General features: G+C 37.6%; 8 protein-coding genes and 1 non-coding gene across 28 annotated transcripts; 7 read left to right on the forward strand and 2 right to left on the reverse strand.

Moving 5' to 3' along the window:
• The first annotated feature begins 3665 nt into the window (after positions 1–3665).
• nkain5 (sodium/potassium transporting ATPase interacting 5) lies at positions 3666–20120 on the forward strand. The gene is made up of 6 exons (XM_066644038.1): positions 3666–3861; positions 11969–12106; positions 12897–12977; positions 15793–15990; positions 16325–16385; positions 16917–20120. Exons 1-6 carry the CDS (start codon positions 3808–3810, stop codon positions 16928–16930), a joined length of 546 nt encoding a protein of 181 aa, XP_066500135.1. The 5' UTR covers positions 3666–3807; the 3' UTR covers positions 16931–20120.
• Positions 20121–21990: 1870 nt separating this feature from the next.
• ythdf1 (YTH N6-methyladenosine RNA binding protein F1) lies at positions 21991–37100 on the forward strand. Its single transcript, XM_066644434.1, has 6 exons — positions 21991–22377; positions 23225–23249; positions 28233–28312; positions 28572–30203; positions 35087–35131; positions 35282–37100. The coding sequence occupies exons 1-6, from the start codon at positions 22351–22353 to the stop codon at positions 35306–35308; spliced, it is 1836 nt and encodes a 611-aa protein (XP_066500531.1). The 5' UTR covers positions 21991–22350; the 3' UTR covers positions 35309–37100.
• Positions 37101–51559: 14459 nt separating this feature from the next.
• Positions 51560–56415, forward strand: gid8a (GID complex subunit 8 homolog a (S. cerevisiae)). 6 transcript variants are annotated; one of them, XM_066644018.1, is made up of 6 exons: positions 52931–53052; positions 53155–53168; positions 53746–53874; positions 53978–54174; positions 54281–54478; positions 55191–56415. In XM_066644018.1, the coding sequence occupies exons 3-6, from the start codon at positions 53826–53828 to the stop codon at positions 55362–55364; spliced, it is 618 nt and encodes a 205-aa protein (XP_066500115.1). In that variant the 5' UTR covers positions 52931–53052; positions 53155–53168; positions 53746–53825; the 3' UTR covers positions 55365–56415. The 6 variants fall into 6 exon arrangements, with proteins under 6 accessions (XP_066500111.1, XP_066500113.1, XP_066500114.1 ...); XM_066644014.1 differs by lacking the exons at positions 53155–53168; positions 53746–53874 and adding an exon at positions 51560–51691 and having other exon boundaries at positions 52897–53052; XM_066644016.1 differs by lacking the exons at positions 53155–53168; positions 53746–53874 and adding an exon at positions 51644–51691 and having other exon boundaries at positions 52905–53052.
• A 266-nt stretch (positions 56416–56681) lies between these two features.
• Positions 56682–71749, forward strand: slc17a9a (solute carrier family 17 member 9a). Its single transcript, XM_066644601.1, has 13 exons — positions 56682–56837; positions 57669–57866; positions 63099–63238; positions 63776–63875; positions 64475–64599; positions 65745–65850; positions 66125–66221; positions 67178–67265; positions 67467–67501; positions 69209–69324; positions 69730–69785; positions 70431–70460; positions 70586–71749. The coding sequence occupies exons 1-13, from the start codon at positions 56716–56718 to the stop codon at positions 70753–70755; spliced, it is 1383 nt and encodes a 460-aa protein (XP_066500698.1). The 5' UTR covers positions 56682–56715; the 3' UTR covers positions 70756–71749.
• Positions 71750–76003: 4254 nt separating this feature from the next.
• Positions 76004–88979, forward strand: dnajc5aa (DnaJ (Hsp40) homolog, subfamily C, member 5aa). 2 transcript variants are annotated; one of them, XM_066643825.1, is made up of 5 exons: positions 76004–76133; positions 83872–84000; positions 84384–84597; positions 84850–85021; positions 85970–88979. In XM_066643825.1, the coding sequence occupies exons 2-5, from the start codon at positions 83891–83893 to the stop codon at positions 86077–86079; spliced, it is 606 nt and encodes a 201-aa protein (XP_066499922.1). In that variant the 5' UTR covers positions 76004–76133; positions 83872–83890; the 3' UTR covers positions 86080–88979. The 2 variants fall into 2 exon arrangements, with proteins under 2 accessions (XP_066499922.1, XP_066499923.1); XM_066643826.1 differs by having other exon boundaries at positions 85973–88979.
• Positions 88980–93663: 4684 nt separating this feature from the next.
• Positions 93664–103789, forward strand: tpd52l2a (tpd52 like 2a). 11 transcript variants are annotated; one of them, XM_066644024.1, is made up of 10 exons: positions 93664–93857; positions 94974–95062; positions 95674–95822; positions 96122–96181; positions 97527–97574; positions 99642–99743; positions 100431–100457; positions 101614–101658; positions 102143–102179; positions 102512–103789. In XM_066644024.1, exons 1-10 carry the CDS (start codon positions 93839–93841, stop codon positions 102521–102523), a joined length of 588 nt encoding a protein of 195 aa, XP_066500121.1. In that variant the 5' UTR covers positions 93664–93838; the 3' UTR covers positions 102524–103789. The 11 variants fall into 11 exon arrangements, with proteins under 11 accessions (XP_066500121.1, XP_066500119.1, XP_066500124.1 ...); XM_066644022.1 differs by having other exon boundaries at positions 102526–103789; XM_066644027.1 differs by lacking the exon at positions 100431–100457.
• Positions 103790–104806: 1017 nt separating this feature from the next.
• On the reverse strand, positions 104807–104878 carry trnae-cuc (transfer RNA glutamic acid (anticodon CUC)). Its single transcript has one exon. It is a non-coding gene; the product is annotated as a tRNA-Glu (tRNA).
• A 422-nt stretch (positions 104879–105300) lies between these two features.
• On the forward strand, positions 105301–108705 carry ppdpfa (pancreatic progenitor cell differentiation and proliferation factor a). The gene is made up of 5 exons (XM_066644569.1): positions 105301–105482; positions 107669–107765; positions 107879–107956; positions 108044–108140; positions 108261–108705. Exons 2-5 carry the CDS (start codon positions 107711–107713, stop codon positions 108385–108387), a joined length of 357 nt encoding a protein of 118 aa, XP_066500666.1. The 5' UTR covers positions 105301–105482; positions 107669–107710; the 3' UTR covers positions 108388–108705.
• A 3828-nt stretch (positions 108706–112533) lies between these two features.
• ptk6a (PTK6 protein tyrosine kinase 6a) lies at positions 112534–125786 on the reverse strand. 4 transcript variants are annotated; one of them, XM_066644532.1, is made up of 8 exons: positions 125334–125786; positions 124288–124409; positions 123650–123813; positions 120666–120834; positions 119673–119831; positions 118179–118360; positions 117185–117320; positions 112534–115176 (listed from the first exon to the last, which is right to left on the reverse strand). In XM_066644532.1, exons 1-8 carry the CDS (start codon positions 125735–125737, stop codon positions 115127–115129), a joined length of 1386 nt encoding a protein of 461 aa, XP_066500629.1. In that variant the 5' UTR covers positions 125738–125786; the 3' UTR covers positions 112534–115126. The 4 variants fall into 4 exon arrangements, with proteins under 4 accessions (XP_066500629.1, XP_066500627.1, XP_066500626.1 ...); XM_066644530.1 differs by having other exon boundaries at positions 112536–115252; XM_066644529.1 differs by having other exon boundaries at positions 112536–115252; positions 117167–117320.
• Between the last annotated feature and the right edge of the window lie 937 nt (positions 125787–126723).

The following is a 126723-nucleotide window of genomic DNA, read 5'->3' on the forward strand; positions in this document are numbered from 1 at the left end:
CCCAGATTTAGGCAGTGGATAATCTGGTCTGCTGTTAAATCATACCGTGGGCGACCAGACGTGCCACTGGAAGTTGTTGGAGGAATTATGAGAATATTGTTGCCTTGATGTCTTTGGCCCGGATATTGTTGTAAAATGAGAATTAGACACTGATATAAAGACTCCAAAAGAGTCGTGCATTCTCTCACCACAGGCCCTTCTCTGCGCCCAATTACACGTATGATGGACTGAATGTTTCTTGTGTGGTGCTCAAGTTCAGTGTAGTGTCTGTGTAGCGGGTCATTTTGTATGGATTCCACACAACGCAGGACATCACGCAAAAAATTACGGATATCCTCACTGTTACCAGAAATATGAAATGGCTGATCAAATATGAAAAGACTAAAAAAAAATAATAAGAACAAATGTTTGTTCATCTCTGAAAAGACACAGAGCACAGGAATTAGTCATAAAAGATTGTACCCTGTGCTACACAGCTGAGTGCATCTTCTCTCTCTCTCTCTCACACACACACACACACACGTCATGTTTAATATATATACGAGTGTATGTGAAGTGTAGTGCAAATGTTTCAGTGTGTACTGTGCACGTGTTTCAGTGTAGTGTGCGCAAGTGTTTCAATGTAGTGTGCGCAAGTGTTTCAGTGTAGTGTGCGCAAGTGTTTCAATGTAGTGTGCGCAAGTGTTTCAGTGTAGTGTGCGCAAGTGTTTCAATGTAGTGTGCGCAAGTGTTTCAATGTAGTGCGTGCAAGTGTTTCAGTGTAGTGTGCGCAAGTGTTTCAATGTAGTGTGCGCAAGTGTTTCAATGTAGTGCACGCAAGTGTTTCAGTGTAGTGCGCAAGTGTTTCAATGTAGTGAGCAAATGTTTCAATGTAGTGCGCAAGTGTTTCAATGTAGTGCGCAAGTGTTTCGGTGTGTTGTGCAAGTGTTTCAGTGTAGTGCGCAAGTGTTTCAGTGTATTTGCCCTAGACGGCCTCCCATAGTGGAGCTCCATGCCGTTATTTGTTGTGTTAGAGAACACCACACGCTGAGCTCATGACTGGATGATTGTAACGGCTGCTGCTCTGCTGACTCACTGCTGCTCTTCTGTATTAGCACTGAACACTGTTTTTTGTGTGCAGGTAGAAGCCTGGGTTGGACACAGCACACAGGGGGAGAAGTCAAGTAGAAAATGCTAGCAATCATGTAGCAAAACAGCAAGGTGAGGAACCTTAAAGGTATAAAAATGGAAGCTCAGCATAAACAAGACTCAGCCTTATGATGTCCATCTGGAGACATGTGCTCAATATGATGATGAAGCACCTGGAACTGAATTGTAACTCATTCATTCACATATGCATTCTCTCACTCAAACGTTCAAACACACACTTGCTCACTCGCATTAATTAACAAAATACACCACAAAAGGCACTCTTCCAAGTTTTGCATAAGTGCCATATGCCAGTCAAAAAAAAAAAGAAAAGCTTTTAATTTTGATCAGTAAACTGTGTGTGTGTGTGTGTACATGAAAGAGAGAGAGCAAGAGAGAGAGAGAGAGAGAGAGATAGAGAAAGAGTTCCATTTTACAGTGTTGCATTGACACGCATATTTGCACAATTCTTCGATTCGATTTGTGATCGATAGTGACCATAAATAGTTCAGAGATAAAGTGTAACATGCTGCAAGCTAAAATGTTGCTGGATTCAATTTCACAGTAGGAAAAAAACATAAATCTTCTTTAGTGGGCTGCAGAGCTGCCAATACCTCTGCCCTCCTCAGTGCAGCCATTAAATCCTACAGAAAGCTACATAACCCCAGCTGGGATACAATAAATAAATAAGGCCAAATGCCCATTTCTCACTCCTAATAAAAGCCAGTTACTAGCACAAGACTAGGACAGAAGACAGTGGCCAACACGGACATTGCAGACATGTTATTTATAGCATTTTATATTTAAAGCTAATAAAGACAAAGGTGTTTCATCCACTCTGCTCTACAAATCACTGCTTGCTATCAGAAAATTACAAATATTTTTATGTTATATTGTAATACTGCCATATTTAAGTTGGTAGTCCCAAATGCCCAATGCCAAGTGTTGACAAGAGGGGTATGAAATCTCTCAGCACTTGCCTGTGGAGCAGAACCTACATTCTCTGGCATGTCTTAGATTAGATTCCATTACATCTGGGATATGTTTAAGTCCAAGATTTTAATTATTTGAACAAATGTACCAGCTTCCTTTTGGAAAAGAATATATGGACATTATGAGAGATATACTAAGAAAGGCCAAATAGGCAATAAAGAAATTAATTTTGCAATATTGCAATTGATATGGCACATTTAAATCTGTAATCACAACACAAAATGAATGGAAATAAAATCATTGCCATTTATAACTCCACAACTGAAGAAATATGTGGTTGGCCAGGGATTTTAAAATACAGGCAACACCCACAATACATTCAGAATAAATCTCAATATTTAATATCAATATTTAAGGTACAAAATGGAATTTGGTTAAATTTATTTGATTCAATCAGAGCTTCGTAATATTTGGTCTCATCGAGGCTGTTAGCTCAATGGACTTTAGGAGCCTGCAGCTCAGGGCTCCCGCCACCAGGGGGCTCTATCCGCATAACTGAGGATGGTGTTTTGGTACCATTTTACATTTTCACAACTGAAAAAAAAAACGCTTTACCTGAACTGTATGTCGATAAGTTTTTAGACACTTTCTAACGTTTTGAACTAATTTAAGGTGCACGGAATAGAGGCATAGGTATTCAACAAACACAATGTGTCTTTCGGACATGGCAGGGAAATATTTTAGTGTTTAAATTAAAAGCAGTCTTTGTTCTCAAATGTTACCATTTTAGAAAAGGATTGCCTTTACGAGTTAAAGTTCTGGATTTAACAAACATAGTTTATGTGTTCAGTAGGTCTGGTATAAATGAGAATTATCTGAAGAAAGTATAACATTGTATTAGATGCTTATTGTTGGAGAAGTAAATTCATTCATTCATTTGTTCATTCATTCATTATCTGTAACCGCTTATCCAATTCAGGGTCTCGGTGGGTCCAGATACCTGGACTCATTGGGCGCAAGGCAGGAACACACCCTGGAGGGGGCGCCAGTCCTTCACAGGGCAACACACACACTCATACCTATGGACACTTTGAGTCGCCAATCCACCAACCAACGTGTGTTTTTGGACTGTGGGAGGAAACCGGAGCACCCGGAGGAAACCCACGCGGACACGGGGAGAACACATCAACTCCTCACAGACAGTCTCCCGGAGCAGGACTCGAACCAACACTACCTGCTGCGCCACCGTGCCGCCCAGTAGATAAATTAATTAAATTTAAATGAAAAACACATTTAAAAACAATAGTAGCTTATCTTTAAGTGTGACTTTAAATTTAGATTTTATGCAGTGTTGTTTTGCGTGTGTTTATAGACTTGCGTGTGTGTGTGTGTGTGTATGTGTATGGGGGGTGGGGGTGTTAGGGGGAGATCAAGAACCTCAAGCATCCCCCAAGTATCCTGAGGAACGCTTTTTCATCATTCGCTCCGCCCAGCGTGTACCGTCCCGCCTCCCCCCCCAACAGACTCCGTCCTCTCGGGCACAATAGACCCGCCCACTGTGTTTTGACTGTTATATGCGTTTCATATTGTCGCGGCTAAATTAACTCCATTGATTTACGCTCAGATTGCTCGTCACGACTCTGAGATGAATGTACAGGATTAACTGAGTGTATAAGTTCCCCCTTCGCCGGTCCGGACACTTGCTGTGTATCTTCGGCGGACTGCGGCCGTGCGAGAGTAGGGAGAATGGGCTGCTGCTCGGGGAGATGTGTGCTGATCTTCCTCTGCACTCTTCAACTGGTGAGAGACTGGGGATGTGTTTGAAAACAAAAGCTTTTTTTAACGACGTCTACGAGTAAGTTAGCGTCTCTCCAACAGAGTAATTCGAGGTGTTAGCCCGTTGTGAGCGCAGTGAGTTTGTTCAGACTTTGTGTAGCTGGGCTATGTTTAGGGCTAAGGGAGGGTGGTGGTCTTGTGTTTTGAAGTCTTAGCCGTTCATTGTTTGAAATGAGCAGCAGGCAACTGTGATTAGAACAAAGCAGTGAAATTAATGAATAAAGTACTACTTTGCTGCTTATTTTGAATTAAAATGGCATAAAAACATATTTCATTCATTTTATACACTGAAGAATAGCACTGACTCAAATTACTTCTTTATACATTCTATATATTTACCTCTGCATTAGTTGTCTGTTACACCCATCTTTGCCTCTGTTGCAATTTTAGATACCAATGATAACTGAGATTTTCCCCACATTTCTATTTCCTGTAATCTCAGTTTTAATAAGGTCTTTCTCTTTATGATTTAAGAAAAACTGCTATTTTCAAGGCCACTAAATTTGAATATATATATTTTAATAAAAAAGATGAATGAGTGTTCAAAAACAAGACATTTATGAGATAGTATTACAGGCTATTTTCTTCCTAACATGAGTGTTGCATTTTTTTTTCATAAACATAATACTTTTCAATCAAATGTTAATCATTTTGAATGAACTGTTGCATCTACAGGGCGGCAGGTAGTGTAGCAGTCACACAGCTCCAGGGACCTGGAGGTTGTGGGTTCATGTCCCACTCCGGGTGACTGTTTGTGTGGAGTTTGGTGTGTTCTCTCCATGTCCTCATGGGTTTGAGTGTGGGAGTGAGTGTGTGTCGCCCAGCAAAAGACTGGCGCCCCTTCCAGGGTGTGTTTATGTCTTGTGCCCTGTGATTCCAGGTAGGCTCCAGACCCACCTCGACCCTGAAATGGATAAGCACTTACAGACAATGAATGAATATTTATCATTTTGAATCTCCTAGTGCAAACTAATTCAGATTGGATTAACACTACTGCTGATTTACAAAGAGCAGTAGATAGATTCTGATTACAGTGTTATGGAAAGCTGCACTGCAGAGATATTTTCTGTTGTTTCCCACATTTTAGAGCTTATGTGACTCACATAATCCATCTGTGTGTGACTCAAACGTCCATCTGTGTAAGAATTCTGTTTTATATTGTTGTCTAAAAATCATATGACTTAAAATCAGTGTGAAATCAAACAGATTCCTTCCATACCATGATGTTTCATATGAGTCCAGTGTCAGGGACAGTCTCTGAGTTAGCTGAGCATATTTCTTGATGATAGGTGAGGAAGAAAGAAGGTGAAGGTGGAATGTGATTTTCCCTGACTGCTTTTGCATAGTGACATAATCAAAACTCACATTTGTTACGTGTAAGGAAAACAAAACACTTTGAGGAGAGAAAAAAAAGAATGTTTCTATGTTTTAATGGTATGCTATGAAGAGTCAATGGGTATGAACTAAAATTTTGTGTTAGAAAGTGGTTAATTTTTTCAGGTTGATGAGTTTATGACTAACTTATATTTAAACTTGTAAAATATTTGCAAAGCAGTCTAGCCAGTGATGGATGAATGAAAACTTTTGTGAACCTTCAATAACATGGGACATCTTTAGTCTACTGATATGAAGTAGATACAGGACGGTTTACATTATTTTGGCAGTTTTCACAAATTTGGCTGTAATAATATGTCTGTGATATGTTTACTGTGATAATTACATAAAAAAATTTTGCAAAAAATTGTAGCATTATTTAACCTACAATTTGAGCAAAAGAAAAAAAAAAGTTGATTTTCTTAACGTGTTACACATGAAGGTCAAAATGTGTCTCTCTGTTCCCGGGTCTGTTCTGAAGTCTATCCAGCATTAGTTTATATCATTGTTTAATTTGGTCAAAACGCCCAATATAAATACATGAATACAGGGATAAATATTTGCCAACCCTCTACATGTATTTATTTTTACATATCCATATTCTCTACTTTGTGTGAGGTGATGTTTGGAAGCAAACCTGTCTCATCAGACTTTGAAATATTACCACCTTTGAATTTGTAGCACTGAATTTTTTATTTTTTATTTTTTTTGCACTGAAATCTGAATTTTGCTGCTTTTGAATTAAGTCTTCAGATTTATACCTCTGAATATTTTGCTTCGAAATTATGCATCTGAATATAATTGCTCTTGAATAGAACTTGTGAATTTTCAAGAACACGTTTTCACTGTTATTATTCAAGATTTTAATAAATTCAGATAAAAAAATTCAAACAATATATTTCGAAATTCCTCAAATTCGGAGGACGAAATTGAGAAACCAAAATACGAGTTAAAAAAATTCAGAGTACACATCCGGGACACCAAGGACGAGCAATCGATTCATTAGGATTTTCTTCTCTTTCACCTTAAATGCTGCACTAGTTCCATTCTGTCGCCGCTAGATGGCGAAATATGAACACAACTTCTATACCGTGGAAAAACATTTCAAACATATTTAAACATATGTACATTTGACTTTCATTTGAACAGCACTAAGAAATAGAGCTTATACAAATAAAACTGAAGAAATTACTTAAACACAGGTTGTACAGTGTAATTGTCTTTGGCAGAGAGGATTTGGCAAATTTTTCATGGGCGCAACCCACATCCTCGGCTCCACTGCTCATCCCACAAATGCATGTTCCTTACAAATGTGGGACCACTGAAAAGGGAAATTAACAGGCTTTTCAATGGTATAACATTTATTGTCAAGAGGCATTGTTACAACAAAGAAATAATCTACAAACCTTCTGTAATATCAATTGCAGATTCTTGATAATCTGACAATAAAAAAATAAACATTCCATATTTACTCCAAAGTTCATGTTTCCAAATATTCTGTCATGTCACATGCTATATTCACAGGGCCATGACAAAATCTCCACAATAAAATTTCTTCATCTTGAGGATATCAATAGCCTGTTATGTTGTGTCTTCAATGAGCTTTTCAGATTTTTGAGACACTTTGAAAATAAAGAGATAATATCCGCGGAAGGAAGCTAAACGTAGTTTTTCCACGATGTGGAAGTTGTTTGTATTTCGCCATCTAGCGGCGACAGAATGAAACTAGTGCAGCATTTAAGGTGAAAAAGAAAATCCAAATGAATCGATTGCTCGTCCTTGGTGTCCCGGATGTTTACTCGGAATTTTAACTCGTATTTTGGTTTCTGAATTTCGTCTACCGAATTTGAGGAACTTCGAAATATATTGTTTGAATTTTTTGAGCTTGAATTTTTTTTTATCTGAATTTATTAATCTTGAATAATAACAGTGAAAACGTGTTCTTGAAAATTCACGAGTTCTATTCAAGAGAAATTTATATTCAGATGTATAATTTCTAAGCAAAATATTCAGAGGTATAAATCTGAAGACTTAATTCAAAAGCAGCAAAATTCAGATGTATAATTTCAGCGCAAAAAAAAAATCAGTGCTACAAATTCAAAGGTAATAATATTATATAATAAAGTCTGATGAGACAGATTTGCTTCCATAGTGTGTGTGTGATTGTATACAAGTAGAAATTTCATAGCTCAGTCCTGGTGGGTTTCCTCTTCATGTGGAATGATCCAGTGATGGCATTTTGTGAACTATTGTAGTACAAATGCACAATTGTAGTATTGTGTATTATTCTAGTACAATAATGTAATAAACTGGTTTTGTGAGAGTTTGCATGTAAACAGGTCAGTTTTTTTTGAAGGCTTCCACAGTAACAAGGGGTTAGGTCACTGATTTTTAGCGCTAGAATAAGCAAATAAAGCATGCAAATCAGGTAGCATCAAAGGGAAAGCTCACTGGCAACAGGTATTCAATTACAAAGTTATAGTACATAATGGAAAGGAATCAAAATGCCACAACAGTACTTGGAGACACATATAAGAGGTTGTATACAAATTATTGACATTTTGCCATATTGTTGTATGTCCACAGGGTAAACATCAGAGACCATATTTCAATTTATGTAATTTCCAGTCAAGTGGTGATATCAGAAAAGTTATAATTTTAAGTTTAGCGTTAGCCTCCAGCACAAAATATATTATCTATTTAGAGCTTCTATTCTTTTCAGGAAACATGTAGAAATGAACACTAGACAAAATTAAATCAAATTAAAAAGCAAGTATATGTATTAAAAAAATAATGCAGTCATTTTAGAATAATAATATAGCATAGGGCTATCACAATAAATGCAATATGTAATACCATATTTACCACCCAAAGAGGGAATGGCAAGTAACCATCACAACTATAATGTACAGGTGCTGGTCATTAAAAAAAAAATGAAAAAGTTGATTTATTTCAGTAATTCCATTCAAAAAGTGAAACTTGTATATTATACTCATTCATTACGCACAGACTGATATAATTCAAGTGTTTATTTATTTTAATCTGATGATTATAACTGACAAATAATGAAAACCCCAAATTCAGTTCATTCATTATCTGTAACTGCTTATCCAGTTCAGGGTCGAGTTGGGTCCAGAGCCTACCTGGAATCATTGGACGCAAGGCAGGAATACACCCTGGAGGGGGCGCCAGTCCTTCACAGGGCAACACACACACATTCACTCACACACTCACACTTACGGACACTTTTGAGTCGCCAATCCCCTAAATTCAGTATGTCAGAAAATTTGAATATTACTTAAGACCAATACAAAAATCAAATCTGACAAAAAAAAGGACTTTTAGAAACTGAAAAATATGAGCATGTACAGCACTCAATACTTAGTTGGAGCTCCTTTTGTCTGAATTACTGCAGCAATGCCGTGTGGCATGAAGTCGATCAGTCTGTGGCACTGCTCAGGTGTTATGAGAGCCAAGGTTGCTCTGATAGTGGCCTTCAGCTCTTCTTCATTGTTGGGTCTGGCGTATTGCATCTTCCTCTTCACAATTATAGAAACAAATTTTCTATAGGGTTAAGGTCAGGCGAGTTTGCTGGCCAATTAAGAACAGGGAACCCATGGTCATTAAACCACGTACTGGTACCTTTGGCACTGTGTGCAGGTGCTAAGTCCTGTTGGAAAATGAAATCTGCATCTCCATGAAGTTGGTCAGCAGCAGGAAGCATGAAGTGCTCTAAAACCTCCTGGTAGATGGCTGCTTTGACCTTGGACCTCAGAAAACACAGTGGACCAACACCAGCTGATGACATGGCACCCCAAACCATCACTGACTGTGGAAACTTTACACTGGATCTCAAGAAACATGGATTCTGGGCCTCTCCTCTCTTCCTCCAGACTCTGGGACCTTGATTTCCAATGGAAATGCAACATTTACTTTCATCAGAGAACATAACTTTGGACCAATCAGCAGCACTCCAGTCCGTTTTGGAAGTGATGCTTCTGACGCTGTCTCTTGTCACTTGAGTGGCTTGACACAAGGAATGTGACAGCTGAAACCCATGTTTTGCATACGTCTCTGTGTGTGGTGGTGGTTCTTGAATCACTGACTCCAGCTGTAGTCCAGTCTTTGTGAATCTCCCCCACATTTTTGAATGGGTTTTTTTTCACAATCCTCTCCAGGGTGTGGTTATCCCTATCGCTTGTACACTTTTTTTTCTACCACATCTTTTCTTTCCCTTCGCCTTTCTATTATTGTGCTCATTTCAGATTTCAAGCAAATGAGAAGGGAGACTCAGCCAATTCAAATGAGGCAATATGCAAAACTGTGCAAGAAATGGGGAAATACAGGATGGGCCATTTAAATGGATACACCTTAATAAAATGGGAATGGTTGGTGATATTAACTTCCTGTTTGTGACACAGTAGTATATGGGAGGGGGGAAACTTTTCAAGATGGGTGGTGACCATGGCGGCCAATTTGAAGTCAGCCATTTTGGATCCAACTTTTGTTTTTTCAATGGGAAGAGGGTCATGTAACACATCAAACTTGTTTGTGCCACAAACAGGAAGTTAACATCACCAACCATTCCCATTTTATTAAGGTGTATCCATATAAATGGTCCACCCTGTACATCAAATTTAAGATCTCATTTAGCTACCTGAAATCCAGCTATCAAAGCCCAGCTCCCTCCACCAGCACCAAGTAATGGAGCAGCGTCTAAATGAACAGTTCAGGCAGGTTCTAGTCGACAATTAGTATAGCAACAGAATCAGAATAAATTGAGTAATTTGTGGCAGTAACATTTCATTCATTTCATTCTCAACAACTCAGTGTTGAGCGCCATTAAATCACAGCACAGAAAATTCTTTCACAGCGACAACAATAACCTAGCATAATCTAAATGTTCTGTTTTTCCAGAGTACTGTAAAAATGTCATCAAATATTGGTTAGAATTATGATTAAAATATGATAAAGAAAATATTTTTTTTGCCAAAAAATACATATACTTTTGTGTATCCCTATTATTCAGAACTCTGCATCTTCAGTCATACTCCTTTTTTAAAGTTATATTCACCTAAGGCTGTGACTGAAAGGGTCTAGCTATCGGCAGTGTCCAACTGGATTCAGTCTACACCTGCACCAATGTAATTGACATTCAGATCATTCAGCCATGGATGTTTCATCACAGTCACACTGCACCATTCAGGTCTGCAGCGATATGGAGGAAATTCTGTAGTGTGATTTAGTGGCTAGATACTGGAGATGTGATATACCTTTAAACAGCTGTTTTGCCAAGACTGGCATCATGATTACAGACTAAATTATTGTGCAGCAGTTCATATTGCCTTATTTCTATTTAGCTTAGTTAAAATATATTTTCATGCTTTAGTATTCACTATGTCCATGATATGCTCAAAAAGGGATATTGTTTATTAGGATAGCAATATTTCTAACAATGACCATAAAATATCTTCCTACCTATTCATTCACACGATCAGCTTATGCATAAAAAAACACATTATTCTGAATGGAGAATGGAGCTTTATGTGTGCCTCTAAGCAGTTTTGCTTATGAAGGAGATATTTCTTATGTGACTTGTATGTGGTGTCAGTTGGTGATCAAAGGCTTTTGCTGTAGAAAGCAGTCGCAGTGTAATAATAAGAGAGATGTGGATGGGTGTGTGTGGGGGGGATGGGTGGACAGTGGGAGAGAAGAGTGGGCTGTGGTTTTATGATTGCTGTAGAACAATATGAAAAAGAACAGGTCCCCCACCCCACCCCCCAGTTCCCGCCCTTTTACCTCTCAGATGAGTGATCAAGTGACTGACCTCGAAGTAAAACCTTCATCTCCCCAACCCATCCATCACTTGCTCACTCTCTCTCTCTTTCTCTGTGACATGCATTGTACCCCCTTGGCTCTGTTACCTAGGCAACCTTGAGTGAAAAACTAGCCTGTGGAAAAACAGAGGCAGTGTATTTTTTGTGCATCTCTGGAGACCCAGCTGTGATGGGGGTCTTCAGGATCACTGAGATCAAGACCCATAGGTCGGTCTTTATTCTGAAACAGCATAGCAGTTTTATAAAACCTGGGGACATATAGATAATTCTTACGGTTTGCAAGATATGGCGGCAACAGAAATTGAATTCAAAAATGTAATGCAAAAATGTATTATTATTATTATTAATAATAATAATAATAATAATAATTATTATTATTATTATTCATCCGGTACAGGAATGTACAACACATAATTATGATTGATTGCATGGTGCCCTATCACTCACTCATTACAATGGATAACTTCATAACCTGCATAGGGAATTCTCAAGGTCTAGGCAATAAAACCTGCATTGTAAATGATTAAATAAGATTTTCTGCTAAATACATAAATCTAAGCCTTTATAATAATTGAATGTAATACTTACTGTTTTGTAGTATATAAAAGTAAAAATCCATATTGGTTTTAATTATTTTTGATGTTTTTAAATGCAAATCTGCCCAAAATGTGGCCAAATTCAGCCAAAGCATGATGAATTATTTACAGATTTATTAATCACTTGTTATCATTATCTGCCAATGAACTCAGAATTGATGCCACCTGTTTCTGTAATGTTATTATATACAAACTCAGATAACTGCATCAGTTGTTGTACTAGGAATATGTATCATATAAATATCTCTCTCTCTTTTCCTCTAGATCACTGCTTTGGAGAGGCAGGCATTTGATTTTCTTGGTTACCAGTGGGCTCCCATCCTGGTTAACTTTCTTCACATCATTGTAGTCATCCTTGGTCTGTTTGGAACCATACAATACCATCCCCGCTATGTTATTTTGGTATGTAAACTTTTTTTTGCACATATATTCTCCATGATCTCAACTATTATGGTATACAATAAATATATAGCCAGTTGCTGTTGACAGAAGTCATCAGTGCTTAAGCAAATAAAATTTTCACATGAATGGATTTGTTATATTTATTATATAATTAGCCTATTTTAGTTTTTCTGAGTGGTTCAAATTATTTACGCAGAATATAAATATTTCCCACAGCAATAACTTTCACAGCTACATGATTTTTTTTTTTTTTGTATCAAATGTGTTGTAAATTGGGTGTGTTTTTGTGTATTTTATTGGGGCCAATACATGTAAATTATGTAGGTATACTAGGTAGTATTTATTGTACCTTAAAATTACAGCTTCTGAGTTATTGTGGTGTTTCACTGACCTTTAATAGGGAGAATAGAGCCTCTGTCATTGCTACTTGAAGCTGAACAATGCAGGAACCTCCAGACCAACACCACCTTTGATTTCAGGACAGTGCACTAAAATTGAATTACACTCTGCAACTGCAGGGGGAGCCCAGGAGCAAAAATACCAAATCTTATCTAGTGTTCCTTTTAAAGGAAGCAGAAAAAGAATCATTGTGCAAAAGTCAGGAAATACATTGGACAGAGTGCCAGTTAATCACAGGGACCCACACACTCATCCAATCACTCCCACATGTGGACAATTTGCAGAACCATGAAAATAAATGAATCTGAATGAATGAATAATTATCTGCATGCAATGCAATGATACTCATTATCCTCATATACTTACACTCATATATCTTATTCCCTCACAGTACATAGTCTGGACTGTTTTCTGGGTGACGTGGAATATCTTCATCTGTTGCCTTTACCTTGATCTGGGAGGTCTTTCTAAGGTAAGAGGCCCCATGCTTTACACTTTTTATTTATTCGCATGTACCATTTTATTATATATAAATCATATTGCTGCACTTTGTAGGTTTACAGTTATTTACTGCTGCTGATTTTTTTTTCCCTTACACAATTTATCTGGCATGGAGAGTGAAAGAAAGGGACCACTTTACGTCCACCAATGGACAGATATCATTTGACTATTCTCATCACAACAGTAATACAACAGAGTTGTATTGGTATTTTGTTATGAAGGTATCACACGCAGTCATTTACTGGGAGTACCCAATAAACTGAATCTAATAAATTACAGTGGAAAAAAAAATCTGTATGGTCCCTTTGTCTTGGAACTCTCTGTCCGTTATCCCCCTAGAGCAAGCTGAAACATGCACACGTGACAACAGCACATATTTTCACTGTCTTTCAGACTATCTTATTTGAATATGAGCCAAGAGAATTCAACACTGTTTTTGCATGGAATTGATGTATGACTTTCTTCTTGTGTTATAGAGGTTTAAGTTCCATTTTGAAGTGGTGGGCTTTGTTAAGGAAAACCTATTATTGTACTCTCAAGCCCAAGTGGCTTTATAATTGTAGCATATCTGTTTTGTATGTTGTTTTCTGGGGACTCAGTGGCCACACATATCCAACAGTTGAGATTTATTTTGGTTAACCTTTTTGAATACTTCAAAAAGTAGTATTTTTGCAGCTTTTATATAAGCTGTTCTGAACTGTTGAGCTGTTTGACTGTTCTCTCACAAAAGTTGGGACAAATTGCTGAGCCCAGACCTATCTTTGCTACTTTTTTTAAAAAACCAAATCATGATACATTCACCTGCTATGAGTTTATTCATTCATTGTCTGAAACTGCTTATCCAGTCCAGGGTCGAAGTGAGTCCAGAGCCTACCCAGAATCACATGAATGTTTAAGATAGTTAGTTTTAATTGTATTTTACCAAATGTCCTAACCTTTCCCAAAATTGAGTATGTATGTAAATGCATACACACTTTGGAAATATTAATTATTATTAATTGTTACTGCTGATCCAGTTGAGGGTTGTAGTGGGTCTGGAGCCTACCCGGAATCATTGGGCGCAAGGCGGGAACAGACCCTGGAGGGAGTGCTAGTCTTTTACAGGGCAACACACACACACAAACACACCTATGGACACTTTTGAGTCACCACTCCACATACCAACATGTGTTTGTGGACCGTGGGAGGAGGAAACCCACGCAAACATGGGGAGAACACACCAAACTCCTCACAGACAGTCATCTGGAGTAGGATTTGAACCCACAACCTCTAGGGCCCTGGAGCTGTGTGACTGTGACAGTACCTGCTTTAAAAAACATTTTAATGGTTTGTGGTATGAGTCATTTTCAAACACCACTTGTGTTCAGTTCTTCACATTGTTCTTTATGAGCAGCATCCATAGGCAGCTGGCAGGCTGTACATGCCTTCCCCACCTGTGTTTCTGTCCCTGAACCTCAGAAGCCCCATCTCTCTTCCTAGATTACACACACACACACACACACACACACACACACACACACAAAAAAACTTGTGTACACAGTCTGCAACAAGCTAGCAGCTAGTGTAGATGTGTCGGGTGCCACAATTTCCCAAGTCTTTTCCTTTACATGCCTGTGACATGAATGTGCAGTATTTTATTGGTTGTATACTTAAAGAATATTACAAACTAGGTCAGCTGCTGATATGTATGTTTCTGTGACATAAAATATAAAATATATAAAGGAGCATTCTATGGAATAATTTTACTCAAAAAACTCAAAATACCTCTTTTTACTATGGTACAATCCTGTTGTATTACATGCAAAATGTGAATTGGCATATGCTTGATAAAATAAGCAAGGCTTTCCTTGAAAAGACCAGGTCAGGGTGGCAGCATGTGTCTCCAAATCCTGTATATATCATTCAGCTTTAACAGTGCCTTCACAGATATGCATTCATGCCTTATGCAGTAATGCACCCCAAACCATTACAGAATCTGGCTTTTTAACTGTGCACTTATTCCAAGCTTGATGGTCCCTCTCGTGTTTTGCCCAGAGGATGTGGCATCTATAATTTACACAAATTATTTAAAATTTTGATTCATCAGACCACAGGACACTTTTCCATTTCAGTCAATCTTAAATGAGCCGAAGCTCAGAGCAGTCAGCTGTGTTTCTGAAACCTGTCTATAAACCAGTATGTATATTCTTGTAACTTTACACACTTTACCTCATTCACACTTTTTGAAATGTGCTGCTATGTATATATATATAATTATATATATAATATATATATAATTTTTAAACAATACCTTTTCTGGGTTTCAACCTTACCTTTCTTATAATTTATGAAATATATCACTAAAACCTTTGCTAAAAATTAAAGGCATTGACTGTGTTGTGTCAGTAATATAGTATACTGGTATAAATAAAGTTTTTTTTTCTCCCTTTAATCAGTTATTCATTCATCTCCCCTTCATCATGGTCACGGTCATGGTGATCAAATGAAAGAAGCTCTTAACTTTTAAGGGCATATATGTGTTCCCACACTTAGGTTACACACTGCATAACATTTAGTTTCATGGTTGTTACAGAATTGATGGTATAATTTAATAAAAATTTAGTAAATACATAATCAGCCCAGGTTTCAGGCATTTTTATTATTTATTTAATTTATAGGTTACATTCACAGAACATGTGAATGTTTGTGTGATCCTTTGCTTAAAGGAAATTTTTCAGTGGGCCAACTCTCCATATAACCTACACTTTAGGGCATGGATTCATGGTAATCTCTCCTATTTTGTTTAGGAAAGTGACTACATGTCTCTGGGGCTGTCTTCACATGGATCCTGGTGGAAGGATATTGGACCAGGCTGCGAGAACAAGGACTTTCCAGTGGCTAAGTGGCAGAGTGAAGACAGCCCTGCATTGATCTCTACTCTGGGCTGTGTGCTAGAGTACCAGTACATAGAGGTTCTGCACAGTGCACTGCAACTGGTAATTTCTGTAAGTACAACCAGCCCAAAGCATGCTGGTTATGAAAAAATGATACTGTCCAATTGAACTCTAATGATATATTTTTCAGTTTTCTTAAGTTATAAATAAATTCTAAAATAAAATGTAAAGGCACTAATACAAATCAAACAAACAGATCATGTGAAAAGAAGTTGTTCCAAAATAATATAATTACATCAGCACAATATAAGTACGCTTTCTATTTTTCAAAATGGCAAAATACTGTAAGCACTGCTAAACAAAACCACCAACATACACTAGACTGTTCTTTGGAGAGTGTGTGTTACTCATACATGAATGGTTTCATTTCTGTGTTCACCCCCAGCTGCTGGGATTTGTATTTGGCTGCTATGTGGTTAGCGTCTTCAGTGAAGAAGAGGACACTTGTAAGTGACTAACATTACTGAAAACGTTTGTCATGACTTTCGATATGTTCTTGATCATATCACTGTTTTTCTGTAAATTGTGTTCTGTGGCTTTTCAGTAGAATTCATTACTCAAGATGAGAATACTGTCTGCTCTACCTTCATGGAGGAACATTTTCCTGGGTTACATCGCCAGAACACAAGTCTAGTTTTAAATACTAAACTGGTACTAAAATGGTTGTCTAGAGCAGTACCAAAGAAGGAACTTATTTCATTCCCTAAAACTCCTTTTAGTGTATTTATAAATACACTATGTGATTGAAGTTTTCAAATATGAATAAAATGTATATATATATATATAACAACGACTATATTTAACTGATAAAACTAAACCGTGAAAATGAGAATTTAATGTGATGTTCTTGTTATTTTGGACACTCACTCTACATTCAAGCAAAACTACAGTACATATGAAAGCAAGAAGCATGCAGTTAATTGGTTGCTATATTGTATGTGTCTAACTTTATGTACTGATTTGTGCTCTTATTTCAGACCTATACAAGTGAAATGTGTCCAGCTGACATGCAAACATTAAGCCAAAAAGAGATGAAGAGCAAGATGACCATGATTATCTTCCCATATTACTTTTAACTTCTGAGGACTGTGCTCATATCTGAGATAGCAACAAGAGAAGCATCCAGTACATATTTGATTTCTCTCACATAAACATGTATGCGATGCAGAAATTTTTTTTATCAAATATTTTATGTGATAAAGATGAGTATATTTTTGGTGACATTGTGAACATCCTGTTATGTACTGTTTTTTTATTGTCCAAAAGGTAGGTTACATAGTCAGACACCACAGGCTTTTTATTCCAGTTTAAGTCTAACAAATAATTAAACGTAATGTAATACTAAATATAAAAATGAAAACTTAAAAAAATGGGGTGGTTTCACAGACAAGGGTTAAGCTTAGTCCTGGGATACACAGCATTTTTAATTGTGATTTTCCATTGAAAGGAGGATATAGCCCAGGACTAGCCTCAATGTCTGTCTAGGATACCACCCCAATATTTGTCTCAGTATTTAACCTGTTTACCCTTCACCTTTACAGCCTCAGTTCCTTCAGGAAACATACTTTCCTCTTTACTAGAATATTTGTAAGCTCCAAAGTTCAGTCTTCAAGTTACTGCATTTTCTTATGCAGTTTCATATAATCCAAGAAATACTAAAAATATTCAGTCTGAAATCTGCCTTGGTCAGTCCATATTTCTGAGAATACCTGCAGCTTCTTTCTTTGATTTACAAGCCTTTTTGTGTCTATTTTGTTGTCTCAGTAATGACATCTTGACAGGTACACATTCTTTAAAACCCAGTGTTGAGTTATCTTCTCTCAGTGGAAGGACACAAAGAAACAATCTCTGTTTTTTCCCAGATCTGAAGCAAGTGTGAGGTTTGATTTTTTTCCCCCCATTTAATATGTATTAAAACTGTTTATCTTGAGGTGATAATTTTGTTGGTCTACAATGGTTACTATTTTTTCTGGAAATTAAATGACAAGTAGTCTCTAACTTTTGCAGAGATTTGTAAATATGTAAGGGGTAAATATGTGAGAGGTCCATATAATGTTTGCTGTGAAGGAAAATAGCTAATTCTGTTGTAATAACATTAACACTGTATAATAATTTTGTGTGTGCAGATATTGTTGTAAATGTAACTTTATTTTAATACAAACACCATTACTAGAAAAGTCAGAATGCACAATGTAAATTAAAACAGAATGCAATAATGTACAAATCATTGTAGTATTGGTTTAAACCCTATATTTAGCTTAAAATACTAAAAAGCAAATATTTCAGTTGTTGAAACTCATAGCTTTTACCACTTTTTGAAAAATGTGTGCCCATTTTTAATTTGATGACAGCAACGTATTCCAAAAAAAGTTGTGTAATGCTACAACATTACACTAGGTTAATTACCGACAGGCCATTGACATGACTGGGTTTAAAATGAGCAACTCAGAGAGGCTGAGTGTTTCAGAAATAATAGTCTTTGGGCAAATAATGAAACAAAAAGTTTCTAAATGTAAAATAGCAAAGAACCATCATCTACAGTACATAATAAAGTCAAAAGATTTAGAGAATCTGGAGAAATCTCTATATGCAGGTGGTCAAGTTAATCAATACTGACTGGCTGTGATCTTTGGGCCTTAACGTGGCAGTGGATTACACACTGGATTTTGTAGTGGAAATCACAGCATGGGCTCAGAAACACTTTCTAAAACAACTGTCTTTGATCACAGATAATCGCTGCATCTACAAATGCAAGTTAAAACTCACTAATGCATATAATAACCCATATATAAAACAGGATCCAAAAATGCTGCTGCCTTTTCTGGGCACAAGCTCATTTAAGATCGACTGATTGGAAGTTAAAAAAATGTCCAAAGGTATGAAAAATCAAAATCTAAAATTTGTTTAGGAAATGACATCCACCAGGAAGTAATTATTTCAATAAAGCAAACTAATCCACATTCTGTATGCATTACAGCAGTATGGCTCCTTAAGAAAAGATACTGGGTGTTTAATTAATCCAGACCAGTCACCCATTGAAAACAATCGGTTCATTATCAAATAAAAAACACTTTAACAAAGACCCAGAGCAGCTCAGCACCTGAAACCCTGTATCAAGCATGAATGGGAAAACATTTCACTTTGAAAACAACAGCAGTTGTTCTCGTTTTCCAAATGTGTACAGAGATTTGTTAATAGAAGGGTTGCTGCAACACAGTAGTAAACGGGCACCATCCCAAAGTTTTTGGAAGGTTTGTTGGTATCAATCTCAAAAACGTTTTTACTGTTTCAACATTTGAAATTTTGTTTTTGTACTGTTTTCGCTTAAATGTAGCCTAGGCTTTAAATGATTAACAAATTATTGCATTCCATTTTTAATTAGATTTCTCCCAGTGTCCCCACTGTTTCTGTATTGGGGTTTGTATCTGTGAGCATAGCATTTATTCATTCATTGTATGTAACTGTTTATCCAGTTCAGGGTCGTGTGGGGCCAGAGCCTACACGGAATCACTTGGTGCAAAGCAGGAACACACCCTGGAAGGAGCACCAGTCCTTCGCAGGGTGACACACACTCACACCTATGGACACTTTTGAGTGTGTTTTTGAACCATGGGAGGAAACTGGAGCACCTGGAGGAAACCCATGCAGACACAGGGAGAACACACCCAACTCCTCACAGACAGTGACCCGGAACCCACAAACTCGAGGACACTGGAGCTGTGTTACAGTGACACTACCTGCTACGCCATTGTGCTTCCCGCATTTATTACAGCTGCTTATTTTAATGGGCATCTTTTTATTCAATATTAATGTGCACTTGCTGCAACTTGATATATGTCTATCTTTTGTAAAATAATTTATTGGTGAAATATTTAAAAACTTTAGTGCTTTAATTGATATTTCTTGCTATATACACATGCATACGACCCTGTTTAAAGTTGTAGACTTGATGGGGACACCTAGTGGCCACAGCAGGAAAGCTCGGGTTTAATTTGTGCTCCCCCACCCCCACTTCAAGTCATTTCATCATTTCTTAAATTCAGCCAGAACTTAGGATATCACGCTACTCAAACAGAGAAGAGTCTATGCTCTATTCACTGTTCTACTGTGGGTAGTTCCTAAGCCCTTTGAATTTTTCGGTGTAAGACTTAATGGTAATGCATTGTAATTGATCAGTGATGTGGTGCTAAATACAGAAACTCCATCTCATTTTACCTGCTTTTGTTTCTCTCTCACACACAGATGCTTTAAGCACTCTAGAGAAATTAAACTGCAGGCCCACTATGTGGAAGGTAACTCTCCGGAGGATTCATTATCTTTTACATCCTCTTCCTAGCCTTACATAGTCTCTTAAAGTGGCACACTTTGAAAAGTGCTTGAATCTGCAAGATTCATAACCCCCACAGCACATAGACTTAGATTACAACAATCTACCTTTATAACACAGTACACTTGCCTGAATAATTGTTACCACCTTTTTGGAATATGAGGTTCAAAGAAGACCAGCTCCAAAAAGACAGGCATTACCTCAGTGTATAGGATTATGCCCCAAAGTATATTATACAGTATCCTATGCCTGGTATTTTGCTTCTGAAAGCAGAATAAAATTATTCTCAGTAATTTGGACTTTAGTTTGTAGGATGTCCATTAAATTAAAAAATAATAATAATAATTAAACAGGTGTATAAGAGAAATTTTAGTTATTTTCTTACAAGAAGACGAGATTATAACAAATGTGATTCTAAGATTTTTTTGTGTAATCTAAAATTAGATTTGGCCTTTTATATTACAAAACATAGAATCAGTGCTATATATAATAAAAGCCTTCTTAATTTCTGCCTCAGGCTACATATACCTATAAAAGAGAATTAATCAACACAATTACAATCAGTAAGTGTGGGAGCTTTGTTGACCTTTCCTTGAACAAATTAATTTGTTAAAACCTGCAGTTGTTACAATATTTGTTACAGTTTTGCAAATTGAAAAAAGAGAAAAGTTGTTAATAAATACAACTAAAACAAGGGCCATCAGGCCAACATCAAAGCTTCAGCAGGTGAGATGAAAAAGGGAAAATCTCTGAATAGGCCAATATATTTCATAAATTATTTTTTGTTTAGTGTGAAGAATGGCTGTGCCATTCAGAACTGAAATGTGCATCCTATATAACCATGACACACTATCATTTTATTTTATCATATAACTTTGAGACACAAACATGAAAAGCAACCACAATGTTCTACTGGTTTTGCATGTTGACCGTTTCAAAACATTCATTTAATTTTCATCACCTTCTAAGTGTGTGTGTGTGTGTGCGTGTTTATTTACAGTATGTTCATTTACATCATGGGGAGCAAAATCTATTCATGAACGCACAAGTCACAAGTGTATGTCTCCTTTGCTGAGACCACAAGCTCATGAACGTTTCAGATAAAACAATTTTTAAGGTGAAAACAAGTGGTTATAGTTAGGTTTAGTGTCTCTGAGACAATAAATAATGTGTCCACAATGCATGGAAACATGATTTACTGTTACTTATGTCATCTGTGTACTGAAACATGTTTCACTTCCTACCCATAGTTATCTACCAAAAATCAATATGGCTAATCACCTGATTGCTCCAGTAGCAGACATCAACTGATCAAATAAAACATGAAGCCCGTTTAGGTCTCCCACAGTGCTCTCTGTACACATTCACTTTATGCTACGACAGTGTTGGTCCACCATGTTGATGTAAGGTCAGCAGATGCATTTTGTGTTGGCCATCCTCTAGTCCTTCATCAGTGGTCAATGGACACTGCCCACAGGACGCTGCTGCTGGATGCTTGGTGATTTATGACAACTGTCAGCCAAAATGTCATGATTGTGAGAGTTCCAGTATTTCAGGATTTCTTGTTTTATGATTAGCGTATTGCTGATTGTTTAAGTGAATAAAGCTGGGTCTGGGGAAATACGGCTTAGCTTTATAAAGGTGAGACTTCTCTAATGTATAAGTACAGTAGTTTTTCCCCGGTCTGTTAATAATCCCGGTTAACGATGACTCTCCGCGTGGCCACCCGGCCTCTGTGACGTCAGCTGGAGGTGCGCAGACCCCGGATGGAGCTGGGGGGAAGTGAACTGGGTGCACAATAAACTGAAGGCTGCGAGGAGCAGAAAAAACCTCGGAAAAGAGCACGCCTCGCATCAGAACTGGACTAAAACCTCACACACTGGAGCTTAGGGAAAGCGCAGAACCACGCGATCGTGTTGTATACGAGGCTCGGAATCAGCAGCATCTGCCGTGGAAGTTACTGAGGATCGAGCCGTGAGGAAAAAAATCCAGCCGAAGAAGGAAACACAGGCTTTTGGAAATACGCTCCAGAACGGGACTGTTTTGAAGACTCGTATCGATTACAGAGGTTCTGTTGATGAATTATGTCTACCACCAGTATTGACCCTCAGGTAGGCCTTACTCCTGCTCCGTTTTCCGGAGGAATGCGCGGTTTCTTTGCGACTGGTTCCCGGCTGAGCGCAGACGAGGCCTCGGCTCGAGCTGCGGGAACTGGCTTCTGCTTGTACTCCAGATTCTAATTCGATTTTCCCATGCCACCTTAAATGGCACCAAGATTACATTCTGACGTTGGAAATTCGAATTCGAAAAATTCGAATAAGAAACCAGTTTGAGTTTATTTAGACGGGAATTTAGAATAAAAACGAACTTCAGCTTCACAAGTAACGTTAGCCAGCGTCTGCTGCGTACGACCAGCTTTCTCCTTTAGCTTTAGCCCACCGCTGCTTGCTTAGTATCACATGAACCTGAGGAAGCATTCACAGCGAAATTAGACAAGCGGTAATAACAGACCTGGTGATGTTCGGTTATTTGACTGGCGAATTTTATGTATCTACTAAGACCATCAGGGCTTTAGCTACTTAATTTACAGTGAACTAAGTTAGCAGTCTGGCTAGTACTCTTCTCTTTAGCTAGCCGGCTTATATAAGGCAGCAATATATATTTAGTTACTCTTACATTAAAATGGGAAACATGTTTATTATCATAGTAATAGGTAAGCAGTTCGGTGACAAATGTCGTCGACTACATGTAAAAGTGTATAAGTGTTTTTCTAGTGTCTTACTTTGGTGTGCGCTAACGTTGAAAGACTGAGGCCTGTAAGGAAACCAGGGATTCTTTCATAAGTATTAGTTGAAAAAAGTACATAGTATTCAGAAAATTAGCAAAGTTAATTACATTTGTGTTTGTTTTTCTCCCTTTTCTCCGTGTAACGTTAATCTACGCCCGCGGATCCTGAAGACGTCAAAAGGACAAGATGCTAAAGGTAAGTGAACGTTAAGATAACGGCTAACCTCTTATTTTCTCAGATGTGTTCAGACTGAGCTGTCAGACCAGCACAGGTAAAGCACGTTAGACTAAAAGGCATTATAGGAACCATAGAAATTTAGTTTTATAAATGTAATTGTTGAATAAGTTGTTTCGTCGCTGTGGCCTAACGGGAATTTCCGTCCGTGTGTGTGTGCGTGTCTATTTTGTTTGTTTGTTTGTTTGTTTTCCCCTCGGTTGTTGTAATGAAATCGAATTTTAGACCAGGTTATTGTGGTGGTACTTACCCGGTCAAGCGTCATATTAGCAGGGGGTATATTTCACAAAACATTTAGCCAGATAACTTATGTCCAATGTTGAGAATTGCCCAATAGCCAAGTTTTGTCTCTCCCTATTGGACAGGCTTGTTTTGGGTTTAAGTTATCTGACTAAACCGAGAAATACTGATTTGTGGAGCACCCCCAGGAGTAACGCTGTCATATCCACAGACTTGCACTTCAAAATTCGAAAAAAGATTGACACCTGCATTCTGTGTTGTGATTACACAATTCCCTGCAATATGATACACATACAAATAAGCCTAATTTTCTCCATGAACCCATCTCTACGTGGAAAACAGCTACATGAGATGATGTTTAAATGCATATATCTTGATTATTTGTTGAGTTAAAACATTGGGGGGTTGGGGGGAACGAAAAATGTGGAATGTACCATATGACATCCATTTCGGTCAGAAGATTGATTGATTGACCAGATAGTGGTCACATTTCCTTGCTGAGTGCTTCCAGTTCAGAGTTTTTCATAGATTGATTTACATGTATAAAACAATGCATATCCATCCAGAGATTTTTATGATCAGGTTTTGGGGTGTTGCAGAGCATTTCAAAATTTTAAATACAATGTTTGCCTGAGTGTGTGTTTTGGATCAAAGTTTTGTTGTAATATATCACAACTTCTGAGACACTGGCTTTGTGTGTGTGTGTGTGTGTGTGTGTGTGTGTGTGTGTGTGTGTGTATATATATATATATATATATATATATACACACACACACACACACACACACACACACAAAGCCAGTGTCTCATAATAATAATACTTTTTTATATATATATATATATATATAAAATATTTTTTCATTAAAAAAAATAAGTATTATTATTTTTAAGTAGAATTTTCTAACCTTTTTTTTCTATGCTGCCACACAGTCCCACAATGCATAATGGATCCACTCACATGCTTTACAGTTAGCAAGTTGTCCTGTTATAGAACTGTTTATCCTATTTTATTCTGAACATGCCATGCGTTTAGCCAAAGAGTTAAGTTATTCTGTCTGACCTAACCACTTGATTATTAAATAGTCTATGTTTTTACATACATGGTTTGTGTATACTTTTTTTTAAATGTATATATTTGATTTTAATTCTAATGAGCACAATATAATGAAGTTAACTTTGGATGTCTTTTATTGTAGATGTTTTATTTCCTTTAGATGTGACAGCCAAGTCTTCCTTATGATTCATGCTTGTTATGTGGTTGATTTGCTTGCATACCTGAACATGTTGTGAGCAATTTGTTTTTTATTGTTTTTGTGTTATTTTTCTTTAAAATTTTCTGTCGTCATGATTCCTCTAACTTCACCTGGGAGTAAATTACAAATAGAATGTATTCAAATGTTTTATTGGTTTCTCTCTTTTTGCAAAATCAATTATCTTTAGAAGATGATCCTCAGGCATTCACTTAGATGAGCCCATGGCTACTGAGTTTAATTGTGACTCTCAGGTTTGAAGGGTCACACAATTCGTTATGTTCTAGAATTGCCTACACCTGTCTTGGATTAGACTAAATTATGTTGAGACCTTTAAAAATTTCTAGTGGATCAACTGAAATGGTGTCCAAACATTAGCACTTCTCATGGTCTAGTTATTGTATATTAATTTAAATAAATGGTAAGTTTGCATTAATGTTTTTTTTTTTTAATTATGTACAAGCACACTCCACTCAGCAGTTTAATTGAAGTATAAAGTCCTGCTCTGTCATGCTTTTCATACAGAAGTTTAAAATGGATAGTTTATTTCATAGAGTTAACAGTTCTATTTGATGATGCAGTAGATGAAGCATTCAAAAGGAATAAGCTGAAATACACAGATTTGGCGGTTGAGGTGAGGGAACGTGGGTGGCAGGCACATGTAAGACTAGTAGAGATTAGGAGGTTTGTAGCCAAGTCAGCCACATCCCTGCTTGTGCATTTCGGCATCAGGGGCCGGAAACTAAGGGCAGCTGTGAAGGAGTTATGAGAAACAGCTGATAGGTCTAGTCCGTGGTTGTGGATAAGTAGAGCACAGATTACCTGGGGAAGTGCACTGTAGAGATGCTACTGTGATTGTTGGTGGTGTACCACGTAAAGTTCACATGGAACTGGTGGCACTGAGCATGCATTAACGGTGCCAGTGAGGCTTGGTACAGCCTTAGGCACCAGAGAGGCTAGTGTGGATTTACAGTTGTTGATGGTAAAAGGTAAGGTAGGACTGTAAACCTGTATTGTAGTGGGGGTTGGGTCTGGGAAGCCAGACTTCACTGTTGAGCCTTTGTGGGTTATTCAACGAAAGACCGACGAGAGGGGTCTACCTAATGACTTCTGTGAGGAGCTAGTGATACAGTGGGTGGTTTGGGTACTCATGGGCAGGGCTCAAAGAATAATAGTTGTTAAGGATAGTCTGTTGCTGATCGGATCATAAACAGCCACAGCAAACTTAGTGTTGAAGTGTGGGATTTAACAGAAATCTTGTGGCTGCAGATAAGAGTATGTGATTGGGCCCTATGTGATTTCACTAATGGATTGGCATATGATATTTTACATCTTATCCTGTGTATGATTATAATTACAGAACATGTTCTGATTGATTAAACAAGTTATGGACTGAGGTACATGATTACAATGTCAGTGCCTCAGGTAATTTATTTCTAGGTAAATGATGACTTAACTAGTGTTGCACCGATACAGATACCAATACCATATCAGTATTGGCACAGATACTGGCACTTATACACAGTATCGGTATTGGCTATAGAGAGCGCCAATACCATATATGTGTTTGAAATGGCCCACTATTCACTATTCCCTACATATAGTACACAGGAGTGAAAATTAGAATTTAGTTGGAATAAAGGCTGTAACAGAGGGATGTGTCGCACCATGTTATCCTACAGGTAATACTCGTTATTTGGGGACATGTGCATCCAGCACTATGTAATATATTTTAGTTTTACCATTTAGTCTGTCCTTCACTGTAGAGCTCCACTGCATGCACATGTGTCTAGTTTCTGTTCTCATTGGCTTTTGAAGGGACACTTTCTGCCTCAAGTTGGTGGAGAGTTTACACTACGCAACTATGTCAAATTTGGGTCGAAAAAAATCAAACGATTGATATGCTGCGACTGGTCTGAAACATGATTTCAGGGCAAAAAATATTTAAAATCCGGCTAAAAGTCATGTAGTGTAACCCCTGCATCCCAACGAACACTGACTTCATTCAAGCAACCACAGTTAAGCATGTTAACACAGGTCAGCAGCAGTCTTTAGAAAATGCATTTCACAGTCGTGACAAATATCCTCATAACAGTGTAAAAAGTTGTTCAGTCAGGCTAGACTATGTCTTCCTACATGTACTTGTTACTGCATTGTGGAAATATTGATTTTTATTTTTTCTTTTGGCTCTGAAACTTTACATTTTTAATGTGCAGTTAATAAAGAATTAAATGTTGTTCATTCAAGCTTTAGTGATACAGAACACCACTTTAACAAATTAAAATCTGTAAGTATAGCATTATAAATATCTGGATTTATAGGTACCTGTCTAGTAGTTAAGATGGGTAGAGTTAGTATCGGTATTGGCAGCTACTTAAAGATGTATCAGTAGTGAAAAAGTGGCATTGGTGCATCCCTAGACTTAGCCTATGCTTTTATTTTGGAAGGAACAAGGTAGCCATGTTTGTCACATTTACCTCTATCTATGTTTTAGGAATTGAAATGTGTAATTTAATTGAGTATGTCAGCTAAAAGGCATCACTGAGGTGAGTCTAGTTTGGAAAGATTAAACCTCAGTTGTGTTATGTGCGCTTATGTTAAAGGGTCCCTCTCTCCAGTTCTATAATGGACACATCATAGTTCATAGCTTTTGTAAGCAAAAGGAGGTTCAGAACTACAGCCTCCAGAGCACAGGTGCAGCTGGAGACAGAGGTAGACCCATAAATTTTAGTCTCTTGATCTGCCAAGCCAGTGTCTCTGGTTGCCTAACTGAAGATTTTGACTTTTAAAATACAATAAGCTATTGTAAGACACAATGAAGATTCCCATCTCCATCTCCTTAAAGCTTTGATCAGTTGGCCCTCTGTGTTCCATTTTGATTGCTGAATATTATTGCACTCTTACAGTGCTCATGTTTCTGAATATTGAGTTGAAGTGGTTACTCCCCATTCTGCCTGTCACGTAAACTAGTGACATGCTCAACAGATTATATCCTTTTCAAACTCGTACTTAAACCAGACAATTTCTTTCACCCCACCCTGGAACTTCATTTTTATATATATGTATTTGTGTATTTTTATTTTTTTTATTTATTATTTCTAGCCCTTATTTCATCATACCAAATATTTTGTCCACACGACCTTTGACTGTAAAGCCATTTTATAGTTAACTTCACAGCAGCAAGTCATGCAATGGAAGTTTTGGACAAAACCTTGCATTTATGTAATAGAAATTCTTTGTAATAAAACTGGCAGTGGATCATTGTGGATAATTTTTTTCCCCTTGTAGCCAAAGCAGGACCTGTGAGGGCCCTGGACAATAGTAAATGAAAAGAAAATGTTCAAATATGTAATTTTAGTTGTTTTTGTTAATTTGTTTGTCACAGAACTGTTTTTTTTGTTTGTTTTTTTCTTTATTTTTATTTTTTTGTTTTTTGTTTTTTTTTTCATTGCAGTGCAAAATGGCTCACTTCACCAAAAAGAAACAGTCCATGACAATGACTTTGAACCATACCTCACTGGCCAGTCTAATCCGGTGAGAAAATTATCAGTTTGTTTGTTTTGCGTTTCAAAATGTTGTTGTAAATCGGAGCAAACTTCTTTCACATCCTATAAAATCTATCTGTTAAACTGTTTGTTAATAAAGTTAGTTATTTTGTGTTTTTTGTGGTTTTACCAAATTGCTACATTTTATATCAATTATATATATAATCTCATATAACTTATGAGAGATGATTCTCTGTTCATCATATCTTTTGTTAAAATATCTAAATCACAAACCTTCTGTGTTTCAGAACAACAGCTACCAATCCATGACTGATCCATACTTATCCAGCTACTATGCTCCATCCATTGGGTTTCCTTATCCCCTTAGCGAGGCTCCGTGGTCAACTGGCGGTGATCCTCCAATCCCCTATCTCACACCTTACGCCCCCCTCAGCAATGGAGATCATCATTTCATGCACGACACTGTGTTTGGACAGCCGGGGGGGTTGGGGAGTAGTATTTACCCCCACCGTTTTAACTTTTTCCCAGAGAACCCTGCTTTCTCAGCCTGGGGCACTAGCGGTTCTCAGGGTCAGCAGACTCAGAGTTCTGCTTATGGGGGCAGCTACAGCTACCCACCCAGCTCTTTAGGTGGTACCCTGGTGCCAGATGGGCAGACAGGCTTTCACAGTGACACCCTGAGTAAGGCCCCAGGCATGAACAGTCTAGAGCAGGGCATGGTTGGGCTAAAACTTGGTAGTGATGTCACAGGTGGTGGCTCAGGTGTCAAGAGCGTGGGCTCAGTGATTGGTGGCGGGGCAGTGGCGGCAGCAGTAGCCACAGGTAATGGTGGAACCCCAATAGGTATGCCAGCCCCAAAACCAACTTCTTGGGCAGCCATTGCAAGCAAGCCGGCAAAACCTCAGCAACTGAAGGTCAAAACCAAACCTGGGATGCCTATGGCTGGGGGTGCCCTACCTCCACCACCCATTAAACACAACATGGACATTGGCACCTGGGACAACAAAGGGCCTGTGACCAAAGTGGCTTCACCATTGCCTCCCCAGCACCAGCAGCAGCAGCCACCTCTCTCTCACGGCCACCTGCCCCCTCACCCCCATGGACTCCCACCCCAACCCCAACCACCCATGCCCTCTGCCCAATCACTTGTTCAGCAGATGGCCATGCCAACTCCACCTCCTCAGCCTTATCAGAATCATAACCCAGCTCCACCTCCTCAGACCCGGTGGGTTGCACCACGTAACCGCAACCCCGGCTATGGTGGAGGTGGCAGTGTGGACAGCAGTGGCTCCTCAAGTGGAGGAGGTGTTGGCAATGGTGGTGGAGGTGGACCCCCAGGCTCTGGAGCAGGTGAGTCGCACCCAGTCCTAGAGAAGCTGCGTGCAGCACACAGCTACAACCCCAAGGACTTTGACTGGAACTTAAAGAATGGTCGCGTGTTCATCATCAAGAGCTACTCTGAGGACGACATCCACCGATCCATTAAGTACTCAATTTGGTGCAGCACGGAGCATGGTAACAAGCGGCTGGATGCGGCCTTCCGTGCCATCAACGGCAAAGGCCCTGTCTACCTACTGTTCAGCGTTAATGGCAGTGGGCACTTCTGTGGCGTGGCCGAGATGCGCTCGCCCGTGGACTACGGTACCAGCGCTGGCGTTTGGGCACAGGACAAGTGGAAGGGCAAGTTTGACGTGGACTGGCTGTTCGTTAAAGATGTGCCCAACAGCCAGCTCAGGCACATCCGGTTGGAAAACAACGACAACAAGCCGGTGACCAACTCGCGTGACACGCAAGAGGTGCCTCTGGAGAAGGCCAAGCAGGTGCTGAAGATCATTGCCACCTACAAACATACCACCTCCATCTTTGACGACTTCTCACACTACGAGAAACGGCAGGAGGAAGAAGAGGTGGTGCGAAAGGTAATAACATCTCAGCTTTTTATTTTTTATTTTTCTGCTCATTTTCACAAATCACCCAGAACATGATTTGATTCTGTTCATAATACTGTGTTTATAATTTGGCATCCTCCTTAAAATGAAGTATGTTTGAGAAAGGAAAAAACATGAAGGTTTCCTTGTTGTTGAACAGCCTACTCGTAACACTGCTGCTAGCTGATTGAGCACAAACTATACAGTACCATTTAGCTGTGTTCCTCTGTGTCAAATGTAAGGTAAAAATTCCCTTTTAGCCGAATAAAAACAGTATATTCATTTATTTAGCTTATACTGTTCATGAGCTACAATGATTAATGGGCATCTGCAGTTCATCTAATTCCAGTTATTTTCCAGGGCCCTGTGTTATAAAGCTTTAGCTTAAGAAAAGTGTGTGGACTTGATTTAAGTTTGTGGTTAACACGTTATAATTAATCACATTTACATGCATGTCCAAGAACAAGATAAACAATCATGCATACATACATACTAGTGGTCTACTGATTAGGGTTTTTTAATTGCTGATGCCGATGCTGATATTTAAAGAGCAGGGCGACTGATGGCTTATATATAATGCAGATATGATTTCTGTCAAGCAATCTGTAATTATTAAAACAAAAAAAAAAAAAATGGGGTATTTGGGTTAAAAACAAAACAAAGATAAGACATGTATAAGTCCATTATTCCATGCACATTCTGATATACATGGTTATTTTAGCCAGTAAAATGTTGTTTTAATAGGAATTTGTTAATTGATGAAATGGAGAAATACATTTAGGTAGTTCAGGGAGAACGGGGTTCAGTATGTCAGAAATCACGTCATTCAACTGCATTATTCAATACATAACATAATATTATATATATTTAATACTAACCACAAATGGTTTTAGATTAGATTTGCTGTCATTTAGGATGGGAGACATGTTAACATTTAGAAAAGACTATAAATGGTAACTGAGGAAATTTAGGCAAATATTAACATTATAGAAGGGTGGGTGAGAGTTACAGTACACAGCTCTAACTTTTACGCCATCTTGCCATAACTATTGTTTAGGTTTGTTTAGAGATTCTAGTCACTAACAAGTGACTAGAGGTGACAATGTCTCCCGAACAGTTAAGCTAACTATTCCAAACTGGTCTACGCACAGAGGGAGAGAGACTGCATAATGCAGAAACTGTACGTAGAATGTTGCATAATGTTTGTTTCCCCAAACGCTGTTGAGAATGTTAACGCTAGCTTTAGAACTGTTAACAGAAGACGACAACTTAACTCTCCCGGTAGCAAATGCAACCGACTTTAAGTAACTTTGGGTATCTTATAACTATCAGATCAATCACTCAGCACACAGTTGAGCTGAGACCAGAACAATAGATTTTTAAGCCTTTAAAACTTGCTAGCTAGTTTAGCTGTAATTACATCACTTGCATTTTCTCACTAAAAGCCCAGAATCAGTCTAATTATTCAGACGTTAAACATTTTGAGCTTAAATATTTTGAGCTTAGAAAGATAGAAATTAATGGCTTACTATGTTCTCTCAGGAAACATTATATCCAAGCATGTTTCATATCATCCACAAATGTCTGCATGTAGAATGGTGAAATGGACACAAGGGGGCGCTCTAACTATGCGCCACAGCAGCCCAACTGATGGGGCTTCTTTCGGCTGTGCCTGTAGGCATATTTGGACAATCAGTCTAGTGAGCAGAGGCACCGGCCGATGTCGATCTCAAATTGCATTGATACATGCATACACAGGCACTTGTCTGGGAAGGGCCAACCATTTCAAAGTACTGTATACTGGGGCTGCAACTAATGATTCTTTTGATAATCGATTAATCTGTCGATTATTTATTTTTTATTTATTTATTTTTTTCGATTATTCGATTATTAATCGGATAAAAAGAAAGACAAGCCAAATTTGGTTTCCTGTCTGTTACTAGCATATTCAGGATACCATCAGTGAGAACAGCTGCTTGCTGTGGTGTGCAGATCTTCTTCAAAACATAGCCAGTAATGCTGGGCTGTTTTTATCTGAGGTGAGAGAGAAAGTGTAGATATGAACATACACCTTTTTTAAGTTAATAACTACTGATCTAAAATGCAGGCAAATTGAAATTACATAAATGGATTTTGGGTGATGCTGCCATGTGCTGAGAATAAAAGGGAAATTCATTAACACATAAGATCAGATATCGTTAAGATATTTAAGATTTTAGAGAACTAATGTTGTAATTGCATAAGGAACACACAACCTGCCATTATTAAAAATTAGCGTTTACAGGTAGAATTAACCCAACTGTTGCATTAAATTTATATTTATCAATACTTAACACAGTGTATGTAATGTAATATACACTTGACTGTGATACTCAAACACTATCACGCAATTCCAGTCAGAAAATACCTTGAAAAAGGCGTTAAATATGTTATTTTAAAAAATGTTTGATTTTTTTTTACTCTGAATGTAACTGCCGCCATATTTAAAGTGGAACGGAAACTCGCTAAATACAAGAGTGATATAAATTTACTAAAAATGAGACATCTTGTTTAACTACTCTAGCAGGCTCTAGTGACATTGAGTGAGAGAAAAATAGACCTTGTCGCTAACTTTAGCTTGACTAAAACTATGGCCTGTTTTGGAACTGCTGGTCGAGCTGACACATTTAAGGTGGAAGAGAAAACTCGGGGAGATGCTAAGGTTTGTTCGCTAAACGTGACTGTAATATCAATGTACTAAGAAAAACAAATGTTGTTTAACTACTCTAGCAGGCTCTAGTAACATTGAGTGAGAGAAAAAGTAGAATTAACTTACTATATTTAATCTCTTTCACACATAGCTCCAACAGGCTTCCTTTTCAGATGCTCATGCAGTGATGTTGTGCTGATGTGCCATGCGAGATCAGCTGTGCACATTTTGCACCTAACGCTGTTCCTTGAAGGCGTTAATGCAAAGTGTTCCCATACTTTTGATGACTTGGGTCGTACATTTTTCTCTCTGGTTGTGCTAACATTATCCTCTGCTGTGACCGCCTCCGCCATTTTTCAAACCCTTCTTCCAGAGTTCGTCAAGTGTAGCAACTGTACCTATGTGTATAATAACTTGGACCCAACTAATCGATTATTAAATTAGTTGCGAACTATTTTAACACTCAATTTTAATCGAATTAATCGATTAGTTGTTGCAGCCCTACTGTATACTTTATTATGCAATAAACATAGGTAAATTAAAATAACAACTACCAACAATAACATATATCCAAGCCAGCTATAAACAGAGCACTACCTTAATAGAGCACAAGACTTGGTTAACCAGACACGGCATCAAGTACTGACTGTTTTTCTAAGTTCAGCTGAATGAAACCATTTTCTATATAGCATTATGTTAAGAGAAAGGAGGAAGAATAGCACACATTGAAAATAAGCATAGCACTTTACAATGAGAGATCAAATAAACAGCGGCACAATCATGCTTACTTTGTATACAGCACAGAGACTCACCGTTGACTAAGGTGTGTCTGAAAGATTAATTGTTATCATGTAGAAATTGCTTTTTAAGAATGCAATTTTCTGATCTCAAATAGTTGCATGAGAAGGAGGTGCCAGGCTGTTGTGGCTACTAATGCTCTGGCTTTTTTTTTTTTTTAAATGAATAAATGGTTAAATTGACAATATACATTGTTTCTTCGAACTTCAATCACCCAGTCCACCAAACACCAAACAATCAATGGCAGAATAAGCTGTGTGGCATTGACAGAGAGGATTTGGCAAATTTTTCATGGGTGCAACACACATACTCAGCTCTACTGCTTATCCCACAAATGCATGTTCCTTAAAAATGCAGCACCATTTAAAGGGGAAATTAATAGGCTTTCCAATGGTATAAGATTTATTGCCAGTTGTTACAATAAAGAAATAATCTACAAACACAAATTTCTTTACTTCTTGTGCCAAGTTTATATGCAGTCTGTTAGCACATTCGACTGTTAACTTTGGAAGGTTGGTAGATGGAACCTATCAAGGGAAATCTCCATCAGGGCCGGCACATCTCCGATTTCCTCCCACAGTCCAAAAACACATTGTTAGGTGGATTGACTTTTCAAAATTTTCTATGTGTAAATGTATGTGTGACTGTGTGGTACCCTGTGATGAACTGGTAACCAGACCAGGGTGTGTTCCTACCTTGCACCGAGTGATTCTGGGTAGACTATACACCCTCAATGTCCCTGAGCTGGATAAGGAGTTACAGAAAATGAATTATGTGAGAATGAAGTTAAAATAAATGTAGTGAGCAAATATCTTGGGGCAGTTTAACATTCTGGCAGTGAATAAAGGGATTTCCAATAGGCCAAGATGTTTGCGCTTCTGAAATAACTATTGGAATGTATGTTTGCTTGGGTCATATTTATGTTTGGGAGGGTGTGGGGTGGGGGGGATAATACAGGGCATTTCATTTATAATACTTTTTTGTGTTTTTATATTTGATATCTGGTTTCATGTACCTGAGTCCTGTGAAACCGTCTTGCTTTGGTCATTCTGCAAAAATGGAAGTTAATAACGAAAGATTCTAAAGCTGTTTAGTGCTAATTGAGAATTTCCAGTGCAGTGTTAAACTTTTCACAGTTAATCTGCTTAACAGATAATGATGAATAATAAGTCATAACCCTTAATGTATATTTGTTAACATTGCTGTTGTTGACTTTATAATTCTTGTACAAATGCTTTATACAGCACACCATTATACAGTGCTCAATGCAAGTTGCTTAACCATGGTTTACACACAGGAATCTACATTTAAAAAGCATTTGTTTTGGTGGACTGAAGTGTGTTATGAGAAATTTTAATCACTCTTTCCTTCTTGTTTACTTTGGCAGAACTATGAACCTGCTCCAATCCAGAATCGATCCCGACTGGATCAGGTAAAAGTGTGTGTGTGTGTGTGTAGGGGTCTGTGAAATACTGTACACAAATATCATGATTTGGCCATGCCTTGCAAAGGCATTGTTCTAATGAAACTAGAAGCATAAATCTTCATCTTTCTCCTTTTTATTTATTTTTTTTTTTTACAGGAACGCCAGAATCGAAGTAAACAGTAGAAGACTGCACCCCATAGCTTGATCAACGGTTGTTTTAGGACTGACCATTTGAAAAAAATAAATTTAAAAAAGGACACAAGAAGAAATTTACAAAAGAAAAATGAACACTTTTTTTTTTCTCCTCTCTATTTAATTCTGGTGACTTGGGCCAGCGTCGAACTCAAGCCTCTGCTCTCCTGGTTCCGGCTCTGTCGGAGGCAAAGTTGATTAACGGCCTAGTGATCTTCTTTGTGTCTTCTATTCTGTTATTCATTTGGGTTTTCACACACCTCCCTCCTTTGTTTCATCCCCAACTCTGACCAACAATTGTCTGCACATCTCTACTTTTTACCCCAATTTTGTTTGTCCCGCCCCTTCTGTTCCGCTCCCTCTCAAAGCTGGCTGTGAGAGTTGTCAAGGTGACGTGAGTGAGTGTTAAAAGCCTGTGATTGTTTGTGAGTGTTTGAGAGGATGTGATGACGTTGTGGTAGTTGGTTAGGTGGAATTCGGAAGAAGAACCATCCAGAACCATCGGGGCTGCTCCCCAGCATCAGTAAATGTACCTGGCCAGTTAAATTCGTACAATCGGTATGTTCTGTACACCCATGTTGTTGGTGTGGGGATTTTAAAGGGGTTGACTGATGATGGTCTGGGGAGTATATGTGCAACTGCGTATAAGGGACAATGAAATGTCTTGAAAAAAGATATGTTGATGTAAAAGAAAACGTATATTTTTGAATTATGTAACACTCAGCTTATAACCTTTTTGTGGCTAGTCACATCAGTCACTATACTTTTGATTTTTTTTTTTTTTTCTTTCTTTCTCTCTTTTTGTTTTCCTGCTTGGAGCCTTAATATTTTAAAGCTATAGTGTCATCAAAACCGTTAAATTGCTGTACTATACCTCAACAGCATAATCAGGGAAAAGACATCCCAAGTACCCTCTACCCAAGGGAAGTCAACATCGTCACTGGCTGGACTGAAGATTTAAAAAAAAAATTACAGTTTGAGTTATGGTTCTGAGCCAAGTGCTATGATTCTGTTATTCTCTGCTTATTGTTTTGCAAGCAGCAATGTAACTTTGTACTGTTCCACCGATGCCCAGCAGAGGTCGCTGTTTCGTTTAAGCCAATTTGAGAGAAATGTAGCATTCACTGCATTTTTGAAATCTGTTTAGGTGAGTCACTTTGTTTTGTTTGTTTTTTGTTTTGTTTTTTTTTGTTTTTTTTGGTCCTTTTTTAACATTTCAGTTTATTGAGCTTTGTTTTGTTTTTGTTTTACCCCCTTGTCCTCAGTATAATGCTAAGCTTTAACGTAGGAGCATATAATAACAAAGAACGCCTCAAATGTGTAACCTGACAAATTAATGTTACTGATTTACTGTTAAAAGTAAGAAAAAAGAGTATATGGTTTCTGTGTGTGGATTTTGATTCCCCCCCCCCCCTTTTTTTTTTTCTTTTTTTTTTTTATTTCTTTTTTGTTTGTTTTTTATTTTTTATATATTTTTTTTTTCAGGACCTGCTTGCTGTCATGTGTGGGCGTGTGTGCGTATGTGTGTTAGTGTGTGAAAGAGGGAGTGTATCTTGTGAGGGATTCAGATTTATATAATCATATAACAAATGATTCATGAGAATATATGAAATACTAAAAAAAAAAAAAAAAAAAATACAAGACAAACGTTTAAGTCACCCCTGAAATGAATATGCATTGTATGGAAGGTCACTATCTATCACGTTCTTAGATTTGATCATGGTCATTATTAAAATAATACTCTATGTTGTAACTGTTGTTCAAAGGCCTTGACGTTTTCTTCTGTAGGACCTGTTTTTTTTTTTTTTGTTTTTTTTTTTTTGTTTGTTTTTTTTTTATTTATTTTTTTTTTTAGTTTAGTTTTTTTTAAGACATACATTTCTTCTTTATTCTATACCATAGATGTGTGATGTACTTGGCTCTGAAATCAAAAGTGTAAAATGAGCGATATAATACTTTTTTGACCAAAATATTTAAGCCTGAGATTTAACTGATATTACAGGTGTTACAGCCAGTGTGAAAAAATGTACAGTACTAGGGTTTTGAAAATTGTATATTAAAAATTGTATAGGCCTAGGGAAAGAAGAAAAACAATCTTTTGCCTTATTATACAGACTGTCATGCTAATAATAATATTTAAGCCCTTGTTTTACTCGTAATCAAAAGGATAAACTGTTTCTTTAATGGTAATTCTTCACCGGAGAAATGCCTTGTTACGTCTGAAAAATAATGGAGGTATATTGGGTTTGCTAGCACTTATAAACAGGCTCATAAGCAATAACATACTTAAGTACATACCATTAGTTATTTAAAAGGTGATTTTTGTCCAAAAAGAGGTATCTCTCAAAAAACGTTCATAGAAAATAGTAAATTAATTGTCAGTTAAAGTAAAAAAAAAAAAAAAAAAAAGTGAATAAAGACCAGTGTTGGCAATTTAGTTACACACATTAACTGTTTAGGGGAACTTTTCTTCAGAGGTAGACCCCTTGCATCCCCCTGTTTAACTTGTGCTGGCTGTAGTGTAGTATTTAATATATGCTGCACTGTATTTAAATAGTTTTTGAACAAATGTCCCAGGGTTCACTATTTTCATCCTCTCTTCAGGAGAAGTGTCTTTTGTTTTAACTTCTAAAGTAGTCGCGACATCCACCACTGAATGACGTTTCCGTTTTCCACACACCCTGCAAGACTTCAGTTCCATCAAGAACACCTTGCCATGTTTAATCAAGTGGAAATAATCCATGCTGACTTTAAAGTTGTTTTAACCAATGTCCGACCGCCACCGTGTTGTGAAAGGCAGACACTGAATCTGAAGGAGACAAAGGAAAGTGAAAGTGGTCACTGAAATCCTTCCAGTCCCAGACATTCAGAAAACATTTTATTAGCATTTGAAAAATCAGAACAGCAATAGCAAGCAACCTTTTTGTTAATTTCTGCTAAGATTAGATATATAATGTATTTCCCGGCTCTCGTGGCTGGACTGCACTGTAGCAAAACTGAAACACAGACAAATTCTTCAAAATGTATCCTGGTCAGTTTACCATTTCTGACTATGATTTTACTAGCTTTAATAATACAGTACTGCTAGTATCATTACATCTGTAGATGGTGATTTTTAAGGGTCTCGCTCTGATCAGGTGTTATGTCATTCATTTTCCTGTGCTGATTTGAACGGATCAACTGCACCATCAGGATTTATAGGATTTATTTATGGAGGTAGAAATAACCACGTTCAGACTTACTGTAAACATAATTGTCTCTTTAACTGCTTTAGGTTCAGCGATTGTTAACCGTGTCCTGCTCATCTTTACCGCAGTGTGAGCAGATGTATGAAAGGCAGAGGGCATCTCACACACGCGCACACACTCTCGCTTCATTCCCTTCTTGCGTCTACTCTTTCTCGTTTCTCGTTTTCTATAATTTCCCCCCCGAATTATTATTCCCCGCAGGCACCAGAATGTCTGTACCCTGTTCCGCTGAGTTGGAGGACCCTCTCTTGGCATTCACCGCGTGCCTTAATTGTATGGACATTAAATCAAGGTCCGCCGTGAACACGCAGAGAGGAAGAGTCCCGGGGGCGCGCGCGCGCGTGCGTGATGGCGCGCTGCTACGACGAGAAGATCGCCAGAAGGCTGGTGCCTAAACAGAAATCATGAAGAAGAGAGAACATCTCGTTTCAAAGCATCGAAACGCTCAATGGCAGGGAAGCGCGCAGCAGGCCGGCTGCGCATGCGCAACGGGCTCTGCGTTAGCCTGCACACAAGCTCCAGTGCAAGCGAGCGGCGGCTATTGTCCCTGTGTTTCTAATGCATCACTGCTGCAGTTCATTACAGCGCAAGTGTCCAGTCCTGAGCACACAACAAAAGCACACAGGGCCTTCAAAACCGCACCGTCTCAAACCTGCGGCTCTGTCCATCTTCTATAAACAAAAGCTATGGTTAAATTCATCGAAAAGCAAAGTAGCCTCGTTCCTAAATGAGAGCGCCGAACCGCAACTCCCAATGCCGCAGTAGCATCGCGTCCGTCGGTAAAGAAGCCGCTCAGCATCGCTCAGCAGTAGCAGCATCCTCAAGCCAGTGCTGCTTTTCTTCAACGACAGAAAAAAATGTATAGGAAAAAAAACAGAAAATAGAAAAGGGAAAAAAAGCTCTCAGCGCCCCTCCCCACTGCAGCCTGACACCCCCATCATCACTATCACCAAAACCAGAGAGAGACAGAGAAGAAAAAGGTGGAAAAATATGAAAAACACTGCGACAGAAAGAGAGAGAGAGAAAGAAACAAAGCGAAGAATAGTGATGCGGGATACAGGAGTAAAAAACAAGAGAGAAGAAAGGAAAAGGCGCGGATGCTTCTCGCGCGCATCCCGTCAACAAAACGGCTTCGCGCAGCCGCAGTGGGCCTCAACGCCCCCATCCAGCAAAAAAAAAAAGAAGAAAGAAAAAAGAAAAAGAAACCAAACAAATAACAAAATTTAAAAGAAACGTGTCTCCGTCCTGCGGTTCTCTGCGCCGTCTTCTGCTTCTGCCGCGGAGCCGCGACGCTCGAGGATTACATCGGGACATGGTGACGTCATGCCCCCCCCAAATCGTACACATTCTCTCTCTCTCTCTCTCTCTCTCTCTCTCCCCCTCGCCGCTAAAGCAAATCCTCAGCAGCAGCCGGATGCCCTTGAAAACCAGCCCCGCTGACATTGTGGCAGGAGCGGAGAAATATCGTAGATATCTCTGCACATATCTTTACGAAAAATCCCGCGGCGGTGCTTCGGTCGCCACTAAAAAGGGGCAGTCCATTCTGAGCTCCCTAGATAATGAATGAACTCACGGAAATGTGTTTTGTTAGCCTCAAGTGCTGTTGCGGACTACAACGCAGCTAATAGCCCCAGAAAAGCTGCAGAGGCAGCAGTGTGCATCTAAAATGGCGCATGCAGGCACCTGCTGATTCCTAACCCCCTCCACCCCCAACCCCCCAGCCTACATGCCATATCCCTGCTGTTAAGAGGAGCTAAACCCTGTGGTGTTCTACATCCCATCACATAGTCCAGTAGGCCTTGCGGGTCGCACTCTGAAGGCTAGTCTGAGCTCTTGTTGGTGAAGGATTGGGCCTACATCCAGTTCCAGAGTAAAGCTCCATCTCCAAGAAATCCTTGAAATGTGGGCTATAACGTGTTTCTGCATAGCTCAGTGTGGTTGTCTCAGTTTTCCGGGGCCCTGTCCACCCCCAGAAGAGAGAGGGAGGAGCTGGCTCTGCATTACAATGGCGCCCCTCTGGTCTAAGGGGCATTGAGTGGTCAGTCCAGGCCAGGGCCTCTTCATTACAAGGCACAAAATGCACAGACAGAAGCGAGAGAGAAAGGGAGTTTGCTTTAACATTAGCACAGATGAGAATGAGCCATGTTGCTTCCATTGACAAAGTCAAAGTTGGGCTATCTTTGCACATAGGCCATTGCATTCTACCCCACCACAACCACTGAAAATGTGTTCTATATTAAAGTGTATCACTGAAAGTCCAAAACCTGATATCTTAACTTTTTCTGATTTTATTTACTTATTTTGTTGTTTGCTAACACCAGGTGTTCTTCATGTTTTACTACATTATTACTGATGAAAAGACCATATAGAATAGTCCAAACTTTAAAGACATCTACAACACCTTTGATTTTATACTTTAAGATTATAATTTTGGAGATATAATTTTTCCCAACAGTGACTAAATATAGTTTTTCCTTTACCCAAAATGTAGTTGATGAGCCAAAACATGGTATGTCAGGATGCAAACAACTAAAGGATGCATCCACCAATTTCAGCATTTCAGAAATTACTTAATTAACCACTAACCATACATGTTAACTTTATACTTCTACAACTAAGGAGTGTAATTTTTTAAGCCCTCCTTTCACCCTGTCCTTTAATGGGAAATACCACCACAGAGCATGCAGTATTTGGCTGGTGGATCATTGTCAGCACTGCAGTGAACAGACAGTGACATTGTCATAGTTCTTTTCCATCAAATCTTGAATCTTGAATCCTCTATTTTTAATTGAATATAAATTAATCAGTGTAAAGGTAATACTAGCTGTACTCATGCATGTGTCACCTGGTCATAAAATTAAAATACCATGAAAAAGTTTATTTATTTCAGTAATTCCAGTCAAAAAGTGAAACTTGTATATTATACTCATTCATTACACACAGACTGATATATTTCACTTATATATATATATATATATATAAATAAGTGTTTATTTATTTTAATTTGATGATTATAACTGACAACTAATGAAAACCCCAAATTCAGCATCTCAAAAAACTAGAACATTTTGAGAATGTTCAATATTGGAGACACCTAGTGCCACACTCTAATCAGCTAATTAACTCAAAACACATGCAAAGACCTTTAAATATTCTCTCAGTCTAGTTCTGTAGGCTACACAATCATGGGGAAGACTGCTGACTTGACAGTTGTCCAAATAACAACCATTGACACCTTACACAAACAGGGCAAGACACAAAAGGTCATTGCTAAAGAGGCTGGCTATTCACAGAGCTGTGTCCAAGCTCATTAATAGAGAGGTGAAGGGAAGGAAATGATGTGGTAGAAAAAAAATTGTAAAAGCAATAGGGATAACTGCACCCTGGAGAGGATTGTGAAAAAAAAACCATTCAAAAATGTGGGGGAGATTCACAAAGACTGGACTACAGCTGGAGTCAGTGCTTCAAGAACCACCACACACAGAGACGTATGCAAAACATGGGTTTCAGCTGTCGCATTCCTTGTGTCAAGCCACTCAAGTGACAAGAGACAGCGTCAGAAGCATCTTGCTTCCAAAACGGACTGGAGTGCTGCTGATTGGTCCAAAGTTATGTTCTCTGATTAAAGTAAATTTTGCATTTACTTTGGAAATCAAGATCCCAGAGTCTGGAGGAAGAGAGGAGAGGCTCAGAATCCACGTTGCTTGAGGTCCAGTGTAAAGTTTCCACAGTCAGTGATAGTTTGGGGTGCCATGTCATCAGCTGGGGTTGGTCCACTGTGTTTTCTGAGGTCCAAGGTCAAAGCAGCCATCTACCAGGAGGTTTTAGAGCACTTCATGGAGATGCAGATTTCATTTTCCAAAAGGACTTGGCACTTGTAACAGTGCCAAAGCTACCAGTACCTGGTTTAATAACCATGGGTTCCCTGTTCTTAATTGGCCAGCAAGCTCGCCTGATCATAACCCCATAATAAATGTATGGGGTATTGTGAAGAAGAAGATGCAATACGCCAGACCCAATGATGCAGAAGAGCTGAAGGCCACTATCAGAGCAACCTGGGCTCTCATAACACCTGAGCAGTGCCACAGACTGATCGACTCCATTCCACGTCCGCATTGCTGCAGTAATTCAGGCAAAAGGAGCCCCAACTAAGTATTGAGTGCTGTACATGCTCATACTCTTCATGTTCATACTCTTCAGTTGGCCAACATTTCTAATAAATCCTTTTTTTGTACAAGTCTTAAGTAATATTCAAATTTTCTGAGATACTGAATTTGGAGTTTTCATTAGTTGTCTGTTATAATCATCAAGTTAAAAGAAATAAACACTTGAAATATATCCGGTCTGTGTGCAACGAATGAGTATAATATACAAGTTTTACATTTTGAATGGAATTACTGAAATAAATAGGCTTTTTCATGATATTCTAATTTTGAGACAAGCACCTGTATATGTGGATGTGATAGTTGATAGATATTTTATTGTTCCTATTCAAAGTTCTGGTTTTAGTTGTTGCTTTTGTCACACAAAAATTAACATACAAGTCATTTGATATGTGAAATATGGTAAATTATTATACTATATAAACGTGATGGCAGAATGAGTGACACTTTGATTGCATTCAGCCAAAAGAGAAATAATGAGGTCAGATATTGATGTTATAGTAACTGGAATCTTTGTTCACCAGTAAAGTAATGGTGCAGCAATCTGAGCGTTAGCCCTTTTACATGGTTTACAACATTAACATTGTTTGAACCTTTAGCAACAATAAAGTACTTATGTGTAATATTGTCTCTCCAGCCTATAATTTAGCACAATGTTAGGCAGAGCATGCACCTGTTTGCTGACATAACAGATCTGGGCAGTTAGTGTTCTCCTACAAGTAGGTTGAGCTTTCCAGTAGTGTTGTGTTAGCAGCTGTTCAAAGACTGGTAGTAGCTGGCTTTGTTTACTTGCCCTCATCCTCCCTTGCTTTAAATATTGTGTTTGTTTGGGGGAAAATATAAGCGTTGAAATGGTTTAACTGGGGCATTACCACAGAAACCAACATTTGCTTGAAAAATAAGAAACTCAAAATACAAAGCATAAAGTTAGTTCCCTATTTAAAATTTGTGCCAGAACCAAATCTTCACCACTGGTGGCCCCTTACTTTGAACTATATTGTACTATTGTTAAATTCACACAGACCCAGATCCTTTATTGCAACAAATAAAATAAGTAAAATTGAATCTTCATTTTAAAGTGATCATAAACCCTAGAAGTGATCACTAAATCTTTTCCTCATTTACTGGCTCTTCACACACCCCTCCATTCATCTCCTACTGCCTTCCACCTTCCTCATCCTCTCTCTCCCAAATCTTCCTCCCACGTGCATACATATCTCTCGCTAGCACGAGACCCACTCTGCCCCACATGCCTCGGATGATTGGCCCAGCTGCTCTGCTCAAATTCACCATAGCAACCACAATTTCGTCGCCCAGCAACGGGCTTCTCTTTCACCCCACTATCTACGCTGAGACCCCCCCACACACACACACACCTCCCGGTAGTGGCCTGTGTGGCGGGCGTCATGAGGCTAGAGGGTGAGGGTCCATACCGGCCCAGACCCTCAGACCGGCATATGGAACGAGATAAGTGGAGAGGGGCAGCAGAACCTTCTGTTTGTGATTTCTGGGCTATGAAAAGATTTAGACTTTGCAAAATGACACAAAACAGGATCATATTTTGAATCAGATGTTGCTCCTCAGAACTGGATTAAATATGATTTTAGGCTGATCTAAAAACCTAAATTGGTAACACATTAAGCATTTCACAGCAATATTTTGTATCTCCTGTAAGTTAAAGGGAAACTTTAATATATGTTAATGTGGTTACATTTAATTCTAAGCTATTTTGGACCAATCATCATAAAATGTAAGGAAAAGCTGGCATTTTCACACAGTGTGAAAAAAAGATGGCCAATTTTGTGGACATTTTGTGGACACTTGCTCATTGGTCATTTCTTTGCAAATGTATATTTTGTCTGCCAGAGCATGAGTGAGTTGAGAAACTGATGCTGGATGCCTATTTTCAAATCACACCACTGATATGTGGTGAACAGGCCAATGCTGGGTGCTGAAATAACATATAGCATTGAGCCTGGTGACTTTAAGATCAAGCAATCGTATATATTTTATACATTTATTACAATGGGTGAACAAGGCTGAATTTACAGATTATAAACAGGTGTTTACTATATATTGATATCTATATAGTATACATTTTCCAGACAAACTCCATAACAGTAACTTCATCAGAGACGGCCTAAGTTTCTGTAAGTTAATGTAAAATTATTGCATTATAGATCAATTTAGATTTGGATTTTGAACTATCGCCTGTATGTGAAAACTAGAATGTTATAAAGTAATAAAACATTACATCTGTCATTTACTCAATACTCTTTAGGTCTCTATTTCTTCAAAATTCATGCTGACATTTAGTCAAACATTTAGACAATACTGACATTTTGTTCTGCACATTTCGTTCTGTTTGGATGAATCACTCCTGAATCACTTGCTTCACATCTGAAGCATATTCACAGTATGCCAAATGCAGAGAACCCAGATAATGAGCATAGTGTAAGCTTTGACACATTATATTTCCTGCTGGTATTACTACCCCACACTCCTTTTGTTATAGGTCTAGATGACTTGTGCCTATGCCCTTAAATGATGCTCTCTTTAGCTTGAAGGCAAAAAGCCTAGGCGCCCCTTGAAGGTGTAAGGTCATATGCAAATGCTGCTGTGAGGGTGTGTCAGCATCTGTGCGTTTGCAGATGGGTGTGTCTGCCACGCTTATGCGTGCTTTAATTTCCATATATTAATATATCAGTTACTCACAGGCCCCATCCCTCTGCCCATCCATTTCTTTTTTCTTTGTTCTCCTAGGCTTGTGTCACCCCTCCCCCTGTACACAGCTCTTGATATGGCCAAAGGTTGGACTGGGATGTGTGGGTTCTAGTTCCAGTTTGGTAAAATTATGCAGTTAGAAAACAGATTTTAATGTAGAAATGTTATTATACCTTTTGTATTATAGATGTATAGTTTGCCTGTAACATCTGATAAGCACTACTGTTCTAGCTAAGGGCTTAAAACTGGACTAATGAAACTACTTCTAACAAATAGCATTTTTATGTGTAGGTAGGCTTGGGATTTGATGCCAAAAAAGAAACAAGTCCATGTTGATATAACTATATGCTTTGCCAAATAATTCAGAATTTTATTATTTTTTTTACGATTTGAATTATGTTAATACATCTATACACAGTGTCCAAAAAATGCAAAAGAAAATAAGCATGTATAAGCATATATATATATATATATATTCATTCACTGTCTGTAACCACATTTCCAGTTCAGGGTTGTGGTGGGTCTGGAGCCTACCCAGAATCATTGGGCGCAAGGCGGGAACACACCCTGGAGAGGTCGCCAGTCTATTGCAGGGCAACACACACTCACACATTTACTCACACAACTATGGACACTTCTGAGTAGCCAATCCACCAAACAATGTGTTTTATTGGTCAATATGAGGAAACCAGAGCACCAGGAGGAAACCCACACAGACACAGGGAGAACTTCCATTTCCACTTTTCTATAGCAAATATTGTCCGTGGCATTGCTGTAGGTTAAAATTGCCTTGGTTTTTGGTACTCTATAGACCCCCTTTATTTAAAAGAGACTTGAGTGAAAAATGTTTTTATAATTTAGATAACTGTCAATTATGACAATGAAAATATTTTGTCCATAAGGTCATTTTGGCACCACCCCTGTGCCGAGTTGCTGGCTGCTTTGTGATTCACAGATCTCTTTGCATATTTATCACCAAAATGAGTAATGTTTACAAGAATACTGTTAGCAAAAACAAATTAGACCATCAACGGTCTCCCATTAAACAGATGTGTTGCTGGTTAATTCTGAATGCTTGATTGCATTGCATCAACCCCCTCCTCGTACAGAACGTTCCAGAAACAGCCAGCATCTCATTTCCAACACACAGCCATTTGCATCTGCAAATGATGACTAATTAATCTGACTCATTTAGGGCATTTCTCACAAATGGGAGGAATATTGTCATTTATTATAGCATCTATTAGACAGAAATCAAATCAACATACAAAGACAATCAGCCGCCCACTGCCCATTTCTGGAATTAATAGAAGAGTTTGGGGAGGGGGGTGATAAAAAAACATTGTAGTAAGAACAGGACAATCAGAGGTTTAGGGGTTTAAGAAAGCAAAGATCAAATGCAATACAAGATATAAACATAAATTTTTTCTTTGATTTTCTGTAACAATTTCACCCTGATCAAGGTCAGTGAGAGGAGCCTCACCTGAGATATCGGGTGCAACGCAAGGGCACACTTGTGCCTGTTCATCCCAGGGCCTCATACACTCATCCAGTCACAAACTGGAGTACCTGAAGGACCCACGCAGACAGAGGGAGAACACACCAAACTCCTCACAGAAAGTGACCCAAGGCAAACATCAAACCCAGGACCCTGAAAGGAACACACACTTAACAGAGCAGCATTAGTCCATCATGGGAGAAGAACAAACAAAAATATTAAATCATTGCAGAGACAACAAAAATAGCACCAATTTGTCAACATTTGTAACAGTATTAGCCCCCTCCAAGATGTGTTCCCTTGTGTCCAGTGATTCCAGGTAGGTTCTGGACCCACAGCGACCTGGATAAGCGGTTACAGACTATTAATTAGTTATTAACACTTTTTGAATACATGTGTGTATGAAAAGCATTTAAGAACAGGACAGGCACATAATATAAATTTGAAGGGAACATTTTTAGATTATATGAATGTATTGGAATTTACATACCATATTCCCAAACGGAAATTGTCCATTTATGGCCTTTATTTATAGTTCTTATGTGACTGCTCTTTTAAGTGTGTGGCATGGGCGAGTGTGGCATTTATGATCCAAATTTCATTATGCAACCTGAGAAGCAGCCACCATACCTGGGGAGCAGTTGGGAGTTTGGTGCATTTTCTCAAGCAGAGCTCAGCTGTGAATATTGAGTGAAGACAAAGCACTGTCCATTCACTCCTCCCATTCCTCTTTGTTCTGCTAGTCTAGGACTTTTTGATTTCAAGGCCGTTCTTTTCAGGCCTTGGCTGCCATCACCCCCACCCCCTCCCCCCCAACCCCAAACTAGGTCTAAACCATCAGCGCTGGTAAAGAAATGAGCTATTGCACATGTTGGGGTCAGAATTGTTTTGAAACCTGTTATAATCTCTTTATCCTGGAGATCATCTTGTTTTTGACGCTTGTTCATGAACAATAACGCTACTACCACGGTGACGTCATCTGTTGCCAATTTCACCACTTTCATTCTGGCCCCAATGTTTACCATAAAGCTGCTGACTCCCATGTTTATGAAAGGCCTTTGTTTTTATTTTTCCTCGTGATGTGATTGGACAGGTTTCTAATCCCTTCACTCCGTCCTCTCGTTAAGTAGTGCGCGCTCTCGAGGTTCAGGTGCATGAACATCAAAGTCGCACGTTTGCCTGAACAGAATGGAAGCAGGAGGACAGAACTTACCCATGCTCGCTCAGGGTTCTCCACAGAACAGCTGGCCGCCTCACAGCGAGGCTCTAGCCATAGGGAGGGTCCTTGAGGGGCGCTGGGAAGAAGCGGGTCATACTGAGCACACAGACCACTCTGTACACAGGGTAGTAGATTCGGCCAACAGACACTCCAGAGGCCTGTCGTCTCCGGACGGAATGTGTACGCTGAAGAGGATGGGCGAGAGGTCCCGTGCCATGCGCGTGAGCATCAACGCACGCGAGCGCAGGCGCATGCACGACCTGAACGAGGCGTTGGACGAGCTGAGGGCCGCCATTCCGTACCGAGCTGGACCTACATCTAAGAAGTTGACCAAGATCGCCACACTGCTGCTGGCCAGGAACCACATCCTCCTGCAAGCGCGCGCGCTGCAGCACCTCAGCAGGATGCTCGAGCACATAAACTCGGCGCGCACGTCGCCACAGGGCACTGTTAGCACAAACCCCTGGACTGTGTGATTTATAGCATAATGCTTGTTTTCAATTCATCGTTCACTCATTCTCTAACACACTGTCTACTGGGGCCTGAGGATGCTCTTCAGAATACAGAATAGATACTACTGCTTCCCTAATGCAGCTTCGCGTGGCTTTGAAGAACCAGAGTTGTGTGTGAAGGACATCCACATAACAGAAAGGCTCTCTATCTTTGAAAGTTATATGGACAATTTTGAGCCTAATTTTTTGGGGCTTGGTATATTGTCTTCTACAGAACTGTCAGGCAAAATTGTCTTAAAATCAAAGTCTGTTTTTTGTTTGTTTGTTTGTTTGTTTTTATTATTATTATTAATATTTGGATGTTTAGAAGAATTAAAAATATGTTTTGTTTATAAGAAGTATTTGAAGAGCAAAGGATTGCCCCCTGTCACAGAAGTCAATGTGTTGATTTAATGATTTCATGAAGGATTGATTAGAGGTGCTGGATGCTACTGTAAGCTTTTTGAGGAGAGATTAAGAAATTGTTCAGAAAAACACAAACCCATCAGATCAATTAATTCCCATCTGTGTCATCCTTTAATAAATGCTCTTTTTTCATTATATATCCCACTTTGTTGGGAGTGGTTAATATTTTGATAAACACATTTATATACTATATAGAGCACATGTAGGTGGCTTTCTATGTACATTTTCTCCTAACCTGGGGACAAAAAAAAAAAAACAATTAAAAGTATAAAAGCAGTAAACAGGAAACTATTCTCACTGTGCTCTCAATTTACCACACAGTGCTTCTTCATGCATCATTTGCCACATTATTTCTGTTGGGACATATTTTTAGAGATATAGAAATAAAAATTGATTCTCTGATGAATTTGGTGACACATACTGTTAAACAGCCCCACTTTGCTATGAATTTCAATTATACCATAACATGGACAATACTGAATAACAGATGTCAAATTTTCCCTTCATATGAAGAATAATAAAATATATATTTGTTAAATTTGATGGGCTGGTTAATTATGTTATAATGTCACATAAATATTGTAGCAAGTAATGAGTTATGTTTGACTGCAATATAGTATTATTCCACTCTAGTAATATAGTTATAAATATGGAATGTCTCCAAATATGGCATGCCAATGATGTTATTGTATTGAAAAAAAATGGATTCCTAGTGTATACATTTAAATATTTACCTGGTTATCAACCTGAAAGCACAAACAACAAACACATCGGGTCAATCTGGGTTTAATCCATAGCACAGAAGTTAATGCCTTGTTTTTGTCTTATGCATAGGATGAAAACCAATAGATGATCCCAGTGATATTGTGGACTACAAAGTAATAATAACATAGTGTCTTCTTTTTAAAGGGACTGCATGACTTGATCTATTTTGGAATACAATTGCCAGGCCCATATGCCTCTTTTTTTGCCACGGTGCTTTACTGTTTGTTTTGGTTTAGCACAGTGTATGTGTGTTGGTGTGTGTTTGTGTGTGTGTGTGTGTGTGTAATAAGATTGAGCAGATTAAAGCTCATTTAGAAAGGTGAGAGTATAAGGCATCAGCAGCCACTGTTATATCACATCATTAGTGCCTGGCTGTAACATATTAAACTACATTTAGATTTACATAAGCTTTATCTATATGATGTTATTTACATATAGCATTTAGCAGATTAATGTATTATTATTATTATTATTATTATTATTATTATTATTATTATTATTATTATTATTATTATTATTCACACATTCAAACTTAGAGACAGATTAATGTGCAGCCTATGCTCAGATGTCACATTCTAAATAAAAGTGTTATACAATAATAATAATAATAATAATAATAAATAGTATTTTAAACAATTATTTCTTGTCGTACACAGAACTGAGACTCAGCTAAAATAAAGGACTTTTTTTATTTACATTTATGTAGGTCAAGTTAATGCAATATAACTAGCTAACAAATAAACATCACTGTGACCATGTAGTAAATGCAACTGTCATCAAGCAGAATCATAACAATATTTTTAAAGGAACCATTTTCTGAACTGAATAAATAAATGAATAAATAATTATTTCCCTTGTAGGTGTTAATTTTTTTATTATTATTATTTAGCCGTGGTTCAACATGTTCTGAATCCTAGCTATAGACTAACCTCTCCCTCCGTTCCTTTTTGTAAATGTCTGAAAATTTTCAGTGTATACATGAAAAAAATTAAGAACGGCTGAAATAGTTCTACCCAAATATATCGTCAGTCTGCCAACTCCTTCCCTCAGACCACATCTCACTTCTACTAATAACACCAACGGTTATTTATTTTGTATTTGTATTATTTATGTAATTATTTATTTTGTCTCCGAAATTTAAATCTAACAAGATATTTATGGAAGCCCTCAATGTGTAATTAAAAATACAGTAAAAGTTTTAATACCTCAAATCAAGTACTGCGTATTTCTGTCAGTGTCATGGCTCTGACGGGAAAATATAAAACAAAGCTCTATAAAACAAAGTTAAGTAACTGTTAGAAGATTTTTTACAACCCTGTAGTGGTGAAATAACTCATTTAAATACCAATATGACATGCATGTAGTAAGAACAATGATACACAGAGAGGTTTTACTTAAACATGTAGCTACCTAGTGATAGTAAATGTTGGCTTGTGTACAGAAAAACAGAGGCTACGTAATATTTTGTTGACTGTTATCCTTGACGTTATGTTGCCATTTTATCATACATTTTAAGACGATATGTATCATCAGAATTTACCACACAGTTGACAGTTTGACCCATTGTTGGGTCGAAATTTAATACTTATTAAACCAATAAGGATTAGTCAATTTGATTTAAACATTTTGAAGTAAACAATCCCTTGTTTACTTTCGTGATTACATTATCTGGAATGTTTCACGTTAGTGAATAACTGGCAACCCGGGCAGCTCTTCCATAGCAACCATGACGTCACAAGTCTGGCCAATCTTGTCGTTTGGCCCAAGTCTCGTTACGAAAGTGCCGTCATTTCTCGCGTGATCTCCTTCTCAGGCCCGCTACCATCGAGGAGAATTATTTGTAAGTATTTTTATAACAACGGGACACGTTTGTGCAGATTTAGAAAATGGAAAATATCAGAGAGCAGGCTTAATTTTCTACATGAATATTTTGTATAAGGCCACTCTAAAAGTGCGAGTGCGGTTTAAAGCGCTGTTTATAGCCCGTAGTCGAGGCTCAGGCTTCAATGTTTTGCTTCCTCTCGAGGCCGCGGCCAGCTTTAATTTCTTAAAACGGAAAATTGTAGATTTTGCGATTTTTTCATGTTGTGTTGTTAAATTAGTTATAATATGCTTAATACAGCTGTGAACTGTGTTGGTGTTGTATTAAAACACGTTAATAACAGCTAAAGAGGTGAGGATTTTCTCTCTGCGTTTACACCATCTCTTAACCGCGAAAATACGAACTCAGTACTGAGTTCTCGTTTATCCCACAGTCACACTGAAGAGCAGGGGTTGTTTCAGAGCAGGATCTATGACTTGGCTAGATGACTTAAGTCCACAATTGATGACTGTCTATTCGGAATATCCTAAACGTCTTGATTTGAAGCTCAATTAATCTGGCTAACCTAAGAAATCCGTCGTTTTAAAACACACCCCTCAGCTGTTAATATGTAAACAAACACTAAACGGATATACGATAAACCCATCACCAGCTGACGTTTAAACGTGAAAGTGAACAGTTATGGATATGAACTGGAAAAATAAGATCATAGCAAAAATTCAGTCCACTGATTGTAGTTTTGTTTACTACTAATATTTATTGTCTAAGATATTACACTGTCATACATCTCTATATGTTACATAAACTGCTTCGAGATTAATCAGTGCTCTTTCGCAAAATGAAACCTCGAGCGATAAAGCAGGCTTATGTTTAACCAAAAATCTGGCGTGTATTACCAACAAATTTTGTTTTTAGACTTACATACAGCTTAAGTTGATTAAGTTTTTTTTTCTTTAAACGCATGGGTAACAGTTATAACCTTTACATTTATTCAGCACTGTTACTACTCTCTGAAGTATTTAATTGAGTTTACTCCCTCATACCCTTATTAGTGTAATACATCCTGATGCTGCTCATGTAAATGTAATTTATGCATGCATGTATGAAGGATATATATATGTATGTGTATATATATATATATATATATATATATATATATATATATATATATATATATATATATATTTATTTATTTATTTGTATAAATATAAACATTTATTCAGTTTTACAGAAGAAAACGTACTCAAGTTGCATTTCAATGATGAGCTACACAGAAAAGCCTGAAGACATTACGAAGGAGGAGTGGATGGAGAAACTGAACAATGTGCATATTCAGAGAGCAGACATGAACCGCCTCATCATGAACTACTTAGTAACAGGTATTTATGTTGGTAAATGATTTTACATAAGCTCACTGGACAAAAAAACTTCCATGCATCCTTTATACTAATATTTGGTTATGTGTTCCCTTACCTTAACAGCACATGGTTGTCAGGTGAGGATTATACTGACCTTTTGAGATTGATCCTGTCCATTCTAGTCTACTCTTCCACTAAGTGGGTGCATAGTCAGAATTAATTTGTGCCTGTTTAGCATTTTATATTCTGTTCCAAATTGAGCATTGGGACCTAGGACTGGTGATTTTTGCTTAGCAGTAAAACTGGCCTTAGTGCTTCACCATGTCTGTTTACTCATAAAGACACTTTTGGGTTGTCATAGCGGAGCATTGGAATGTTAGATGTGTTAGATACACAACTGAACCCCTCACCCACATCACCACCTTCAGTCCTTTTCCAAATCCACACCCAACACACATGAATGCTCACTGCTTTGCTACTGCTGGAGACTATCACAATTACTTCGGCCATGACTTTCTTTCTTTGTTTAGCAGCGCAACGTTTTGAATATATCAGTTTAACTCTCTCTGCCATTCTTGTACTATTTATTCACAGCTTTAAACAGAAAATGACAAAATTCTTCTGAAATAAATGATTAACTTTAGCTTTAACCACGTAATAGAGAGAAGGAATAATGCATGCCTCTTTTATGTAGCTCTATATTTTTTCTTGCAGTAAGCTACAGTTCCGGTCGGTTGGTCATGTGAGTTTCAGCCGAACTAAGGATTGATGTTCAGCTTGGCACATGCATATTTATGAAAGTTGTATGTGTTTGTGACTTAATGCTGTATGCAATAATTATAGGTACTGGATGAATTCCACTACTCATATTGACAAAATACATAGCATCACATTGTTTTTGTAACAGACATAAATCTAGATCTATAATGACGTTTCCATTTCACAGAGGGGTTTAAGGAGGCTGCAGAGAAGTTCCGAATGGAATCGGGCATTGAGCCTAGTGTGGATCTGGACTCGCTGGATGAAAGGATAAAGATCAGGGAGATGATTTTGAAGGGACAGATTCAAGAGGCCATATCTCTTATCAACAGCCTTCATCCAGAGCTCCTGGACACCAACCGATATCTGTACTTCCACCTACAGGTAAACATTATTTTTAAATGTGCAGATGTTGTAAAGTATTCTCCAGAAATATCTGGAAAACTGAAATATTGTTAATAACTTTATCTGTGGTTCATCCATTCTGCAGCAGCAGCATCTGATTGAGCTGATTCGCCTGCGGGAGACAGAAGCTGCGCTGGAGTTTGCACAGTCACAACTGGCTGAACAGGGCGAGGAAAGCAGGGAGTGTCTGACTGAGATGGAGAGAACTTTGGCCCTGCTTGCTTTTGATAACCCTGAAGAGTCACCTTTCGGAGATCTGCTTAACATGATGCAGCGGCAGAAGGTAAGAATGCGGTGTGTGCGAGAACTGACAGGTACAAAAATATGTTTTTTGGAGATAAAAATTCAGAATTTCAGAAAACGACCAATTAGTTATTTCTAGCATATTTTTGTGAAATATGGGATAGAGCATGACATCACTGAAATTCCCCGGATTTTCTTCATAATAAATATATTACAGAATAAAACAAATATTTTCAGTGTGATCACCAGGATGCAGCTATTCTTTGTACAGTTTGGGTTTCTTCTTCCCATTGATTTCTCATTTACTTATAGTATCAGGTTGCATAATCTGTCCTTACCTATATATTTCTAACCATCTAATGGGTTTATGTTTTCTCTGTCTGGGTAAGCACACCATGCTACACCAATAAGAGACCTTGAGGAAGACTTCCAACATTTCCATTGCTTTCCCCTATTGCTCCATGATTGTTTAAGCCAATAGACATTGAATAAGTGCATAGAAACAAAAGCAGAACTGTCTTAAGTATTGTTAGATATTAGTACCATTTCTACTGATATATGTAAATCCATGTACCTTGTTATTGACTGATCTACTAGTCGGGCACTAGTGTGTATGTAATTTGGTGAACACTAGTATCTGGTAAAATTTAAATGCACCGAGTCCTGTCCACTAGGTGGCATCGTTGTGTTTAGAAAACACAGATGCAGTTCTCTACTGTTAAAACCCAAGTAATGCTTCTGTTTTCTCTTAGGTTTGGAGTGAAGTGAACCAGGCGGTGCTGGACTATGAGAACAGAGAGTCAACGCCAAAGCTGGCGAAGCTGCTGAAACTCTTGTTATGGGCACAGAATGAACTGGACCAGAAAAAAGTCAAATATCCCAAAATGACAGACCTTAGTAAGGGCACAATCGAGGACCCCAAGTAGAAATTGACTTAAAAAATGGACATCTATGTTTCTTTTTCTCCCCTTATTTATAAGCAGTCAGTGACTGGACCATATATGTAAATCATATATATAAATATGAATAAGTCTTTTTTTTTAATGCTCATATAAGAAAAGTAACTTAATTGACTGGACATGGTATTATATTTGAGATCAGATATCGTAAACAAAAAGTACATATTATCAGATTTCTGAAAACTAATATTTGCTGTATACCCTTTTGCAGACTGCCAAAAGTTCTGTAGAACTGATTTCTATCTGTGAATATCAAAGTCATTACAATTTTAAGTACTTGCGTTTTAGGTATTGTTTGGTCACTTTGTGTTTTTACGTCCGTTCATTAATTCAGTGCAGATTTTATGCCTAAATTAGGCCACAAGTTAGACGGGTAAAATCAGCTGTTGGTTTAAAGGAAGGTGTTAAGCTTTAAAACTGTGTTTTTTCTACAGAAAAGTTTCCAGGATTGAGAAGTTAGCTTTGGTAATGCTTGGATGGTTTGGTCTTCTCTGGAAAATGACACTGAAATTGTCTGTACGTTGTGACTGATGTGTATGTTTGAATTGAACGAGGTGTACTGGTTGGTCCTCTCACCCATATCTGATAGACTTGTGCTCATGCTGTGCCTTGTGTAGGCTAGATTGTGCTTTTTGCATTACAGTGTATGTGACAAACTCTAGCCTTGCGGTTCCACTCGGAATGGAATCAGGTCTACTCATATGGGGAGCAGAAGATAATAATGAATATTTCAAGTGGATGAATGGTCGCGTAAGATGCTTTTTTTAGACCACATAAGCTATTTTTACTTTGAATGCACATATTTATATTGTCATTACAGTCACTACAAAGCCACCACGCCTTGTTAGACTTGGCTGTATCCCCTGTTATCCTTATTTTACATTTATAATTGCTGCTGAAGTTTGTAGTTTGTCCATACTTAACATTGTTGTCATCTTCTAGTATTATTTATTCATCCAGAGCACATTCCCCAGCCTCTCCTGTTTTTAAACACATTTACAGGTACAATAAAACTTTCTTTTCAAACAAATACACGTCTTTGCATTCAAGCTTTTCTGTCCACCTTCCTCTTTCACATTTGTCCTGAAACAGATGTGCATTTATGTAGAATGCTGATAAGCCTCCCATGCAGGCTCGCCAGTGTTTGGTGCAGAGCCAGCCTTACTTCACCTCCCCCAACCCCACCCCACGTGTCCTACCTGTTGATCCTGTCTTGCAGTATTTGGTGTTTGATGCTCATTACAAACCATGAACTCTTCAGTAGTTCATCAAGCAATCACACAAGTTACTGCATGAAGAGAAGTCAGGTGGAAGCTATATGGAATTTGAGGAAAAGTTGGTCAGCTTCAGTTCAGAAGTTGACACTTTGACAAATTCCGGTCATGTGTGCGCCACCAGCATTGAGACGACAGGAACAAACAAGCCAGGACTATGGCCCAGGTAAAGTGGAAACTTTCTCTTATACCTTATATATTTTCACTTAACTTAATTTATGCCTATGCACTGACAGTTAACATTTAAAATAAATACATAATATTTATTTTACATAATAAGCATAATAAGCACTTAAAATAAAGATTCCCAAATGCATAGGGACAACTACTATAGTCTTTATTGAAATGTTCTATATCAAACCAAAAACAGCTACAGTTATATATATATATATATATATATAAACTGTAGCTATATATATATATATATATATATATATATATATATATATATATAATTTTTTAACAGTTTGTGTGGAATTCCATGAGAAATTAACTTTGCTATGATTAAATAAGATATAAGCAAAAGCTAAAATTAATTTTAAAGATCGTTCAATATAAATGGGCTCATAACTTGCTCTTGGTAAGACCACTTGTTTCATAGTGACCAAATGCACCACACCCTGTTAAGCAATAATTTGAATAGACATCAGGTTCTGTGTCTCTATTCATCCTATATATAGGAAAAGTAACATGTTTCAAGGGATAGCATGTTGCATCTGAAGCTTATCTGGAAAAACAGGTTGGCAGGTAGTAAAAAAAAAAAAAAAACCCAAACGTATTCTAGGTAATACTTACTGTATCTACCATCAGACCAAATATTAAACATACTGCATATGTATTTTGAAATTCTCATGGGGGATTAGATTCTTTAACAAATTATAGGTTTTGTCATCCCCTGGCTGGAATCACTCAGCTTCCTATAGAACATGGCCTTCTTTAAAGTGTTTTTTTTTTTTTTTGCTTTTTTATTTTTTTGTTTTTTGTTTTTGTCACATAGGTCACTTGCTCGGGAATGGACCCTAATGCTGCTCTTAGTTACGTGTATGGTCCACTGGGCTCGGATGGCTATGCCAGTGTGTGCCGTTACAATGTCGGATCAATTTGGATGGAGTAAGACGGAGACTGGACTGGTTTTGGGATCTTTCTTCTGGGGCTACTGCTTCACACAAGTATTAGGAGGCCATGCCAGTGATAGGTGGGTTTCTGCCAAAATTTGGAGTGTGGTAATATTTTTGTATTTCTGCACAATAAACCAGTTATAAAGAATGTGGGAAAAGTACTTGACGAACGGTAAAGCAATTTCACATATAAAGCAACTAATTCTTATTTTGATTTACCTGATGATGTCATTATCAGCATTTTCTCTTCATGGAACCTGTTTAACAATTAAATTGTAGGGTTGCAATGCCAGACTTCATCAAGACATTCTGCCCCCAATACTAGAAAATGTACACTTCAAAATTTTAAAACAAATACATGAGCTTAGGCTTCCTTCTCAGTGGTAGAGTAGGCTCTCTGGCCCTTGTTCAGCTTCTTAGAGATGTAGGTCACAGGTTGATACATGCTATTTGCATCAGCCCTGCAAAGTCACAGGCAACCACGCAGCTCCTACCCCCACATCACAACCATAGACTGCTAACTAGAAAGAAAGGCTACAACATGAATGGCAGACAAAACAAAAAAGCTTGTTGACAGTCATGTGAACATAAAAATTTGGCTCCTTTTTTCATCAAAGTAGTAACAGGTCCGGTAACCAAAATGACCTGTACCTTGTCAGCATATGGCTTTGCAGAGCTCCTTTCTAACTGATGTCCCAGATAAGTGATTTGACCCTGTTCAATCTCACAAATGATATTGGAGGTAACCATCCTTGCTTTCTTCAGTTGTCCAGCAGTTACCCATTGTGATAAATCAGATCAGCTCATGAAGATATATATCATCATTAGCTGTAACTGCTTATCCAGTTCAGAGTCGCGGTGGGTCCAGAGCCTACCTGGAATCATTGGGCGCAAGGCGGTAATACACCCTGGAGGGGGCGCAGGCGTTCACAGGGCAACACACACACTCACATTCACTCACACACTCACACCTACGGACACTTTTAAGTCACCAATCCACCTACCAATGTGTGTTTTTTTTGGACCATGGGAGGAAACCGGAGCACCCGGAGGAAACCCACGCAGACACAGGGAGAACACACCAACTCCTCACAGACAGTCCCTGGAGCTCCTCCAAGTCCCTGTGTGACTGTGACACTACCTGCTGCGCCACCGTGCCGCCCTGAAGAAATATAAACAACCCAAAATATCTATACAGCAGACCATATTATCAAGGCCTGCAGTTGATATGTCCATTAGTCCTTGGAACATAGCTGGAGTCTACTTTAAACCAAAAGGAAGAGTACTGCAACAGTATAAAGCATCAGGTGTAAAAGGTGTAATCAGGTACAGCTATCGCTTGTGCTTGAACAAAGGCACCTGCCAGTAATCTTTCAGTAAGGCAAACCTAGACTCAGATTAAAGATTGCTTCTGTGATCAACACAGTCTGTTTCTTCTCAACAGGGTAAAAGCTTTTGTCTTAGAAACAGAATTTGCTTTCCACCAATCCACATTAAAGTGAACTGACCCATCAGGTTTGGCATCTTATCTAATGGGGTTTTATATATTTTATAGAAGGTGCCTCACCTGTCTCTACATCATTAGTCACCACTTTTGTATGACCAAGAATATGCTTAAGCAAACATGGATTAATCTTGTAGCATGTTTTTAAAATCTGTGCACTTAGGTACAGTAAGATGAGTAAGCTGCTCATGTGAGAAGGCCTGTGAGAATCCTAACATAACACTTACCACATCTTCAACACAATCCTCATCTGAGTCTATACAAAACCAACAGCAGAAATAGCACAACAATCCTGGTAGGCCTTCACAAATTTACATCACAGAACTTGGTGGCTTTGCACAACCTGATAATCTTTTGCAATAGTAACTAGGGACCTGTTGGGAGGACCAATAAATTCTCCCCACCTGTAATTGATTGAGGCATCACATACCAAGTCTTCTCTTGCTCTTCTCTTACCCTTTGGAGATTGCTGTTAACCAGCTCACAAGTAGGCCACAAGCACAGCACAATCAGGCTTGAGGGTGTAGGAAATTTGGTATTTGGTATTTGAGTAATGTCAAAATGAGCAATTTGTTAAAGTGGACACAAGGATGTCACTGGCAATATCTAATTCCTAAATTCGCATAACTCTCTTTTCACTTCTGCGAATGTCCACATGCCCTGCCACGGGTGCCTTATGACCTAAGCACCGCATTTTGAACAGAAAATTCTTGGGCAAATCTCCACATGTTGTCAGCTGGATGTTGAGAAGCTCTCCACTCCTTTATTAGCAGCCCTTGATGCCAGTAAAACAATCTATGACTTTGTCTGTCGTTCTCATTAAAATTAAAAGCCTCTTTACACAATGAGGCAACCACTGCATTCTCACACCACTTTTTAATTAAGCGTTTCCTGTTGAGCCTCACTTTCTCTTGCACTTGACACTGGAACATTATCCATTATACAAGGGTTAACACACAGGCTGGAAACTCCTCCAGATACTCATTTACCATCATAGTCTAACTTTATGTAAAGTTAATGCGCCCAACAGACCTCCCACACCCCGAAGCAACATTGATGACGTCTGAAAACTGGCCATATCGAGATATGTCTCACCTTTTTTTTTTTTTTTTTTTAAACCATTTCTTAATCCCTACACTGTTTAGTTTAGTGCAGTGTAAGCCTCCTCAGCTTCACCTTCTAGAACAACATTTTTTGTGGCAATCCTCTGGCCACAACAGTACTGTTGCTATTTTCTTAAATTCTTCTAGGAACACTTATTCCTCACAATCATTACATTTTGGAAAAAAAACGCAGGCACATCAGAATGAGCTTAATGTCTACTCTGCTGTAAGCTCTTCTGCTGAGTTTGCCTTAACTTCCCCAGCTCAGTCTTGGCCAATTCAGGATCCAAAAACCTATCATTATTCACCACTTGTCTATTCCTTTCTTTCTGCTTTCTTGCCAGTCTTGCCTCAATTACTGGATCACTTAACCTCAGTGGCTGTACAGTAAATCTACAAGATCAATCTTTAACTCTTAATCTAAATATGAGATCGTATTATTCTGCAATTTGAAACAATCAATGATTGCTTTTTAGGATTTAATTTTACCCAATCAGATTCTATTTGAACATATGATTCAGAATCAAACGAGATATTATGCAAATTGCAAGAATTACACGGAAGGCAGAGATGGTTCTGATGGACAAACTGTTGTTTCAACAGTAGCCCTTCTAGGTAAACAAACATTAAAAGATTCTGATTTTAGATTACACAATTACTCAGACAACAAGAACCAGTACCATAACAGTTATCATCACAAGCTTAGTTCCAGAAAGCAAATGCACACAAAATAGCTCAAATTAAATATATGATTCACACATTAACTATAGCTTCCAAAATGAAACAGTAAAACACATACAAATATACAAGTATGCTGTTTTATTTTTCAACAAACATTAGCTAATTCATTAGTGCTAAGGCAATCTGTATTACAGATAACTTCAATAAGCAGCAACTGAGATGATAAACTTTGGCCTAAAGAACACAAAACAAGTTCTGTTTGCCTAAATAATACAACCCCCTAAAGGCTAACATCTATCAAACTGCTAATGGCAAATAAATAAATAAATCAACACACAACTAGCACAAATGAATTCAAACGCTAACACATTGTCATCAAACAACATGGATGATACTCCACTTCTACAAACTCCTACTACCCACCAATACAAAGCAAACAGGCTAGGGAATTGTAGAGTTTGGATATCTAGGATGCCTAGATAGCTTTGATCCCTCTGATGTGGCTCAGCTTTTGAAAATAATTAATGAGTATTTAATTAAAATGTATTTTATTTTAGTGCGTTCATTTTCAAAATGTAATTCAATGAAGATTATGGCGATCTTGTAACTTCTAAAATATTTTAATTTTTAAAAATTTTTGTCGCTCTTAATAAACGTCACAACTTCCAACGTACGACACCCGCCAGTGTGCGATTTCTTGAACTTTTTGACCGCTGACTGCACGGCGCCAGTAAAATAATGACGGCACGCAGAGAGAGGACAGCATTTTTGTTTGCTGCCAGTGGATAATTTAAGTTCTGCGTTTTTTTTTTCCATTACTACAAGGACTCAAACTGACATTGAGTATTTTACTTAACCGTCAACACGATTGTGTTAAAAATATTTTGTTGCATGCAGAAAATTTATTTCATTTTCTCTGCAGTCGTTCATTGATTTCATAAATGTAACACAGTATAGTTTGTTTATACATAGCACAAAGGCAAAAAAAACAAAAACCTGTTATTTTCATTTAGAATTTCAAAAGGGTTTTGTGGCTTCCAGTGTTTTCTTAACTGTGTGAAACGGGTCCAAATGGCTCTTTGAGTGGTAAAGGTTACCGACCCCTGTGCTATGGTGACCAGATCTCAGATTATGGAAAAAAGGAGGGGGGGGGGGGTTTGGACGACTACTGACGTGCAGACTGACCAATTAAATGTTTACAGAGAAGGTTATCGACCAATAACGGTAGCTCTACAGTCAGACCGTCCAATCCGAGGATTTCAGGCTACTTCACCGCGCCCCCTTCTCACTCAAGCGAACCAATCAGAGTAGGGGAGGGACTAGTTTGTGAACGAAACGCTTCTGGAAGTTCTATGTAAACTCTAGAAAAACAAAATCCCGGACGTTTGTGAAATTCCGCCTGGACATTTTTTAAGTCTAAAAAAGAGGACATGTCCGGGTAAAAGAGGACGTCTGGTCACCCTAGGTTATGCATTGCACTTATGTAGTTTGGTGAGGAGGTGAAGATCAAGACCTGGTTCAAAACCAGAGAAGCCCTAATATTAAGATATGTGAGTAAATACTTTTTACATCTGTGGGATTAATTAGTCTCCCTCAGTGGATGGTATGTTTAATACTGAAGTGTGCACCTAGTGCTAGTCCTAACAATGGTTTGGTTGGTAAGTTCTTCTACATTAAACATAAAAAACATTTCACAGTAAACTGAATAAATTTTTGTAAAGATAAATAAACATCTGTGGAGGTCTCCTTGGATAAAACTAAGCATATTAATTTAATTGCTGTGTTATTGTTCGATTATATGCAGAGAAACAAATAATATGGCTGGAATAGTGGGGCCTGTCAAAAGTTAGGTGCCACCTAGCTATCTATAATGCAAATGTTTGGTGCTGGAGTTATTTATTTTGTTTATTTATTTATCTAAAACTGGCTTGAGGCAACAGCGATAAGGTGTCCTCAGTTTTCTGAGAGGCAGAACTTATGAAGTGACTTCACTGACAAAGATTGAAATGTTGTTTTGACAGGATTGGGGGAGAGAGAGTAGTGCTAGTGTCCACTTCTTCATGGGCAACTGTGACCACAATCACTCCTCTTCTGGCCAACGTGGGACTCCCTCCACTCTACACCATGATGCTGGCCAGGTTCCTCATGGGTGTGATGCAAGGTTAGCAGCTGGAAAAACAAATTAAAACAGAAAGAAGAAAGAAAGTCAAGGGAAAAAGGGAAATGGAATCAGACGCAGAAATCAAAGTGTGAGAGAGTGGGAGAAAAGATAGATTCTAAGAGTCTTTCTAATATGTGAAATTACAGAAACATGTTTGAACTAGCTGAGAGAGGAAATGAGCTTAAAACATTTCCACAGGAGGCTGATTTCTGTAATTAATGGGGTGGGGTGTCTTAGAGCCAGATAGGAATTAATGTTATGATTACACATGTTTGCAATTCTGAAAGGTTAACTTGCATATTTGCGTGTTCTTACTGGTCTGATTCCCTATGTTGTTTTTTTTGGCACCTGCCATTTACTGCTAACTGGTACTTGCATCTACCACTGACTGACTGCCAGCTCCCACTAACTGGTCAGTGGCAGATGCCAATGGCCTCTCCATTCTGCTGCCAACATGAACCTAAAGTTGCTGCAAGGTTATTGTTAGAATAATGTGAATAATTGGTGAGAAACAATTGCCTCTTTCATGTGTTCTAGGTGTTCACTATCCTTCTCTTGCCAGCATTTGTGCTCAGCGTGTGACTGAGGGGGAGAGGGGCTTCTTGATGAGTACACTCAGCTGTGGCTGCTACTTGGGGTAAGAGCAGACGAATTATATCATGAAACCCAGAATCAAAATGAAACTACTAACCTGTTGTAAAGGCTTCTTTCTCTTTCAGTAACTTTGCATACTGTAAATAAATGACACACACCTCTCTATAGTTACCTACTTATATAATTAACATGTGTTTTGCATTTATAAATGTAGATTAATTTTCAAAAGGTACTATTCATTTCACAAGTCATACTGTCCACATAAGGAATCTATGCTGCATGTTATAGCTGTTATTATTATAGCTGTTACTGTTATTACAGTAGTTAAGAAGCATGTTTATTTCTCATGCGTGTTTTAGCACACATATGCAGCAATGTGGGGGGACGGATGTTTGTTGTCTGGTCGTTTTTAACCTTTTTTAAAATTTTGTGACAGCAAATGACAAAGAGCCATTTAAATGTGTTAGATGCAATAATAAAAACAGCATATTTAAAGACATGGGACAAAGAGAAAAAACTGACATGACGTACAACTATAACAATATTATAGTGAATTGTAGGGGTTGGGGGGTGTTTTATTTATTTATTTATTTAAAAAATTTATGATATGGCCCTCTACTGTCCCCCCGTTTACTGTATCAGGATGCTGTTAGTAGGTGGAGTGGGTTCACTCATGCTGGAGTGGTATGGCTGGGAAAGTGTGTTCTATGGACCCGGTCTACTGTCTGCACTGTGCGCCTTTTGCATATGGAAATGTCTAATCAGAGGTACAGTACAATTCACTAAAATTGTATTGCTTTGACTTTGTTCTCCTGCATAGTACATTTTTATATTATTTTTTAATTAAATATAATATATTCAATTACATATGTCCCCCCAAAAAAGGGTGACTTTTATTAAATGTTTTTATTATTTCATTCTCACATGACCTGTCTATATCCCTTAGACATAAACAGGCTTTTGGCTGTTGTCTTTAGCATATGACTGATATTTAAATATATGTGTTCTAATGGACAGCCTGGTGTTGTGCCTCATTCAGAAACCCTGTAATGGTTTAACAGGCCACACTGCATTAGTAAGGGTAAAGTTGTAACAGCTTAAGAAGAGTATGCTGAATAATGCATGCATGAAACCTAGAAATATATCAGCAAAGAACAAAATAACAAAAACAATAACAAATTGGACATTGGAGTGGATTGGAATTTCACTTAAATGTCTCTAAGAACCTTTGATTTCTAAAAAAAAAACAAACTTTAATTATTTTCAAAGGTAATGGTATGGAAGCAAATCTGTCTCATCGGACTTTGAAATCTTACCATCTTTGAATTTGTAGCACTGATTTTTGCACTGAAATTATGCATCTGAATTTTTCTGGTTTTGAATTTAAGTCTTCAGATTTCCACCTCTGAATATTTTGCTTCGCAATTATGCATCTGAATATAATTACTCTTGAATTGAACTTGTGAATTTTCAAGAACACGTTTTCACTGTTATTATTCAAGGTTAATAAATTCAGATAAAAAAAATCAAGCTTAAATAATTCAAACAATATATTTCAAAGTTGTTCAAATTCGATAGACCAATGTCAGATGCCAAAATACGAGTGAAAAAATTACACATCCGGGAAACAAAGGATAAGCAATCGATTCATTTGGATTTTCTGTTTCACCATAAATGGTGCACTAGTTGCATTCTGTCGCTGCTAGATGGCAACGGAGTGCAATGTATGTTGATTCAGGTTGTGTTGAAGCCTTAAACTACAGTGAACCAAAGAACTTTATATAGAACTACAGCAGTTTGATTGTTGTAAAATTGTGCCGATTATGATTACATTTAATTCACTAATACTATTTTGAATAGGTCTCAATAGTAGAGGTGTGTTTGTGTGTGTGTGTTTTATGAAATCATACAGGGCCAATAATCAAACCTGGGTCTTTAAGAAGTAGCTTGGCATCTACACCGCAAGCAAAATCCTTGGAAACCTATTGGCTTCATCTTTTCAAGCAACCCTGTGTGTGGTGAGATAACAAATGGTCACCTCATGCTCTTTGTTTAGTAATTTTATGTTTGAATGGTTAATGAGGCAAATGCCCAGCTTTCACAGACACTTCATAATTTATCAAGTTAAACCTTTTATCTTGGTAGGTGATTTATTTCTCATTTAGGACTAAGCATTAGTCCATGGGAAACCACAAATCCACATATAGAGCTATGTGTGGTTGAAACATATAAATGGCTGGATAGTGTGAGTTAGTTAGTCTCTCTCTCTCTCTCTCTCTCTCTCTCTCTCAGGGCCATGATTATTGCACATCTCTGCTACAGCAGTACATATTTCACATTAATGTCATGGCTACCAACCTTCTTCAAAGACACATATCCTCACTCAAAGGTAAGTCTTTTAAATGTATTTATTTATTTTTATATTTAGTAATGTGAACGTTATTAGTCTTTTTAATTGAGGTTATATTTGTAAAGGTTCTGGAAAGAACTCTCAAATTATTGTAGAATCCTTATATTTTATGATAGATTTAAACATTTAAAGTATATATTTTCATTTGCCTTAATCAATACATATTTTATAAAAAAATATATATTAATATATTTAAAATACATTAACGATTGTTGTGAACAAAACATGTCGTGCACTCCACAGTCCCGAGGAAATTTAAGCTGCAAAAACAACACAACTCTTTGTTTTTTATGTTGGTCATGAAAACCAACTCTTTTGCATGTACCTGCGAGTTCAGCTTTCAGAATGTTAAAAAAAAAAAAAAAAACTATGTAAAGATGTAGGCAGGGCAACCGATTAGAATAAAGTTTGTTTACATGCACTGTATGTTAAAAAGTACCCAAACAAAACTTGTGAATATTCAGCTACTTTAATGTCGGCTTAGTGCTGACAATGTTGTTCTGATAATCTTCATAGATAATCAATAAAATTGGAGGTTCTGGAACAGCTAGACATGAGCTTAAGTTCACAATACCCAGTGAAAACATGAGCAAATAAAAAGAAAACAGTGGGCTATGTCGCAGTAGAACTGCATACCAAAATGTGTATTTTTAGATTAATGGAAATATTAATTTATACTTACAGTTCACATATTAAATGGCAGTAATAAAGAGTTTTTATGTTTTGCTGAAAAGAAGTTCATTTTTAAGGAAATAAAAAATACGCTTTGCAGTGGATTGAAACGGCATCTTAAGTAAAATGTTCCTCAGTAATGTTTTTTAATTTAAATGTGGGCTTGGTTACTTGATTTAAATTGTGTTTCTCTTTAAACATATTATTTCTTGTTTTAACTGCTTGATATTATTTTTCACTTCGTGCACTGTGCTGGAGTACAGGGCTGGGTGTTTAATGTGATTCCCTGGTTCGTGGCCATGCCTTCGTCCTTGTTTGGTGGCACAATATCAGATCATCTCATCAGAGAAGGTAATACACACTTATGTTAACACAAAACAATCTTACACAACTTCCCTTGTAACTAATATTAAACTTTTCCATTTTTATGTTTCCATGTGGCAATGAAGGAAGCTCGTATAACCTTTGATTTAATGGAATTCAGCGTGGAATATTTAGCTGTTTGAGCTTAAGTTTCACTGTTGTTTTTTTTTTTTTTTGTCTTTCCCAAAGGGTATGAAATAGTGACTATTAGGAAAACCATGCAGGTAAGTGGAAATCCCTACATTACTGTGATCTTGTAAACCAAAATCTCCATGTGCATAGCATATTATTACTTTCTATTTGTACCTCCAAATTAGTGTCTTTTCATGAAACAAAACTTAGTATGCTACATCAAAGACTAAATTAAATTTGGAGCTCTTTTCTGGTTACATTCATTATGAAAATTTCACACAATATGGAGCAGTTGACATTTTCAATATGTTTCAATCATTCATTCATCTTCTGTAACTGTCTCATCCTGATCAAGAGGTATTCTGTAATTAAACTGTGAGCATATTGTTTTGATACTTTTTCCTGTATTTAATACTACACAAAATAATAGCATAAATATAACGAATGTTTTCTGTTTTAATGGAGTAATCTGTTTGTTCAATAGTTTGACTTTTTTTAAAATATATATTTGTTTGGGTTATACATTGCTTCTGGTTAGGCCTAAGCGTTGATTATATATACAATAACAGTATAACATTCATTGCCATTTTAATTACTGCCTAATTCTGAAATATATTCATAATATGGTGCTCATAATATGGAGTAAAACTGAATGTAAGTTAAGAATGCTGTACTACACACAATTTCCTTGATTACAGCCAGCTTGCATCTGCTGTTAAGGATTTGTTATTACTTGTGGTGAAACGTAAACACGTTTCCTGCACCCAGACATGGACTTTAAAGAATTAATATTTTCAGAACTGTTCCTAGGTTTACACACTTTTACTGTAAAGAAGATGGTTGGGAGTTTGGAGGAAGGAATGCAGGGTCAGCCAATATCTTTGGGGTCAAATCATAAGGATCAATATTGTTAAAACTGGACACTTTATACAAATAACAGTTCCTGGTATCTTTCCTGAGTTTTTTTCTGTGTGAAAAACACTCACTTTGCTCATGCTTCTCCAGGTTTAGTGGTGTCACTGCTGCTCGATGTTCTTTAGTGTTTTAACTGCCCTGGTCACTGTAACCATATCTGGAAAATGGCTTGTTGGTGAGGTTACAGGCAAAAATCACATGTGACTGACAAAGATACATTGTCCCAACAGTGACATTATTTGCTTAAAACAATCGTTTTAATGGCTAGGTTAGCATGTGATGCATGTCAAAATCCTTGCACACTTCTCTTAAACTGCTTTAATTTGGAAAAGAATTTCAGATTGACTTGCTTTATGTGATTTTTGATGCTGTATGGCTCAAAGTCATTCCTTTGTCTCTTTAGTGAATGGCATACATAGTCAAACATTGCATGAGTAAGAATTAACCCAGTTTGACAGCCCTGCATTTAGGTGTACAGCAAAACTAAACTATTCCTGGTTAGAAATTAACATTCTACAATCTATTAAATGCCTGTTACAACTAGCTAAAATATAATGAGATTCTTGCCCCAAGGTACAGTTTAATTATGACAAACACCAGATGACTAAGCACTATGAGTCTAACACTTACATCACTGTGCTGATTAAGCTTATCTGTACTGTTATTTTTAGATTTTAAAATGGTCTTTCATTGAGATGTCATTTTATAAGTGAATAGCATGGAATTATAGGGCCCAAGGACACTAGGTTTCATCTCTGCTTTTGAGCTCTATGAAATATTTAATAATCTAATGTCCTGTCCTTTTTAAATATCACATTAAATTTATGTGTACAAACTGATCTATTTTTCCTGTTACAGTAATGACTGTTGTTCTTTTTTTTCAGTTCTGCTCAATGGGACTTGCCAGTGTGTTTACCATTCTATTGTGCAAGGCCAGTACCTTCTTACATGCTTTGGTTTTTGTCTCAGCATCTATAGGCCTGTCCACCTTCCATAACAGGTCAGTTGGTCATTTTATGCAGCAGTTATATTTAGTCACCTTGGTAAAAAATGAATAAAAACTGTCATTAACACATATTTGTGATTAGCGAACTAAATCTCACACTGAAATTAGACAAAAAAATCTATCTTTTAATTAAAAAAAAGAGGTCTTTGTGGCAAATATGTCCTGTGAGGGAAAATGGTTAGGGTTTCTAACCCCCCCCCCCCCCCCCCCCCACCTGTATAGCTTAAATGTCATGAAAGGGAATGATACAAAAAGGGTACATTAACCCTAAATTAATATAGATTTTTACCCTTTCCTTCTACCATTTGGAAGTACACTGTATACAGCTTCATAGAATAATGCGAAGGTTTGTGATATATATAATGACTGTAAAATAACTGACAATCTGTATCCATCTAGTGGCGTGGCTGTGAATGTGCATGATCTTGCTCCATCATGTGCTGGAACTCTCTATGGTCAGTTGGCCTTTATTGAACTATTTACATTTACTTGCAAATTATATTTGTTATATTTGTCAGGAATTGTCAATCTTTAAAATGGAAATTAATGTATATACAGTACTTTTATATACACACATAATGACTTTGCAAAAGTAAGAAATCACACTTTCACTTATTTAATTTCCAGTCAAAGAAAATATTTAACAGAATAACAGACGACTGAGCAATAGTTTATAATATACATTTTTTATTTTGTTGTTTCATTAGATGTTTCAATGTATTCAGAAAACTTGCTTTTGGTCTTTTAAAGTAAACTGCATGGATATTTTTTCCTACAACAAAAATCACTATGCTTCAAGCTATTCTTAAATCCTTAAGGCAAGGCAACTAAGTTGTGTTTGGATATTTTGCTTGTGTTAATGTGTTTCTTTTAAACACATTAACATCTTACATAACATCAGATAAACCTCTGGGAATGTATCTTATGTTGGGAAGACATTACTTATTATATGCTTACTGATTTAGTATTAAACCTCTCTGTATTTGTTCTGTGGGGAATCCAAACTTGAAGTAGAAGGCCTTTTGTAATTTAAATAAAATCAGCATTGGCTTTAACTATTATGTTCTTAAAAATTCAGTTGGCCATTTCAACTTTCACAGGTATTATGAACACATGTGCTGCTTTCACTGGTAAGTAAACAAATAATTTGGAAATTAAGCTTCTGTAATGGTATACTGTATTGTGAAATTGGTTTAAGAGAAAAAAATATGTGTGCTTTCCAATCTTTCCCTTGAACTGTGGGTGATCTCTACAGGTCTCCTCTTGGTCTATATCTGTGGCTTTCTGATTGACATGACTGGATCCTGGGCAGTCGTGTTTACACTCCTTTCTTTGGTGAACTTTACTGGGATATTTGCCTTCATTGTGTTTGGTGAAGCAAAGCGTGTGGACCAAGTAGATCCGCCCCAGGTGATTGAGCTCTAAAACACAGTATTGTCTTCAATAAGAAACATCATTATGTAACGAAGCACAAAACCTTGTATCACCAGAATAACCAGGGAGTAGGAGGTTGTGGTTTCTCTCTATATATAAAAAAGTTATGATTTGTCTATATAAAATGTAATTTAAAAAATAATTAAATATTATATAATTGTCCATTTTATCAGCTCCACTGACCATTACACACTGTAGTCCACCTGTGTTTCTGCATACATTTATATCCCCATTTCACCCTGATCTTCAATGGTCAGGACCCCTATAGAACCACCACAGAGAAGGTATGAATTAAAGCTGATGGACAATGGGTAAAGATACAAGACAGGTGTTTCTAATCCAGTTGTCCATCAGTATGTGTACCAACACACAAATACATTGTCTCAAAAGTAAGGAATCACCCATTAGGAAAAAAAAAAAAAAAGACACAGATCCAATTTTAGAAACAAGCCGTGGGGGAAGGGGACACCATAGCCTTACATGTCTTGCCCTTCCCCATGGCTTGTGTCTAAAATTGGATAACTGTCTTTATGCTGTCTTTTTTCCCCTTACTTTACTGTCTCCTTACTTTGGAGATACCTTAGATATCCTGTAAATACACACACACTGTCAAACTACTATACATACAGTATATGCATATAGATATATAAACACACACACACACACACACACACACACACAACTGGCACAAGAAGATACAAAGTTTTAACAACAGCATAAAAGCTTTCATTTCAGGGACTGAACTAATTTGATGATATTTGTACCAGCAGGATTTTTCCACATTCAGATTAAAAATATTTTATTATTTATAAAGAGTTTAATGAAGTCTGAATTTCCTTGATTTGAAAAATGTTTATGTATTTCTCTGTTGTTGTATATTATTTGATGTGCTTTAACAGATTCAAGCTTTGTAGTTTTTCAAAATGTCCTATCTGTAGCGTATTTCTTTAAATGTTCCTAACCTATCTGCAGTTCTGCAGTTGTCTTTGGGGTTTGATGTGTAGTAACAAGAGTGTGTGTTCTCTATCTGGGCTTCAGTTAAACTTTTCAACTTATTTTATATATATATATATATATATATATATATATATATATATATATATATATATATATATATTGCATTGCCAGAAATCACCTACCACTTTAAAGAGGATAAAGCAGCCATTGAAATAGAATCTTGCATGTGAATTAAATTTCTTATGGAAGAAGCGTGTAGGTGGAATGTGGGAAGTATTTACATTAAGACAACAGCAAAGTGGTTACACAGCGAGAGTTAAAGCCTCCTCCGAGCAAGTTCCAAGTGATGATCACTAAACCATATCAGATTAATTTTAGCATAATGCAGCCTATATTTTTTTTTGAGTACAATTGTTCGGTATTAAAGGGATGTAATGTAGTTTTCATGGGCTTTAACATTTATACCATTATTTCAGACAGTGTAGGCTAAATAAACACAAAGTAGAACACTTTCTGGTAAATATTTTAAATTATTCTCATATATTTAGTACTTTTGTTATCAATAACCTAAACGTAAATAAGCTGAAACTAATGACAATAGCTTTAATATATCATCATCATCATTATAATTACAGTATTCTTTTATGTATAAGGATATATATTTCCAAATGAAACAGTATCAGGGAGGGTCTCAGCATTTTTATCTAACGCTTAACAACACTTGCAATAAACACTTAGTTTAATGCTTGTTAATAGTCTGTGTGCTTGTCCAGTCTGTTACATGTCATACAGGTGTGCTCACACCAAAATTCCTTGTATGTGTAACATACTTGGTGAATAAGGTGATTCTGACTCTATGATATAGGTGGGGGACTTTGAAGGAAGAGATTAAATGTTATATTATTGTCTAATAATTATTTCCTCACCTGGTTTATGTTTGACGTAATCAAATTCAGAGCAGGTTTCTGAAATGTGCCAAATGTTAATATATGATATGATGAAAGAGGAATTGTATCTTTATATTTCCTGTTTTAATGAATTGTGAATTAAGGATGTACAAAAAATAAACTATTGGATTAAATGTTGCTTATATTTGTTTTGGAAAAGTTGTCTACACACCTCCATAAAAATGCCAGATTTTGTGATGTAAAATGAGATAAATTACATTTATTAAATGCAATATTTTAACTATTTCAGAATTGTTCCACCTTTAATGCTTTAATATATATATATATATATATATATATATATATATATATATATATATATACAGGGGTTGGACAATGAAAATGAAACACCTGGATTTAGACCACAGTAATTTATTAACATGGTGTAGGGCCTCCTTTTACGGCCAGTACAGCGTCAATTCATCCTGGGAATGACATATACAAGTCCTGCACAGTGGTCAGAGGGATTTTAAGCCATTCTTCTTGCAGGAGAGTGGTCAGATTACTACTTGATGCTGGTGGAGGAAAACGTTTCCTGACTCGCTCCTCCAAAACACCCCAAAGTGGCTCAATAATATTTAGATCTGTAAGTATTAAAGGTGAACAGTAAAGGTGGACACATCAGAGAACAATACATGTTTCACATTGTCCACAGCCCAAGATTTGCGCTCCTTGCACCATTGAAACCGACATTTGGCATTGGCATGAGTGAGCAAAGGTTTGGCTATAGCAGCCCGGCCGTGTATATTGACCCTGTGGAGCTCCCAACGGATGTGTTCTGGTGGAAACAGGAGAAATGAGCTGCACATTTAATTCTGCCATGATTTGGGCAGCCGTGGTTTTATGTTTTTTGGATACAATCCGGGTTATCACCCAAACATCCCTTTCAGACAGCTTCCTCTTGCGTCCACAGTTAATCCTGTTGGATGTGTTTCGTCCTTCTTGGTGGTATGCTGACATTACCCTGTATACCATGGCTCTTGATACATCACAAAGACTTGCTGACTTGGGCACAGATGCGCCCGCAAGACATGCACCAACAATTTGTCCTCTTTTGAACTCTGGTATGTCACTCATAATGTTGTGTACATTGGAATATTTTGAAATACTGGATTACTGTGCTCTTATCCTCTGCTAATTGAACCTTCACACTTGGCTCTTACTGGTGCAATGTGCAATTAATGAAGATTGGCCACCAGGCTGGTCCAATTTAGCCATGAAACCTCCCACACTAAAGTGACAGGTGTTTCAGTTTCATTGTCCAACCACTGTATATATACAAATCTGACAGAGATGGAGCACTTTTGCAAGGTGTGACATGCTGGTAAAGTCCTATACTGTCATACAATCACACACACACACACACACACACACATATATATATATATATATATATATATATATATATATATATATATATATATATATATATATCAGAGGCGATTGCTTTAAGACTGCAAGGGAAGCTCAGCTTCCCCTAAAATGTCAAAAAATAAGTGATCAAATATATACTGTTTTTGTGTACATGTCATTGAATAAATATGCACTACGTGCTCAACTTTTGTTCAGAATCAGCTTCTTATCACTGGTAAAGACGCGGTTTTCCTCTCAATCATTCCCGCAGCTTCACAGTGCTTTAATCAGTGTGGATGCTCCACAGAGTTCAATAGCTAAGTAGAGAAGTGCAGCGAAATGAGACGAGTCATTGGATAAATGCTGGGCTTTGTCCCGCCCACCGGACACTCAGCGTCTCTGGGGGTCTATGGGGCAGTGGGCTGGCCTCGGCTGGCCCAGACGCTCAGTTTCTGCATGATGATTGGATGATCTGTCTGAGGCTGAATCCCTTTTTGATTGACCGCGAAATGAGCAAATCAGCGATCCTTTGGTGTAAAGATCCATGTAAGCATTACATTTTCATTCTCTTCTGAGTTGAACCGGAGACTTTCTTAATTCCCTTAGCGGCATTTTTTTTGTTAATAACAACTAGCCACAAAACTAGGTTCTATTTCTGGTTTTGTTTTTGTTTTTGTTTTTTAGCTGCTTGTGTTTGGAGACTGACTTCTATCACTCTTTCTGACTTCTATCGCAGTTTCTGTCCAGCGGGTGCTGCTGAGCCCCTCCACCGTCACAAAGCACTCACAGACGGACACACTTCACATGAGCCAGGGCCGTTTAAGCAGCCTAGCTCTGCTGGCCATTGAGAGGACACTAGTCAAGTCCCTGGAAAAGACCGCTTGTTGGTACGACAGGGTCACAGATCATTTTCTTGAAAAGGAACGGAGGGTAGAAATTACGTATAAATAAACCGACACATTTTTATGATGTAGGCCGAAATTGAGCTTCCCTTCCTTGAAAGACCAGCATCCGCCATATATATATATATATATACACACACATATGTATATGTATGTATGTGTGTGTGAGATTGTATGACAGTATAGGACTTTACCAGCATGGCACACCTTGCAAAAGTGCTCCATATCTGTCAGATTGTGAGGGCATCTCCTGTGCACAGCCCTCTTCAGCTCACCCCACTGATTTTCATTTGGATTCAGGTCTGGAATCTGGCTGGGTCTTATTTTTATTCTCGTGAACCCAGTCTTTTGTTGATGTGGAGTTTGGGGTTGCTGTCATACTGAAAGGTGAAATGTGTTCCCAATTTGATTAATTATTGAAACTGTCTATAATTTCCTCTACTGTGACAAAACCCATGTTCTAGCTGGAGAAAAACTTCCCCAAAGCATAATGCTACCACCAACATGCTTCCCTTTGGGTATGGTGCTCTTATGGTGATCCACAGTGTTGTTTTTGAGCCAAATATATCTTGTAAATATGGCCAAAGTGTTCAACACCTCTCCCAATTGTATTACTATATTATTATCAAGGTATTTTCAATCGGTTTAATAAAGTGCTAAATATTTTAATCAAACCACATCTATGAATCTTATAATTACAAATTTATAATTAATTTTATACATTTTACCATTCACATTGTAACAAATCAATCATTTCTTTCTGTCTGAATGAAATTATTGAATAGAGCTTTTACAGTTCTGTGGCCTAGCGATATATAGAAAATGAATCTTTTCATTCAGGTTAGAGCATTTGATTTGCCGATTGCTATGTAAAGATTCAGGACATATTACAAAAATAAATAAATAAATAAATAAAAAAGAAATTCAAGATTTCACCAAATCCAGCTTGAATAATTACATGTTAAGAAACACATCTGTTTGGTCGGTAGATAATATTACTCTGGAAAAAATCCCCACAATATCAGGGCCTTCCTCGCGACCCTATCGCACGCCCCGTTACGCCATCAGCGCGGGGGGTGGAGCCGCCGCCGCCGCAGCTTAGTGTTCACGAAGCAGAGCGCGCGCGTCCCGGGGATGCAGCCACGGATTTAACGGTGACTCTCACCGCAACGACACAAAGCGACCCGCAGTGAGGCGAACCGGCGACACGGTAAGAGCCGTGCCCGCTTTAATTTCCTAAGATGAAGGGTATTCCTTAGCCCCGGCGATTTAATCTCTGTAAGTCCGAGTAACGGTGCTTTATTCCGCGCGGAGCCCGAGCTCAGCTAACGGGCTAAAACAATATGGATGCTATAGCGCGGCTAGTGAAGCGAGCGCTGCTGGTGATGCGACGGTAGGTCCTCTAAATCCCACCCGTTCAGAACGGTAATCCAGCCCGAAATCAGGAGAATGAGTTTAGTTTTGTTTTGTTTTTTTGCGTTGAATTGCCGTTATTTCTCTCCGTCCTGTGGTAACCGCAGTCGCCGTCGTGATTTCTGCTCGTCCTGCGCGTTTTCTCTTAAAGCTGCTTATTCACCAGCTTCTCCGTATAATACTCCACTCCACCTTAAAGGCTACAACAACAGCAGTTGGGTTTTTAGTTAGAATTTTCGGTACCACCTTAAATGGTGCAGCAGTTGCATGAAGCTCATCTTGGCAATCATTCGTCACGTCTTATTCTAATTGGCCGTTCCACCTTAACTGGTGCGTCTGCTACATGGTGCCGAATTTGCCGATTTCGATTTTAACATTCTGGTGCCATGTATCTGCTGCACCATTTAAGGTGGAACGGACAATTCAAATTAAAAGCTCTTGGTTCGCTGTGGATGAATGGTGGAGTCGTTTGCTCCGTGTGTAATGGAGGTTGCTTTGGTGCATATAGATAATGGTAAAATGTGTGCCATTTCTGGTGCCAAAATCAGCGCCTCTGCTGTTAATTTGCTCAACCCCCCCAGGAATAAAGAAAGGCAGCCAGAAACATCCTTGTCCCGTCTTTCATCTCAGCTAAAATCCCCCAATGGTGGAAAAGGAGGAGGAGGTTAGGATGTGTTCTGGTCTGTAAGCAGCTCAGTTTCCAGGTGATGCTTCTGGAAAAAAGAGGCTGTTGCCACACCTGCATCCATTACGACAGTTTTACACATAACAAAACGCATCTCACTTCTGTAGATGGACTGTGCTGATATCAGCTTTCCCACTGCCTGGATTACTGCTGCCGTGATGGAGCTGTACTACAGTCATCTACAATTACATTCACATAGGTGACAACCTTTAGAGACAGTAAACCTTGTTTTCACAGCCTGTATATATCGTTTATTACATTGTAATGAACAACAAAAGATATTTAGTCTATTTTGTTTATCTCTGCAGTATTATGCTCCTCTAGGTACTGTTATTTCATTCAGTATCTGACACTTTTATTTAATATATTTTAAAGCTGAACTACCTCCATCACACAGTAAGAGGCAGAGAAAGAAATTTTTTATTGTATTATGATATGAACTCAGCATAGAATTCTCAGTAGAATTACTTTCTTCGGGTTGAAATTGAGGAACAAATGTGTCTTTGCTAATGCATTTATAATCAAGTTACACAGCACACACAAAACCTTTAATCTTCCTTCTACCACCAGACTACACAAGGATCATATGATTGCAGCCCAACATTCTGGTTGGTGATTCTCTGATGTGTTGGGCCTGATTTTCTTCGTGTGTACACTGTTGTACACGTCTTATACATAAGTTATGTCTACACTTCTTCCCCTCCACTAATCTACCAAATTTCCATTGTGATAAGTTTAATGAATCAGAAAGGAAGAAATAAAAATCTCAACATGGTGTGATTATTTATAGAGTACACTACATGTTTCCCAGCTTTGTAGAGACATGTCACTCCAAAACTGTGACAAAACAATATTTTATGTATCTAACCATAGAAGCTGACACATGCATCCATATTGGTTGAGAGTAGTACCTAAGAGTTAATCTGCAAATCACAGCAAGTTTTGAACCAGACTTAATAAAGTTACTGTGGGTGGAAGCAAATGTTACATTGTACGTTTTTGAACTGGCTTGTTACTTTGTCACATTTTGATTTACAATAATGCCACTAGCTCAGTGAAGGACTGGTGCCCCATCCAGGGTGTGTTCCTGCCTTATGCCCAGTGATTCCATGTAGGCTCTGGACCCAGCACAAACCTAAACAAGATAAAGTTGTTACAGACAATGAATAAATGAATAATATCTTTATGGATTCCAAGCAATCCTGAGACTTATTTGCTGCATTTTTCACCAAAGATGCCTGGAGAAAGGGTCAGGAAGGGGATGAGTGGCCAGCTGTGCTGAGTAAAGTAACAGAAACAGGAGAGTCAGCTGAAGGGTGCCCAATTGATAGATACTAGAACCTCTTGGGATAATTGGAAACCATCCCAATCCTCTACAGATATGCAAGAGCCAAATGCAGTACATTGCACATACTCCCACACTTATACTATTAGTGTTTGTATCTCATGCCATATTGTGTAACACACAGTTTGGCTCCACTTGTACTATAGTATATAATATAGAATTTATAGGGCCGAGCAATATTTTGCATTATACATTGTGTTTGTGGCCTGTACATCATAGAGAAAAACAAAAATGTCTTTTAACAAATAAATGTGCTTCTAAACGGACCAGTCTCAGAATAGTTCAAAGGAGTACATAATCCAGTAAATAAATGACAGCAGGACATTTTTAGTCCAAATAATGCAGACCAGGCTTTAACCATGTGAAATCAAAGTTCCAGAAATGTGTTTTTAACTCAATGTTTTAACCTCAATGTGACATGCTTTATCGTGTAGCCTTGAGGTCTTGATTATAAAACCTACATGAATTTCTTTATTAAATCACACGCTGTAGAGTTTACACAGTAACTGCCATCCATATCTCTGGCTGAAATAATTTTTCATGTATGGTGATTTTTACATCTATTTTCATATGCTGTCATTTAAAGATGTATCATTGCAGTCAGTGGTATCCAGGTAGTGGTGCATCAGTTAAGATTATAGAATGCGAAATATCCAAAACCAATATCGTGTACTGATATCAGAACTTATTTTTCTGATCAGTGGGTGTAGGCTAGGCAAGTAGATTAATGGATCATTTATAGTTTGTGTAATGTGGTCATGTTGAGCAGCTTTAACCAGTACTAGACTGGCTGTATAGCACAGACCTATTTCCTGAGCATCTGTCTTAGAAAGCAGGCATCCCTCTATCAGCATAACATTATACACGGCACAGTGAGCAACAGTCCCTGAGAATGGTGGCATATGATCAGTATTGATTTCGCCTCGTAAAGGCAGCAGCACTAAAGTAGCAGCTGACAGCACAAAATGAGTCAGCTGATGAATCATGGTAATTCCTCTGATCACTGTGCAGGCCTGGTGATGATGTCATTGTGTCATCGGGTTTGGGCAATGTCAGGAACTGTGAGGAGCAGGGAAGGTGTTTTAGTTAATGTCTGTAAACCAGGTCTAAGTGACTATGTCTAGTCTGTATATTCTGCTTATTATTGTGTAGTATTTTACAATGAATAATGTCTGAGCTCTCAGTGTTTGCTTTGACACTAGACATTGTATTTATTCCAACAGTACCTTTATTGAATTTATGCATGCATTAGGGAATTGGCATTTAATCCATTTGGTTGCTCTGAAGTGTGGTTCATACAAAAGCATTTTCACTGTTCCATGCTGCATGACACATGCTATTTTCAGAAGGTCTCACAAAGGGGAGCTAATAGCCTTGTCTAATGTACCAAATCGAAGCTGCTGGATTTCAGGCTATCAGAGGTTTTAACTTTTTGGGGGGAGACCAGGGTGGGTCTCCCATGGTTCCTTTCAGTAAATTTCACTTCTGCTGAAGCTGCTGAAGTTGATCTATTTATTTACTATTTATAATACATTTTTTGCACTATACCTGATTTCTTTAAGTAATCTTCTAAACTGAGGTATTTGTCAGTGAATTAATTTGACTGTAAGTCTCTGGTACTAGGTTTTGATTGATTCAATGAATCACTAACAGTCATGCAGTCAGTTCATTTTAAATTCAGGGATTTTTTTTGACGATGCATTGTTTAGTTAGATTAATACCCTATGGCTTTGAGGTGAAGGGCTTATAGCATTTAGCTACAATGTATTATGTAGACTGTAGTCTAGTTAGATGTAGGTAATTCAGTCATTTTTCTATATCAGATGCACTAGTTGGTGATCCATGGTGTTATAGCGCAGCACCTGAAATCTCTAATATCCAGCTGGCATTTCACCATAATTGCAGGCTTTGAATATCAGAGTGCACACACTCACACAGTCATATGACAAACAGGCTTCAAATCCTCTTAGTGTTGGTGAAGGAAGACTTCCTACTGTAGTTTGTTGCAGTATTGATCAGCCTTCCATTTAAACTGCTAATTAACCTAAGTGACTTCGGTGTTTAAATCTCATACTGAAATAGCAGCTGCAAGCTTTAGGTTCCTTGCATCAGTAAAAGGGACTACAAAAACAGACTTGGGCCTATTAAAGAATTTTCGATTGTTACAGTTTTAATATTGTGCCTCACTATTTTGTGCAAGCCAACTGCCTAACTCACAAGCAAAATCCCATATGGAGAAAATTGTTATTCCATGGGATTTATATTCCTACAAAGAAAGCACTGAATATCATCTGTAGCATTTCTGCAATATCTTCATGGTTCTGTTTGAAGTATCAGTAAATGCTGTCTTTGTCCAGACCATTTGATATGGAAAAGAGAACAGCTGTGTTCTTAAGTAATAGAGGCTACGTAATCGTGTTGCATTAACTAGTAATATGTATTTCTGTTTCATTCTCACTGGAAAGCAGGTTAGTCTGCCACACAGTGAGGAACATCTACTGAATACCCTCGGGGTATCATTCTGAATCTATATAGAGGACTTTAGTTTTCATGTTATTATGTAACAGTCCTTGTTTCTTGTTCATCAATCACAAAAAGGCCCTGTGGATAATATATTTTGGCGTGTTTAATGTTAATGTTTAAAATGTATTATTTACACCTCTGGAATTGCAGTGCATATAAGGAAATTGATCAGAATAATAGGAATTTTATACTTGTGGCAACATCCTTTATTATTTATGTACACGAATGGCTGTACATAGCTGTGTTAATAATATCCAATATCAGTTTGAATATTAAATTCAACATCTGGCCAGAGTAACTGAGAGTGAATGAGAAATGTCCTGTGATGGGCTGGCACCGTGTCCAGTGACTCAGGGTAGGCTCCGGACACACCACACCCCTGACCAGTATGAATCAGTTACAGAAGGAGAATAAAAAATGAATAAAATTATATATTGTCACCATCCAAAAGCTTTTATTCCAAGCAGTTTTAGAGCATTGCTATTGGTCCATTCATTATAAAATTTTCACACGATGTGAAGGATAGCTGCTGTGTTCAAATGATATAGTAAACTAAAAATGTTTTTAATTGGACAGCAACAATATATCATATAAAACATATGACATTTTTCTAACATTCCTACCATGATAAATACTGTTAATGTGATAAACAAATGTGCTTTTATGAGCCTGAGCTGTACCACTAATTTACAACATTTATTTGTCTTTCTTTCTGTAGCTTTATTTTAGCCTTCATTTGGTGCTCAGATTCACTCTGATCACTTTGAAAGATTTTGTTTTCTGTAAGATCTGTTGAAACACTTGCTGTTAAAGATGGTGACATTTAGTGTGAAACTTTATATGACAACTGTGTAAATGTGTAAAGGCACGACTGTCACAGGAGCCTGAGAGGGAAAGAGAAAGACTGTTCTGGAAGAACAGACTGTTCATAAGAACTTTGACATAGTACTATTTTTTGGGGGTGTTTTGCACACCCACTCTTAGAACTGTCATAAATGTTGGATTGTGTCTTATGCCTCTACAATTCTCTTATCATCTCTATTAAGTGTTCGGTTATTATTTGTCCTGCATTCATACACAGAAATATTTCATGGGTATGATCTCTGAATGAGAAGAAACTGTGTTGAATATTTTGTGTTTTGCCTGATTCAGAGAGCCAAATATGTCATCTCTTGGGCAATGGTCATGTTATTTGCTTTTCTTCTGCTTCTCGGTTGTGATCAAATCTAAATTGTAGAAAGAACTACAGCAGAATCAATTTGACATTAGGCATTTGATATTTAACAGTAGAACGATAATGTAGATATGTATACAATGTATTTATGAAGTTATACTTTGGATCACTGGGCATGAGTATGGTAAAGGCACACTAGTTATTATTACTGGTTTAGTTATTTGGAAGTAGGTACAAATTCTGATACATGAGGTCAAAATTGGCATCATTTTTGGCTGTGTCAAAATCAAAACCATATTACACAAATGACACTTGGCCATTTAAAATAAATACTAAAAAAAAACAGTAGGCTATTGGGGTGGGTGATTTGGCCCTAAAATTATATCATGATATTTCAGGCTATTCTTGGCGATTTGAACAAAACATGGAAAAATACTTGTATTCATTTAAAAAACAGACTATTGCAACAAAGTCAAAGTTATGTTAATATGAATTATATTAAATTACATATTTAATATATATTAATAATATTAAAGGCTTCTTTCATTTCTAACATATTTAATACCATGTTTTGTTGTGTATCTGATATTTTATAACTAAACCACCTCCACAAATCACTCATGAAATTATTACATAAACAAGTCAGAATATTACTAATATCACATAATTGATTTTTTAAACCATTTTAAAAATTATGATAATATTACGATATGGCACAGCCCTAGTATGAAGTACTGTGTTAGTGTGTACAGTTCCAGTCTTAAGGCAGGCAAATGCAAAAAATCATATATAATAATATGACAATTCTGTAGAGATTAAAACCTAAAACTTTCTACAAGACGTGAGTCCACCGTTTCTAATGACACTGAACAGATTCATTGCTGGACTCTCTAAGGAGAGTCTGGTACCTTCCACTACTTAACGTGGAGAAGATTTATCCAGGAAAAGAAATTTGACTGACGCGCAAAAGGACTAATCAAGTCTGCTATTTTGGCATGCTTTGTAGGAGGCAGATCAGCCAATCAGAATGCAACTGGCAGAATCCTGACAGCGAGACTAGCTTAACACACTGAAAGTATTAGACTCTCCATTAACTTGTGGGCGGAGTATCTGTGGCTGAGATTGTGCTTTAAAAATCCCCTTCAGTTAAAAACAAGTTTTCATTCTATGTGCTTTTTTTAAATGCTAGAGGACATATCATGCATGAAATATGCAGTCAACACCCTGGCTGAGCATTTCCACTTAGAAACTGCCGTGATGCAAGGACAGTCTCAACGGATGAATAGATACAGCCAGGGAACCAATCCCATCAAGTTGTGTTGTTGTGCTTTTGAGCTGCAGGTGGGCGTCAGAAAGGTTAGGGAACCTAGAGATGGCATATTCATAGAGAAGTGTGAGCTGAATGAACGCAAATGCCATATGAATAAATATAAATATATTAATACCATAAAACTTTATAATCTCTAATTGGTGTGGACAGTGCACAGATGAATCATTTCATGGGTTTGTTTTTTATATGGGATGACTGGAATTAAGACCTTAGATGCTACAAATTAATAAAATGTTTTTAAGGTCATTTGTATATTTTGGTGTTTTTGTAATACAATGTGTTGTAACATAATAACTAACACTTGAAATATATCAGACCTGTTGGACTTATTGTAATAACTAAATTTATATGCTTGTTGCACCTGGAATGTAACTTTTTAAATGACATGAACTGATTTCATACATACACCTTTGTATGGACAGTGGGGTTTGGGACTACTTTTTAGTGCATGGTCCTAACATACTATGTGTTTCTCCAGATTGTTGAAGTGAATCGCCATGTCTGAGCCGCAGAGGCAGCGCACTCTCTCCACCTCTGGAGAATCCCTCTATCATGTGCTTGGTGTCGACAAGCTAGCCACTTCTGATGACATCAAGAAGTCCTACAGGTGAGACTGAACTTTTTCAGCCACTCAAAACAACCCTGTGTGGTTGGACATGGAACTGCTTGCATTAAATAAGATTTGACTGGAATCCATTAACAGAGATCAGAGATGGTAGCTGATATGATATGATGCTGTGGTGACAGTTATCCCTCATGCCATCACTGATATTGTTACATTGGCTGAAGTATGCTAGTATTATCCTGTCCTAAGGTTTTGTAAGGAAATGTGTAATATAAATTCATAATACTATAGGTCTCACTTTAATATTTAAAGCCTAGTTTAAAGAAAGAAAGAAATTTCATTTTGATTCAGTGGTTTAGTTGCCTGATCTATCTTTAACCATTACCACAGTTATTAACTGTTACTAACATATATTTTCTTCAAAGGAAACTTGCACTGAAATATCATCCTGACAAGAATCCAGACAATCCTGAAGCAGCTGACAAGTTCAAAGAAATCAACAATGCCCATGCCATTCTGAATGACCCCACCAAACGCAACATTTATGACAAGTATGGATCCCTGGGCCTCTATGTAGCCGAGCAGTTTGGCGAGGAGAACGTCAACACTTACTTTGTTTTGTCCAGCTGGTGGGCCAAGGTATGACTATATTTGATGCACTTAAACGTTTTTAAGTATAGCATTTCACATATATTATATATGATGCTTGTGTTTAATTGTAAAGAAAGTGATGAGCAGTTACATTTGTAACTCAAATATATGTGGGATGATTAAGTTCAAATAATTGCGTGATTGATACTTAAGATTTTCTCTTATTTTTCCTTTTTAAGTTTCTTGTCTTCCCTCTGATACCCATCCCTGTTCTCATATGCTCATTGTCTCCATCTGCAGGCACTTTTTTTGCTCTGTGGGCTGGCTACAGGTTGCTATTTCTGCTGCTGTCTGTGCTGCTGCTGTAACTGCTGCTGTGGGAAATGTAAACCTCGGCCACCAGAGGGACAAGAGCAGGAATTCTATGTCTCTCCTGAAGACTTGGAGGCCCAACTGCAGTCTGATGAGAGAGGTCATATGTTTGCTTTGCATTACTATTTGGACTGTTTGAAAGCACTGATGCACACATTACATTGGTGTAATTTGATAATAATTTTTGAATGCTATATTATAAACATATATGGGACTCCACCTTTACTGTTTTCCTCATATCCGGGAGAGTTATGGTGTGGAGAAGCCCCAAAGAAGCATACCACCCAGACTGTTGCATGCCCAGAGTGAAGCATGGGGGTGGATCAGTGATGGTTTGGGCTGCCATATCATGGCATTCCCTTGGCCCAATACTTGTGCTAGATGGGCGCGTCACTGCCAAGGACTACCGAACCATTCTGGAGGACCATGTGCATCCAGTGGTTCAAACATTGTATCTTGAAGGCGGTGCTGTGTATCAGGAAGACAATGCACCAATACAGACAGCAAGACTGGTGAAAGATTGGTTTGATGAACATGAAAGTGAAGTTGAACATCTCCCATGGCCTGCACAGTCACCAGATCTAAATATTACTGAGCCACTTTGGGGTGTTTTGGAGGAGCGAGTCAGGAAACGTTTTCCTCCACCAGCATCACGTAGTGACCTGGCCATTATCCTGCAAGAAGAATGGCTTAAAATCCCTCTGACCACTGTGCAGGACTTGTATATGTCATTCCCAAGATGAATCGACGCTGTGTTGGCCACAAAAGGAGGCCCTACACCATACTAATATATTATTGTGTTCTTAATCTTATATATATACCTCAGAAGTGAAGTGTTTTGGCTATGGATTTAGGATTAAACACATGAATTAACTTAAAATAGCATTTATAGTTTGATTTACACATATTTGTTTGTGGTAAAATATATAGATTTTGCATTTTAATATTAATGTTTAATCTTTTGATATTGTATTGTTAAAATGGAGAATTTTAAAACATCATGTTATATTATAATATATATTGTCTTATTTTTCTTATTACCCAACAGAAGCAGGTGGAGGTGAGCCCATTGTCCTGCAGCCCTCAGCCACAGAGACCACTCAACTAACATCTGACGGCCACCACACCACCTACCGGACCGACACTGGCTTCAACTAACTTCCCCCATTCTCCCCTGCCTCCACCATGTGGCTCTCCATCTGCCACTTTCCTCCCTCCCCCAGTCCGAGGAACAACCAGAGGAGTGAGTCCTTCAACACCAACAAAAAAGAAAAAGCCACCATTGGCAAGGAGTTAAAGCCAGTGATAATGGAAAACAAGCTGAACTTTCAGGCATCCCCATTCTCCCCTTTTCTCACATCCACTACCACTACATTCTTCCAGTGTGGCTTCAGCTCAGTGTAGCTTGGAAAAAAAAGCGTTAAAAACAAGACGTTTGTTCTCCTGTTGTACTTCTCTTTTTTGGCCTTGACTTCCAAACTTGCCTTCCTATCACCCTCCTCCCTAGCCAAATTTGCTTGCGGTCCTGTAGCATGTTTCCCCATCATCAGTAGTTGAATCTGAATATTTTTTTAATAACTGGTATGTCTGTGCCCACATTTTATGTACCCATTCAGAGGTTAATAATGGACGTACGTGTGTGGTTTACAGTTGGTTCACATGAGTTGTTGTGCATATGTTTATGTTAAAAAAAAAAGGGGGCAACTGGGTAATGGTGATTTCTGTGGTTGTTTCTTTTTTTCATGCATCATACTTTCATTCATTACGTTGCATTTCTGAGAAAAGAGAAAGACCTAGATTTGAGGCTGTGGCTCTTTTAGTGTTCAAATATTTTCTTGTTTTACTATCCCTGAACCTGAAAACAAAGTTCTGTAGTCACTTAAGGAAAACATGCAAATATGCCACTGTTATTTGAGAAACTCTATTTTCTTAAAATTTATTTATGCCATCTGGATGTTTAAGTAACCATACCGTTTTGAGGTGTTGACCAACTGAAAAGGCTGAGCCAAAATTAGTGCACATCAGTCGATCAAATTGACTTTTGACATCACAAGGTTGTGCTGTGCGTGGGTGTCGGTATGTGTACTAGCTGGTCTTTGCCTTAGCCTTATTAGGCTATTTGATCCTAGTCTTTATAGCATGTTTGGAGTCTTAGCATTATATAGCACTGTCTGGCTTGGTAATGTCCCTCTTCTCATATTTAAGGGACTTAATGACACAAACCCACGTTCTGTTCTGTCATATCTCTTATACCCAAATGTATATGTAAGAAGGAAATAAAAATCAAATGTTTTATATAGATATACAATATACACACAAATTGTGTGTATGTACAGTATATGTATATTTTGTGCATTTTTACTTTGTAATTGTTATAGTGTGCTATAGATGTGACTGGTTAACTAGAGTGCTCCCCCTTTGTGGTCATTTGAGACCCTTATGCCAAGAGATCATTTTCATTGTGAGTGAATTTGCCTGTGGTATTTGGAAGTTGTTTATTCCAGAGAAAATGTATTCCAATGCCTTTCATTGATATCTCCTCCTTGTTTTTATAGTTGGACCAGGAACAATACATCAATATGTCAGAAAATTAAGTTTATAGGTGTATCAATACCTAGTTATAAGTCAGAACAAGAAGAAGGAAGTGCTTTAAATAATAAGTTTGAAATTTCACAAAGCATTCACATTTTGGCTATTTCGGTTTTAGTGACTTCTGATTTTTCATGTCATCGTGGTTGCTCAAGCTTAATTTCTCTTGGGTGCCATATGGACAAACTATTAGATGGTAGTGAGTTTTAGTTGTAAGGTTGTAAGCCAGCTGAAGTAAGATGTCTGTTAGCACTGACAGCGTTTAAACCTTTGCCACACATTTTGTAGTAAACAAGCCAACAACAACAAAAGGGTTTTCACCGAGCAGCTAAATGTTAAACAGGTTGTGCTCTGAGCCAAGGTGTGACATTTCTCAATATTACAATATTACAATATAGCCTAAATGCTTTTATTTTTTTTTTTTAAGTTTTGATGTCTTTATTAATATATACATTCTGGGTAGAATCAATCTTGACGTTTGTAACATTTTGTTCATGTTCTTTATCCTTACTGAAACTGGAAGTTTGTGTGTTTTAAGGTAGCTTTATCACTATCTAATATAATAGTTTGAGGTGGCCATAGACATGCACATCTTTCTTAAACTCCTACACATTTTCCTTAATCACACCTTGTGATTATGTATTTATAGCTACACAAATTAAGCTGCTTATCATTTCTGGATCTATCTTGTACGTTTTTACATGAACAATTTCCAGTGTTGCTTGCCAATCTTGCAGCCCACTTTCTGAGTGTGTTATGTCTTGTGACTTACTGATCTTGCATTAATTTTATGCAGGAAACCAATTTTAGCCATGCTCATACCTAAAATATAGTCACCAGCCATGGTTGGTCTTATTTTTTGGAGTTTACAGACTTAATGCCAATCATATTTCACTGAGTTGTGTACACTGAGCTTGAGAGCACATTTACGTTCATTTTCTGTTTTTCATACACTGTACTTCTCTCTCTCTCTCTTGCTCACTGTCTTTTCTCCACTTGTGCTCCTGATCTTCATGGCTTTTGATGGATGTTTGCCTCTGTGGTCCTCTCCTGTGCATTTCCCTACTTCCCTTCCATAATACATTGCTACGCCTATGATGGCTTCTACACTGAGATGTTGAAAAAATGCAACGATTTTAGTTGAATGCAAATGGAGCAACAAGTTACCAGGAAAGAGTCCTTATAGTCTTCAGAAAGAAGGAAAAATGTGTGTAATTATAGTGAAATGGTAAATTGCATTTTCTTTTTCTTTTATTTATTACCTTATTTTGCCATGTTTTTAAAGATTTGTCCTTTCAGATGGTATGTTATTTGGATGTGGCTATGAAACTATGCTACTCATAGTTAAATGGTTAAGGTCTCATGTACATACACTGAATAATGAAGTATAATAATAGACCTTTATGTTGTAGCATGGTTATTGTCTGTCTGGAAGAAAAAACTGATTTGCTGGTGTAAAATAAATGTTTATGAACATTTCATTTGGCTTTTTTCTTGAACTTAATTTTTAGACAGTTATAAGGTCTAAAGTAGCTTCAATTCGACTTTCTTTACTCAAATCTTGGACAGATTTTTTCCCAAGAGCTTTGAGTATGTGTTTGTTCAACCTTGCTTTCTGGGACATCCTCTCGGCTCTGGAAGTCTCGATCAGTTCCCTCAGCATGTGGAATGTTAGGTCGAGAGACGTGGGCTTGTTCCCAGTTATCTTCCTCTCTCGGCTCTTCTTCCTCCGCGGGTCTCGGTCTGTTTCGTGTCCGTGTGGGAGTGAAACCAGTTCGGCTCTGTGAAGAACTCCGAGACGCTTTCCCCCGCGGAGGGAACTGCGTGGTAGGCCAGCGCCGTGCTGCGTTGGTAACCTTCCGCTGGCCGAATCACACGATGAAGTGCCGCGGGCTGTGTGATCCACAGGCGCGAGAGGAAGAGGGCGCTATGTAGAAGAAAGTGACCTCTATCAGGGCTCACACACGAACCTATAGAGAGACAACTACACATAAAATACAATGTCCATATTTAAGCATAGCTATAGATCAATTATATCTATGTTCAGGGGTAGCAGTGTCCCCAAAGCCTACTGGGAATCATTTAAATACAAGGCATCGCTCTCTCATAGAATCACTCACAATTGTGGACAATTTCACACAGCCACACCCAACTGGCTTAGGGTGACCAGACGTCTTCTTTTACCCGGACAAGTCCTCTTTTTTAGACTTAAAAAATCTCCGGGCGAGATTCACAAACGTCTGGGATTTTGTTTTCCTAGAGCTTACATACAATTTCGAGAAGCGTTTCGTTCACAAACTAGTCCCGCCCTCCCCTACTCCGATTGGTTCGCTTGAGTGAGAAGGGGGCGTGGTGAAGTAGCCTAGAATCTTCTGATTGGACGGTCTGGACTCTAGAGCTACAGTTATTGGTCGATAACCTTCTCTGTAAACATTTAATTGGTCAGTCTGCACGTCAGTAGTTGTCTTTAACTATGCTTCACAATTTAGGTATAGCAAAAGAGTATTTCAGTTTTTTTTTACCGTAAATATTGGCAAAGCAATGTATGTAGCCATAATAACATATAGAGGAATGAAAGGAGGGTGAACTGAACCCACATGGTCTGTGAAATCTTTCTGTAATTTTTTTCTTTTTCTGATAAACTCAATAGAGCTTTCCAGAGTTAAAACCTATTTGTTCAGTGTTTTTTTTTGTGTGTGTGTAAAACTCAGGAGTTATTTACCCGGCCTGTATGTCCTTCCCACTTGGCGGTCAAGCCATCCAATCACAAATTATCTTTGTCATTTGACGTTTCTGATTGGCTGAAACTGAGGCACATTATAATGGCTGTAAGCTCGAGTATCGATCTTTTTCCATGAGTATTGATCAATACCAATACCAGCGTTGGTATCGATATTATTGATATTTGGATCGATCTGCCCACCTCTACTAGTCACCCTAAACTAGCTAGACTCTTGTAGAAAACCAGGGTACCTGGAGAAACCAAAGGAGACACACGGAGAACAACAAAGTCCTGGCAGACATTGACCAAAGGGAGGATTTGACCCCACAACTACCCATTGTAGTATGGTGCTGCTGCTAGCACTGGTGTTTTTTTTTTTTTTTCACCTCTGGCTTAAATTCTTTATTTGAGGCTTGAACTTCACCACTGAAAAAGCATATTCCAAATCAAATTGATTACAGCTCTCTTAAGATAAGCTTAGAAAGCCTTCACATGACCATTTTGTTGAGTATATTTCTTTCCTGAAGAGGTTCTATTTAGATGACATTCCTTTGTTTTTTTTTTTCTATATTAATATCTCATTTAATTCAGCAAACATCTTACAGTTCTGCCAAAAACACTGATATCTCTTTCTACGTGCCTGTTTTTCATGTTTTGTTGTGCAGATCCTATTTTCAAGGTATATTGCTTTTTCATTTTGACATTTTTACTTCTTTCTGGGTACTCCCTTATATTTTCCTTTTAACAACCTTAGCTACATGTTTATACTTAACCATATTTCAGACAAAGCCAACCTGAAGAAAACAACAGCACTCTTGTTGGAGTCATATTTTCAAAACCATGCTATATATACCCTAGACCACACACTGTTCTAACCGTAAAAAAGTGTCATTTTGACATAACATTTTTTAAGGTTGTGTGCAATGAGACCTAATCTTTAAAATCAAAGATTGACTTGCCAGTTGTTTGATGTTGGCCCTGATTTCAGTGTTCACTGAGTGTTGCTGTTTCATTGACTGCGTAGTACCTCCATTTCAATTAATTTCATACACCGATTGTATCCCAAAGGGGGTTATGATGGAAGAAAACTAGGAAAATATGCATCAGTGAACTGAGAACAGATTTATTAAATACAGCAGACCTGAGACTAGGGAATACCTCAAATAATCTGCTGATGTCAGGACCTCAATCCAACATCCACCCTGTATGTCAAAGAAAGCTATAATGTTTAGATCGGGGAGACATGTAACTTCAGAGGCGATTGCTCTAAGACTGCAAGGGAAGCTCAGCTTCCCCTAAAATGTCAAAAAATAAGTGATCAAATATATTCTGTTGTGTGTTCATGTCATTGAATAAATATGCACTACAACGCGCTCAACTTTTGTTCAGAATCAGCTTCTTATCACTGGTAAAGAGGCGGCTTTCCTCTCAATCATTCCCGCAGATTCACAGTGCTTTAAACAGTATGGACGCTGAGCGTCCACAGAGTTCAATAGCGAAGCAGCAAAACGAGACAAGTCATTGGATAAATGCTGGGCTTTGTCCCGCCCATCGGACGCTCAGCATCTCTGGGGGTCTATGGGGCAATGGGCTGCCCTCGGCTGGCCCGGACGCTCAGCTTCTGCATGATGATTGGATGATCTGTCTGAGGCTGAATCCCTTTTTGATTGACAGCGAAGTAAGCGAATCAGCAATCCTTTGGTGTAAAGATCCTTTGGAGCACAGGCGGACACACTTCACATGGGCCAAGGCCGATTAAGCAGCCTAACTCTGTTGGCCATTGAGAGGACACTAGTCAAGTCCCTGGAAAAGACGCCTTGTTGGTACGACAGGGTCACAGATCATTTTCTTAAAAAGGAACAGAAGGTAGTATTTACGTATAAATAAACCAACACATTTTATGATGTAGGCCGAAATTGAGCTTCCCCTCCTTGAAAGACCAGCATCCGCCACTGTGTAATAAAAAATTATATACCAACATACGGAATGTACTGGAAAATAAATAAGTAAATAAATAAACAATTGATAGTTAAAATGTGCTTATGGAGACAGCATTCCCAAAGTTGTCAATAAAATTTCCCAAAAAATAACATTTTCCATTAATCTTTCTCAGCTGAGTGATGCTCTCCCAGTCAACAAGAGTAGGTTTGGTTATCAAGGCAACATGTTCGCTGGCCTTGGAAAACTGTCAGAATGTCTAAAGAAAAACAATTCAATAAAATAACCCCCCCACACACACACACAGATACACACATTTCTTTTGACAGTGCATACATACCCATTATAAATAATAATACAACAACAAGTGTAATAATAAGAATAATAATGATATGCGTCATTTAAAATGTAGCTACATGGTTAATACAGTTAATACAGTGACTCTAAATACAGTAGCAATCAATATTATTCAATGCTCATTTCAATTAAGTTTATAAGCAATTTACAAACTTTTGCAGCTATTTGCAATAAACAAGAACAACTGCTGTCTCAGAATTATTCAGCCTTGCAGAGTGTGTAGGGCAAGATGGATTAAAAAATTCTCCTAATTCTCCTAGGAAAAAATGTCATGCCTTCTGTCAGGAAGCTGTCACTTGGGCATCTTACAACATGACAATGATCCTAAGCATACAATCAAGCTTTGGTTTCCAAAGAAGCCCTGGAAGATTGTACGGTGGCTGTCGAATTCGTCTGACTTGAACCCCACAGAAAATCTTTGCTGGGATTTGAAAAAGGCGATTACAGCACATAAAACCATATTAATTAACTCAAGCCATTGGCCATAAGGGATGGACTTAGATTACCCAGGACTGCTGCCATAACAGCAAATGTGCACTCTATTAAGTACTGAAGACACTTGTCATGAAGGAGTTGAATATTTCTGAGACTGCAGTAGTCATTAACAGTGGCATTTTGTATTGAAACAGTTTAAAGTTTATAAATTTGGCTGATAAACCAGATTGGAAGGAGGGTTGAATAATTTTGATTAAAACGTTATATGTCCATATGATAGCCAATATCTGTATGTATTAAACTTTTTATTAAATTATATTTTTGTGTTATTGTTCTTTCGTTTATGCATAACACAAACATTTCAATCTCTGCATTTGGTTTGAGAATTATTTATTTTAAAAGCTATTAAATTCCTTATATAGTCTTTAATTCAAAAAGCAATTCCCTCCGACATACTCCTTGTAATTTAAACGTGACTGGTAGTACCTAAGTGGATATGTACTCGTGCTGGATTTTGTGACGCCACAAACTCACACAATTAAAAATGGACAGCTACTGCAGCTCATTTTAAATAGACGAGGGTGAATGCTTTAGATTGAGACTGAATATATTCCACGTTACCCTCATTTTTTTGAAATGTCGAAGGGTCCATGTATGTGCCCATGTTAATAATGTTTACTTCACCTGTGCAGGACCTACGGAATAGCAGTGCTACGTCATCGTCATGTTCCGGAAGCGCGTGCTCGCAGTAATTAAACCCAAAGCTGCTTCACTGTGAAAGTCAACGGAGCAGAGCTTTGCGATTCCGCTTCCCATAACACTTCAGAACAGCGTCACTCTCGTCTCACCGTTTACACGGAGAATCTTCCCCTCGGCATGGATTCTATGAACCAGGGTAAGGCGTTCGGAAAGGTTAGAGAGGGAGAGAACCGGAGCAGTTTAATAAATACGCTGACGTCAACATTAACATTAGCTAGGGTTAGTCTCAGTGTCTGAGAGCAGACGAAAACAACGGCTGTAAACTATTGGTATAAACTTAACTTTACAGTCAATACTAACAGTTGTCTGGGTTTCTTCAGATGGGTTTTCTTTGTTAATAACTTATTTATTGTAAATCCCACTGCTTAGACCCCAGTGCTTTGTTTATTTGTTTGACAGAATACGTTAGCAGGCTAATAGGTCCCTCCTGTTTCATAGTGCCTTGTTAAACAAAAGCCCTTTACAATGCACATTCGATCTAGGTATTTCTGTTTGCTCTGCTGCCAGTGCCTGAAGTTTGAGCTGTCATTACATAATATTCAACAGTTCCTCACCAGTTGACCGTCATCATTTTTAAATCCCAAATGTCTGAGTTAGAATATAAATAATGGTTGAGTGATTGGTTGTTAGCCAGAAAACATAAACCAAATAATAGGATTTTACAATAGATAATAGATGCAGAAATAAAGAGATATTCTGACACTAACACTACCTAACAACAACAAAAATGTCTCAGAAAAGGTTGTGAGGCTGAGTTTGTATAAGAGTACCTTTTAATGGATAGGTCTTTGAATAATCATTCTCAGTACAGGAGGTGTGTGTGTGTGTGGGGGGGGGGGGTGCTCGTGTTTGTTTGTAAAGATCCATTATACATTTTGAAGAAGCTCAACATAGTTTAAATTTTTTTCAATGCTCTTTAAGTTAGTAAGAATCAATACATTACTGTTATGACACACCCACTTCTCATTTATGAAAATGGTTCTTTAACCATCTATTGAAAACTTCTCAGGCAACCAGAGTTGTTCTTCTATTGCACCAGACAAAAAATGCTTCATTTTAAAAGTCTAGGAATGTGCCATTACATCTTTACATCTGTTAGTCTTTGGTCTTTGGCAAATGTTATGACACATGTTAAATTTGTTACAGATTTATGTATATTTTTCTTACTCTTATCCAGCCTACTGAGAAATCTTGATGAAATAGCTTTATATAACATGTTACACTAGTATTTGTTTTGTTGGTTTGGGTGTAGGCTCCATGATGAATGAAGCCAGTGGGGGAAGTCTGCCCCCTGGCATGACAGAAGAGGAGGCTCTGGAGTTGCAGCTGGAGCTCTCAAAGGTATTGGACCACCAGATGTTTTACCTATCCAACATGTTAATTCACTTTTTGTTAGCATAGACCACGCATGGAGACGTGATAGGGAGGAGGTGAACTTAGATTAGATACATGTGTGTAATACCGTAAACCCCCCGCCCCCCAGCACTTGAGTGGTCAAAGAGAAGGAAGAAGACGGGATGGTGGTGGGTGCGATGTTATTCAACACAGGGATGATGTGAATGTCAAGGGGTATAAATAGAGCTGTGGAGAGGTGATTGGGGCGTGGTCTGGCTCACAAAACAACATCACATTCTGACCTCACTTGTTGTATTCAAATTCCTACTGATCAGCAATCTTAATCTCTTTGCTTAAGCTATAGCAACAGCAAAAAATGTTGAATACAAAATGCATTAAATTTAGAGTTGAAGGGGGAAAACATCTCAAATGTTTGGTGTAAATTAATGTAATAGTTTGTTTTGAGTAATTCAACTGATACTCACATTAGTAGACAGGTTGCAGTTTTTAGTTAAATGAAAAAACAGGAAATATAAAATTTTGCTTTAAAAGTAACGAAATGTTTTTCTGCAGCCTGGATTCAAGAGTTGCTTAACTACATGCATTTTTTTTTCCAGGTAGAGGATGAAATTCAGACTTTGAGGCATGTCTTAACTGCAAAAGAGAGACATGCTGGTGATTTGAAGAGGAGATTGGGTATAAGCCCACTGGCTGAGTTTAAAAACAATATCTCCAAGGGTTGGCAGGATGTCCAGTCCTCAAATGCGTGAGTACCTGCAATGTAACCTGTTAATGTAAATGACATCCATCAAATCTTCAAATCATATTTAGTAGGTCTCCTGAAAGTGCTTTACATTTGTTCCATGTGATTCCTGATATGCATGAATCTATCACTTCATTAATATGGGTCACCACTTTGCTATATGTCTTTTATGTTTGTGATTTATCTTCTGCTGTTTACATCCATGTCCTTCATCATTATTACGTTTCTATTAATCTGTGGTAGAGGGGCTGGACGCTAGATTTTTCTCAATATACTTCTTTCCGCTACATTTCTGCCTCTAGTTATATGAGAACCTCACAGACTCTTGGAGACTTGAATCATAGAGTTACATCGTCTAACTTGTGAGTTTTCTCTCTCGCTTTTTTCTCGTTGTTGATTTTATGCTTCTTTCTACTAGCTGTGAAAGTGCTGCCTTCCATGTCACCTGTGTCTCATCTGTCTCTTAGTTCACTTCCTTTTCTATTTCTTACTTCCTTTTTCACAGAATTTATTTTTTTATCAAAGGAACACAGCCACCTTAACAGAGTCAGGAGTTAGCCATCTTCCTATCAATATTCACTGACTACCTTGATTACTTGCAACTGTTCTATTTTATATTCACCACTTTGAGGATGGAACCAGATACCTCTTCTTAAGCTTTGTGATGGTTTTTCAGCACTTGCTCACACATACATGAGTTAGACAAAATAATCCTAATAAGATTACAATTACAGTTTAAAAGCAGCAATTATGTGAATTTGTTATAAAGTATTTATTACATATTTCCACTAGAGAGAGAATCAACAAAAACTAAAACAGAATCTTTCTCAACATTATACAGTTTAGTTTCTGTTGATTCTATATATTTTCAACCTTTTTTTAAACAATTTGGTAATATTCCATCATATACTCTTGTACTGGACTATATATATATATAATATAGACTATATATATATAATATAGACTTATATATATATATATATATATATATGAGAATATAATATAATTGGCCATTTTAAGTTTTTAAAAGTGAAACAATTTCAGTTTTGCTTTAGGTCTTCACCATGATACTGAAATGAATAGTTTTGTTTTCATATCTGAAGAGACACCTGTGTTGGCTGGTGCCTTTTTAAGCAGCTGGAACAGTTCAGCATATTTTTAATGAATCTGTGTTTAAGATGTCTGTGCTCTTCTATGCCCTGTTTTGTATTCAGCAATGAAATGTACCTTCAGGCAACCTGAAGGTGGAGAATGGGTCTTAACAACAGGCTGTTAACAGTAGAGGCTATGACAAGAACTGGTTGTATTTTCGGCAACACAAATCAGGCAGGAAAGAGAGGCCAAACCTGTTGTAGAAGTCTGTCAGGTTTTAGGGCTGGACGCATTTTAACGTCATCCTTGCATTCTTACAACTGCACAAATCCAACAGCTATCAAAGTTTTACCTGATAGTTTTTCTTAATACATTTAACCTAAATTAATTCTTTGAATATGCTGTAGTGTACTTGAGGCTTTCCATAAATATGAGGGTTCCTTTGCACCTCTGTAGCCTTTTTCCTGGGACCTTTCTAAAAATATTATTATTAAGGCACATTTCAGAAAAGTTAGAAGTTGCAGTTTTTTCCAGTGTAACATAGCCATAAGTTCTCTGCCTTTTTAAAGCCAAGTCTCGTAATGATAATGTGGAAATATGTTTTTGTATGTGTAGTTATCTTACAGCTTCTGCCACTCTGGAGGACATTAGCCGTTCTGACGCGTGAGTTTAATTAATCTGTTGTATTTTATTACAAATGGTTTATATGTCACTGTAGACTTGTCTTAGTCCTATGAAACCTTTCAGGGAGGATTAGGATAACAACATTGTTATTTAGAGAAGTGAACTTAGCTCAGTTGACAGTGTTGTTTGCTTTCCTGCACACCCATGCTGTGTTCTGGTAGAGCAACAAATATATAGTTAAAGAAATATAAATGATATTCAACTGAAGGTGTTCCTAAGCACTATAAGAATCTACAGAGAAAAAAAAAATTTATATACATAAATAAATATATACAGCTAAATTCAGATTAACCACAACCCACAACCGTGTCCGCGTGGGTTTCCTCCGGGTGCTCCGGTTTCCTCCCACAGTCCAAAAACACACGTTGGTAGGTGGATTGGCGACTCAAAAGTGTCCGTAGGTGTGAGTGTGTGAGTGAATGTGTGTGTGTGTCTGTGTTGCCCTGTGAAGGACTGGCGCCCCCTCCAGGGTGTATGCCCGCCTTGCGCCCAATGATTCCAGGTAGGCTCTGGACCCACAGCGACCCTGAATTGGATAAGTGGTTACAGATAATGAATGAATGAATGAATAAATTCAGATTATTGAAATAGCACATGCCCTATATGTGTAATGACTATATATAATATAAAGAGGATATATCTTCACAAATGGTTTAAAATTTTAAAGTAATTGTAATTTGACAGATTATATTTATCGTGGGGAGTTTATTAAAAAATAAAAGTCACAGGTAGGGCATGTGAGTGGACTTTGGGTTTTGAAATGTGTAATGTTATGTGGTTGAGGTTATGTAGTTTTGTGAAGGTGGTTGTTCAGTGTGGAGACTGGACCATGTTTTTCCATGGCTCATGTTTGTTAAGTGCAAGCAGGCCAGGGGAACAGCTGATGGGATTGAGAGGTTAAACTGGCTCAATGGCTTCTGATTATAGCTTCTTAGTCATGGTTAAGGTCATTGTGCAGAGCATGTTTGTGAGAGAATGTAAGATACTGTGTGATTTGATTGTTTGTTTGCATGTGCCTTTACATATGTGTAAATGTGCATGAGTGACTCCTTAACAACTGCACACTGTTATGCTAAAGCAGGTTCACAAGACCACTGTGAGCTTTCACTCCTATGGCTTTCCAGGCATGCTGTATACATTTATTAAGCAAGTTAACACTGTCATAAATATGGATAAATATATATCTCAGATATTAATATCCAATCTAAATGTTTTTCTGTAGTTTCCTGCTTTTTTTCTCGCAGTATATATTTTTTCTACTTTTGTCTTTTCTTTTGCTTGCTACTTTCTCTTTCTAATAACTGACAAACAGTTATTTATATTGGAATAATGCTAATTTATTTAGGATTAAAGTGCATTTTACTAATTTAAAATAATATTTCTAAATATATCCTTAAATTTTATCCTTAAATCTAAATATTTTTAACGAAAAACTGCCTAAAAGGGAATTCATCTGACTTTAGTCATTGTGATTTAAACAAAGTAAGTCAGAATTGATTTGTTGTTTTTTTTTTTTTTTTTGTTTAATATGAAATGAAGCATTGTGGCAAAACTTACCAGCTTGAATATTCTTAAATGTTTGTATACAAGGTTAATAATGGTGAAATAGGAATAATGCTAATAAAAGATTCCTTTGGGCTCTCTTGCTTTATAAAACAACTTTTTGCCTTGAATGTAGCTCTCAGCTTTGAAAGGATATTTAAGATATGCATAGATTTATCTAAGAACTACGACTGTTTACATTGTATATAACTATTTAAATGCGTGGAGTTTTTTTTTAAAACATTAGTGGAATTCTCCATTTCTAGTTAACCTTATTTCGGATCACTAAATTGTTTTCCAAAAAGCCTGTTTAGATATAGCCATCAAATTTCTCACATGGCTGGTGATGTGTTCTGTTGGAACTGTTCTCTTTTTAACAAAGGACTTAATGTGTTTTATTATTTTATGAAATAGCAAAATAACATTTTAACCCTGTTCCTACAGAGTCAGTAAGTGTTGAATGCAGGATTCTTAACGTCATTCTCCTTCGCACTCTCATCACAGGTATAAGAAGACTCAGGAGACACTCTCCCAGGCTAGCCAAATGACATCAGCAGCTTTTTCCACAATGGGTTCAGCTCTCAGAAACAGATTTGGAGAAATGAGGTTGATTTTAAAACCTATTTTATTTTGTTCTGTCCTTTCTTATTTGATTGCTCCTTTTCCACATCACCTTTTCAAAGTCTCTCTTATGTGTTCATCTTGTTACCTCTTAAATGCTGTGCTTTATATCAAGTCCACTGATATATTTTCATCTATTTGTTCAGTGAGTCTAAAACGCTTTAGCTTTTGCTTGGGCCCAAGCCTGTATCTAATAGTTTTCTTGGATTAGCATTACAGAGAAAAAATAACCAGTGCAGTGAATTATTTAAGTTTTCTCATACCAACTCCCCTTTGCCATATTTAGTTAACCTTAAATTTAACCAAGCAATCAGTGAAAAACATATTCTGTACATTCTGTTGAGGACTTGTACATTTTGGCAACCCTTCCTATTGCTTCATTTTAATGTCAAGTTTCACTGTGTAACGTACCTGTCCCATCCCAGAGTTGGGTCTTGTGGAACGCTCATTATCAAGCTCAGATTGTTTATAACTTACTAGTTTTCAGTGCTGTTTTTCCCTAGTTCTCATGCAGCTTTATTTCTGTTTTTTTTTTCCCATACAACCTCTTTGACCTTTCACACAAATATTAGCTCTAATGTTAGCATGGACTGAGTGTTGCCATTTGTTTGATGAAAGGCTCCTTGTTAACAGTTGTATTTGTTTCCTTTATCGCTGCTTTGGGCTGCTCAGGGCTTTGACTTACACTAACTCACCTGGGTAAGAACCTGCTGAGGAAATGCACTAACTGCAATTGTTTTTCTCTCATATTTGTACACTGTAAATGTTAGAGTGATTCCTTATGCCTATTATAAATCATTTAACTTTGACATTATTCCCACCTCCTTGTTTCTACTCACTGACCATACAGGAGCAATTTGTAGTTTTATAATTGCGCACTACAGTTTATTTTTCCTGTTTTACCCTGTTCTTCTATTGTCTGGGCCCCCAGAGGACCACCACACTGCAGGTATGATTTGGGTTGTGGATCATTCTCAGCGCTGCGTTGACAGTAATTTGGTAATATGTAAGTGTGTGTTGTGCTGGTAACAAGTGAATCAGACACAGCAGTGCAGCTGGACTGAGAGTAGTCCACCGCCCAAAAATATCCAGCCAAGAATGTCCTGTGAGTGTCATCCTTTGTCCACTGATTAAGGATTAGTGAAAAAACAACACAAACTGTGCAGCAACACATCAGCTCTGACTATACTATACATTTACAAGGTGGAGAGTGGACAAAGTGTATAAAAGCTCCAGCATCACTGCTGTTTCTGATCCACTTGTACCAACACAACACACATTAACACATCATCACCAATTCAGTGTAAATGCAACAGGGCGAATGATCCACCACCCAAAACATATCTGCTTTATGGGGGTCCTGACTATTGAAGAACAACCTGAAAGGGGAACAATAAAGTATACAGAGGAACAAATGGACTGTAGTGTGTAATTATAAGACTACAAAGTGTTCCTGTATGGTCAGTGCAACAAGTGCATTTTTTGTGGATAAAATCCTGGATGCAGATTAAGCTTCTGCTTGACTGAAGTGCCCATACAACAGTGATTTAGGCTTTGAATTGGCTTCCCAGGCAGGGATTAAGCTTAGTCCTGGACTACATAGCATTTGAATTGGGATTTTCCACTAAATGGAGGATATAGTCCAGGACTAGTCTAGGAAGCCACCTCATTACAGCTAGGTTAAGGCGTAATCTGGGACTGTGGAACAGAACCTTTTTACTTGCAAGATCTCATATAAATTTTCAAATAATTTTTTTTAAACTAAACACTGCAATGATTGCTTTGCTCTTTGCTCTGCTTATGCTGACTGCTTCATCTAATATTTCTGCGTCTTCTTCCTCACTGCTGTCTGAAGTAACAACTACAACATGCGTCACTCCTTAAGTATGCCCGCTATGAGGTAAAGTACCAGATGCTAGAGGCCTTTTATTCCTCTCTGTCTCTCCTTTATACTTCCACTAAACGGTCTTCCACCTGTTGCCATGTAAAAGGGAGTATATTTCTGCACATTACTGCTCTAACTTTGAGGTTATATTCTTTTGTATAGTGATTTTGAGAATCATTCTTTAGTCTTTCTATGCCCATTTTATTTTCTTGTTTTAATGCACCTGGTTGTTGCTTACTATCCTCATATGTGGCTTCATTTATTTGCTTCATTGTGAACTAAGTTTAGTTCATCAGGTAATGGCTAACTGTCATGAAATTTAGCTATAGTGTTCTGTGACTGCTGAAGAACATGTTCTGCAATTAATTTTTATAAGCATACAGTACATCTCTTTGTGTATTTAAGAGTATGTGTTCTTTATCTTATTCCCATATGCAAATATGAAGCAAAGAATTTTAAAAACATTTCTGGAGTTTTGACATGTCTTTGCTTCTTTTAGGAACTCATCAACCTTCAAAACATTTGAGGACAAACTGGTAAGTATGACGGAAACATAAGTAAAAGATGTAGATCTGTACTAGATATTCTGAAATTGAATACGGTTGTTGCTGGAACAAACTATTTATTCCTTCTGTATATTGTTTAAAGATTTATGCAAATTTTGTGTGGTACTGCTGAACATATGACATGTTTGATTAATGTTAGAGCACAGATTTTCTGGGATTGGGAACAACTTATTTTCAATTTAAAAAAAAAAAATCAACACATCATGTCTGTTGATTTATTGTGTTGAAGTTTTTGTGTTTTGGCTGAATATGATGAATATGTAATGTTGTGAATTTAAGCACATGATCACAGCTTAGTGCAGTTTGTTCCATAAAGTCTAAGGTAGCTGGAAGTGGATCGAATGGTGAAGATGCACACCCTCCACCTGGAAACGACTCTTAACTTCTGAACAGAAAGAAGCACAAACTCCTCACCCAGACTGACCTCTGAGACCCTCATTACTCTGTGACCTTCCAGTGCAATCTGCTGAACCCCAGGAAATGCCATAGAAATGAATATGAGGCTGTACTAAGGCCGTACTGCTGTTAATTATTTAAAAGTGTATATCTTTGTATGTATGTAAGAAACTCCCTAACCTCTCAAACTGACACTGGCAATGCATAAAGGGGTGCAATGTTTTTGGGTTTTTTTCTGAAAACTATTTTGCTAATGGTACAACTTGCTTCAAAGGAAATGTTCTGTGCACTTATTCCTTTCTGAATGTATAAGGTTTTTGGAATCAGGCCAGCTCTGATGTTACCTGTGACTGTAGTTGTTTAATGCAATTCACTCATGCCTAGAAGCTGCATGACGATTTGGAGCATCGTCATTATCACTCCTATACACACTGTAGAAAATTCCCAGAGGCTTTCTTGGATATAAGCCTGTGATATTGAGAATAAATGTTACATTCTTATACTGCTTACTAAATGCTTATTACTCAGGGCTAAAGGTGCTATCACTTAAAGAACAATGTGACTAACACATACATCTATAGCTGTTTTCACTGCTTTGATGTATATGAGGTTATCCCATCCTGATTTAAATTGGAATCATTTTGTTGGCCCTTTGGCCCTCTAGACCAGACACATTTTTCTAATCAGTCAATGCAGACCTGAGTTCTGGTACAATTAAAGATTCTGCTGAATGTGTGTGTGTGTGTTAGTATTTGGTTGAATGTTTTGTCTGATATGTTTGTTCTTTTTCTTTCTTCTGGTGAAAGAATATATATACCTTTATTTTTAACTTCTATACAAAGGGCTTAGTTTACCAACTTAACCTGACGTTGTGATTAAAAATAAAAGTAGACAAAATATGAGGTTTTCAAATGTGACTGGGCAGTCAAATGGTGTACAATTGTGCACTTATGTTTGGTGTGGAAAGTTGAACTAAAATATGATGTTTTCATTATGCAATTCTTTTGCAATATTATTTGCTCGTTTCAATTATAGATTTTCCAATGATGATCATTTAAACATAAGACTAAACTTTCATGAACATAAATTAACCGCTGTCTCTGTATTTGAGGTTTTAACTGCAAAACCTGAAAGTTATGGGGTATGAAAATTGTTACAGAAATGCTTAAATAAAGGTAGAGCTAGATGACTATGATTATTCTTGTTTTGCCTTAATATCTATAATGATATATCAATTTTAATAATGTGAAATGAGAAAACTCATCCTCTTTAAATCATTTAAACCTAGAAAACCTCTTTAAATTTAAACATATAATGTAGTGCTTAATCCATTTGATTATAAATGGGAGCCTGATAAAATAGGCAAGCATTGACCTCATGAGGTTGGCCCAATCTTAGATTTCATCCTGCTCCATATGTAGTGTACTGCATGGGGGAGTAAACTATACATTTTAGTGGCCCGAACGGTGGTCAGTGAATAACAGCTTTTAGAAGAAAATAGATTATACCCAATTAGACAAACGGTGCACTGTTTAGATGTGGAAGTCATTATTTTATGACCTATATAGTGCACTTGAGAGAATTTTGGGAACCAAGATTCAGCCATAGATTGACCTATTTGCAATGTATTTGCAATGAGAAGTGTGCTATGTATTTTTGAAGTTACGTTTCATAGTGAAACATTTCCGATAGTATTAATGGAGGAATATTCAAACTCTAACCGCCATTGATGATGTCACAATAGGCACAAGACCACTCAGTCTCACAGCACACACGCACCGACCCTCTTCTACCAGTTTTTCCTCAATCCTCACTCTTTCCACACTATTCTCTCCCTCTTTCCTCACTGTTCTCGCTTCATTACAACCTTCAGTTTATTATGATCCTTCCACGTTTTTAACATGTGCAAACATGATCTAAACATTTGCAAATATGCATACACAAACATATTAAGTATAAATCTATATTATGTTATTAAGACCGCCATGGCTATAGCGATCAAAGCAGTTAATTGTCTGGAGATGGCGCTACAAAACATTAGAACCGATGCTGAACCGTGGCTGTAGTCATAAAGAGTGATAGCAAATTGACGTTTTAAACTGTAATGTTAGGGGATGTTCGGACATGCATTTTTTCACATTGAAGTTTTCACTCAAAAAGTATCAACTCTGTGGTGTTTTAAAACCATATAAAACAGATTGTTCCCTGACCGGGAATCGAACCCGGGCCGCGGCGGTGAGAGCGCCGAATCCTAACCACTAGACCACCAGGGACCGCCTGCGAAATAGTGCGGTAGATCAGTTTTAGTCAGCCACCAAACTTTTTATTGAGCTCCAGGGTTTGCCCAGGCTTGGTCTTGTGATTTTTATTGGATACCGTTTAATGTGTTATATATTTTCGCTGTGTTGTATTTCTGTTAAAGTTTACTTTAAGCAGGCAACATTAAATATTAGCGCACTTGATTAACAAAAATGTGCTTTGAGCTTGACCGAAACAATGTCTGGAAACTGAATAATGAGTCGTTTTAACAGGGTGTAGCACAGTAGTTCTGTAAATAACGCATAACCACGTACCTCCATGGTGCCACGCTTGGACAGTAAAGTAGAGCACACTCGGTCTGTACACCTGAGTCACTGTGGATTAGAACTAAACTCCGCCTTTGGGCGGGTCTCAAAACTGAGGTCTGTTGATAAAAACCCCGAGTCGGACTAGTAGTCAGAGAGAGGTGCTGAGGCAGTAGGAAGACCTTGGAGGGCTCTGCCCAAAAAACTCGATACAAATGGGCTCCGTCGCCTAGCGTTTACCCCCAAAACTTCAGCGACCAGCCGGGATTAACACTGCCACCACCTGAACACCAGGCAACCCTACGATTTAAAGGTGAGAAAAGGATCTTACATCGGCTAGTCTAAACTGACACAGTGGGTTTAACACAAACTGCTAGTCATTGAATTTGGGCCTAACTTTCATTTTATGTTTTATGTTGCAAATGGTCAAAAGGTTCAAACGTAAGTGCTGTTATTCATCAAATAACACCAAGGCCACTTTTCTTCGCCCGACACTTGGTCGAAGTCGAGGTAAGCCTAAGGTTGCCTCAAAATGGCCAGATTTTGTGTCAGTCTTGCGTGTTTGCTTAACAGCGTGGCTTTATCTCATTGCTACGATTCTCTTTTGCTCCCTTCCACCTAAGTAACAGTGAATATATGCTGTGTCACATATATGTCCGCAGAGTTTACATAACCAGCTGGTGTATTACTCAGTGTATCTAGCACAGACAGGTATTAGCTGGGTTCAGCTTTAAATCCTGAGGTTCAGCTGGAACATAGAAATCTTCAGGTGCTTACCACTACATGACGTCTGCAAGCCATTAGGAAAAACAAGTTAAGTTAATTAGCTTGTAAATAGGTAAACAAGTCAGGTAAAATAATTTAAGCACAAGAGTTTTCTTGAAGTGATGGAAAAGGTTGGCATTTGACGGGGCCAATGCTTTTATATTTTTGGATCTTAGATTTTTTTTAGTTTTTAGGTTACTTATTTACTTGCACCTGCATCTGAATAGACTACAAATGGTCTTTAATTCTGTGTACTAATGTTCTTGGTATTAATCCTTTAAATCCCTTGAGGTTTATTTAAAGCCCATATATTAATTAATCAGTCATAACGTACATATTAATTAAACAGTGATTACTGAATAATAAATATCAATGACTGAAAATGACTGAATTATTGGTATTGGTGTTCCAGAGAGATTCAGAGATTCAGCTGAGGTTTAACGCACTCAAAAAAATATATATTTATATATATATAAATAAAATTATACACACACACACACACACACATTCAGCAGAAACTTTAGTAATTTAGTAAGCAATGATATAGCACTGATTTTTCTTTTAATGTTAAATTAAATACCAATCCAGAAAATAATGAACACTGTATTGGGATTAACCTGTTCATTCACTTATATATATATATATGAAATCCTCAATTGTATTTTAAATATCAGAAGAAATAATGTATTAATAACACTGAATTTTATCAGTACCACCCTGCACTAAGCCTAAAAATATATCTAGGCATACAGGGGTTAAGCTCACACAGGGCTTATCAGTAGCATAGAGAGGTACCTCAGTACGTGTCCTAATCAGAGGACACTGGCATGGGCAGTCACTGAACTAATGCTGGTGACATGGCAGAGCGCCATGTAGTGTGAGCTTACTCATGCGCACATGCTACAAATTGCTAGCTGGACTTCCCTGGCTGATTTAAGTGGATGGCTGGGCATGGAAACCCAAACCCGGCTGCCTGCAGCTGTCCACACATGTCATTAAACTCAGGTCCTAGGAAGGCTTTTTCCTGCAGTGAAGCCAGTACCTTAAAAACATTGACACTTTTAACAATGTTTCTCCACCTTTCTAGGAACCAAGGAACTTTTTGGTTTTTCCAGCTCGTTTACTGTTCTTATAATTTACATAAGATACATAATATAATGCACATAATTGAGTTTGTCTAATGTACATAAGGTATTTCAGAGGCACTCGTTCTCCAAAATGTAAAAATGTGAATACAGGAACAACATTATCATTTTATATTTAGAGGATATTAATGTGAACATTTCCATTAAAGGTGCACTCTCACCAGGTTAAGGTCTAGACTGAAAATAGAGCAGACATTTGTTGGACGTCTGCCTTCAGAGGATGCTTTGATTTACCCTGCACTGCTGGGAATGGCCACCTCATTCTGCTCTTGATAGTGTCATGGAGTTGTAGGGCTAGGTGATGAGGCCAAAAATATCAAGACATGTATTCAGTATGTCTTTTGATTTTATTCAATGTTAATAGTTATTATATGATGCTTGCTGTCTGTTTTGTGCTGTTACAAGGCTTTATTTAATCTTTGCTGAGTAAGAAGACTACAATGATAATGAATATGCTGGATTTGCAGTTGTACACATTTTCATGATTAAAACAGACCTGATAACCCTGAATTTGTCATCAGTGTTTTAAGAAGTGAACATAATGTTCTGGTGTCTTCCAAGTGATAACAAATATTCTCGTTTTCTGCAGGGATTTCTTTTTTTCTACGATTGATTTGACAGTTGGGGAAAAATGGCAGCAATTCCATCCGGCGGCTCCCTCGTTGCCACCCATGACTACTACCGAAGTAAGTCCTCTCTCTCTCCATAAATTTGTTAAAGTAAATTGTGTTTTTACTTCTATCAACAAAAAATGGCATCTTCTTCTTTTAATATGTTCTTGTAAATGTGAACGTTCCAGGGCGCATAGGATCCACTTCCAGCAACAGTTCCTGTGGCAGTTCGGAGTATACTGGGGAAGTCATTCCACACCACCCAGGTACCATTTTAATTATACTGTAAATAAAAGACACTTACAAGCACTGTCTTGCACACTGAGATAAAATGATGTGTGGTGTCATTTCAGCCCTACCGAGGCAAGACTCAGGCCACTGGTGGTCCAGTTTTTTCTTTGGGAAGCAGAATCAGATGGGCACGCCTAATGGAACTGACGCCCAGCAGAAGTGAGTCTAATGGTTTGAGATGGTCAAATTAAGTTTATAAATAAAGTAGTAACAATCAGAGTTGCAATGTGTTCCCTGATGCATTATGTAAAAATCATCTACTTGTCATTGGAATGGTAGGACTGGAACCTACACAGTGACTAATGGTCAGGTGACCTGCATCGCCCGTGAGATGGTGAAGAAGAGGCAGCTAAGCGAAAGTAGTGACTCCGGCAAACCAGAAGCTACCACCCCACCCGCTTCATAATCCCTGGCCGCTTCTAATACTGCATCCATAAATCTTATCGTACAGCCACACGCATAACCCCAACCCAGAGTCACCGTGTTAGACGCAGGCGACGGAGACTCTTTTCATTTTTTTCTTTTTTTTTACTCTCAGTAGAACCAGGCTGCTTTTATGTTGTGTCTCTAAAGCTATGTTTTATTGACGACCAAAGTAATCTCATAAAAGCCAAAAAAGAGGCATTGTATTTCCATGTAGATTTGACCACTTTATCATTGTGTGCATTGTCATCATATTGATTGCTCTTAAATAAAAGTCTGCAGCCTGTAGCTGTGTCCTCTATTTATTTGTATGTACTAAATCACTTCATAATCAAATCTAACCCATTTAGTTTCAGTTGTTGTTGGCTTTTTCCTATTTATATGAAACACATCTTCACTTATTTTTGCCTGAGGCTTCAAACTGAACATAGTGGATCATAATGACTTTTGAATGTTAAAAATCATCACAAATTAGACAAAAATTACAACAATGCTAAACATAGTATATTAGCACTAATATAAAACACATGTAAATGTTTTTAGATGAACCATGAAGCTTCAGAATGTGTTCAGTTTAACACATCCTTCATTTAAGCTCCTGATGTCCTGAGCAATGGGTGAGTTTACATAACTGAGTATAATAAATATACAAATGATTCTAAAATAACAGACATGATGAGTATATGTGAAAAATGTTCAGTCAGAAGCACACCTTCATTTCTATTCATACATAGCCTTGTTAGTTTCCTGTAGTTGCACTTGAGCAATCTTGCGGCAGAAATATTGACTCTCACCAGAATATATGATGATACACAACAAAAGCAGGGCAGTTTCCACCAAACCACTTTACAGTAAATTAAATAAATGCCTTCAAAGGTGGGAACATCTGGGTTTGAAGCCAAGTTGGATTTACCCTTCTATTACTTTTCAGATAACGAGGTGGACGTTAGAATTCAAATAATGTAAAAGGGAAGAAAAACAAAACATTTGAGCTTAATATATAAATGGTATAATACGAATGTATGTACCATGCTAATTAGCATTCAAACCTCTGAATATTCTGTTTTGATACTGTCGGAGTCAAATTAGCCCGTGTCTGCTATGATCCCCAGGCTGTATGTGAACAGAGAGGTGAGGATTAAGCAGGCATCAGTCTGATTAAATCTGCTAGCTTGCTAAGAATGGACACTCATGGCTAATGCTGCTTGTATAACAACACACCTGTTTGGAATGACAGAAGAGGACAGACGTGAACTAAATACAAGCAACTAAACCAGAAACACATATGTAATGAGTTAACCTCTTCTGCCACAAACAGCTGGCTCACTGTAAATTTCCATTTGCGTCAACACACTGCACAACCAAGTTTGATGATAGGTTTTCACAAATTTTTAAACACTCCTGTGAAAGATATTGGTTTTCTAAAATGTTGATTCAATCTTCAAAACACTGTTTTAATTACACAACCATCAACACTCACAAAGACAAATATAATTATTTAATACTCACCCAATGGCATTGCTTACTATAAGTTAGTGTGAGTTAATACTCACAATAATACATTTGGACTGTTTCTATTGATGGGTTCATCATGTAATTATGCAAAATGTATAAGAGCAGGCACCCATTTGTAAACACCAGGAACAATACCTTAAAATAATCATTTAAAAATATGTAACTGAAATTAAATATATGACTTAACATCTAAATATAATATTAATGTTTCAGTATTTATACCCCCCCACATGTTCAAGATTATTTCTTAGATGTTGGTTGCATTTTTCATGTGTTAAATCATGATGGTGGACAGCACAGTGGAGGCTATATGGAGGACATATAAGAAGTGAGCCCTCCCTCACCAGTTTAGTGCTGTGTATAGTTCAGCACATTTCGCTCTGCTGTTTCTGAGTTTAGAGATGGCAGTGGAACAGACATGCTCAGTCCGCACACACACACTCGGGAATCTCCCCACCATGCAGACTCTAAACACACCCTACTTCATACCCAGTCTGCAAGGTTACTGTGTACAAAGGTGAACAGATGCCGAACAGTGGGTTCCATCTTTGCTGCAGTGTTGTGTTAGTGATAGTAGCAGTGTGGTGACATGTTTGTTCTGGAGATTCAGTACGTATAGCCCTCTAGTCACGTCTTGTCTCTTCTGCAACTATAAATAAAATGTGGGAGCTAATGGAAACTGGTTTCAGTGCTCAAGCCTTGATGATTGCATGGAAACTAAAAGGCCATCATACCTAACTGAGGACTTGTTTCCTGCTTTCTTCATACATTTGATCATTTTCATGGCGCATGTGTTTATATTCCAAAACTAGTTAGTTCAATTTTTCTACAAGACCCTTTTGATTCCTTCTTTTATTTACCTTTGAAATAAACAACTCATTCCCCTTTAAGGCTCATACTGTATATGACTGAGTGATTTTACATATACTTCTTTGGCTCTACCTCATGCAAAAAGCAACCAGAGATACGACACTCCTTAACCAGCAAGTTTTGTCTGTAGGTTAAATATTGGACCCATATAGGATTGCCATCCAGGGTCAGTGATGGGACCAGAACGGTTTAAACTCAGTGAGGGCTCCACTAAGTAGTTCTGGCTGGGGTGTCATATTGGTATAAAAATAAAGGGTGTTTTGACATCATGGGACAAACATATGAACCAGGTTACATGTGCTTAATATTCATATGCAAGCAAAATGCACACTCACACACATGACTGACTAGCTTCCACACATGACTATACATCTACAACTACATCTGCTGCCAATGGACTTACTGTATGACAAGAATAGTAACAGACATGCTTCATTAAGAAAAGCCTGGCTGACTTTACACATTTTCCATTGCATAAGCATTTCCATTTCCAAAGCTGTTTGCACTGACACTATGTCCCATGTTGGCACATGCACAAAGAAAATTCTCACCTTTTTTTGGTGACTGTTTTTTAGGAGAAGGTATAGGGGACCCAAATGCAGATACTAGAAGTGTGCAAAGATAAAAGTGGAATCTAGGGCAGACACATGCACACACACTTCTCATGTTAGTTGCATGACCTAATTATTGCCACCAAGTATATTCACATGACTGTCCGGGAGACAACCTAATAGTGACACGGCAGATAAGAAAAGTGAAGATATAATAATAATAATAATAATAATAATAATAATAATAATAAAACAGTTCATTAAATGTATATTTTGTATTAAAAAAACCTGCTTTTGAATGGAATCATGAGGTATGTTTAGTTTCTGACTTTTGTTGGTTTAGGTGTGTGCTCAGGCTACAAGGATAGTGTTGATTAAATATAGGAAACATATTGTCGCTGTGCAGTTTTGCACTGTGTACTCCAGTCATTACATAAGTCAGTCTGCTCTAACTGCTTGCTTGTTAGCCACACCAGCCTCATAGCTGCACTTCAAATACACTGTTTAAACATTATAAACAGTTTTATAGTTTGCTAATGATTGGCATAAATCAGCCTATTATGATAGGAACATCAGTTATAAACACTCAATCTCTCAACAAGGCTTCCAGACAAAATATGCATAAGATTACATAGCTAACCTAACTCTAAGACCCATTCATCTGTGACATACTGAAGTGTTTTGATCTTCATTAAATCCAGCTAAGTCCAAATGTGGTCAATTACTTCTACTGAGTTTATTAGGGACATGTTGTATTTATTATATATTTATTGTGCTCCGTTAGATGTATTTTACCTTCAGCAGCACAAATGTGAGTCTGTTTAGACTTTATTTTTAAACAAGACAAGTCTAGTGTGTCCTGTTCGTCACACTAGACAATTACAGGTCTATTTCTGCACAGCATGCATCAGTGACATGAGCAGCCTGTGGCACTTCTCATGTTACAGGTCTGTGTGTGAGACTGGAACAGGGGTCAGGAGGTAGAAAATAATTAGGAATAGACAACACTGACTTGGACTCCTGTAGTGCAAAATAGTCAAATCAAATTGCATGTGTATATCTGAAGAAAATATATATTGCTTTCCCTTATATTATTAAAATGTATACATTCTGTCAAATGTGTGGATTTTAAAAAAACAATTATTAATCTTTATCAATATTTTCATGTCTTCCTTTTGTAGTTGGATTTTGCATGTCAAAGACTCTGTGGAATTTAATGCATTATTCAAAATCACTTCTGTTAATTTCCAAGCTTCCAAACTTATTCTTTAAATTACAAACTCATTAAACAGTCAAAAATAATATGCTTTGTCACCAGTGAACACTAAACTGAACTGAAATCTTTGGGAACCTTACAAAACAAATGTGTAGTATAGTATCTGACTGAGGTGGAGTTTAATTGTAAACCTTTTTCAGTGTGTGTAGTATGCATTAAAGTATTATAAATATAGTATTAAAGTTTAAAGCCTTTTCCATTTCATACTTTCTTTGCCCCATTTTTACTTATCCTCAATGGTTGAGATCCCACAGGACCATCACAATACAGGTTTTATTTCGGTGGTGGACCATTTGCAGTGACCAGTGCTACTGCGTTGGTAAGAGAGGATCAGATACAACAGTGCTGCTGGAGTTTATAAACACTGTCCACTGTATTAGACTCACCTAACTTGTTGGTTCACTTTGTAGATGTAAAGTCAGAGACTGTAGTTCATCTGTGGCTGCACAGTTTATGCTGGTCCTCCTCAAGTCCTTCATCAGTGGTTAGCTGGATATTTTTGGTTGGTGGACTAGTTTCAGTGGACTGAGTGCTTTAAAAACTCCAGTAGCATGGCTGTGTCTGATCCAGCTAGGCTCCTGACCCACTGCAGGAAGAATTGACAGCATATATCTTGTCAACAATTAGAAGGATTCTCATGTATTGTATTTCCCCTGCAGACAGAATGTCAAGATGAACTTTTTATAGTGTTTTGAGTTTGGTCATTAAGTATGAGTTGACCACCTGTTGTCAGATTTAATTTATCAACTGTGAAAAACAGCAGAAAACCAGTACATTAATATAATAATAACATTTCTCATATAATTTTTAAAAGCAGAGATTGAAATATGTCTTTAAATTTAATGTGTGCTAAAGTGCATTCCATTATTTTGGGAGAGATGACTAGAATAATGAGAAGCCAAAAGGATTTATCTTTGGGACAAAATTTTCAACTGGATGTAACTGGAGGACCTTATTAGTGCTCAGTTGTTTTTTAATTTTGTAGGTTCTGTAGCTTTGTGGGAGGGAATATGAGAAAAAGATTACTATGACCATACTCAGTGTGGGCTCACATCTCTCTCCACTTGAAAAGAAAGAAAAAAATGTCATATTTGTATATTCACCCTGGTAGAAGAGATAAACATTTGTTTATCTTAATAACTTGTTTCTATTCACGAAAAAAGCTGTCAATGATCTGTCAATGCTCAAGAATGCTTTTACAATCAAAGAACACAAACAGATTAAACAGGAAGTTTAAACATGGTGATCACACATGTGAAAGCTGCATTTAAAGACAAGGTAGCAAAGATTTCGTCAGGATAGTGAGGGGCATCCCAACACAATGTTCAGATAAAATCTTGCAGCTCAGAGAAAGCTCAAGTAAAGGGATGGTAAGCTTAGAGAAGACACAAATAATGGCTAAAATTTAAATTAATAGTTTTGCTTTATCCATTATGTGGATCCTCAAAAGATACTTCTTGTTTTACTAAAACCTTTATTTAACGAACATTGGTTTCATTAATTCATTCATCTATTTCAGTCAACACTTTATCCTGATGAGGGTCATGATAGGCCCTTTCCAGAATCAATGGGTGCCAGCCCAGAGCAGGGCTACATTTATTTTAGATGCATTTGTTAATTTCAACAACCGGCTTGCTACCAGAAAGCTTAGAAAATATGTTGGTAGGACAAACACCTCCTCTTGTTTTTTATGCCATGAATACTGTTTACCTCATTTTACAATAACTTACATCATTCCATGTGGGTTGCAGTAATCTTAAAGGTTAAATTACATTTTATTTTATAGTTTAAATTTCTCCTTGCTCTCCTATACCAACACAATATTAACAACAGGCTGCTTTGCATTATCAGCCTGTCAGGAGTCACTGCAACATGCTGTTTTTGTAGCTAAAACAGCTTGTTATCCAGCAGTCAGCATCGATATGATACACAGCTGTGTGTTCCCAGGATGTGAAAGTGTAAAGATTAAATCTGCAGAGAAATATGGCTGTGGTAGCAGATGTGCCAAGGCTCTTGCATTTCCATATTTTAAGAACAAAATATATATAACCACAAATCCATATAGAATAGACACATACATAAAGTTATATGGAAAAGTTTGCGTGCTTTGGTTAAATGCATTCTTGATATTTTAAGTGAAAATACATGAACTTCTTCTACAGAGAACAAATTTCTGCAGTTTCCTATTCAATTACTACGTAATAGCTTTTTTGTAGAGCTATTTAGTAAAGATTGCGGGAATATAATATAGGGAATATAGCATTAAAAAAACTGATAAAATATTCTAACGGTAATAAAGGCTCATTTACATTCCACTTTCCAGTATTTCTTACTGTTCATGAAGACTTCATTCACGCAATTCTTGCTTGGATTTCTCTGCTTGACTGCCCTCTGGTGGACGTGAATCATAAAGTTGTATTATGTTGTGGTCCAGTAGCTGCTGGCGTCTTCTAGCCACGCTAAGAGTTCTTTGAAGTCTGGCCTTTCTGCTGCAGGTCCACTCCAGCACTTCAACATGATTTTATAAATGTGGGGTGGGCATTTGTCTGGAGCAGGCATTCTGTATCCAGATGAGATCAGGTTGTAAATTTCATGGTTGACGTAGCCTGACAAAATACATCCAGAAGAAAAAACCTCTGAAAAAAATAAAGCATTCAGCCTTTGCTTACAAAGTATAATGAGCCCTGGTACACAGTTCTGTACAGTAGAACAGACCTATTCCACCAATGACTAATAAGAAGAGGTGTCCAATCTTTTGACTGGTACTGTAGGTAGGCAAACAATAATAAATGTGAGCTTTCACACCACACGTTTTCCAGAAATAATATTCAGAGATGATATGTACGCAGTCATTCTCCTACATCTGAAGAGATGGTGTTTTTGCAGCTATATATTAATTTAAAAAAACATAAGCAAAACATAGCATCTGAGTTATAGCTTGGTTAATATTAGTGGAGGTTTAATGTCTTTCTTGATTATGTCTATATCCACAGTCTAGTTTCATTTTTAAAATATACAAATATACATGCTTAAAAAAAATGACAAATCAAAAAGGACAGTCAAATCTAATTCCCCAATTTCAAACACATGCACATATATACAGTGATACATGTCTTAAATTATTTGTAATTGACTAAGTTCAGAATTATTAGCTGCATGTTAAATCCACTTTAAACTTCTACTGAGCACTCGCAAAGGTTTAGCATCTATGTCAAAAAAGTAGCTTCTCACAGTGCAAAGGGGGAGTGGGCAAAGAGGAGTGGGTTTTTCAGTCGGAACACACTCGCCCTCATCAACACAACACAAAATATGCATCCCACTGAATCGCTGGACGTTTATGACAGACTATCTACATAGTCATAGCATTGAAAAGATTAAGATTTCAGTGAGTGATAAAAAGAGCTTAAAATGCACTCTTTCTTTTCAACGTTAATAGCCTAACCATAGGGTAAAATATGTTACAAGATTTTATCCAGAAATTTTAAGCATTGTGAAGATTTTTTTTTTGTTTGTTTTGGCTTTCACTTATAATAGTGCTGGGCGATGTGAGCACAAATCAATATCACAATTAATTGTACATTTTACCACGATTACAATTAATGAACGATTATTTGTTTTTTGTATTTTTGACCCTCATAGTTCAGTGATGAGGCTTGTACTGTAAACATGCTCCAGTATTAAAGCTGGGATATTTTTTCTAATGTTGCTAGGAGCTTGTTCCTCTCTTTTTCTGAGTAATGTTTATATTTGGTGTGTGATTGCACTTTGGTTACTGAAACAGTTTTTTCTCAGATTTTACATTTGACATCTTTTTGTTCAGTGTCTTAATTTTACTTAATTACAGTCAAAAACAGCACGTCCAAACTACAGACACTGTGTTTAACTTTGGTATGAGTTGCTCGAGTCGCTCGGTCAGCCTCTGCATTTAGGTTTCTTCCATGTGGTAGATAGGGGCAGAATCACGTGACAACAGCTTGGTAGCATGACACATGAACACACAGTGGGGACATAAGAGAATAATTGATAAAATAGATATAGACAAGATTATGTTGATTAGAAGTTAATTTTCGATTAATTGCCAAGCCCTAACTTATAAAGTACTTTGTTCGATGTTGTTTTTCCCATTGCAATGTAAATTGCATCCCATCACAATGCATTCTACGCAAGTTCTGCTACTGAAATGGACATATTTATTAACAGGTCCACTTAAACAACAGAGGGCTCATTTAACACACTTCACTTCAGTTAATACAGAAATTGAACCACCCTTAAGATGTTGTTGGGGATTCCCCTGAGGGGATATGGCGAAGTGGGCGAGGGCAAGTTAACACCAGAATTTAAAGGCAGGGATTGTCTGTCTTGTTTGCTTCTATTCTACCCCATGTAACAAAGCATGTTTAGCATCTTATATAAGTTTAAAACATATAGCACACATTATAGAGGCAGAGACAAAGTTCATCACCCTGCCATATCTCCCCTATAATTCAAAAGGTTTGTGTTTACTGATCTACAGTAAATGCAGTAGATATAAAAGGAAACAGAAAATGTACTTGGATAAGGGCATCCACCGTAAGAGAAGACTTCATACAGTAGGACTCCATAAGACCACACATCAGATTTGTTGGAGAATCGTCCGTGGCTAATGGCCTCAGGAGCACTCCACTTATATGGAATCATCTTGTCTTCAGACAGGTAAAAAGGCTCCTACAAAAAACATGTAAACGAGTTTGTGTGTTACTGTAGTAGCAGTCACTACATCAGGTACTTTCCGCAAGTACAAGTATATTGCCTGGAATGTGAAGCTCCTGTAATGGATATTCAGCTTCTGTAACAATGGGTAATATATACATTTTCTTTATACAGACAAATAAACCTAATATTTACCAGTCCTTTGTTTATCTGGAATAAAACACATTTACGATCAGATCCAGAGTTTCCTGTTAATGGTTCACATTTATTTTTTTTAAGTGTCCTAAACCTGTAATTACTATGACTCATCGTTGCCCTAAACCACCCTACATGTGCACATCTTCTACATCAACAACACACTGATCAGTATGTTACACTGACTGTGTTCGGTTTCTGTGAACAATGTAATTTGAATTTGCGGTTGTAATTTCTAAGTGTAGTTTTAAATCTTCCCCAAGCGCCTCCACCACTACACCCAATAAAAAAAAATTGTGATTTTAACTTGACTGTTATGAAAAGTGAATCAGTTTCCACAATTGAAGTGATAAACATTATGAGTATGAAACTGCATGAGTGTTGCAAATTACGAAGCCCAAAATAATTTGATTCTACGACAAACATTTTCCTAATTCCTAGAAAGAATGGATAATAAAATGTTCAACCATGTCTAATTCCTACTAGTGGTACAGCCAGTCAGCTCCTAAACAAAACATTTTAAGAGGGATAACCTGAAACGGCTGCATATGAACCTAGGTTCCTAGGAACCCTGCTCACTATGGCCCCCTCACTGCTGTTCTGCATCACACACATCAAATTCAGTTAGTTTTACATGCTTACAGTTGTTTTATGTACAGTTGTGTATAAGATTCTCACCTTGATTACTCTTGCCAGGCCAAAATCAGCCACTTTGCAGATGTAGTCCTCCCCCACCAGAACATTGCGTGCTGCCAGGTCTCTGTGGATACTGTTGTGCTCTTCTAGATAGGCCATCCCATCAGCCACCTGGCTCACCATGTCGGTGAGAGCCTGTGGATCTAAGCTCTGCCCCTCCTGACCTGCACACAGAGCCAAAGAAAAACAAATTTACTGAATTTGAAGCAGTCACTGGTGCAGACTGAACATGAAAAGAAGTGAGTCGGAGAGACTCTGAATCATTTTCAATTGGTTGTTGTGAACAGGGAGGTTTAGACAGGGGGAGGTTGCTGTACTTTTTGAATGTTATGGTATTTTGACCAAGGCATGTAAACAAATGTTTTATTCAGACCCCACAGAACTGATTCAATATTTCAATATTAGTGCCATAAAACCACACATATCATAGTGCATCAAGATTCACTTGCATTAGTTATATTTAATAAAAATTATACAAACACCAGAACGAACACTCGTTACATTTCTAGTACTGTCTGTATTACACCATTGTTTAATCAGTTCTTTCACTTTGTATAATTTAGAGATATTCAGAGTGTTTTACAAATGATCTTGCATCCAAACTAAGATGTTAAATCATCATGAAATCAAATACCTGTGAAGTCAGGGATGTCCTCTGTTAGTACTTAGTAAATAAAATTAATGTGACTGTAATATTTAGCCTGAAAAATTCTAAAGTAATTTTTGCAGTTTTTGTTCTAGCTTTAAACAACCCTTTTTAAATACAGTTAAATATCTTTCTTTCTCTGGTCTCCCTGTGACCTAAATAGTGTGCTAATGATTTCTAAAGTCATTAAAATAAATTAGGCTAAATTGAGTAACGAGTTTTTTTTTTTTTTTCCAGAAGTGTTATTAGCTCATGCTGTGTAGGCTCTTAGTGCTCTCAGGATGTAGTTCCATCTGCCCCAGAACACTTCTTAATTTAATGCTTCTAACAGCTGCTTCGAAAAGCATGTATATTTCTCAGTGTTTTATAGTTTAAAAAGAATATATATTACAACGGATTTATCTTTACCATGATAATATATACACAATAATACTTAGATACTTTATATAAATTACCTCCCATATTTAACATTTCTATTGAATACTGAAGTTTTGTGTTTGTCCTTATGTACATTACTTAATTAGGCTCTATCTGTGAAAGTGTTTTTGTTGTTTATTATTCTGTTTTCAAACATTAGCATTTTAGTCTGCACCAGGAACATTCACATGCTGACCGATGCTTGATGTCATAAGAAGTTCCAATACAGTTCTAGCAAAAAGTTACAAATTTGCTGCCACAGGAAGACACCAAGACGTTTGTTTTGACCTGTGATTTTCAAAAATAATACGACTACAGTTTTATCACACTGAACCTATAGAACATTTCTATGTTATGTGGCAAGTGATGGAAATGATTTATCTCAGGAGTTGGAGGTTGGAGCTAATGCTGACTTCGCAGGAAGCTGAGCAGGTTGCCTTTCTCCATGAGCTCAGTGATGATGTAGTAGGGGATGCTGTTACTGCAGATAGCAAACAGACAGATGAGGTGTCTGTGTCGCAGCTTCTTCAGAATCTGAGTCTCCAGCTGGAACTCCCTCTGGTCCAGAGAGTCTAAAACAAACAAAGACACACACATCAGCAAAGCAACAGCATGGAGCCAGCTGGAACAAACATCTTTCTTCAGCTGAGCAATTATGCAGATATGGGGTTTTCAAAAAAACCCTTTCAATTAGCAGTTAAAGGTGAATTCCTTGGGTATTCATCTATTTCAAAATAGACGTAGCGATGACTGACAGCTCATTCCTGGGCTCCCACTGGCGCTGCTATTGTATGGGGAGTCAGTAATTTGTGTGTAAAAATCAAAGACAATATAACAGAATGTGATCTCTCAGGGTGGATCACACTCCTCCATCACTCAATTCAAGGCTAGCCATTACAGTTCTCCTCCAAGCATGCTGAACTGAAGTGTTTCAGTGTTTCGCTGGAAGTACATGCTAGTTTTCACCTTCTAACCTTGATCTTCTAGCTTTCTGATCCATCTTGCTCGAAAAACTGACCATAAGTACAAGAAAGTTGAAATAGGAAAATACAAAGAAAATGAAAACTAAAAACATATACAATTCTGCATTGTATTTAAATATTCAAACTGAACTGAAGACAGTTATTAGCAACAACACTTATGTGACATAAAACAAATGTGACATTATGTACTAGACTTTCAGGAAGGCCTCATCTGCCTCACCTGGTGACTTACCTGATGACTCACTTCTGTCACTGAAGATAAGAACAGGAAACACAACATTTATATCATTTTTCAGGGGTGAAACCATGGCAAATATTTCTTGGGGATTTACTACAGTAAACACTACATATATTTATTTGATGTCTTAGTGTAGTGTCACAATAACAATAATAATAATACAATTAACAATAATAATAATTTACCATTGTTTCTGAGTATCTTGATAGCCACCCTGACTATGCCTTTCCAGGTGCCACGATAAACATCAGCAAAAAAGCCACTGCCCAGCAGTTCCTCCAGGACAAATTGCTCCTTTGGTAGCTCCCAATCATCCACAGTAGAGTGAGATAGGTCCTGTGGTTTTGGCTCTGGCTTCAGCACAGAAAAACATGGTATGAATAAAGATAAACTAAACACATTTTGCTCCTCAAATCTAGAAAGAGTTATTTGTAATATTTTTGTTCAAATTGTGATTACTCTAAATGATGATATGTTTGTTCTAAGTGATGTTTAAATTTACCCACAAATGTTCTAAAATGTAAACATTTTTCTTAGCTCATGTACTACTGTGGGAATTAAGAGATACAAATTTTTGGGGATACACAGAGTAAAAAAAATTAGTTTACACAAATGCTTTAGTAAGTTTTCCAAGAGTACAAAAAGATGATCACATTGAGTTTGAGGGTTTTGTATGACAGTAACTATAAGAAAACAAGAGCAAAGAGAAACTAGGCAAGCCTAGTTTTGCCGGACCTCCATTTGCCATATATTCATTGTCACAGAGGTTTTCTGGCATTTCAAAAACAGGAAAGCCCAAAATACATACCCTTGTCATTGGAAGGTCTGGAGAAGCTTTGGTGCTTCATATCAATAATACAATAATAACAAATAACGAATAATTTTGTCGTTGCTGTCACTGTGTGTATGATCATGAAAGCCTGTTATTTTATGTTCATACAAAGCTACAAACCTGAAGCACTGTGTTGAAATGACATTAAAGCAACTCGATTGCCAGAAAGCAGCAAGATAACATTTAAGTTTTTGAACATTTCTAAAACCAAGCACCTTAACATTTTATCATCCAAGTGATCAATACTTGGTAAATGAACAGGGCATTGCTGGGAACTAGATATTTATTACTGACTTACATTTCTATAAGGGTCCGACTCAATAACATTCAACACATTTCTGTTTAAGGCTCCAGTAAAACACTGAACTGTACCACAGTGGATGGTGGACAGAACTGAAACGGTGCGAGTGTTTCCCAATTCAGCTCTCAACAGTCCAAACCCCTGAACACTTGAACATGCATTTTTAGGTCATAAAAAGAGCACTTGTCCAATTGAAATATGGCTGAACTAACAGCAGACGGTGCAGTGTAGTGATCCCACCTTAAGTTCTCTCTGTGAAATACGACTGAATTAAAAGTTCCTACTCGCGCATGTGCATTTCAACTTTAGGGGTCAGTCAGTCAGTCGGTCAGTAAGCGCATATGCCTGTTCTAGGCCGGCCTGGCAGGCGGTCACGCAAAAAAATGTAGCAGACATATGAAAACAATGTTTGTGACTGAATAATATTGTAAGTGTTTAACACATTTTTACACCCTCAGAAAAACTGTCGCTGTGGTGGAACAAAGGGCATAAATTTGCTCTTGACATTGGTGGGGACCTATGAAACTACACAAAAATTCTACACTTTTTTTTTTCTCTTTTCTCTGTGATAAAACGATAAACGACTCTGCCACTTATGCTATTCTATGTGCTTTTAAATTATTCAAAATAAAAATATATAATTTAATTAATTATTTATATAATGTTAAATTAATGTTAAACTAATGACTGACAAAGAAGTTGGCAGTTTGTGGTGTAATTTCCAAGCCCTGTGTTTCATAGCTACAGACAAATTTAGCCTGGTGTATTCTGTGCGCCAAATCCTAGCATTTCCATTAACATTATTATGATGGACTCATTAGCAAACTTGACTTTCAGTGACTTACAAGTTTCTTTGAAAAATAGCTACTTATGTCCACCTTCTTTTTTACTGCCATCCTCACTCGCTTTTGCACCCGAGTCTTGGACAGTAAGTCTCTCATACTGGATAGTTTTCCTTCCAGTTTTGGTGCTGCTAACAACCAAACATAGCTATAGTCTCAGGCACAGCCAATCACACTGGCCATATGTATAACGGTGAGGTAGGACTTGAGTAGAGGACAAGATTTAACCCTTTCTGCACTTCTAGGTTAATGAGATGTTGACAGATCGGGTTTTTATTTTTTGGAGGGGTTCAAATTATTGGTGGGGACAATTCAATAATCGCTGGATATTGGTGGGGAGATGTCACCTCCGTCCATGCTAATTCTATGCCCTTGGGTGTTACCTTTTGCTGTCATTGAGTTGGAACCCTCAAAAGGGTCATATTCAATACCTTTAATAAGGGAACATAACCGCACCATATTCTATATTAATTGTAGATTTTTAAGGTGTGTTTATTTCATATGCCTTTTGAAAAACCAGGATATATAATATTCATTCATTCGTTGTCTGTAACTGTTTATCCAGTTCAGGGTCGCAGTGAACCCAACCCAGAATCACTGGGCACAAGGCGAACACACCCTGGAGGGGACACCAGTCCTTCACAGGTCAATACACACTTACACCTACGGACACTTTGGGGTTGCCAAACCACCTACCAACATGTGTTTTTGGACTGTGGGAGGAAACCCGAGGAAACCCACGTGGACACAGGGAGAACACACCAAACTCCTCTCAGACAGTCACAGGAGAGTAGAATGTAATGTACCTTAAGGGAACACAACTGGACTTCAGCATCATTATTGTACTTTTAATGATACATTTACACTGTTTGTACCTTTAGTGACAATAAAGTACCTGTAAGGTACCTTTATTTCTGAGGGTGTAGAAATCCACAGCCCTGACCACATGATAATAGAAGCCATACCTCACTCACTTACTCACTCATGGCATTAAAATAGCAGCAAAATCATTTATGAATACAATTACATCATGACATGTGTTTTCTTGGCAGTAGCAGTAGAGCTCTTCTTCATATTACAGATGTTTCTTGGTAGTCATTTTTTTCACTCTAGTTCCCTTAAACTGAACATATGAGCCTTTGTGTGATGTAGCCATATATACGCACACGCAGACACACACGCAGACACACTCACTCGTGTGCAGGGTTCTGTGAGGCAGATCCTGGAATTGAGAGAATGGCTTTTGTAATGCTCCAGCAACTCCTCAATCTCACGGAAAGTGCAGTTTTCCTTTACGTAGAAACCATCCTCACCTTCATAAACCTTAAAGTGCTTCACCTCTGTATCACTCACCCGAACTAACAGCAAGAGAGAGAAAGAAGCACAGAGTGTCAGAGAACATGAGATGATATATAATGAAAGCAGACATTCAACACAATGTCACTCATACAAAAGTGTGAGTGCATGTGAGAATATTCCAAGCAAGTGCCATCCATTTCTTTGCATCTAAAATGATGCCGTGCTAATTTGTATTATTATTTTGGGCATCTACTTCCTTTATGTGAGAGGCATGCTATATAGCGCCATGTTTTAGGTATTTGAGAAAAGTATGGTTTAGTTGTATCTGTTCAAATGTTTTAAGTTTTTAACGATCAATTACTATTTTAAATATTTGCCTAAATTATTGCCTTTTGTTGATTATATGGGTTGACTATCAGACTCTAGGAAAAGGTCATGAAGAATGCAGTATGTTGATTAGAAGCAAGTTTTCTAGATATAGTTTAGTATGTTTTGCTTAACTGGGGGCAAGTAGAACAAAACAAACCACTCACCAGAGAGCACACAGCACGTCTGGACCTTCCCACTGTGGCGCAGTAGAAATGCACCAACAGAATTACCTGGAGTCAAAAGCAAGTTATGGGACTCCAAGCGATTCAGAACGGCAAAATACCAACTGAAAAAAATAGCACATGGTATATTTCCACAGACTAAACACATTCTTCTTTCACTAGTGAAATAGTTAATAAAAGGCAGCACAACTGTTAGCCACTTCTAGGATGTATTCAGTTATTACAGGACATCAGGTAACATAAGACAATTTATTATATTATAAGAGAAGAGTGGGCAGGGTAACCAAAAGCCATCCTCATGGATCCTATGAAATAAAGACTATAGATGCAAGAACCAAGAACAATACACCCACTGTGTTGGATTTCCTTCTCGAAGGAATTTTATCATTCTTCAGATTTTTTTCAACTGACAAAACCTATGTTGGGGCCTTGCTTTCTTTCAATTAGCCAAGGCCAAAAGCTTGTTAGGATCTGAAGCCCTACCTGTTTTTACATTTTTAGATATGTGTAAGTATTTTTTTGGACAGTGTAATTCCATATAGTTTTCTCTTAAAAAATTAACTTCCAACAGCCAAGGTTTCTCATCTCCTAAACCTAAGGAACCAATCTAGTCGAAGTGCATGGCAATTTCGAGCTGCAGACAAATGGTGGAAGAAGTTTGAGGTGGAGATATATGAAGAAGAACTTCACATTTACTTGCTGACTTTAGGTACTGAAAAGGGATGATACATATTTCATGTTCTATATTTTTGGCCCCATTGCCAGTAGTTATCCCGAGTTAAAAATAAAGACTGAAAGATAAACTGTGTAAAGACTGAGTCTCAAACGGCTTCCTACTCTAATGCTCTAGATATCACTAATTAAATAATGGTTTCTATTCCAGAACTTTCTGAAACATTTATCTTCAACTAAGCTGCAGTACTGCCACTGAGATAATTAAAGAACAATTTAGGTATAGTTTCGTGACCTAGGGAGTGCGCTACAAAGCCAGTATTAAGCCATTTGGGATTAAATCTCGTTTTACTCACGGTTGTTCGTCCACCGTTTGTCGTCTCGCCAGAAAGTTTGAAGGCACGAAGCCTACCGTTTCTGAGAGTCCCCCCGGATTGAGCTTCTTCACCTGCCACCACTCTCCTGACCGTTGGAGCACCTTAAATAAGTCTCCTGACTCGAAAGAGAGCTCGTCTTCAGCCCGACCCCTGAATGACCACAGCGCTTTATAGACCACCTCGCCGTCATTAACCGACTGAAGTGTGTTTTTATGGACGACTCTATGAGCGTCTTCTCTCGGCTCTGAATTTGTTTTTCCATTCTGTGAAGTTCCGCTGTTTTCTTCGTCGCTCTTTCCTCGCTTTAACAGACGGGAGAAAAGAATCCGCAAGTTCTGGAAATTTGGACAAGGACAGCGAACATCGTCCTCCGGGCTTTTCATTTTTGCAAATGTGCTCGGTGAAAACGAAGGGGAGTCGCGTGCCGGATGGGGCAGCTTTATGGGAGGAGTTCTCTATGGGAAATGTTAATACCTTTTTAAAACTATAGCACACATTCGATTTAATGATTCGATTTTAATCTTGTGTAAAGTATTCAATGTGTCATTAATGCGCACATGCAGGACTACACAACGGATTGATTTAGATTCTAAAAAATATTAAAATATGCTTAATTTCTAATCCCAGAATGAACCATTCAATGACCTGTATCTGTAATTGACCTCAGCGAAGTTCTAATGGCCGAATGTCATCAAATCCTCATCGAAATGCTTCAACATATATTCTAAAGAAGTCTCGGAAGAGTAGAGTATGTTAATACAGCTAAGGGGCACAAGCAACTCTTCCTTTTGAATAAAACCTTTGGTCCTGTAGAATTAAGCACTGGAACACAAAAAAGCCATGATTTAATGTTCTGTTGCTTTTTAATTAAAACTGAAATGTACACTCACCATCCACTATATTAGGCTTTGCACAACTATCTGCATACACATTTAAATGAAAACATTTTCAGACCCGAATTGTATTTCCTGACCATAGAGTGTGGCACAATATTTTATTTGGGGTGGACCTTAGTCAGGAACATGACACACAGGCAAGTGTGTGTTGTGTTGTTATGAGACTCAGCAAAACAGCAAAAATTGTTTAGGATTTTCCAGTGTTACTGTGTTGTACTGTTGAGAGTAGTCCACCCACTAAACATTTTCAGCCACATGGAGCTGTGTGGATAAAGACTGATGAACTGTCAATAATGGACAGTGAGTTTAGTAAGCTATTGCTGTCCACTGAAAAAAAATGGACCTCCCAAAACTGTTATTTTACAAGAGAAGGAAAAAACATTCAGTTCGATTGAAATAACTGGATTTTCTACCAGTCTTGGGGTCTATATTGAAAAGGAATTGTTTTATTTATGACCAGATCATTTGATTTA

The sequence above is a fragment of the Hoplias malabaricus genome, chromosome 14, assembly GCF_029633855.1.
Source record: "Hoplias malabaricus isolate fHopMal1 chromosome 14, fHopMal1.hap1, whole genome shotgun sequence".
NCBI classification, from domain to species: Eukaryota; Metazoa; Chordata; class Actinopteri; order Characiformes; family Erythrinidae; genus Hoplias; species Hoplias malabaricus.

Bases quoted from the DNA above. Each gene is read 5' to 3' on its own strand.
- gid8a (XM_066644014.1), top strand. From the start codon at position 52,932: ATGATGAGCTACACAGAAAAGCCTGAAGACATTACGAAGGAGGAGTGG. The intron at 53,053-53,977 runs GTATTTATGTTG...TCCATTTCACAG, and splicing joins CATGAACTACTTAGTAACAG to AGGGGTTTAAGGAGGCTGCA. The intron at 54,479-55,190 runs GTAAGAATGCGG...GTTTTCTCTTAG, and splicing joins ACATGATGCAGCGGCAGAAG to GTTTGGAGTGAAGTGAACCA.
- ppdpfa (XM_066644569.1), top strand. From the start codon at position 107,711: ATGGCAGCAATTCCATCCGGCGGCTCCCTCGTTGCCACCCATGACTAC. The intron at 107,766-107,878 runs GTAAGTCCTCTC...TGAACGTTCCAG, and splicing joins CACCCATGACTACTACCGAA to GGCGCATAGGATCCACTTCC. The intron at 108,141-108,260 runs GTGAGTCTAATG...TTGGAATGGTAG, and splicing joins GGAACTGACGCCCAGCAGAA to GACTGGAACCTACACAGTGA.
- ptk6a (XM_066644529.1), bottom strand. From the start codon at position 125,737: ATGAAAAGCCCGGAGGACGATGTTCGCTGTCCTTGTCCAAATTTCCAG. The intron at 118,361-119,672 runs GTCAGCATTAGC...CTCTGTGTGCAG, and splicing joins CCTGCTCAGCTTCCTGCGAA to GTCAGGAGGGGCAGAGCTTA. The intron at 117,321-118,178 runs GTGAGAATCTTA...TGTTTTTTGTAG, and splicing joins GCCTGGCAAGAGTAATCAAG to GAGCCTTTTTACCTGTCTGA.
- ythdf1 (XM_066644434.1), top strand. From the start codon at position 22,351: ATGTCTACCACCAGTATTGACCCTCAG. The intron at 23,250-28,232 runs GTAAGTGAACGT...TTTTCATTGCAG, and splicing joins AAAAGGACAAGATGCTAAAG to TGCAAAATGGCTCACTTCAC. The intron at 35,132-35,281 runs GTAAAAGTGTGT...TTTTTTTTACAG, and splicing joins ATCGATCCCGACTGGATCAG to GAACGCCAGAATCGAAGTAA.
- tpd52l2a (XM_066644022.1), top strand. The intron at 97,575-99,641 runs GTGAGTTTAATT...CTCTCATCACAG, and splicing joins GACATTAGCCGTTCTGACGC to GTATAAGAAGACTCAGGAGA. The intron at 101,659-102,142 runs GTAAAGTACCAG...TGCTTCTTTTAG, and splicing joins TTAAGTATGCCCGCTATGAG to GAACTCATCAACCTTCAAAA.
- slc17a9a (XM_066644601.1), top strand. From the start codon at position 56,716: ATGGAATTTGAGGAAAAGTTGGTCAGCTTCAGTTCAGAAGTTGACACT. The intron at 66,222-67,177 runs GTAAGTCTTTTA...GCTGGAGTACAG, and splicing joins ACACATATCCTCACTCAAAG to GGCTGGGTGTTTAATGTGAT. The intron at 67,266-67,466 runs GTAATACACACT...TCTTTCCCAAAG, and splicing joins AGATCATCTCATCAGAGAAG to GGTATGAAATAGTGACTATT.
- dnajc5aa (XM_066643825.1), top strand. From the start codon at position 83,891: ATGTCTGAGCCGCAGAGGCAGCGCACTCTCTCCACCTCTGGAGAATCC. The intron at 84,001-84,383 runs GTGAGACTGAAC...TTTTCTTCAAAG, and splicing joins GACATCAAGAAGTCCTACAG to GAAACTTGCACTGAAATATC. The intron at 84,598-84,849 runs GTATGACTATAT...CTCCATCTGCAG, and splicing joins TGTCCAGCTGGTGGGCCAAG to GCACTTTTTTTGCTCTGTGG.
- nkain5 (XM_066644038.1), top strand. From the start codon at position 3,808: ATGGGCTGCTGCTCGGGGAGATGTGTGCTGATCTTCCTCTGCACTCTT. The intron at 12,978-15,792 runs GTAAGAGGCCCC...TATTTTGTTTAG, and splicing joins ATCTGGGAGGTCTTTCTAAG to GAAAGTGACTACATGTCTCT. The intron at 15,991-16,324 runs GTAAGTACAACC...GTTCACCCCCAG, and splicing joins CACTGCAACTGGTAATTTCT to CTGCTGGGATTTGTATTTGG.